This window comes from Panthera leo, chromosome A2 (assembly GCF_018350215.1).
Source record: "Panthera leo isolate Ple1 chromosome A2, P.leo_Ple1_pat1.1, whole genome shotgun sequence".
Lineage (NCBI taxonomy): Eukaryota > Metazoa > Chordata > Mammalia > Carnivora > Felidae > Panthera > Panthera leo.
In genome coordinates this window covers 115,886,196-116,030,374 of record NC_056680.1, presented here as the reverse complement: position 1 = coordinate 116,030,374, position 144,179 = coordinate 115,886,196, and the positions used below count along the sequence as shown (strand labels likewise).

Sequence of the window (144,179 nt, the reverse complement as noted above, 5' to 3'; positions counted from 1 at the left end):
GGAAGAAAGCGGGGGTGGGGGGGGGCAAGGCAGAGACAGAGAATCCCAAGCAAGCTCTGCACTGTCAGCACAGAGCCTGTCATGGGGCTGGATACCCCACAGAGCATGAGATCATGACCTGAGTCAGGCACTCAACCGACTGAGCCACCCAGGTGCCCCTTATTTCAGTATTTTAATTCAGGTAAGGATCTTCCAATCCCCTTCATCTTCCCCCATCTTCGAAGCTTCTCTTTTCCAGGTTAAAAATATCTCAATCTCTCTATCCTCCCACATGAAATTTAATTTTGAGTTCCTGTACCATGGCAATGAGTTTCTTCCTATAGTATGCTTCCATTGACCTTTATCTCTTTAAGTTGCAATGCCTGGAGTTGAGATTGGAGCTATACTTTTCTCCCTATCCCAGATCCTTGTTCTAGATCATGGATGGGCAAACATTTTCTATAAAGGGCCAGATAATAAATATTTTCAGCTTCACCAGCCATATAGCCTCCATGCAATTATCCAACTCTGTCATTGTAGCACAACAGCAGCTATAGTCAGTATGTCAAAGAAAGGACATGGCTATGCACCAATAAAAACTTTTTAAAAAAAAAAAACAGATGGCAGTCTATATTTGACCAATAGGTCATAATTTGCTGACCTCTGGCTTACATGATATTCTTCTGCTAAGGAAAGACTCCCACTGGACTTTTTCAATGGCTTAACCACACTGGTGTGTCTTTTGTCATACTTGCCATTAAGCTATGTCTTAAACAATTTGAGTGCCTTTCTGAGTGCAAATAAGGATATAGATATAGGAACAGAGTTTAGCCAACCCCCATCTTGGTACATGTAGCAAGGAGGAGCATGTTGGAACAAAGCAGAATAGATCCTTGTTGCCAGTTCCTGTGCTGATACAGCAGCTATCAGCTTACCACATATCTACCCAGGTGCCACCATAACTGAGCTTAGCATGAGAAGTTAATATCCCTTATGATGGAAGAATTCTACAGACAATACAGCAGAGCTGGAGTTCCCAAGTGGTGAACTGTGCCATCACCTATGTTACATATCATTTTGATAGATTCAGCTCACCTCTCCAACTAGTTGAGTACTTTTCAGATAATCATCTTATTACCTAATGTGTGGAGTCACATCTGTTCTTTCCTTTGTTTAAAAATTATTTTCTCCTTTATTCATAAGATGTTTGCATAATTAAAGTATTTACATGGTAGCAATTAATTAGCTGCTAATGAGGCACAAAAAGCCATGTAATTCCTTTCAACAGTAGTTCATAATTCAATCCAATATTTTTTTTGTTTACTCAGACTCAAGAATGCCCTTAATTAAGATTTGCTATAATTTCTTGCCTTGACAATTCAGTGTCTATAGTGTCATCAGCCTATTATTGGCATAGAAGTGAAAAGAACACTGGGTTTTGAGTCAAAACTCAAATATTAGTCCCATTTCTGTTATTTTTTAGTTTGAGCACTTGAACAGGTTAATTAAGTTCTCTTCACCCCTATCTCTTCATGCATAAAATAGAGAAAATCATACTTTCCCTGACTAGTTCATAAGGTTAATTTAACTGGCAAACATGAACATGGATTTCAAGGTTATTTTCTCCAAATATGTAATGTGTTTATTATATACAAAGATTTTCACAACATACTGTTGCCAGAAAGACTAGATAACAGTTTTGCCTTATCATCTAAATTTTTCTGGAAGGAACCACACCAAAATGTCAATAGTGTTTATCTCCGTGGGGTAGAAATAGAAGTGGTATTTATTTTGCTCTTTTCTATTTATGATAGTTTCTACGTTTTCTACAATAAGCAAGTAATACTTGTATAATAATAAAAGATCAAATTCTGAAATACTTGCGTATTGAATTATAAAATAATACATGCTAACTTAGAACACTTGGAAAATACAGAAGAGTAGAAAAAAAGATCACATATATTGGCATGTGCTTACTATGGTGTTACTATGACCCTTAAGAGGAGTTGTAATAAACCATCTCCAAGGTTGAGTTCCCACATTCCATGGTTCTTAGTACTTAGTACTTAGAGTTACCCTAAAAAGCAGCTGAATAGCTATATGCACCAGGCAACATTTGCGTATATAAATCTCTATGGCAACTTAAATCTGGAATTAAAATTGCTATGGCCCATCCAGTCAGAGGTGAATCATAGAAAGCTATTTTGGTTGGCACTGCTAAAACTTATGTTGTGATGCTGCTAAAACAGAGCAACAAATAAAGAGGTTGTTTGGGGAACTCAGTGTTAAATAATTGGAAACAAATAAATTTTCCCTAAAAGAATATATTGAAAAACCAAAGGAAACAAGACTTTCAATTCCTTTAAAAAGGAGTAAGTTAAAGGTGAACTTTGGAAAGGTTAGCTCTTGCGAACGTAAGAATGCAATTCTTCTAAATACCTTTCAATTCTAAAGCACAAAATCTAGCTATTCCATCAGAGTGACTTCCAATCAGCTCCTACACTTGAAATATGAGGAAAACCACTAAAGCTAATGTAGAATGTTAGCAGCTTATATATGGTACAAACTTCTTCTCCCTCTTGTATTGTCACCAAGTGGGAAAGAAAAAGGAAATTTGTGACCGACTTTACACAGCAAGTGCATTTCTTCATTCTCCCTAAACCTAAAGCCACATATAAAAAGCCCCTGGTTAGGGGTGCCTGGGTGGCTCTGTGGGCTAACACCTACTTTTGATTTCAGCTCAGGTTATGATCTCATTGTTTGTGAGATCGAGCCCTGACAGGCCTGTCAGGCTCTACACTGACAGAACGGAGCCTACTTGGGATTCTTTCTCTCCCTCTCTCTTTGCCTCTCCCCTGCTCGTGCTCTCTCTCAAAATAAATAAATAAACTTAAAAAAAAAAAAGCCCCTGGTTAGAACCACATGGTGATCATAAATGTAGATGGTATCCTAGGAATTTTTTTCATTCTTTTCAGAAGGCTTTTAACAGTGGCTAAACCTGTTACCTAAATTAACCCAGAACGAAAAAAAAAATATTTACAAATTATATATCCTATTAAAAACTTGTATCTAGGATGTATAAGAACACTTATAACTCAGTAATATAAAGACAAATAATCCAATTTCAATTAGGCAAAGTATCTAAATAGACATGTCTCCAAAGAAGACATACAAATGGCCAATGGCACATGAAAAGATGCTCAGTTATCACTGGCCATCAGGGAAATGCAAATCAAAACCACAATGAGATATCACTTTACACCCACTGGAATGGTTCTAATCCAAAACAGAAAATAATGTGTTGGCAAGGATGTGGAGAAATTAGAACCTGCCTTCACTGCTGGCTGGAATGTAAAATGGTGCAGCCACTTTGGAAAATAGTCTGGCAGTTCCTCAAAAGTTTAAACATAGAGTTACCATATGACCAAGCAATTCCCCTCCTAGGTATATACCCAAGAGAAATGAAAACATATGTCGACACAAAAATCTGTACACTGTTCATAGCAACATTACTCCTAAGAGCCAGAATGTGTAAACAACTCAAATGTCCATCAAGTGATGAATGGATGAATACAATGTATAGTCCTATGATGGAATATTATTTGGCCATGATAAAGGAATGAAGTACTGACACATGTTACAACATGGATGAATCTTGGAAACATTATGCTGAGTGAAAGAAGCTAGTCACAAAAACCACGTATTTTAAGATTCCATTTATAGAAAATGTCCAGGATAAACTAATCTATAAAGACAGAAAATAGATTAGTGGTTGCCTAGGGCTGAGGGAGAAGGTAACTGGGGGAAAAGAGGGTGACTGCTTAAGGTTGAGATTTCTTTTTAGAGTGAAAATGTTCTAAAATTGATTGTAATGATGGCTGCACAACTCTGGGAAATACTAAAAACCATTGGATTGTACACTTTAGATGGGGGAATTGTATGACGTGTGGATTATATCCCAATATAGCTAGTGTAAAAATGATAGGTAGGTAGGTAGGTGGGCAGGTAGATAGATAAAGATAGACAGACAGACCCAGGTAACAGTTGCTGAAGGCCAGTTTCCAGAGCTGGTTGGGTCTCAGAATTGGATTAGTAAGAATGGCTAAGTCACTGCTAGCTAGGTACTGGTTCCTTTCTCTTCCTCTACCCCAAATCACCCAATCAATGAAAAATAAATTGTTCAAAACTTCTTCCACAACTCGACTCCTGGTGCCTTCACTAAAGTTGATTCTTTCATTAAAAATATGTATATATGTTGACTACTTATGTAAGAGAAAAACACGGCACAAAAATTGTCCAACTTCCATTACTACCTTTATTCATGTTCTCCATACCCAAAAGTTTCATCCCATGTACCAACTATGGAGTCTTTAGGACTCATTCCCCAAGAAGCTGGCATTTTCTCAATCCCATTCCAGTCTGGGAGATTTAAGATAACCCCATCCCTGTCCCCAGGGAAATACTTTTTTGAAAAATAAAAATGTTATTTGGATCTAAAATTAAGTATTTCGCTTATTCAGACGCTGTGCTATAAATCCATCAATGTTAATAAAGAAGCCACAGTTATGATTTAGGAATCTCAAACAAAGACTAAGGTTAAGGTCCCAAGTGAGATTAATGAATACTCTTTTCTATCACACATGGCAGATTTCTCTGTTACATCTCCCTGTAAAGAGATTTGGATCCCCCTTATGACAAATTATTTTACTTCAGAACTTATCTTTACTCATCTGAAATATAAACCTCTGTATTTACAAGAACATTCATATCAACATTTGTGTCCACTGCTATAAATAGTGATAGCTTAGGAATTGCTATTTAGCGCTCATTTAATGTGTTACTGTACCTAGTGATTTATTATTAAAATATTATTACTGTAGTGGCAGCAGCAATAACAGTAGTGGCAGTGGTAATTCCCCACCTAGTCCTAAACTCCTTTTCTTTTCAGCTATAAAAACCACAACATGTCTTCTGGTTTTTGAGATGGTTGTTTTAGAACTGTCAGCTCCCTGCTAAAGCATTTTACTACCAGCTTGAATCAAAAGTGCTTCTGACATTTCTAAGGCTAAGACAGACATGGAGCTTTAGCTCTCCTCCTACTTCAGTGGCCTTCAGTTCCTCTTACAGCAGATCCCCATGCCCATGAACATACCCGATACTCTTTCCTCCTGTTGCTCTAAGTTAGAGGGAATTGTCCATGCTGTAAAGGAGATATTCGCTAAGAGTCTCTGGTCTTAACCGCTCTTCCCCAAAGGACTCCCTAACCCTGGAAAGCAAACACAGTGGGTTGGCCTGGACCATAAGGAGCACCCTTTTCCCATAATCTAAAAAGGCTTATATTAAAACAGGTATGAGGCCCAAACCTGTGTCTTGGATCTCTCCACATTCCTTTCTGCAAGCAGGAAAAGGACAAAGGTGTGAGTCCATGGTGCTTAACTCTTTAAGCTGTGTGGACAAGGAAGGTAGACAAAGAAAAGACGGACACCGGTCCCTTGAATAAGCCCTCGTCAGAAAACCACTTTGGCCACTTGGGTGAAGGAAGAGAGGAAGTCACATCCATGAACTGATGTCTTTTCACACATTGACTTCACCATGAGCAAATATGGCCCAACTAATACCCTGGGAGCTGACCAAAAAGATTAGCATGTCTTCTACTTTGGCTAAAAGGAGAAACACAGGACAGAAGGGAACCTCCCCTCTCCTCGTGGCCCATGACTTGGAATACTCAACTTCTAAAATCTTAAAATCCACTAAATCATCACCCTCCTTTCACCCCTCCATTTTCACTTCAGTCATTCTTTGCCAGCATTTCTGCCTCCTTGTCTCTTCACCTGATCTACTCTGGAGCCCCCAACTGCTGGTGTCCTCACTCCCCTAACAGGCAGCTGAGCAATGCTGGAGACCATAACGTATAGACCACAACAACTCAGAGGCACTCTTCACCCAATTCTTTTACATCTTCCAAATAAACCTCCTCCACCCCACAACAGATGTTTTTCCAAATCTCCAGTACTCTTCTGATGCTTCTTCCTTCCTTTCCACCCACCGCCCCCCCCCCCCAATTCCCCCTGGCAGATGTGCTTGACTGTCTCTACACAGAGAAACTGTCGTGAAGGCAGGAAGTTGAAGTTCTGGTATCTGAATCAATTCTATTTCCTTCCCTCTAGTCTCATAGAAAAAGATGTTCTTTCTCTTCAAACCATGAAGCAACATCCATGTTGTCCCTGAGTAGAATCTACTTGTGTCTTTGCGATATTGCTAGAAATCGAAGTCTTAATCTCAGTGTATATTCAATTTGCCTTTCTCTTAATATAAGGGAAGTTGAGTGTTGTTTAAATGTTTTTTGTATACATTGAATGTTCTTTGCCTGTTTTTTCCATATATCATTTTATTTCATTCTTTTTTAACATTTTCTTTACTTTTTATTTTTCTTCTTAATTCTCTATATCGTTTACTGTGTTTTAGAGTATCTGTTCTCACCATTTCCCTTCCAATTTTGCTATCATCCCTATGATTATTTTACTACTTTCTTCCTTACATTGCTTTTGTGAGGTTTTCCAGTTTACATTTTATCTTCTCCTACACTGTACCACCTCTTCCCTGGGCTCTCACATCTCTGTTTGAAGCTCTTGTTTCATAAGAACTACTGTTTCATTGATTATTTTTAAAATTCATGCAGTGGGGGTGCCTCGGTGGCTCAGTCGGTTGAATGTCCGACTTTGCCTCAGGTCATGATCTCACAGTTCATGAGTTCGAGCCCCACGTTGGGCTCTGTGCTGACTGCTCAGAGCCTGGAGCCTGCTTGGGATTCTGTGTCTCCCTCTCTCTCTGCCCCTCCCCCACTTAAATTTAAAAAAAATTCATGCAATGTATTTCGTTGCAATATTCATCTGCTCTAAGGCAACTGTGTTTTTTCACGGGTGTCCTTTGTTTAACATTTTTTCCTGTTCTTTCTTTCTTTTCTCTACAGCCTATATATATATATATATATATATATATATATATATATATATATGGATATATATGGATTCTCACTTCTTGATTCCTCATTACTGAAAGACACAAATTTTTCTGGACCAACTATTTGCAGGTATATGTTGGGAAAAGGCCAGGGGCACTGAAATTTTCCCATTACAGAGTTTTGTGAGTGGTGATGACTGGCAGCAGTGGTTCTTTCCCACAATAGCAACTTTATCTTCTTCCCTGACACTGTGGAGATGGTCTATTTCCTCTGTACAGACTTCCTGCACGACTTATTTGGTTCTGCTTCCTCTGATTCTTAAGAGCAGAGTCCAGGAGCACCCCTGGCCCCTATATAAGCATCCTGTTGCAATGAGCATTTGGGGTTTTGAGCCTCAGGGGGTACTCATTTCACTTTGCTGGCTCCTTGAGATCTGTAATCTCCACATCCTCTCCCCCCACTCTTATAAACTATCCCCCCCTTCTCCATTACCATTGATTTGGGAATTTACAGTTCCTTAATTTCACTAAAATTGGAGTTTGAGGGTTTGTATTTTTGCTTCTTATGTTCATTTTTGTTTAGGGATGATTTCTAAAAAAAGCTAGAAGCACTCTCAACAATAGCCAAATTATGGAAAGAGCCTAAATGTCCATCAACTGATGAATGGATAAAGAAATTGTGGTTTATATACACAATGGAATACTACGTGGCAATGAGAAAGAATGAAATATGGCCCTTTGTAGCAACGTGGATGGAACTGGAGAGTGTAATGCTAAGTGAAATAAGCCATACAGAGAAAGACAGATACCATATGGTTTCACTCTTATGTGGATCCTGAGAAACTTAACAGAAACCCATGGGGGAGGGGAAGGAAAAAAAAAAAAAAAAAGAGGTTAGAGTGGGAGAGAACCAAAGCATAAGAGACTGTTAAAAACTGAGAACAAACTGAGGGTTGATGGGGGGGTGGGAGGGAGAGGAGGGTGGGTGATGGGTATTGAGGAGGGCACCTTTTGGGATGAGCACTGGGTGTTGTATGGAAACCAATCTGACAATAAATTTCATATATTGGAAAAATAAATAAATAAATAAATAAAAATAAAAAAAGCTAGAGAAAATGCCAAATTTATGTTGTAATACATCAGAAATCTGTCTCTTTCTTTGAAACCTTGCTTTGAAACCTTTGAAACTTTCTCTGAAACCTTGCTTCACATGTATTTTCAAGCTCATCTATTTTTTCCTCAAATTTGGGGGAAGAAAATAAAAAGCCTCTCTGGTACTTTATGCCCCTTACCTACCACTGTATCTGTTTTGTCATTCACCAAATATTTATTAAATGCCTACTCTGGATGTGGCCCTGACCTCAGTACCAGGGTTATAATGTTGACCAAGATCAGCATTGCCCCTCCTCCCTTGGAGGTTACAGTCAAAGAGAGAGAACTGAGAATTAAATCAGCAATACAAATACTCTGTGTCACCATCCTACTTGCCCATCTTCCACTGGCTTTTCAATTCTCTGCAATTAATCTCCCGCCTCTCAAATCTGCTGATCTTGTATTCAAAGTCATCAGGGAAATTTTCATTGACAAATCCAGTGACGATCTATCAGTCATCATCTTGCCTTACTTTCTCATGGCACAGTTTACTATTCCTTTCTCATTAAAATATACTGTACCCCAAATTTCTCATTTGAACTCCCCAACCTCCTCATTTGCCCTGGACCTCTCTGTCCACTGACAGACAGTTCCCCCTGCTTCTCACTGAAGGTTAGTGTTCTCTGGGGCTTTGTCCTTGGCCCTCTTCCCTTTGCATTGTATGTCCTCCCTAAATGACTTCACAGTCTCAATAGTTTAGCCACTCCTTCTATTACAAACAATTCTCAACTTAATATTTTTAACTCAGACTTCTCTCCTGAGCTCTAGATTCATATATCAGCCACCTATGGGGGACTCTGTATCTGGATGTCCCTCTTTCAATTCTAATCAGTTAGATCCAAAACTGAATTGAGACTTTAGATTTTAAAAGTAAGTCTGCATTCCACAGGCCTGTTTAGTGGCTTTACCACATACTTTATTACCCAACACTAAAGCCAGGCATTTACCCTGAATCTTTGCCCCTTTCTGATACCATTTAATGTATTTTAAGTCTGCTCCCTTGCCTCAGTAGGCAAGCCCATCTTTACTGCCCTAATTCAAGCCCTCACCATTCCAGGCCTGTGCTAGAGTCATAGCCTCTTACCTGGTCTTCCCGCCTCATTCCCCCCTCTCTAGGCAACACTGTCCCTAACGCCACAGTGTTACATACTTCTAAAATGTAAATTTAATCATGATGGCCTCTACTGAAAATCCTTTAATTTTCCCCCCTACTCTTGGATAAAATATAAACTCCTTACTATAATTTGAAAAACCTTTCATGATCTGCCTGTGCCTATAACCCCAAGCTTATATCTTGCCGCTTCCCTTCCTTCCCTGTCCTATACCCTATGCTCTGCTGTACCTGTTACTCCTTCTCAAACCCTCCATGCTGGTTCAAGTCCTATAGCATCCAATATGATCCTTCTTGGAATACACTTCCTGGAACCTTCCTTTTCCATGTTTCACCTAGTGAATTCTTGCTCATTCTACAGTGCGTCTTGCCTTGCCCCACCTCCAGCTCACTCCACAACTTTATCTCCTCTGAATCCATGTCTGATGCCCTACATGCATCTAAGAGCATCTGTCCCATCATGTTTGAATTCTGTGTTTATTCATTGGGACTTTGACTACTGAGAGCAAAGCCCCTTGAGGGCAAGGACATGGTCTTATTCATTTTTGCATCCTTAGGTACCTTTCCAAGAGCCTGGTGTTCAAATACTTGTGAATGAATGAGGGAATGAATGAATGAAGTGTGTTGAGATCATAAAGTATGGAACACTATACACTAGTCAGTGGAGAAAGGCATTTTACAGCCATGGTGGTGTTGAAAGACGGGAAATACAGTCCTTCTCTCTGGCTATTAAGTGTTTTACATCAGATCCTTTCTGAAGTGTTAAAAGTTAAATCAATTTCCAGGAAAACATGACTGCCAATGTAAAATATGTCCTGAGGGGAATATTTCCCCTCCTAATACTTTCCATGTGCATGAAAGGGAAAAGTGCACCCACCGCACATGTTCGATGTTGTCATCTAGAAGCTCATGCCCTTACATTTCTCCAGGAACTTATTTGCAAGCTAGTAAATCAGTATGTTGGCCAAGGATCCATCCATGAACAAAGTTGGCAGGTTCTCTGCAGTATAACGAGCCATCTCCCTGTCGGTACCTGGTCAGGTCTGGCTGTGAGACAGAGCAGGCCAGAAGGGGCCTAAAGGGACCAGACCAATCTGGACAGACATGAGGAACAATGCTCCATCCAGGCAAGGGTCACCAGTGGAGCAAGGACGGAGAGCCATGTCCACTCTAGAAGACAGATATTGGATTCATCAGAGTATCCATGATGAAGCCAAAGGCAGTATCAGCCACAATTTCAGGAATCTACAGGTGTTAAGAAATATTGATAAGATGAGCAAGCATAATGTCCTGTGATAGAAGTCCCATGTGAGCGTAGGGGCAGAGACCAAAGGCCATGGTACAAGTCAAGGTACCCATTGAAACTGGACCCAAGGGAGCACAAAAATAAGAGAAAGCAGTGACACGGTTTCCCTAAGGGAAAAAACCCACTCTATAACACAATGGCAATATAGTATTGATCCTGGATCAGTGGCATTCTTAGTGTATAGATAAGGACTGTGTACAGAACATTTTGGGGGTTTGTGTGCCCAGAACGACTTCCTCATATGCTTCTGGTAATAGAACCTATCTTTCCTGCAGAAAGCCCATTCCTTGTGGTTTGAGTAGACCTAACCTAATCCCCATAGCTCCAGACCCGATTTCGTGTTCCTTCCCCAGGCTGCTGGGGTCCCTAAGGTAGCGTACTGTAAGTCTCAGGCATCTGACAGCCATATTGCTTACCTGCCTAAAAAATGAACAGGCAGAAACAAGTACAAGTGAGAGATGCAGAAAGGTAAGAGATTCAGAAACATCATTTGATCCCTGAAGCAAGAGGCTACCCCTGAAATTCCTTTCAAAAGAGGTCAGAATTGGGTGTCTGCAGCTGAAAGAGTCCTTTCTCTTAGAGGCCAATGTGCATAGCTCCTAGGAGCCTGCAAGGCGTGGCAGGTGCTTGAGGCTAGGTTTACAGTGTGGGCAGAACACTGGATCTTCTGAGACATTCTCACAATTCTTAATGAGACTACTAGATTTTACACTGAGATTTGTTTTTCAAAAGAGAAGGGAAGTCTATATATCCAGGCACTGCTGTTACCTTTTCTGCTCCTTTTTGTTTCTCAAGCTTTTCACACCCACACTCAATTTTCTGGATGAGGGGAGGGAAGGGGCTGGTTATACGACAACACATGACCACTTGAAGCCACCATAGGATGGCTTAGCAGTCATCTTCTGGATACTCAGGGTCCTTCTGCTTAGTGGAGGGAAAGGCTGCCTATACCACAATTACCTGTCATCTGAGAAGTCAGCATAGGCCTGACTTCCCTTGGGGTTTAGTTTCCCCATGAAACTAAAGTGGAGATAGAGCTCTACTTCATCCTACTCCCTGTGGGATCCCAAAATGGTCCTGTATAATTAGCCTGAAGACATTCCCTGCTGTTTGTTTGTCACGAAAACAAGTAGAAAGCACTAGAAAAAAAGAGTAGTTATTTAGAGGTAAATAGCAAGGGAAGGTTGGAAATGTTTGATCTCATATATAGATATGGCCTTTGTGTTCCCCAAGTAATTACTTTTGGTTTACTTTCTTCTAAAAGTGCGCTGAGATTTGAAGGTTAGTAAGAATGAACAATAAAATTAGGTACTAAAAACAAACAAGGCTCTCAGGGGATGGATTCAAATAAGAGAAAGCTAAAATCTTGGCACTACACTTAGGTGCAAAAAAAAAAAAAAAACAGACCTCACAAGTTTTGTCAGCCCTTCTGTATCCATCAGACTTTCTTTACCTACAATAATTAACCTGGAGAGGGAATCTGAAAGTTTGAGTCAAAGCCTTGGGTTTTCAGATAAGAGAGCACATCAGCTTTCAGAGAAAATTCCAAATGTCCCTACATTTCTTCATTATAAAACCCTATCCGTGATCTGTCTTCTAGAAAATTTTGAATCATGTTTCCGCAAGGTGCAAATAGCCCTGATGACGATGTGTCAGGGGTTTCATTTTAAAACACTATTAAACCAAGCAGGTGGTGGCCAAATTGGAGAGGATGTTTGATCCCGTCCCAATTTTCCACTGCTGTAAAGACAGACACCAAAATAGCAAATCATTCTTTATAGTCAGTTCTCCTGTTTTTCAAGAACCAGAAATAATTTTAGAAGACCTTTTTTTTTCCTTGCAAGGGCTCCATAACTTTGACACGCAGCTTGCAAAATAGAAGGAGAGAACGGAAACCACATCCAGAAATAACCATTTCCCAGTCCCTTGTAATGGATTATAAGTTAAAGGGACCATTGACAAAATTAGCACGATGGTGTTTCATAAAAAGTTAAGTAAATCTTAAAGGGAGGTAATGCTCTTCTCATTATACTTAGGGATGAGGAGATGGTGGGACACAAGATTTGTCAACAAGCAGCAGCTTTGCTTCATTTCTTCTTATGCCACCAAATTTAACAGACAATTTGAATAGAACATTCGCCTCACATACTCACATAAACCGAATCTTATTGCTAGCTGGGGCATACTGAAAAGCACGAGACTAATGGAGCCAAACTTTCCACAATTGTTTGATCAATTTGCTATCCCTTTATTTTCTAATTTTTTTCAGAAGAGCAAAGTTGCATTTTCCTCAGGCCTTACTCAACTAGTAGATAGGAGAAAGTCCTTATTATTCTTTTTAGAATTGCAAATGGGATTCTTTATCTCAGAGGCCCAATCACCATTTCAAAAGAGAAGATTTTTATTTTTAAGAGATTCTTTTTTTTTTTTTTTTTTTAACTTGGTTACTTAGGTCTATTTTAGAAAACGTACAAACTCACTGGAGTTAACTTGATCTATATGGTTCAAAAAGGGGCAAATTCTACCAGAAGGAAAACAGCATGGACATTGGAATGCAGTTATCTGGGATAATAATACTTAACAACTAAGTAGAGGAAGTAGTTCCCCTTTAATATCTCAGCTCAGACTTCCCTCTGCTATCACTATGCTAGTAACATTATGTTCAGAAGCAATCAGATGCATGCGACAATTGCTTTTTAAGCACCACAGAACTGGCTGCAGTAATTTGGTTGTTTTCAACCATTCTCCAAATAAAAATATTTGAGCTAAATACGGTTTAACACAAAGGCTCAGAGTTTGTAAATTGTTATTTATTATTATTATTATTGGAAACTGACCTACACATTCCCCTGCACTCTATCACCCTGCATTGAAAATATAACAGAAGCGAAGATTGAGAAGGAGCTAGAAGAACTTAAGAGCACTTTCCAACCTTTTGAAATGCCTAGAATGATAATGCAAATATAACGTATATGCAATAACCCTGCAGTAAAGAGGAAGACGTACAGAAAAGAGAATGTTGCATAAAAGCATGGGTAATTATACATTTTATTTTTCTTTTCATGTTTTTATTTTCTTTTGAGAGAAAGAGAGACAGAGTGCAAGTGGGTAAGGGGCAGAGAGAGATTGGAAGACAGAATCTGAAGCAGGCTCCAGTTCTGAGCTGCCAGCACAGAGTCCAACACGGGGCTCAAACTCACAGACTGTGAGATCGTGACTTGAGCTGAAGTCAGACGCTTAACCGACTGAGCCACCCAGGCACCCTATATGTTTTAAGTGTAAGGGGAGATGTCAAAGCATTTAGTTATTTGTAGCACCTATTTAACTGTAATTCCATATTCCACATTAGGTGAAAATCTGAGTTTCAGCAAAGTTGCCTTTTTTGTCTCTTTAATTACCCAGGCATTGTGCCCAGAGATAGGGCTGTAATTACCCAGGAAACCAAGGGTCATAGGGAACGACTGATCAGGTCAATACTGAATCCTCTCTGAACCAGGAGGAAGGCTTTCACCAGGCTGACTTGGAAAGTTGTTCTTCTCTTGGAGTCTCTTTCCTGTAAGCAGAGTCTGCCCCCACGTGGTAAAAGTGAGGGGCTGCTCTTACTTCCCCAGATGCCTCCTTCTTGCTCTAGGTCAGCAGGAGGGTATTTGTAGCAACCCATGCCCTTGACCACCCTCCTACCTTTGAGCTGCTTTTTACTGCTTCTCTCCCCTCTGTCCTCCTTCCCCCTTTTATTGTTGTTCTCCTTCCTTCTATCTTTCTTTTTATTCGCATCTACTTCTTCCCTCCTCCTTGCCTTCCAGAACCTTGCACAGTATTATTATTTAGCAGCCCAGCCATGAGGGCTAAAACTGATGCAGACCTTCCGCGGAGAAAATTTGGATTCTTATTTAAGGAATTTAGACAATGTTGTTTCGATAAATAAATAATAATCACCTTAAGGGGTAATACCATGACATCTAGAGAGCTTAGAAGATACTGAATGAGAAATCAGGAAACACAGGTTTCACTGGCCTTGACCCTGTCCCTGAATTATGATGATTATAATATGTTTGTATGAAAACTAAGAAATCTGGACACAGGTACACCTTCATATAGAATCAGGGGGCAGGAAGGCAATGTGGGTTTCTCTGCCCACTTCAAAGAAAAGCAGAAGGGCACCTTACCCATCATGTCCACCAGCAAATCAGCAAGCCACCCAAACACACACAACATAGGTAATTAAAAACAATGCCATTATGCAGATGTGGCTGCAAACTAAAGCTGCTCATTCTCATGATGGCCCTATTCCAACCAGCTTGTCATCCCAAGGACCTGAGCAACCAATCCATCCTGGATATCATTTTCATCAGTCCACCTCCCTACACAGAAATCTTCAAAGGTATATTTCTTCAAATATACCTTCTAAGGTATGACTTCAAAGGTATATTGCCTTCAAAGTCTAAATACCTTGTACATTCAGGATCTCTCTCTCTCTCTCTCTCTCTCTCTCTCTCACACACACACACACACATACACACACACACACACACACACACACACACACACACAAATAATCTCAACCTACTCAAGGTCTCCACTTCCAGCCACTTTTCTCTTCCTGCGTGTCCTCAAATGTCCCTGTGTTTCTTGCCTTCATGCTTTTGCATTTTGCTGTTTCCCAGCCCAGAATGGCCTGACACGAGGCCCACAGCCTTTGTGGAGTTAATGTCAGTCTGGAAGTCCCTTTTTTATTTAACAAAACTGAAACTGCATTAGTGCACAGAGTGAGACATGTTACCCAAGGCCATATAAGCTGAGGGCACTTTCAGACCCATATGAAAGCCTCATGTTGAGATATAATACATATATTTTAATACAGTGTAATTTACAAAGCTATTAATCTTCCAAGGCAGGAGGGGGGATGGGAGTGGGGAGGGTGAAGTGTTCATAAACTAACAATGAAGAATTCAAATAGCTTATGCCATTACCAGAATCCTAAGATGGAATTATGGCCCCATAACTCAACGTTGGCCAGCTCTTTCCATTCTCTAATGGATGTATTTGAGGCTTGGGTTCCTGCTAACTTTCCCTATTTATTCTCTAGCTTCCACTCCCTTCCAGTTACACCAAGAAGCCCCCTAACTACTTCATAATCTGCCTCAGAGGCAGAAAGCATGACAAGTAGTTAAGCTGTATCTTTGTTGAAATGCAGAAGAAGCTCTCCACAACCCTCTCAATCCAAGGACTGGGCACAGGATTGTGGTGGGGAAGTGCCTCTTTCATAGCAGCTGTATAAGTGCCATAGAGCATCTGCCCATTGCCTCTAGATTTGGCTGGCACTGCTCCCTCCCAGGAGCAATAACACACAGTACACAAAATACCTATAGATAAGGGAAGACCTAAATACTACCCAAATATTATAACACATGTCCATTTGCATGAAAATCCTGAAGAGTACTTATCTAAGTGTAATAATCAATCCACTGAATCAGAATCGTCTAGCATAATCATTTGAAAATGCAGGTTCCTAGGCAGCAACCCAGACCTATACACTCAGAATCCCGGAGGTAGAGCCTTGGAATATAAATGTATAAGCAGCAATTGAGGCCATTCTTATCCATACTAACATTTAAGAATCTCCCTTCCAAGTATTTACTCTGTTTTCCTTCCTTGTGCTAAATGCAGTATTCCACGCAGGGCCTACCTTACACAAAACCATGGAATAACTAAAAGTATCAAAATCCATGTGTCGTAAACCTACTTCTGCCCCTGTACCTACCTTCCCAAAGCAGCCCTCTCCCAGCCTCAGCACTGAAGCTTCATCAGTGCACTCACACTGCCCCTAGGTCTCCCTTGAATCTCCCACCTCGACTTATCTTACTCACATCTGCACTATACCAGCATCTAGATCTTTCCCTCCACCTTCCCGTCCAACAAAATGTTATCTCATTTCTGCTTGACTTTTCGAGGATTTTGCCATTCATTAGATGAAAGCTAACCAATTTGGTCTGATCACTAGCCCGTGCTAAAGGTTTAATTAATAGGCACTTCTTGTACTTTGGCAACGCTAACGGACATTTTCTGGGACAGATGAGGAGAGCTTTGGCCTTCTAAATTACATCATTAGTCCTAACCTGTCTACCCTTTGCTGGTAGGTTTCAGAACCTACACAACTTTATCTCTAGAATGAATTAATAATTTCCATTTGCCGCCAAAGAGTAAGGCTTAAAAGCACTTTATAAACTGAAAAGTGGTATATAAACAAAATAATGTATTATGATTCATCTCAAGACCAGCCCTGATTCAGAAATATGTGGCAACTGCTTTCCTGGTTTTCACTCTCCTGGTAGCAAACAAAACGTTCTGATTAATGTTTTGCCAGCCAAGTCTCTGTCAAATACATCCTTTGATGAGCAAAAATGGGGTTCCCAGTGTTGACCCTGTCTGCAGTTCATCTTCTTTGTCCTTCTCCATCCTCATGAATTTTGGCTTAGGCCTTCCACACCAGGCAGATGTGGCCCAGTAAGGATCGATTAGGTAGTCCTACCCTCTCATTTTACAAAAAGGAAACTGCTCCAGACAGGTGACAGGAGGTAGTAGCGGAGGTGAAGCCCGAACCCAGATCTTCTCTCAGCCCACTGTGCCACACTGCCTTGAGGTCGCTTTGTCTGAATGTACCATAAAATGTCTCTAGGATATTTTTTATAGTCCTTAGAGATGAGCCCATCATGGCCAGTCCCATACCCTGATTTTACCCATCTCCTTATCTCCCTGCCTATAACCAGATTGCCCTCTAGACAGTTCGTCCCAGAAGGCTATGTTGTTGTTGTTTTTTTATCTTAAAAATATCCTATAGGAGTGACACAACACATCCAAATGCTGTACGAGCAGAACAAATACCCTACACTTATCTGTGTAGACAAGCGCTGCCTGTGGAATTCGGTAGCATATTGACATGCGGCTGACTACTTACTGCCAAAAGCAGTAGGTACCACAGGAGATGGATGGATGGTTAGACTGTTACATAGTCCGCTCTGTAATAAGCCAGGTTCTCACATGGACTGTGGGAAGAGACGGGAAGGATAGGAAGAGATCTTAAAAGTCATGACTGACCCCTCCAGACAGACGGACAAGAATCCTAACAGGATATCTTGTTACATGGAACTTTTTCAAAACCTGTGTTTCAAAAACACTGAGTTCAATTCTTTGCCCTTTTAGGCTAGAATAGAAACAACTCCCATGGAAGGCTTTGCACGTGAATTGCTGCATATTGGGTTTTTTAGCCCCAGAATTCCCTTGAACTGGGGGGAGTACCAATTGGAACACAACACACATGTTCTTTAGTTTGAGCCAGTGACAGAAATCTAGGGGCTGGACAATGCTGTCAAGTAGATATGATGCACAATAACAGCAGTGGCCGTGTATAACTAGCCTAGTGAATTTGAAAACCAAATCAGAGAGCATTTGGTGGCTTGATTAATTTGCTTTGCCTATCTGCCATCTGTTCTTGTATCCAGGAGCCCAAGATGGGTAGCCCTGCTTGGTTCTGCCGACTTAGTCCAGCTGGAAACCCTCCTTCTACAAGGAATGCAGGGTGAGGTCTACAAAGAATGTACATCCCTGGCCCCTGCTCTGATCTCACCCTGTGGCTGCAAAGCCAGGTTTTGTATACGCAGCTCCTCCCATACGTTTCAAAACTCCTTTTACATCCTCTGCCTCTGTTTAAAAGTTGTGTAAACTCACAGGTTCACCTGTTTTATATCTTCCCATGCTGACGACTATAAAGAAAAGTGAGGTCACCTGGTGACAATTGGGCAATTGTTTCTTCTGAGCTGAGCTGCAGAGTGTCACATTTGAATTTTGCCTTTGTTTTTCTTTTAGCTGAATTACTTCATTCTTTTCATGGCAAAGCTTTTCATCAAATGCCTCATGCACACTTGGCATACAGTGCCCTAGGTAGGCTCAGTTTTGCTTTCTGAACTGGGCAATAAAAGTAGCGCTCATCTTTGCCCTTCTCTTACCGCACCCCCCCCCCCCAGACCTACACTCAATTTGCCTCATTCATTCTTCAACACAAATATAATGAGTGCTTCATACGTGAGGGGCAGTGAGCTAGGTCCTGAGGGCTCAGAAGTGAAAGCACAGTCCTTGGTCCTCACTGAGCTCACAGGCTAGTGGGGGAAGATAAATAAATAAAACTATGCTACAAATATTATGATAGAGATTTACACAGCGTACTCATGGCAAAGATTTATGGCTGGTCACCAAAATCGTTTCCTTTCTTCTTCCATATAATAGAGTTTTAGCTAAGCATATAGCCAGCCACCCTGCCCTGAACTCCCTCCCGGGCAACTGAGCATGGTCCTATCTGTGACTCAGTTCTCCCCATCAGGAATACGAAGTGGAAGAGATATGTGCCACTTCTACAGCTAGGTCTTAAAACATGTGCTCAGGTACTTTCTTACCCATTCTCAACAGCTGGAACACGGATGTGCCTGCAAACTAGCTTCTATGATGTAGAGGAGGACACTGCCCTAAGAGGTGGGAAGAAACAAGGCAGAAGGGACACTAAATGATTGCACAGCGCGAATGGGCCCACCTACCCGTGCTGGGCTGCTCTTGGAATGAGAATAAAGTTCTTTCTTTGTTCCTTCAGCACTGTATTGTAGGGATTCTTTGTTCCAAGCGATCTGCTTTCACTCTACCCAACACAACACAGTGCCCTACACTCACGGGACTGAAGCCCTGTGTAAAAAGGGAGTCAACGATTCCTCGATTCATTGGAGATCACATCTCACAGCAGGTCAACTCACCTCCCTAGCATCTGCCATATGCTCATATCTGCTGCTGCAGGCTGACTCCGGAGGCACTCTTCTAAGAATTTCAGGACCTTTGAGTAATGAGGGGCCAGAACCACTAGCAACATTTTTAATTGCCTAGGAAGCAATTAAAAGGTGTCATGGAAAAGGTGTGTGCAGTGGCATCAGAAAAATCTAGGTTTGAACCCTGAATCTGCTTCTTACTACCTCTGAACCTTGGGCAAGAATCTTAACATCTTTGAACATTTTCTTTTCATCTCTGCATAATAACATCTGTCTGGCAGCATGGTTGAGGGGGTTGTAATAGATATAAATGCCAGGTCCAGGGCCTGGAACACAGTAACCTTCTTTAGGTGATTATTAGTAGCAGTATTTTGCAGGCCTGGTGAGAAAAGAACTAAATGCTCTCTCACTGCAGAGACAATTCTTTCCTGTAGCCACCAAGCCCACACTGGTTCAACTAAAAAGTTTGCCTACATTGAAGAAATGTAGAATTTGATCTCCTCACCTAAAAAGCAGCTGGAAGTGTATTTTGTTCTGAATCTTCCTGTACACATCTTCAAATCTAGAATAACGCACACAAACTCACTTATACCAAGAGGACAAATACACCTATTAAAAGCAGAGAAGAGCTGACTACTGTGTAAATTTATTTTGGTGCCAAATTCTGCATCACTTTTTCTGGATGCCTGTTTCCTGGATTATAAATGTGGCAAAAGCAGGAACAGTGCATTTTTCATGCCATCTTCCTCCAACTTCAAACATTTGACCCCATGGCAGGCATTCTGCATTCCGTAAATATTACATGAATCATAAAAGTTTAGAGCTAGAGGGTCTTTAGAGATAATCCTAGCTTGCCCTTGTTTCAGATTAATTTATTCATCCACTCATTCAGTCAATATATATTTATCAGGAACTATAATGTACTGACAGATTGGGCTATACCAGAGATGAAGAAAGTAACATCACAATTGGTAAAATGACTTGGTCAAAGTTGAGCTATTACAAATTAGGAGTAGTGTGTAGGTGTTGTAGCCTCAGTGGTCTTCTTGCAGAGTCTTGCACACACACCAAGATCTTACCCAAAAAGCCCCTTGGCTCTTTTAGTTTGTCACTGCCCCCACATCTGTGCAAAGCTGTCTGCTCATCCTTTGGGACTCAGATCAAGGAGGCTTTGCTCAATCATCCTAGTTAAAGCCTCTAAAACCTCCTTCTCACAGCTGATAAATCAGCCCCTCCAGGGCACCTGGATGGCTCAGTTGGTTAAGTGTCTGACTCTTGATTTCAGCTCAGGTAACGATCTCATGGTTCATGGGTTCAAGCCCCATGTCGTGATCTGAGCTGACAGTGCAGAGCCTGCTTAGGATTCTCTCCCTCTCCCTCTCTCTCTGCCCCTCCCTCAGTCGCTCCTTCTCACACACACACACAAAGTAAATAAATAAAACATTTTTTAAAAATGAGCCCCTCCATAATCAAACTCTTTGTTAAATATTCTAAAAGTTAAAAACTCAACAAATAAAAATATTTGTTATTTTAAATTGTTTTAATGTTTGTTCATTTTTGAGAGAGAGAGAGGGAAGGAGGGAGAGTGGGAGGGTGGCAGAGAGAGAGTGAGACACAGAATCCAAAGCAGGCTCCAGGCTCTGAGCTGTCAGCACAGAGCCCGATGCAGGGCTTGGAATCACCAACCTGAGTTGAAGTCGGATGCTTAACCACCTGAATCACCCAGGAGCCCCTGAATACAAATATCATTAATGTTTTATTCCCTTAAAATCTTCCCACTCCCCAGAAGAAGACCAAGGATACTGTGGTCCCCTTTCTTCTTAAACTATGCCTAAATCTTCCATCAGTATGAGTATCACCTTGTCAGTTATGAGTCCTCATTTCTTTTTAAAGTTGATTTTGAAATAGTTTCAAACTTTTAGAAGAGTTTCAATAATAGCACAAATAATCTCCATATACTCTTGATTCAGATTCACCAAATGTTAACGCTGTAACGCATTTATCATTCTATATGTGTGCATGTGTGTGTGTACACGCGCACACGCATGTGAGTGTGTGTCCCTTCAACTCGTTTGGGAGAAAGTTACAGACACAAATACTTGACTGTATTTCTATCAAAAAACAAAGACCTGTTGTTACATAACCACAGTACAGTTATTAAAATCTATAAAATTAATACTGATACCTAGCTATTATGCAATATACAGATCTTATTTAATTGCCATCAATTGTCCTAATAATGTCTTTCATAGAAAAAAAATGTACTACTCAAAAATCCAGTCTAGGATCATGAGTCTCCTTGAATCTTCTTTAACACAGAACAATTCCTCAGTATGTCTTTGTCTTTCATCACCTTGACATCTGAAAGAATATAGACTAGTTATTTTGTAGTATGTCTCTCCATATGGGTTTGTGCCATGTTTCTTCAAGACTGGATTCACGGTATATATTTTTGACTAGAATGTCACATATGTTGTGCTTCTCCCATTGCATTTTTTCAGACAGCATGCAATTTCCATTTGTCCAATTCCTGGTGATGCTAACTTCTATTATTTGGTTAAGGTGCCAGCAGTGAGATAGGGGGTAAAATTGGGATACAGTTCCTCCCAAAGAGATGACTGCCACTTCTTCATGTAAAACTCATGAAAAACTCAGACCTACTGTCTTAAATATACCATTTCCACTTGACAAGGCAGACTTATTGGACACTTCCATCTTGTTTTGTTGAGTCCATTTTGACTCATCCCCAAATGGGTACACCCACCCTAGAGTCCCTCCATCAATAAGACTTTCAGTTTCAACAAGAGCTTAGTAGCAGATTATCAGCTGCCTTAAAAAAGGTTGGGGCAGCCAGTTGGTGGCTGTCAGAAATGGTCTACTGTACTGAAAAGTACTGCCTCTCCTAGTCCTCTGGCAATCATTATACCCTTAACTAAAGCTGAGATGTCCTTTTTTCCATCTGGGTTTATATATTGTTCCTGTTGGACCAGCTAGGAGGGGCCAGTACATGTGGTAGCCCCTGAATAGGAAAATTCCCTGACTTTTATGGGCATTTACAGTACAAGCATATAAAACATCATTGCCAATTATGCATTCAATAGTGGAAACCACAATAATAGTAGACTTAAGTGGCCCAGAAGCCCCATGCAGTAGGCCACTTGAGCTTCTCTTCCCCACTTTGAACTGTGCCCAAATCCCCAAAGTTGAATTCAGGCACCAAGGAGTCTGATGCACATCAGAGTCTACACAAGATACCAGATCATGCTATTTCCCAGGTGGGCAGGTGAGAAATAAAGCATGGTAGGAGAATCTGGGCTATGGTAGGATGGCAGGGGCAGCAGAAAGAGAAGTTTATTGCTAGGCTTTTCCTCCCCTTTCAATCCTTTACCCGAGGATCAGAGCCTAAGCACAGCACTACTTCCTCCCTAAGACACTTCCTGTTGCCCAGCAAGCACCAGGACCCCGGATCCCTTTTCTTTCTGCCCCAGAACACAAACCACTATGGTTCCACCATGCTTTCTGAGGACCTTTGGGGCCTTTGGTGACCCCTGTGCCTAGCGTTCCATCTTCTTACAAACCAAGTCAAGCTGTGAAGAGGGCCATGGAGATGAACGCAGTGCCTCTGTGATATTAGGCAAGGTGTTGGGTTCGCTTTTCTTTCTGAATGGCCTCCTGCTTATGGCTTAACCAATGCTTTCAATTCATCCAAACCAATGTTTTTGGTTCACCCAAAGTTCTATTTAAATAGCAAGGTCCTCATTACTAACATCAATCACTTGGTTTGGGGGACTCCTGGCTCAATAGCCATAGACATAACTGCCTTTCAGCTGGGGCCATGGAGCCTGCTCGCTCATTGTTGTGGTAATATCCCTTCCTCTGCCCGTGAAGATGAAAGAATAAGCAATAGTCAGGCACCATTTGGGTAGTTCGTTTAGTCCTACTTTTCATTGTTCGGCCTATAAGCATTAATTCAACTTGTGTTCATTAACAGGACAGTAGGAAACCCCTCTTCCACTCACACCTTCCACACATACCCCTCCTCCCCACTACTTGGGCAAGAATACTCACTACCAGATCACAGAAAATGTTCTCATCTCTCTGAACCTGGTTCATGAAAGCTTCCTCTTCCAGAAGGTCGTGTTTCTGTGAGCATCCCAACCTGGTCTCCAGAACAGTCAAAGTTGCAATTTGACTTTACCCCACTTTTATAAGCTATGAAGTTAGCCTATTACTGTTTCATGGATGCTTGTAGAAAACCCAAGACACTTGTATCACAGACCATAGACCGGCTACTCACAGTACAATAAGCATCGTGAGCATCATGAGCTTCAGTGTGCTTACATTGGTTCCCCTTACCCCCAGGTCCCATGGGGACAACAAGGAGGACCCAGATGGAGACCTGCATATTCAGTGTGCTGCACTGTAGGAAAGAAACACTTATCTTCAAGAATCTACAAATTTTACAGCAAGCAGTAAGCAAGCCTACCTTTTGTCCCGGAGAGAGACATTACCTTAATCTTCAAAATTGCTCAGATGCAACCCTGAGAAACAGCCTGGTTAAAGAGAGATCAGGCCTTACATTCTTGGCATACAAAACAAGATATGTAGAAGCATGAGAGACTTATGGAGGGGTTTTTCCCAATAACAACAAGCCCTCTGGGAAAAAGGGAAAAAGGTAGTAATTTTCAGAGGTCTGCATTGCATCATTTGCCAATTTCCTGATTTAAATACTACCTCATGGCTGACTTCAAGCCACTACTGTGACAGCACTCACATGAAAGTTGGGAAAAGATGTGCACACACACTAGCTGGACCATCCACTGATAATTGTTGTTTGAATCAATTGTTACTATGATTGTTGCCCTTGTCTTTGAAATGCATACCTGAATCTTTTGTTAGATATGCATAGTTGCAGTTTATCTGCATGTAATACAAGAACCTCCCTCATCTGAGGATCCTAAGATAATTTCTGGTGAAGTTTGGAAGGGAAATCTTGAGTTATACTCATGGATAAAAGAGAACCCATAAAACTGAAATGTTGAGAACCGGGGTATGATAGTCCCAGCCTCTGACTGGTAGTCAATCCTCCACATTTCTTTCTGAATCTTTAGTAAACCATTAAACCCATGTTTATAAATTTCTGAGTCTGTGGTCATTTTCTCTGACATTACCTGACTTTAATTTTCTTAACAGTATTTATTACTCCTTAAATTTCCTGGATCTCTCTCTCTCTTTTTTTTTTACTTCATTAATTGTCTTACTGCCTTTAAAATGCAAAAAGAAAAATTTCATCTATCTTATTTACCCTTTTAGCCCCAGCACCTATAACACTGCCTAGCATGTGAAAGATAGTCAATAAATATAGAACATACAAATGAATTCTGGGTCCTGTTTTATTACCTATCCCATCTCATTATGTTGCCTCTGTATTCAGTCATTTTTTGGATGTGGACATAGCAGATACCAATCAAGATGGCAAACAAAAGCTGCAAATTTTTCCTCTTGTAATTAAATCTTGATTAGGTTTCAGGTCCTATGATATCCCAATGCCACCACTCATATACTCCGTATAACCCAACAAATCATTAAGCCTTTCCATGCTGCAGCTTCTCCAAGGATCTCAGGATCCTTTAAGCATCTAAGGATGCTTAAGGATCTCAGAAAGAATGGCTTCAGTTTTCATTGTCATCTGTAGACCATTCAGTACTGGGCATGTATCAATGACAGTTTTTGTCTCATTCCAATACCCTCCTTGCCTCCAGAGGGTGACAGGAGAGTAGGAATGAAAAGCTATAGTCTCACATTTCTCTCACCTACCATAGTGATTCAGAAAATCTGAAGATTCTTTGAAGGCAATTTCCCAGCTTCTCTTTAACCAGGAGATAAACCGTTACTCTGACAAGTTTCCCAAACTCACGACTCCTCTGTTTTCTCATCTGTAAGATGGGGCTAATAACACCTACATCACAGTGTGGTAACAATTAAATGAGATAACCTAAGTCAGTGGTTCCCACGTGAGGGCCTTCAACCGGCAGTGTTGGCATCACCTGCCAGCTGGTTAGAAAGACAAAATCTTGGGACCTGCCCCAGACCTACAGAAGGAGAAACTCTGAGGTTGCCCCCTTCCATCTGTGTCTTAATAAGCTTTCCAGGGGATTCAGATGTACACTAGAGTTTGCGAACCACTGACAGATGAACTCAATTGACACTTGTTTAGCCCTAATGTCTGCTTTTCACTTACTCATTCAGATTCACTAGCCACCCAAACCAATCCCAGCTAAACTGCAAAATTATTTCTCCTCACCACATTTGGCCGACGAGAACAATGGGTGGGAGACCTTGGAGCAGATCCTGCTCTAAACCCAAATGTAAATGCTTATTCTGGCTGTTGTTCCTCTTCTCCCCAGTTATCATAATTTGGCCAAATGTTATCTAGGTGTTTATATTTTTGTCTCTCCTGGATCTTTTATATTTGTTGAGGAGTTGTTTCAGTAGACCATTTTATGCATACATGAGTGGCCCAATGGTTGCCTGCACAGGCAGATGCTAAGAAGGCCATAACACTGGGGTGAAAGAGAGAAGAGCATGTGCTTCAGAATCAATCAGTGCTGGGCTCACACCATCCAGGGAGCACTGGACAAGTTAGCCATGGTGGAGCCTGAGTTACTCAAATGAAAAATGGGCTTAACAACAAGAAAAACCTCTATTTATTGAGGGTCTCCTATGTGCCAGGCACTAAGCTAGGCATCTTACATTTGTTATATTATCTCATTTAAACCAAAACCATGAGTTATCTTTTTTTCCTCTCTTTAAATGTATCTTGTTTAAATACTTCCAACATTTTCAACATGATTTTGCAACATTCAGGGCCCATCAATTTCTTTTCCAATATAATCAAAAGATAATAAAGACACTTTGGGGAAACAGGACTTAATAACTAGTTTTTGGGCAAACACTGTTAGAATTCCTCGATTCCATTAAGTGAGTGATATCAGTCGAAAAATGAGGCTAATTTTGCTGCAGGTTTAAAGAAAGTGGAAATAAACTCTAAATGGTAGTTTATCTGTGCTTTGCAGTAAAGGTTCTTAGTTCATACTTAATCGAAAAGGCAAGTTACAGTTGAATTTTGAAAATCCTGAAAGAGTTTTTAAAAGTAATTTAATGTAGCATTTTATGGTTGCTTTTGTAGTTTAGAATTTGCGATGGATATCGAGGGATGTATATGCCTTCTGATCCCTTAGATTTAATCAGACTTCTCGCTTGCTTGCATAATGGTTTATGGTACCTTTGATGATTTGCAGCCAACCTAGCTCTTTTAATAATTTACTGTAGAAGCATTTAATTTTTAATGGACAAGAATGGGTTAGAGGTAGCTTTTGCATTGGTAAGTGCTCTCCTGAAGACTGGAAAAAAGGAACAGTGTATTTAAATTCCAAACGTTATTGAAAAATACACGTCTTTTATTACCAAAATCAAATGCATAATTGAAGAACATACCAAACCCAAAATTATTGTTCATGCTTTATTTAACCAGAAGATAGCATTGCTTTCACGATGCTATCATGAGGACATTTTTTCAAATGGCCCCCACTTTTTTTTAACCTTCCTTGCTGCTCTTAATATTTTGTCCCACTAGATAAAGTGTATCTGCTACAGGGTGAGAATATACATCATTTTATTACATCTTGCTCATCAAGAAAAGCCTAACAAAAGAACGGTTTGTAATGTCTGGTACATAAAAGAAATACCATCTTATATTCATTTTCCTTAAAAGTTTTTCTAAGATCTCAATATAATGAGCATACCTAGGAATGATTTCACATCTAGTCTTAAAAATATCAGAGTTTCCATGTGGAAAGAAAAATGGGAAGATGCCAGGATAAATATTTTTTAAGACTTGATGGAGGACAAAACATATCTTGCCTTCAGAGGCACATAAAACAAAAAATGTTGCAATTGCTGAATAACCCCTTTTTCAGCTCTGCCATATGTAAAAATAAGAATGCCTTCACAGAACTACTTTCTGGGGAATCAACTAACAGCACACAGTCCTGGAAACTTATTCTCTCCTCTCCTAACATTCCACAGTTGACTGTCCCCAAGCTTACCCTGAAATGGCCTACCGGGAGAACTCTGATGGTCAAGGGTCCAAGTCTGAGCTCTGTTTCTAAAGCACCTTTGGAACTCAAACATCAGAGCAGTTATGAAAATGGGAAACCATTCTCTTTGCTTTGGCCTTCAAACAATCTTGAGATTAACACCTGCTACAGAGATTGGTTCCCAAGAACCTTTGGTTCTTAGCCAAGAAGTTTGTGCTCTGGCAAAAATTGCCCGATCTAACAATGAAAGTTTGAGGATCCAGCCACCATTTCCATGCTTGGTTTCCTGGGATAAACCTGCAGGTGCAAGACTTACCTGGTTAACAAGGACTCTATCTACTGCCCACCATCTTTTGGCTTCCTAGCAGGGGTTATATATAAAACAGCTTATATAACATGTTTCTAATATTAGCCAGATTCTCATCTTGACCCCAGCTAATGAACAGAAACTTCTAGATTTAATCAATTGTCCCCCTTATTTGAGGAAGCAGGAATTACTCCTGAGCAGACAAGTTCCGGGGCATCTGACTTGGGTGACCTTATTAATCACATACATGCATATCTTTTTCTTCTCTCCAGCTCTCTCTGTTTATCTCATATCATCAACATTGACTTTTATTTGTTTGTTTTAAATATTTATTTTTGAGAGAGAAACAGAGCATAAGTGGGGGAGGGGCATAGGGCAAGGAAGACACAGAATCTGAAGCAGGCTCCAAGCTCCTCACTGTCAGCACAGAGCCCGATGCGGGTCTCAAACTCAAGAACCAGATCATGACCTGAGTTGAACTCAGACGCTTAACCTACTGAGCCACCCAGGCACCCCTCAATGTTGACTTTTAGAGGTAAAGAGTCCCTAGTGATCATCTGGCAATCCACGAACTTTTCTGTGAAGAAACTAACTTAGGTATTTGTCCAAGAACTAACTTAGGTATTTGCCCAAGGTTACACAGAAGCCAGAAACTAGAATTTTCTAAATTGAGTGTTTTCAAACTAGAGTGCTTTTTGCTTTTTGAAATCTGCTTTCTAAATTAAGTGCTTTTCCCATTACATCATAGTCTCACTCTCCCCTTCCTCTCCTCCCTCCCTCCCATCCCCTATCCCCTAACTACTGCCATCACTTTTGATTTTGTTTTAGGTCTTTCCAGGGTGCCAGGGGTACCCATGAGTGTCACTTATCTGCTGCGATAGGCTTTATTCCAAAAAAAAAAAAAAAAAATTAAGGGAAGGGGAGGGGAGACCGATAGTGGGTGCTCCTGATCCCAGTCTAACAACCTGTTTTCCTCCTCTTCCAATCAAGTGTTCTGCCTCTTTTTTACATTCTGACAACATCATAGAATGAGCCGACTTAACCTTAGCTAATTTTCCAGGCTATTTTCCATGACAGAAACATAATTAAGTTTCTTGGGCATATTAATTCCTCTTAATGTCCTTACCAGGCTGAGGCTATGTGAACCATCTTCAAAAGAGATTAAGGAGGGGCGTCTGGGTAGTTCAGTCAGTTAAGTGTCTGACTTCAGCTTAGGTCATGATCTCACAGTTCATGAGTTCAAGCCCCATGTTGGGCTCTGTGCTGACAGCTCAGAGCCTGAGGCCTGCTTCAGATTCTGTGTCTCCCTCTCTCTGCACCTTCCCCTCTGGCACCCTATCTCTTTCTGTCTCTGGAAACTGAATAAACATTAAAAAAAAATTTTTTTTTAAAGAGATCTAGGAAATGTAGAAAAGAATGTTATAAATGTAGCCTTTTAACCTCTATCCTGCCTGGGTCCTCACCTCCCCCCCAAATTTATGCCAACCAAATACATGAAGTGATACATACACTAAAGTGTTAACATTCGTCACTCCACAGGTGTAGACCTGGAGTGGGGTAGAACCAGAGAGAGAGGTTATTATCTTCCTTCGAGTAACATCTTTTAAAATATGAGAAAAAAAAATGAAGGAAGGGAAAACGGGAGGAAAACATGCCTAAGCCACAGTAAAATTTGTAAGCCTGAAACCTAGAGTAACTCAGGAAAAAAATGTTTTAAATATATATTACAAATAAAAAGTTTATAGGCATAATATAGTCAAATCTATAATTCTTTAAATCTATAAGGCTAGGTTTTTAATGAAAGGTGAAAAGGTCTACAAATTCCATTTTTTTTTTTTAGCAGTTAAAAATAGGGAAATTCTGAGTTATGGACTGATTGTGGGTAGAGAAGAAAAATGTCTCTGTTATGGCTGGGTGCTAGAATTTTATACATATACCGCCCATGTCTATATAAGGGGGAAAACAGATGGAATAACAGTCAATCTTGTATTTTTGTCAGACTAAATGATTAACCATTTCACATCTGAGTCAGTCTCAATCCAATCAACTGTATGGAAATTAGTCACTATAATGGGAAAAGTACTTAACTCAAAAGGGTTCATTCATTAATCACATACCAACACACCAGAAAGATAATTTTTCTGCCTAAGTTCCCAGACTCTACTTGTTCATTCATTCCTTCAGCAGATATTTGTTGAATTCATACAATGAGCCAGGTACTCTATAGGGCACTGAGAATAAAAACATACTCCTTTAAATAAAGGATATTGTAGACTGGAAGAGAGAAAATAAAAAATAAATAGATTAGCTCATGATCTATAAACATTAACACAGATTTTCCACACTGCCCCCCCTCAAAAAAAATCCTGTGGGGTTAGGGGGCAAAAGGGAATGAACAATTATATACCTATTCTAGGGCAAGTGGAAAAACCTTCACAGAGGAAGAGATACCTGAGCCAGGACTTAGGGAGAAGTTGGAGTTCATTGCAAATTTTCCAATGAAAATCAAAGCCTGAAACTAGAAGAGGCCAAGTTTATGAATACCTCCATTAGGCCAGCATTTCTCAATGTGTTTATAGACCTTATTTGAGAGGGGAAAAAAAAAAAAAAAAAGGATTCCATGGTCAAAAGAAAGTTTAAGAAATTGTGGATTCTGCAACATGTAAGTTTTCTTTACCGCAGGACTTCTCAGAACCTTTACACCCTCAAAATTTATGCCAACAAGATACATGAAATGATACACCCAAGTGTGAACACTGGTTACTCTATGGGTATGGAACTGGGGTGTAGTGGAGTCAGTGAGTATTACAGTAATCCAGAAAGGAGGGACATAATGCTCAATGATTCCCAGGCTGAAGGAAAGACCCCTTTTCTTTTTTTAATTAAAAAATTTTTTTTAATGTTTATTTATTTTTTGAGAGAGAGAGAGACAGAATTTGAGTGGGGGAGGGGAAAAGAGAGAGGGAGACACAGAGTCTGAAGCAGGCTCCAGGCTCTGAGCTGTCAGCACAGAGCCTGATGCAGGGCTCGAACCCACAAACCGAGAGATCATGACCTGAGCCATAGTCGGATGCTTACCTGACTGAGCCACTCAGGCACCCAGGAAAGCCCCCTTTTCTTGATAGAATTTGAGGGTCTACTTGTCTGTGTATACACTTTATATTCACAATCTGTACTAGTGGATTTATTTTCATGTGTGTTTTAGACTAAGATAAGAAAAAGTGATTGTATGCTGCACAAGTGAATGTTCAAATCCCTATTGGGTAAAGCAGCAGACAAATCTTAACGTTTATTATGACTGTTATCAACACTACAATCATTCTCATTGCTGAAGGCTGCCATTGTCTTATAGAATTCTAGAGAGGCTATGCCACCATTTTGTTTGGTGTCAGTGTCAGAAGACCCGAAAACCCAGAGGAAAATGACTGAATAATACATATGCATATGATTGGTAATTATGTCTGAAATAACTAGACCAAATAGCAACCCGGAAATCACTTTTCTTCTTTGTATAATGATCAACAAATAGATTAATAATCAGATCTTCCCTTTATACTCACTGCAGGTATGTGTTGAATTACGCTTTTTCTATTTGTGAAAAAAAAAGTATAACTATGTATATTTTAAGAAGTAGTAAATATTAATACAAGGGAGGAGAAATGCAGATAGTCTAGACAACATAGTAAAAGATGAATGGACTCACTGGGTCACTGTTTCTGTGAACAGAACTTCAGACACTACAGATAAAGAAAGACTCCAGGCCTGTTATATGACACTAGTTAAAGCATGTACCACCTGTATAATAGGCTGGGAAAGGGCTGATCCAATTGATGAAGGGAACTTTAGATCTATGACTTACATTATCATGATGAATCCTATATTAATATTAAAGTTCTATCCATCACACTGGAAATTTCCCTAGAGAGTTTTTAACAGTTCCCTGGTGGCTGCCTTAATATGTAAATCACTGCCATCCTGGGAGACCAGTGCAGAAACTCTGCTAAAACTTCTTCTACATTACTTTTTTTTTTCATTTTATTTCTGTGCAAACTGCGTCCTTTTGGGTTTTATTAAAAAGAAAGTCCCTCTCTCTTCAGATTACCTGAATCTGTATCACTCTTGCAAGTGCTCTCATTCAACTGTTCTGTATTATTTCCTATTTCCCTTTTGTTTGCTGATAGTAAAATCAGCAGCAGCAAGGCGTCTGCTCTGTAGGCTTAGGAAACTTGGCTCGATTTGCTAGCACAAGCAATAAATGTTGGCCAGCTTAGATTTTGTAGCCTGTAAAATGTTGGATACTCTAGCTCGGATTCTTTGGTCGGTGGCCACAGTCTGCAAATGTCACTTTGCATCAAAATCACTTCAGCAACTGTTGTTCACAGGCCTGACCAAAGGGAGAGAGGGTGATGCAATCAGATCACGTGGGAGAGGAGTTAGAGTCTCGTGGTACTAATTTGCCCTGTGTTAAGAACAGTGCTGCCACAGGTTCTCAGGTGTGACAAAAATCTGGGGGTCTCCTTGACCCTAATTACAATAAGTTCCAAATTCAACTACTTTTGAGATTTGGGATGGGGAGTGAGGGGGGAAAAAAAAGATAGATGCAGAATTATTCACTTGCCCCGATTCTCTCTTCTGTGCCAGAAAAAACCTTGAATATAGAAGTTCATCTTCTACCAGCCTTCCAGTTATGCTCTCCTCTCTCCCAGACCACCTCACTCTTCCTCTTTCTTCTACCCCACAATTAACTCTAGAGGGTAGGGAGAATAAAAGCAGAGAGGTAGCTGTGATCAGTAACCAATATTTTGGAGGAATTTTTGGAGCTGATGACTCAGCCAGCCCTGCTGAGCATTTGCTCAACTTTTTTCCCAAATGAGTCATTCAGAAACTTCGGGCAACTGAACGGAGAGCACATGGACACTGACTAGCTGCCCTTCACCCCACACCTTTCATTTGTTCCAGAATGTGGCCAACCCAGACCATCCTCCCTGGCTCCAACTTTTTTCAGAATCCACCCCTCAAAAGGCTTCCAGGAGGGGGGGGGGCGACAGAGGAGGATCCTGAACTTCCTTTACTAGTGTGTAGTTAGAGGAGAGGGGTGTAGAACCAAATGGTCCAGCCTCTTAGAAGGAGAGCACCTACTGCAAGCAATAGAAAGGAGAAATTACCTGGCAGATTTTTCATTCGAAAAACTTTATAAATTTTTTAATCTTCCTCTTTCAAAATGAGCCATAAATGGGTCAAATGATACAGAATAGTGAAATGGATGTGGTATGAATTCTTTATAATTATGGAAATGGCAGCTTCCTTATTGGTTACATGAGTCACGTAACATGTAATTCCCTGTCTTGAGTTATTAATAATGGATACACGGTTATCAAATTGTTCTAATGAACACTTCTAAAATACTTTCTGCCACTGAAAGAAAATATTTTATTGTAGACAGATATACTTGGAGGACTGAACTAGGATGTCCCATTATTACTACTTCCAATTTAATGTAAATATTGTCAAAAAATTGACATAGAACAATGAAGCTTATTATCAAAAGAATATATGCTTCTAGTTGGAATAAGAGTCTTATTTTTACTATCTCCAAAATAACCCTTACCAATCTATTATTTAAGGAAAGTTCATTATTTAAGGAAAGGGAATTTTAGAGGGTTTCCAAAGATTACCCAAGTGTCAGACAGAGAATGGCAAATCTGCCAACCTAATAGAAAAATAAACTTCTTTGCTCAAAAAGCAATGAACCACTCTACTCTGGGTCATAGAATTCACTCAACCTTAGTAAACTCAGTGGGAAGAAATGAAGCAAGCCAGTATCACCACAGAAAAATAAAGGGTGTGAAACATTTAGCAAAGAGGCCCAAGTTAAAAAGAATTTAGGACCATTTAGGGACCAAACCACCTGGTCTTGAAATTCTCAGGACAGTGCTTCATATCTTGTGCTGAGCATAATGGTGGAAACAGGAGCGCCTCCAAATGCCAAAGAGAAACACCTGAGCCAGGGCTCTCACCTGCCAGGGGAGAAAGGGAGTCTTACAGGCTCTCGAAGTTGGCACTGCTTTTGATGGATATATGGAGAAATAGCTGGGAATTGTGCCCTCAGCTGCCCCTGGGGAAGAAGATCTAGAATTTGTTTTGTTTTGTTTTGTTTTTACCATCAAAGCCCCACATGAGCCACAAAAATATCTCACAAGAACACCTGCTGGCGAAAACAAAGGCCCAGATGGCACAGATGAAGGCACTGTCTACTGGTATCACTGAGCCAGGATAGAGACCTCATCAACATCTTTAAAGAAAAACAGAGAAATGCCCACCAATAGAATGGTCAAGTTGTCCTCCGACTGTAACTCAGCACCTAAGTTTTTCACCAGCTTGGGAAGCAGTTTTCCCCTGCATGGGGAACTGGTTTCAGGAAGAGAAGAGTCCAAATTCCCCCTCACACTGTATCTACCCAGCCACATTAGACACTTTTGTATTGCCTTCCCAGTAGCAACACCCACCCCCAACTCTTACACAGGTGTGCAATAGGATCTTCAATACTGGTGCAACGTGACCCATCCCTGGCCATAAATGATTGGTTCGGGATGGGGCACCTTACCTAGACTGGGCCAATCAGAATCCTTCCCTGGTAATTTTGAATCTGGAACTGAGATAAAGCAGCTTCTCATGAGGAGGCTGAAATTGAGGATGTGTAAACTCAGAAGGCATTAACAAATGGGCGGAGAGGTGGAAAAATCAAGACAGCAGTAGGAGGGAATAATGAAACTGATGCACTGAGAGAAGAAATGAAAATCCAGGAGGAAGCCCCAAAGGTGATTTGAGTCCTAGGCTCCAGATGTTCTATAGGCCCCAATCCCATTCATAAGACATCCCCATATCCTCATAATAAATTCTCCACTTTGCTTAAACACATTAGAAATTTCAGTTATGTGCAACCAAGGAGCTCTGAGTAATATATCAGGTAAAGGAGAGCCTAGTTTTGCAGCTGTACCTATATGAAAAGCTTCAACTACAAAACATTTACAAGAATAGGAAACTGCTCAATAGGCAGGGAAATCCAAAGCAAGTCAACAGTGATTTCTCTCCGTTTGCATCCCTCACCATGCCCAGGATTCAAGGATTCCTTCTTCCTAGTTATTTTTATCCAAGTTGGATCAGGTTAAGATATTCATTAAGGGAAGTTTTGAAGTGGTAAATTTAAAGTAACAAATCAACCCAAAGAATATAGAAGCATAGGAAGGACAGATCTAGAGATTAGGGAATGGGGTAAGGACAGAGATGGTATTCACTGAAAGATCCACATCAGTCTCCTAGCTGGATGCTTCTAGAGTATGGATCATCGATTACCCCTTACCAATGAATCAGACAGGGCTCCAACAGGGCCCATCAGCCAAATCCCACCATCATGAAACTGCTCTGGTCATTCAAGCCTGTGTCTATGATAAACCATTGTCCCTAGATATGATATGCCTGCTTGCACATCTAAATATGTTCTAAAACCTTTACCAGCTTTGTCTATTTTCTTTATTATTGTTTCTCAAGGGGAAAATACCTGATTTCTTCAACTCATCTGGTATAAAACCCAGTATAAAATTAAATCCATTAGGTATTTAATAGGATTACATTAACATTTATTTAGCTCATTGAATCTCAGTAAGTACAGAATTTTCTGTCTAGATCTCACCTTTTAGAATCAGGAGGTTGTCAGAAAAATCTTCTCTTAATTAAATTGATACCCCAAGTCACTACAGGTTTAAAAGTATGCTTTTAAGTGCTTCCCCCAAAGACAACTATTTGACTGAGGGTTTTTTCTGTTTGCTTGCTTGGAATTGGTTGAGTTTTATTTATCATGGAATCAGCTGAGTTTAACCAGCAGAACGCCACCCTGTAATTCCTGGCTATGTTGTGGACACATCCTTTTGAGGGTCCAATAAAACCAGTGTCGAAGGAAAGTGCAAACCACTCCTCAGTAATGAAATCCAGCCCCTGTGATCTAAGGGATACAGGTGCCCATTAGTATGAGGTACCCACATGAGCTCAGATCTAGAACAGAAAGGCAGGCAGAATGGCCAAAGCCAAACAACTGGTAACAGAAAAGAATAAAGTCAAAGTGCCAGTGTGTTAATGCAAGGGTGGTCAGAGCCAGGCCAGCTTCTGCTCACAATGGCAACTACATGGCTTCGGTGGGCCTTTGAGAAACTCCTAGCAATAGTACTCAGGAGCACAGAAAACACATGATCCCTAATCAAAGAGAAACAGGCAACAACCCATTCACATGTACATTTCAAGTAGCCCCCTTATCATCTCTTAATCAGAGATGAAAGAGCATCTAGAAAGACCCACATTTAGCGATGACACTCATTTTTTATTAGTTACTCATCTGTCCTTATTCCTGTTTTGAGATGAGAAAACAGTTGTGCTTATAAACATCCTCCAAAACTCCTATCAATGTAGGTTTAAGTAACAAAATTTCCTCCCCAGTGAAGGTGTGTTCAGGCTAATGGAAAAATCAGGCTGGTGGATTAGGCTAGGTCCTTCTGAAACTATTAAAAGTCGTGACTTTTCTCTTCATTAAAGCAAATTATTATTAGAAGAACACATTCCACATTTTAGAGCAGAATCCTTCATAGATAAAACAAAAACAAGATACTGAAAAGGCACACACTTTGTGAAAAACTAAATTATTTTGCTCAGTTTGGAATAACAAGATGGTTGCTTGCTTATTTTAAAAATATCAAAGGCAAAACTGGCCCAAAAAAGAGAAAAAAAAAATCCCAGGAAAGGTCTTGGTTTCCATTACCTATATTTGTATAAAAGCTATGTGTTGTTTTAACTAAACATCTGGTCTTTGTCCCTCATGTAGAGCATTCTGAGTTTTCTTGACACTTTGGCAAGAGGTACCATAACCCCCTGCCAGGCCAGTAAAAATCACACATTTTTCCTGCAAGGAAAAAAATGTCAATAAAAATGAAACATTAAAAAGCGTAAAAGCTTGAATTGAAAAGCTGTGTTGTAGACAGGCCGCTTCCTAATCAGCCTTGCACAACTGCTTTAAAAATTCTTTAAAACATTACCACTCCATATCACTTGAAAGATTTAATACTGAAAAGTTTGTTCAGTACATTGTTCTAAAATATATCCTTTAGACATAGGGAACTTGCCATTTAATCAACCTTCTAGAATAAATCATTTGAATTAATTTTTATAATTACTTAATGTGTATTCTTGTACAAACTGATTCTTTAAGTTACTCCAACTAGAATTGAATTTCAACTGCTTTTACTACATGGAGGGATAATCTTTGTCTCATGTTCACATCAGCACCTTGCAAGGCCCTGGCATTGTAATCTGTCATAATAAAAAGCATAGAAGTAAATACAATCCTGCCATCAAAATATGACATGCTCATTATAATAAGCCACTCATAAATCTTGAAACAAAGGCACCACCACACATTTTTAAAACAGTAATTTTATACAATTTGCATAGGACAATTTTATTTGGAACCAAGGCAGACATTTCTTTCTCTTTGTACACAATAGACTGAGATGTATTATACAGTAATACCATCACCCACCTCTAAAGGGGGCCTGAAATTCGTTAACAAATGGCTACAAAATACTTTGCAAACATGCAATGAAAATAATACGATAATGCCATAAATTCTTGTGCATAGCACAACAATTGGACTCTGCTTATATGGAAAGAAAGAAAGAAACTGTAAGAAGGTAAATAAATGCCCTGAAAATAAACTGCTTGGGTGAGGATGAGGAACAGGGTTGTATAAGAAAATTCTTCCGTATATTAATATTCAATACCTCTTTGGCAGACATCACCATGGCCTTAGGGGGCATGGATCAATGTGTGGAGGAAGGTAGCTCTTCTGTATAAAAATTGCAATAAAAACTTGCAGCCCATGGCACAAAAACAACCACGTATTTTAAATATTTTCCTAGAGGGGCAGATAAACCGGGACATTACAAAGTCCTAAACCCAACTCACATCACCTCAGTTCCTGACTGGCAGAAATGATTTGTCCCCTACTCTAACTGCCTGGCAAAGGTCAGGGACATCTATTGGGCATGGAAAAGTAGAGCCCTTTTCTGCCCTCAGTCAGTGGAGCCTATGAAGTCCGCCTAATGCAAGACCCTGAAGCATGGTCAGGAAGCCCCTCTTAGGGCTGAGTAGTCCCTTTTCACACCCTTCCTGCTGTTTGGACACAGTAACACAGCAAGACCCATCAGAATATATTGAACTTATCAAACTGCATATTGCACTGTAACAGGATAAAACATACTTGCATTCAACCTACCTATACTTGACTGTCCATGTATGGGTCTCAGTCTGGGAAAGCTTTAGATGTGAACCCTCACCGGGAGAATGTTAAGATGGTAAGATTTCAGTATAAGCCAACAAACTTAAGCTCTAAAAATGTATAAGTCACAGTAAAGAGGAAACTCTGGTCAACAGCCAAAACTGGGAAAAACAATTAACAAGCACCTTCAGTTTTAACTCCTATTCCTAACACCAACGAAAAATACATTCATTCATTTAGAAATAAAATGTTCTGAGCATCTGTGATATAGACAATGGAAATAGCACCGTGATGTGCAAAAACAAGGCTCTGCCCTCATGTACGTTTCCAGAACAATATAGGAGGAGGGAGGCCAAGGTACAGTACAGGACAAGTCAGAATGAAAAGGCCACAACTGGCGAAGAACAAAGAGCCATTTATTGGAGCTGGAAGTCAGGAGAGGCTTCTCACAACATGTAATGTCTCAGCTGAGACCCAAACAACGAGGAGGTGTAAGAAGGAGACAGGGGAATAGACGAATATTTCATGCACAGGAAAATCATAAGCAAGAGGCCTGGAGGCAAGAAAAATCGCATCCATTTGGAAAACAGAAGTTTATCATAGAGGCTCCTGGGTGGCTGAGTAGGTTAAGCATCCGACTCTTGATCTGGGCTCAAGTCATGATCTCACAGTTTGTGAGTTCAAGCCCCACATTGGGCTCTGCACTGACAGCATGGAGCCTGCTTGGAATTCTCTCTCCGTCTCTCTCTCTCTTTGCCCCTATCCCACTTGTGCTTTCTCTCTCAAAAAAAAAAAAAAAAAAAAAAAAAGAAAGAAAAAAGAAAAAGAATAAACTTAAAAAAAAGGAAAGAAGTTTATCATAAAGCACAGAGGTGGTGAGAGAGATGATGTAGGAGAGGTAAGAGGGCTACTAGCAATGAAAAGTGGGCTATCTAAGTGATTCCAAGAAAAATGGCAAACCACTGAAAGGTTTTAAAAAAGAAATCATAAATATGTTCTATTTTGTAAAAATATGTCTGATTACTCTGTGGAGGAAGAACTGGACAGGACCAAGAAAAAGGTTAGTTTCAGATAGTGGGGTATAGTTATTTGTGGGACAGTTGTTGGGGAGATATTATAGGAAATTAGGTATCCTGAAAAAATGCTTCCAATTAAGAGATGTTTGATGGAATTGATAAGGTGGGGATTATTTTCATTGATTAGGTTCAAGGAATCGAATCGGGATAAGAGAAAATGGTGAACTGAGTAATGGCAATGGGGATGGAGAGAGGTGAACAGATTAATTAGAAGCTAGAAAAGACCAGGCTTGACTGGGTGGAGTGGCAGAGTGAGAACGTGTTCGGAATGCTTGGGTTCAAATCCCAGCCCTGCCATGTACAGAGAAAATTATTTCACCCTTCTGCACCTTAGTCCTCCTTTCTGAAAAGTACAAATAATGATAATAGTAAATACTTATGAGATTATTGTGGAAGACAAAGAAGTTAATTCACAAAGTACTTAGGACAGTTCTTGGCATGTGGTAAGTGCTCAAGAAAATACTATCTATTATTACTGAGTATAAAGCTCAAAACTAGAAACAGTTGTTCATTAACTATAGAATGGGATGAGGGAGGAACGGGGAGGAAATAGTCATGGTTCTCACAAAGGATTTAGGAGTGGTCCTATGGGTGGATGACTGAGCCAGTTATCTATTTATTGCCTTTCAGCTCCAAATCCACTCCACATTTCACGCTCTGAGATAATAGAGATGGACCCAGTAAGCATTTATCTTTTGGGGCTATAATAATTTTAGGCTTTGTTAGTAAAAGGCATTAGAAGGGTACTATGGGAGGAAGGGATTTCCCTTTCTGGCTCAAATGGGTTTCCATTTGCTTCTTTTTGTTCCTACACATGGCTGCCCGTGGTGCATGTTCAGGACATCTGGTAACACTCATCCCCGTGGAGTTGATTCCTAGTGAGTCTCAGAGATATCCCAGAAGTTGCCTTCCCAGCCTTGGCCCATCTGCACCCTGGAAGAGTATCTCCCACTTGTGAGTGTAGACAGGCTCTGGCCTGGGGTGACCCAGCAAACTTCTCTGCCATCCTTACTTTCTCCAATATGGTCTGAATCCCAATCAGCTTGCCCTTTCCTTGGATACTCTCCCTTGGCTCTAGTGTATTCTTTACCCCTTTATAGTTAATCCCCTTTATAATTAATAATGCTTTATATTAATCAAACTATTGTTCAAATTACTATGTATTTTCTATCTCCTGATTGGACCCTGACAGAAAGAATACTGTTCATTGAAATGGGAAACATAGGAGGAGAGACCGGTATGAAAAAGATAAATTCCACTTTGGACATACAGCACTTAAGATGCCTGTGGGGCATCCCAACAGCACTGTGTGGTCGGAAGCCAAGGATGTGGGGGGTCTAAAGCTCAGAAGTGTTCAAGCTGGAGACAGAGGCTTAGAAGTGAGTTGATTTCAGGTTCCTAAAATCTTAGTGAAGCATGTATGTAAATGCCACGTGTCCGGGAGATAGATTTTTTTCATTTTTTTATGCTCATGTCTCAGCAAGAATCCCTAAATATACTATGTATGTGGCAGCACATTTCATCAAAAGATTTATGATGATTTCATACTGTGTATGTTAGGTCATGTTGTTTTATAGCAACATTTTCGAAGCTAACTGAAAATACGGCTGAAAAAGTGCCAAGCCCTATATTAATAAGATAATTCTCATTATACTCCAAACTTGGAAGTTTGAACCTGGTGGAGACAGGGGAGTAATTAGTCATATCGGCTACTCTAGATGCTGACTGCAATCAGAAAAACTCTAATAGATGTGTCAAAACCTCAAGTAGCAGTACTGAAAATGGATGCACTGCTAACATTTCAAACAACCAGATAACAGAACCTACTTTGAAAGAGACCCAGGTGGACCGTTTCCACTTTTTCCAGGGTGTGAACTCGGCCAACATAACTTGCTCCTTGCGTCACCCATTTCTCAAAAGTTTGGATCTACTGACCACAAAAAAAGGAAGTTCCATCAGCAGTTTGCAAAGGAACAATTTGAAAGAGAAATGCATTAAATCCTCAGGGAAATTAAACCCAAATAATCCAATAACAGTGTTACAAAATTAACCCTAGACTATGAATTGAATTAATTGCCTCCTACTGTGGGGCTTCTTGGCTAGCACAGACTAAAACAAATGAGGCCAATGATGTCAACTGCCTTTAAGAGAAGCTGCAGGCAAGTGTGACCTTGGGGTACTCAAGAGTTTAACCATTGTCTTCCTAATTTATTCTGGAGATCTATAATATAGAGAAAGGTCTTCACTTCTGCCCATCGCAAACCTCAAATCATGTAGGTTGTGGAAGAGGCTCAAGATGGTACAATCCATGACACAAAAAGATGTGATTTTATAATTTGCTCTTTTGTGAATTCACCTCTAAGTGTCTGTATCTAGAAGTAGCTAAAAATCAATCACTATAAGGTCTTTTTTTCCCTGAGAGGGCTGAATGGGCAGATGGGAATAAATAATGATTTCTCTAGAACCTAGGTAGTCTCATGATAAGACAGCTGTTTAAGAATACCAGTCATCTGCTCCAAAAGAGACTCGCTTTGGCATTTCAGTAAATAGCCATTTATTTCTATAAATTCTTTTCTTATGCCATGATGTCAGTATGCCTGTGGCAATGCGAGATTACCTAAATAATATGGGCCAGGGGACCAACAAAATTAGCATGTGTGTGACTTACCAAACCTCTGCTAGGGTTCTTAAGGGCTCTGAGGAGGAAGGTAGGGTGCAGCAGCACCACAGAAATAAAATCCCAGTGATTTATACGGTTTTGCCAAATAAGGCCCACAGGGCAAATACAAAAGGCCTGGAACTGCCTCCAGCTTCTCCTGAGACAGCCAGTTTGTCAAAACGCCTAGCACATGGTCTGATGCCCACCTTTCACGTCGCAGCTGACATTTACTCCTGAAGCTTTTTCATAACCAAACAGCATTTTACAAAAAGTTAATTAATGGCATTTATTTGGGTATTATGTGACTTAGAATTCTTTTTACATTCTTAATTTTCTTTGACATTTTGAAATTACTATGCCTAACTCTTTTGTGTGAGTAAAAAAAAAAATGGTTTTTTTTTTGTTTAAGATAGCTCGCATGTATTGAATACTATTTTTTTTCCTTCTGAAGAATTGACGCAAACACCAAAATATTTTTTATTTGAGCTCAGAGAAATGAAGCATTCTGTTTGTTCGGACTCTTAATTACCATGGCCCCAAACTTATCTAATTAGAAACTCCTTCATAATGAGGAAAATTATTTTCAAAGTTAATGAATTTGCAAACAGGAACATAGCTGTCTTTTCCAGAATGAATTACCCACATTCCTTAAATACATAGTTTAGTTAAACACTCTAATTAATATTAGTACTTAAAACATGTGGGATTGGTTTCACTGTTAAATCAATCTTTCCTTTGTTTTTAGACAGTATAAAAAGACCACGATTCCCCATCTTGCAGACATCAGGCTGCACATAGAAACTTAATTCTAGATTCTGAACAAAATGAAAGTTATTTCATCAAAATGCTTTATTTTATTGACTTTAGCCACTTCAAGCTTGTTAACATCAAGCATCTTTTGTACAGATGAATTAATGATGTCCAGTTTTCACAGCAAAGAAAATAATGACAAATATTCTGAGGTAAGTTTTTTAACTCCATCTAACATGACTAGCATTAACTATATATATGTCCTAAATCTGATGCCTTTTTGTATTTTGTAAAGAGTAAGGAATAAGTTAGTTTGTGCTTTGTTGTTTGTCAAACTGCAGGCTTCCCATGACAGTGCATTGATATAGTTTGTATTTTTTAACACAACAGCAAACAGCCTGGCCTCTCTAATGACAATTTATGTACAGGGTATGATATGTAACAAGTATAAAGGTGCATTAGGAATTTTCAACGGACTCAGAAGTACACAGTTGTAATAAATAATTGCTGATATAAGATCTGGATATGCTTCAGCTGAACATTTGAATGGTCTTCAACTATAAACTAAAAAAATACAAGGGTTGTATTTTCTACCTAGCAATTATGAGCTGATAAGTTTATGGTAAATCTACATCTAAGTAAAATATCTATCCCTAGATGGTGGAATTGCAAGTTATTTTTATTTTCTTCTTTATGCTTTTATACATTTTCCAAACTTGCTGAAATGAGTACATATTACTTTTTACAATCAGAAAAACAATCATTTAAAAATCTTAAGGGGGCACGTGGGTGGCTCAGTCGGTCAAGTGTCTGACTTCGGCTCAGGTCATGAGCCCCTTGTCAGCCTCTGTGCTGACAGCCAGTGCCTGGAGCCTGCTTCAGATTCTGTCTCCCTCCCTCTCTGCCCCTTTCCCACCTTTTCTGAACTAAATAAACATTAAAAAGCAATTTTTAATCTTCTTAGGGACAAATTTTCATGGGAAAGCTAAATTTAATTAAATATTTGTTGTATTTTAAGTGGTTCTTTTAATTTTTTTTTAATATTTATTTAGTTTTGAGAGAGACAGAGAGAGACAGGGTGTAAGTGGGGGAGGAGCAGAGAGAGAAGGAGACACAGAATCTGAAGCAGGCTCCAGGCTCTGAGCTTCAGCCCAGAGCCTGCCACAGGGCTCGAACTCACAAATGGTGAGACTGTGACTGTGCCACCCAGGCACCCCTTAAGTGGTTCCTTTAAAGTTGGTAGAGTAGTGGTGCAGTGACCCACAAACCAATCACTGCTTTAATAAAAATGTAACTTATATACTAATAAAAATGCAATCGGTTTCTTGAGCAATGCTTTTAGAGTGGAGCTCTGAATGTGAGCAGGTAAGAAAGAAATTCAGTGGAGCCTCCTCTAGCTATACCCCAAAACCTAGCTAGCATCTCTCATTGCATTTATCCACCACTTTGTCATTTAAAAAGAGGAGAAGCAAGAGACATGAAGAGGCCATGTAAGGTTTCTCTAAAATCAAAATATAAAAATATATGAACTATTTCATAAATGGCATGAATCAAAAGCTGAAAGAGAATAACTTCAGCAAAATAAACTTTTGCCTCATTTCAATACTTTATTATGTTCCTGCTGCTCAAACACATTGCTGTATTCACTATATGTTTTTTATTAATATTTTATGGGTGCCTTACAATAGTCCAGGGACAGAGAAACTAGATTGCTTTAAGAAGCCTAATGCGAACGCTTTATTTAAAAATTCTGCACATTAACACAAACTTTGTTTATAGCTTTAACAATTCTGCAAACCAAAGTCTGGACTTAAGTTAATTTGGGGTTTATACCTACTACCTGAAACAATAACTTATTTTAATATTCTTTTCTAATCATAGCCTAAAGGAGACCCTGAGGGAGAAAAGGAAAGAAGTCTCAGTTTTGAAGAGCTCCAAGACTGGGGTCCAAAAACTGTCATTAAGATGAGTGCACCCACAGTCAACAAAATGCCACACTCAGCTGCCAATTTGCCATTGAGATTTGGGAGGACCATGGAAGACGAAAGAAGCACTGGGGCAATGGCCAGCCTGCCCCTGAGATTTGGAAGAAATATAAAGGAAAGTATCTCAAGACATGTTCCTAATCTGCCCCAAAGGTTTGGGAGAACAACGGCCAAAAGCGTCGCCAAGACACAGAGTGATTTGCTCCAACAATCCATGCTTTCACCATCTGCCAGTGAGTTACTCTACTCCATGAACTGCCAGCCCCGAGAAATCCAGAATCCTGATCAAAAACACCCATGGTAAATACCTGAAAACCAGTTAAAATGAATGGGCAGTTATATATAGCTGGTCCGGAAACATTAAAAAGGATTACCTCTTTTCAAAAGTTTCTAAGAAAGTTAAGTTTCTTAGAAGGGAAAAGGTAAAGAGACAGGGAAATGAATACCTGAACTGAGAACATGACCACAGGTATAAAGTAATGAGGTGGTTTCCCCTAAGCCACACGTGGGCATCAGTCTCATCATTCTATAGCCACATACTGAGTAGGAAAATCCTGATGACGGGATTGGGAATTTAAGCCTATGACATACTGTCCAACATTTAATCTCTCTAATGTAAAAGATCCCATATGAGGGAACTGTCTGCAAGTACACAGGATGCCATTTCAATACACCAGGTCTCAAATTCAGAAGATTTTCTTCATCAACTTTAAATCAATTTTTTTTTCTTTTTCTTGATCTCATTTTATAAATGAGTGCTATTACTATCATTGTATTAATAAGTATTTATGAAGTATCTACTATGCACAAATCAAAAAGCAAGAGTTTCATAAAATTAATAGACAAGCTACCTCTTATTCCTTTTTTATTTTTTTTATTGTTTATTTATTTTTGAGAGAGACAGAGCAGGAGTTGGGGAGGGGCAGAGAGAGAGGGAGACGCAGAATCTGAAGCAGGCTCCAGGCTCTGAGCTGTCAGCATAGAGCCCTGCTTGAACCCACAAACCGGGAGATTGTGACCTGAGCCGAAGTCACACACTTAACCAACTGAGCTACCCAGGTGTCCCTCTTATTTTCTAAGTAGAGAGTATATATATAAAAAAAAAAAAAAATTTATATAGAGTAGAACATGAAACTTTAAGGCCTGTAGAAAGTCAGGTAGCAAGCTCTGACACCTTATAAGTGAGACCTTTTCAGAACATTCCTAGTTTATTTTTTATGTGGCTCTTATTGCCATCTGACATATTTTCTCCTTTACTAGAATTTGGGGTCCATAAATTCCATGCTTTTTGTCCACAGCATGGCACAACAGACTGTGCCCGGCGGGGGTGGGGGTGGGGGTGGGGGTGCGGTGCTGGGAGTATTCCTACACATAGCACTCTGGGAAAGTTTCACCAGTTAGACTTTGAAAGGTGGCTCTGTTTTGAACCTTCAGAGACAGGTGGGAAAAGAGAAGATACTTTCAGGCAAAAAGAGAAGTGTGAACAATGGTACTAAAGCAAGGGTGAGCCCCGCACAGCTAAGGTTCAGTTTGGTGAGAGAAGCAAGGGTGCAAAGAAAAGAGGAAAGAAGGAGACAAGGTTGGGCTAAGAGCTGACAGCGCAAACTCAGGGCCAAGTAAAGGACTTTGGATGTTATTCATTAAGAAAGGGATGGGGCACCTGGGTGGCTCAGTGGGTTAAGTGTCCAACTTTGGCTCAGGTCATGATCTCGCTGTTCCTGAGTTCCAGCCCCGCGTCGGGCTCTCTGCTGACAGCTCGGAGCCTGGAGTCTGCTTTGGATTCTGTGCCTCCCTCTCTGTCCCTCTCCTGTTTATGCTCTCTCTCTCTCTCTGTCTCTTTCAAAAATAAGTAAACATTAAAAAAGAAAAGGAGAACTACTGACATTTCTGCTGAGGTCCTGAGATATACAGGGGTAGAATTTGGCAACTAACCAGATGTTGCGAGTGGGGCAGTGTGGAGGGAAAGAAGTGATTCCAGGGTAAGCTGGTAAATCCGAGTACCCACTACAAATTCAGGATCTCATCAACATGTCACTCATTTGAAGTGCAACACAATTCAACTCAAGTATAATTAAGCAGTTAGGACCATGGCTTGTATTTTTATATGCACTTATGCTATTGCTATGATGGATGAGAACATGTTGTACTGCTTACATTTTAGGAGACTGGGATTCAAGAAAATAGACGATACAGAACTGAAACAAGAAAAATAAGAGATTCGGAGCTTGTCCCTAAAGATGATATAAAGCTGTGGCCTGTAATCTGTAAACAACTCTACAGTGACGACAACAATGAAGGAAGAGTCACGGTACTCTTTTGATGGGTTATCACTGACAACAATTTTTCCTTGTCACTAGAGCTGGTATCTTAAAAGTTATTTTAAAAAATTTAAATAATATTGTAATGTAAAAATGAAATAATTTTTGTCTAAATAAAAAGAACATTGCAAATACTTAAGAAGCCTCTGGTAATGGGGAGAAAGGGGGTGGGTGGGCAGGGGGAGGCTGAAGCTATACCACTATCTTATGTAAATATCATGGACACAGCCACAATGAAGTAAAAAATTAAATAGAAGAGTAACCTGACAAATATTATTATGAAATTTAAATAATTTAAGAGAGTAATATGGTTGACATATGAACCAGAATAACAAATCACTTACAAATTATGTTTTTATACACCCATTTTTTTCCATTGCATCAATTGTTAGTGACTCTATGCTAGGTTAAAATTTTTCAAAAAAGAGAGAGAAAAAGGCAATTATTAAATACCTCTTTAAGCGCCTCTCTATCTGTATCTGGAAATTTGCCTTCTGGTATGTCTCTTTTCTCATTTAATATTTCAAGTTTATTTATTTGCAGAAAAAATCTGGTCACTCCTAAACTAACAGTTTATAAACACAGTACACCACAATATAAATGCATGGTTACTCGACTTTAGTCATAATAACATGAAGTCCTTAATCAGATATAGCTAGTTTATTGAACAGTCTCAAATCCATAGGGTGCAAATAAGAAATAGTGTTATTTTTCTCCTATGCTGCCCCCAGCTGGGCTGTTTTGAATCTCCTTTCCCTGCTGGGTAGTGATCCTTTAATGATACCCTGGACAGATTCTATAACTTCCTTGGTCACTTCCTGAGATTAAAAAACTCAGTCAACTCCACAAGAAACAGACTCTTAACTATAGAGAACAAACCGATAGTTACAAGAAGGGAGGTGGATGAGAGGATGAGTGAAATAGGTGACTGGGATTAAAGACGGCACTTGTGATGAGCACCGAGAATTTCACGGAAGTGCTGAATCACTTAACTGTATACCTGAAACTAATATTATACTGTATGTTAAGTAACTGGAACAAAAAAAAAAAAAATAACCTCAGTCAAGTCCAGTGGAAGATGCCAACCTCATACCCAAAGCAAAGTTTCCCCTCCCCCACTGCTGGCTGGTCTGATGGCTGGAAGGACCTGAAATGGGAAATGGGCATCTTTCTGCTCTTCCTCTCTTCCTCCCCTTCCTCATCTCAGAGGTAAGGTGGTAAGAGGCAAAATGATAGCCCTCTGGAAAACAATCTCCCCTCCCATCTTCTGTCTAGGGTGTCTGAATGGGCAAAGGAGGGATGGGGGCAGGGCATCAAGGGTAGTCATTTTGTCCTCTCTATATGTTACTGCTTCCACAAGTGAGTTCTTCAGGAAACCCTATAGGGACCTTCACTTGCCCAGGTCACTGACTTTAGAGTCCTGGATGCTACTCGATCTCCTCCAACTACTGTTATCTCACCTGTACTCCCCACAGCTTCTGATTGCCAGAAAGAAAGGCTAGAGCCAGCTACCTTCTCAGTGTCCACTTGATCCACAGAAAACGCAGCCATCCTCGTATGCCAAGGGCTAGGCTGCATGCTAGCCCTCGACTGCTCCACTGCTGCCCCTGTTTGTCTCCAACCCTCTCTGCCCTGCTTAGGAGGGGCAGGGGCCCATCAGTAAGTCTACTGCCTAGGCAAACAGCCAGTCAGAAGCGAACCGCCAGTATCCGCTTCATGACCTTGCTCTCTATGAGGGATTTTCCAGGAGCCTCTCTTGCTTGGCTTCAGGGTGAGAAGCAGCTACAGCAGGCCTCCTTCAGGCCAGCCTCTCACACACAGCTGGGTGGGGCAGGGGCCAACGCAGGGGTCAACGCAGGGGCTGATATGGCTCCACCACCTCTTCGCAAGCCCTTAAGGGGTGTCTGCCCCCCCATCCACATTTTTCATTATAATGTTAGGTATTTTGGCACACCTTTGTACATCCAAGTGTGGCCCCTAGTTACCAATTCTGAGCAACAGAGAAAATATCATGCAACATCCTGATACACTACTAAGGAAATAACAAAAGGCCATTTGATCCTTGATACTATATGACATAGGGAAATTTCTTATTGTATAACATGGGTTCTTTACCTAAACCCTTGAAATATATGGAAAGTGTTAGGTAAATAACCAGCCATCAGCTGTGCCCTTACCTACTTGGCTTACTCTGTCTTAGCCCCTCACCACTCACCAGCCCCTTTGCCAGCTTCCACAAGAAACCATTCATGTAAGAGAGTGTGTGATTTTGCTAAAGATTTGTGGGGTCTTGAGGTCGGGATCACATTGCAGAGCATTTCACTAAAACAGTCTCAATTAGACAAGTCTCTTCTCCCAAGTGTCTCTTTAACGGGACCACTAGTAAGTTCCTTTTCTCTTCTGATCTCTGTTTCTCACCCCAGGGTAGCCTCATGGGTGGGTAACACGCAGACACACAGGGCCCTCACTTGGTTAAATGCTCTGTTGGTGCTTATTTGAAATTCATAATAATTTTCAACAAGGAGCCTATATTTTTATTTTGCACTGGGCCCCTCAAATTATGTAGCATGCCCTGCTCCCCCAGACTTGGCCCTTCTGTCTCTTCTTCCCACACTCCAAGTATTCAATCCCTCCCCATGTTATTAATCAGAGGAGTTCCCACTTCCCTCTTAAGACCCAAGGGCCAGTCTGCCACGTGGGCTGGGGGGGGGGGGGGGGGTGGGGGGGAGTAGGGTCTGCTTACATCCTACAGTGGGTATCAATATAATGGCACAACTTGTGAGATGTGGTCAAAATGCAAATTTATTTTTGCATCCCATACCTGTGCTAAAAACGTAAGGGACAGGGAAGAGGACATACAGCAATTTCCCCCTGGCCCTGGAGGGAACTTAGACAGATGCCATGAACTTCACAGCTCTTGAGTGATATCAGACCCCTGGCCTCTCTAAGTCAAAAAGGCAGTCAATTCCACTGTAATCAGCATTTCAGTCTGTGTTTGGCCATCCATCCATTCATTCTCCACTGTTCCCGTGTGAGGCCCGAGGTCAGAATTATACTCAACTTCTGCTTTTCTTCCAGCCTCACCTGCTTCCCTACTCCCTGGCTGCTTTGTTGGATTGGACTGGGGTGGAAGACCAGATGAGAAGCAAAAGGATGAGACAGTTCTTACTGGGATGGATGGATTCACGTCTGGGACCCATTGCTGGCCCTCTCCCTCCAACTTCTGTTCCCGCGATGTATTTCAATCCCCAAGCTGGCCTCAGCTCTTGTCCTAGGACACAGGCACCCACTCTAACACATGCCCATTTCTCCTCTGATGATCCTTTTCAGTAGAGCTCGAAATGGCTCTCTCAAACTCTCTTTACCAAAGTCTGGTCACACACAGCTCACCCTCCATGCTGGAAGCCCTCCAACATGCCTCTCTCCAGAAGCTTTAGCTTTTTGGCCTAGAGTTGAGGACAAGTCCTTTGTTTCTCTCAACCACATGGAACACATTTCTCCATCATATGGAAGCCACCCCTCACCCCCACCATTGAAGAGTAAGAAACAGTAATCTCTGACACCTGGGCATGGGTAGGGGGCATTAACAATGAGGTAACAAAGCTCTCTAAAGAAATCTCTTCATAAACCCAAATCTTATCCCTTTATAGTCTCTAAGTAGGTAAGGGGATTGAAAACTAGTAGAACCTCTTTCCAGACACTTCCTTCAGAGTCTGCAAACGGTGCTCTTGCTTTGGAATTTTATGTCTGCTAGATTTTGGTGTTTGGTTAAAACTTCATTTTTGACACCCTTTGCAAAAATGATGAATCAATCTCTCCTTATGAAGAATGCTTACAGCTCCTAAAAATGATACTTTCTCTGAATCATTACACATACATGTACATTTTTCTGAAGAAGAGTTCAGAGCTCTTGGATAAACTCTCAGTGGTTTTTGTGATTCCCCATAAAGTTTAAGAATCACTTCAATGGAAGATTCTTATTTCTAGAATTACTTGAAATTAATATCTAATTCGGTTTATAAGTGAATGTTGTTATCTGGTCATTTAAGTGCCGAGAACATAATGCCAAACCAATCAGAATCACCCTGGAGGGAAGTATTGATCTTCCTCCAAATTCTGACTTTTTACAGTAGCATAAAGTGGAAGTGACATGGTAATTATGCTCTCCTCCTCAATGTGTTTTCCTAGGCACAACCCCAAAACATCCCCCATTCTATACCCCTCCTCCTCTCTTCCAACACTTCCCTTCTTTCCCAAGGATATACTATTTGGATTGGTCCTAACCTAAACCTCAGCCAGCCTGTAACAGAAAGTAAAGTATAAGAGCTTCAGATGAAAGTTGGGGTTGACAAAGTCAACGATTTTCATGGAAGGCAACTTCCATGCGATCTGAGGTCCACATTTCATACATCATACCATGACAATGACCTTGAGAAATACAAAAAGGAAAAAAAAAAAGTACTGACTCTGGGGCCAATTTCTCAGGGAGAAAAATGAAAGGTCAGTGTTCACCTAAGTGTGACCGACAAAATGAAATAGGCAAGAAAGGTGAGAGCACTGGCCTCCACTTACTTCATGTGTGTTTTTTTCTTTTTTTATCCTAAAGCTCCTCCTGCAGACATTATGTGACACTCTTCCTTTGAAACTTACCCTATTATTTAATGAACATACCAAACTACATGTTATTCCTAGAAACACTTTCACCTTTTCTGTACCTCTTCCCAGCATAATAATAATGACAATGTATTGTTATGGTAACTATGTCTGTTTTAACATTTAATGCTGTTTTAACTATTTCTGTGATGCTCATTTAAAAAAAATTTTTTTAACGTTTATTTTTAAGAGAGAGAGACAGAGAGACAGAGCATGAGTAGGAGAGGGGCAGAGATAGAGGGAGACACAGGATCCAAAGCAGGCTCCAGGCTCCAAGAGGTCAGCACAGAGCCCAACGCGGAGCTCGAACCCACAAACCACGAGATCATGACCTGAGTCAAAGTCGGATGCTTAACAGACTGAGCCACCCAGAAGCCCTGATGCTCATTTTTATACATGAGAAGTAAGCTTAGAAAGAACTTTCTGAAGAAACGTGAGCTAACAAGTGGCCAAACCGAGATCTGTCTGACTTCAAAGTTTGTGCTCTTCCTTCTCTATCCACCATCCCGTCCACCACCACAAGCACCTTCAATCCAGACCCCAAACATTGTAAGCATTCAGGAAACATTTGTAGAATTAAGCTTTAAAAAAGAAAACATGAGTGCACTGGATCCCAGGAATAAATCCAGAGTGTTTTATGTACAGATTTTATAAAGACGGAGGGAGGTAGGAAGGGAAAGAAGGAAGGAAAAAAGACCAGAGATTCCGGGACAGCTTTCACTTACTTGTTCCTTAAAGTATCTACCTTAAGAATAGGTAAGGAGGTGCCTACCTCATCACTAATGAATGACTATAATGGGTAAAAAGATCACAGAATAAGTTCTAAAGAAACATTAATTATTATTTTTTTTTCCCCATAGCAGACCAAGTGCTATTGTTGATGACGAAACTCAACTACCAGTTTCTGCTTCAGTGGGAGAACCGAACTGGTCAAGAGAGCTGCTAAAGTATGTACTCATTGGCAAGTGGACTGGGGGAAAAAAGTATTGGTAGGTAAACTCATCCTGATAGATCTTTCACTCCCTAGGCTATTTGCAGCCTCTTACAGATCTCATTCATGAACTGGGACAAAGCAGTAAAGGCATTAAAATTAATCAGAAGGAAGTATGCCCTACCCTACCAACATGAATCATAGGTATGTCCGGGTGTTACAAGCCTCCCCCTTCCTCTCACCTAGACTGATGTGTGTCACTAATCACTTTGCTTTTTGGAGTTCGGCTGGAACTAGGAAAATATTATGTAGTGAATGTCTGTCCCTCTTTATTATATCCAATGTTTATTTGAACTTACTATGTATTAATCTGGCCCTGAGTTCCTAAAATGCTTATTAGATATTACACATTTTATTCATTGTTATGAGAAGTATTAAAAAAATCAGGGAGGTTTTCTTTTTATTGTGGTAAAATGTACACAACATAAAATTTACTACTTTAAGCATCTTTAAGTGTACAATTCAGTGACATTAAGTACATCTCAAAGGTGTCTTTTTAAATAGTCTAGCACTATTCTCTAATTATTTTCACACTATTAATACCTAAATAACCACATCCAAAGCTTTAGCATGGCTTTGCCTACCCACAAAATCTCCCATCAACAATAAGGTTGATGTTTTTAGAGATGCTGACTCTGACAAACCCTTATATTATTTAGTAATGTCGCATTTTTCACCAGAACATTGAGTTTTTTCTACATTCCCATTATGTTTGTCTTGAAAGGAGGTAATTGTTGCTAATCTTTTTTTTCCTCCTGATCTACTTTATCATCTCACCAACTCATAACATGTATGTGTTCCGTCTGGGGCCAGAGCTAATGCTTCTCTGCAAATACCTGAAACAGTAAAGGTCTCTTTTAGCAGTCAGGTATGAGGAAACATTTATTTCAGAACAATAATGAAAATGAAGAGTTTGGTTAGTTTAATTATCTTAAGAAATAAAGAATGGTCAACAATCATTCATATGCTTGCTATTTTATAGCCTTTTTCTTTGAACCTCAGGGCTCTAGCACATTCTTCCTAATAGTCTATTTTTCTCTTTCGTATATCATGAAGTTTTCCTCTGATAATATAACACTAAGATAATATGTATAATTCTATGCTTAGGAAGTGGGAAGTATTATCACCCATTATTTTCTTCCTTAATATAGGAACTATGAAAGAAGTAAAACAGGAAAATAGCTGTTAGAATCAGGAGTGGAATTAAATTATAATGGGATCAATGCGAAATTAATACTCTCTTCACAGAGGTAGAGAAATATTACTTTAATCCAGAAAAAAAAAAAATTATCTCAAAATTTATTTCTTACCAGATTTCCAGGAATTGGTATATTGTGGTCAATAAAACATAAAATTATTATTTCTCCTTCTTAAAATATGCAACTATAGTAACTGGCTACAGAAATACACCCACATAATTTTCAAACCGCTTTTTAAAAAATTTTTTTTAATGTTTTTATTTTTGAGACAGAGAGAGACAGAGCATGAGCAGGGGAGGGGCAGAGAGAGAGGGAGACACAGAATCTGAAGCAGGCCCCAGGCTCTGGGCTGTCAGCACAGAGCCCGACGCGGAGCTCGAACTCACAGACTGTGAGATCATGACCTGAGCTGAAGTCAGACACTTAACTGACTGAGGCACCCAGGAACCCCTCAAACTGCTTTTAAAGTACCATGAAATATCATGTAGCTTTTCTCATGTAATTTAAAGCTCTGAAATATAACTGATATTGCAAAATTACTTTTAACCACTAGAGGGCAGAAAATGCTCCACATTGTACATAACTATTTTCGTCTCATTTTATTTTATAAAGTTTATTTATTTTTGAGAGAGAGAGAGAGAGAGAGTGAGGGAGAGGGGCAGAAGGAGGAAGAGAGGGAAAGAGACAGAGACAGAGAATCCCAATCAGGCTCCACGCTGTCAGCACAGAGACCGACACAGGGCTCTATCTCAGGAACCATGAAATCATGTCCTGAGCCAAAATCAAGAGTCAGACGCTTAACCAACTGAGCTACCCAGGTGCCCCTTAACTAATTTTAAATTCTTACACCAAAACAATAACCACCACCACCACCACCACAAAAAGTCCTTAAGAGCCTCTTGTTTTATACTGTATAGTATACTGTAACTTAAGACTCAGTTAACTTAAACCTAACATACAACTTTAACCTAATGTAAGACCACCTCAATTCAACAGTTTTTAGGAGGCCAAAGTAAACAGATTTCCAGCCTTAGTCTAGCTATGAGTTAAGGATTAGTAGCAACAGAGAATCCATACATCCTTAAGGAAAAGGAAAGTCCTAAAAAACAACAGAGCCAAGAATCAGCAAGATTCTATGTTAAAATACCTGCAATGAGGGGCGCCTGGGTGGCGCAGTCGGTTAAGTGTCCGACTTCAGCCAGGTCACGATCTCGCGGTCCGTGAGTTCGAGCCCCGCGTCAGGCTCTGGGCTGATGGCTCGGAGCCTGGAGCCTGCTTCCGATTCTGTGTCTCCCTCTCTCTCTGCCCCTCCCCCGTTCATGCTCTGTCTCTCTCTGTCCCAAAAATAAATAAAAAACATTGAAAAAAAAATTAAAAAAAAAATAAATAAATAAAAAATAAAATACCTGCAATGAAATGCAAAGGTTGTATTTATTATAAAATTGAAATAGTCACTGAAGTCCCAAAGTGATCAAATATTAAAATATTTACATTAGGCAATTTAATATCTATATGTACTTTCTTTAGCCACAAACCGACTGTAGATCTACTTGAGGCAAAAATGTTTTTAGTCTCTTCTTAATATATCTTTTTGATCTAATTAACTTTTGCTTCCCTCCCAATTAAGCCATTTGCATTTCAGTAACTAAAGTGTTACTTTGTTTGATTAGAAACCATAACCTCTTCACTTTTTCACTCTCATTAATTAAAATGCATCATGCTGAATAAGTCATTTGGATTTCAGTCTGAGTGGGTGACATTTTAACAACTGCCCCTTCAACCTTCTCTCTCTGTCAATCTTGGCCATGTCCTACATCATAGGACAGCAGGAGGGCAATGGTGGCAGCCTGATAGAGGATTGGGTCAGGCACGGAGCCAGGGATTATACATCACTCAAGTCAGTGATTTCTCTGATGCATGAGCCTTTCACTTGCCAATCAAACCGGATAAGGCTTTTACCTTGTAGGATTATGCATGACCTTACTCAAGACACTAAATCATTTCTCAAGTCTTGTTTCTTACCCTAAGCAAACCTGCTCTCCCCACCTTTCAGGTCTATGGGCACTGATCACTCTAACACTAATAAGCAGAGCACAGTGGTACAGAAAAGCTGAGGGGTAAGTCAGGGTATAGGTGTTACTTCTTTTAAACTAATGAAAGCAACGCACTTCTAAAATTGAGGCTAGTCAGAGAAGAGAAAAGCGCTTCTGTATTATTGCCTATTAGTGGAAGTTACAAACTGGTAAGTATGAAAGAAGCTTCTAACAAGTATAGCTGCCCAGTAATTGATCTGACTGATATGGGCCATGGAAAAGTGTGTAAGCAAAGACTGGATGGTTAAACACCAGGAATATCACAGGCATCATTTCTGCATGGACTGTCAAGTTATACTAATTGGCTTCCAAATTTTGAGTCTTCTTTTAAGATTAATTATATGTTTAGAAAGAAATAGGTGTACAAAGTTTAAGAAGTCAAAAGAATTCTACCGGATTTGTAATTAGGGTGACTGCATCCCCGTTTTCCAGGGATAGTTCTAATTTAGGTTTATTATCCTAGTGTAATTTTAATAGTGCCCCCCCTTTCACTCATAAAAGGGCTCCAGCTGGATGAAGAATAACTGTCCCAAGCCCAACCTCATCCACTTCCAATTTCTATTCCTCAAAAGCAACTACTTTCAATTTCTTTAGGATTTTTTCTATATGTTGTCAAATTTCCAAACAAACAAGCATGATTATAGTATTTGCATCAATTAAGAAGTACCTGTGGGGGCACCTGGGTGGCTCAGTCAGTTAAGCATCTGACTTCGACTCAGGTCATGATCTCCTGGTTCATGGGTTCGAGCCCCACATTGGGCTCTGTGCTGATAGCTCAGAGCCTGAAGCCTGCTTCGGATCCTGTGTCTCCCTCTCTCTCTGCCCCTCGCCTGCTCATGCTCTGTCTCTGTCTCCTAAAAATGAATAAGAATGAATGAATGAATGAATGAATGAATAATTTTTTTTAAAAGTGCCTTTGAATTCAAAGATGGGTGAGGTGGGAGGTATCACTGACTTAAACAAATTGAAAGAGATTCTGGGAAGGTTTGAAGACTTATTAATCAAAGAATAACTTCTCTTCCTTCACACCGTTGGGATTTTATATCCATCCAAACCCTCAACGAAGTGCAGGGATAAGAAAAGTAATGACAGGCCATGTGCTCCATAGCTCCCCAGAGGGTTAGCCAAGGTTTTGTCAGGCTTGAGACATAGGCAGACTTCTCCCTCTGCCCAGTCCTGCTTGCTTTCCTCCCTTCCACAGGTGTTTATTTTTAACAGACACCTTGTACCCCAAACTCCCTCTCAGCATCTGCTTCCAGAAAACCTAACCTACAGCAAATAGGAATATGGTAAAATACCTCCCTCCCTCCCTCCCTCCACTGAGTTTCAGTTACTAGTTCTCCTTCCCAAAGTCAACCAATGTAATGTGGCTGGGTTCTTGTGCACATTTCTAGAAATACTTTGCATATGTAAGAAATGTTATGTGTATTTGCAACTACGTGGATGGAACTGGAGGGTATTATACTAAATGAAATTAGTCAGAGATAAACAAAAATCATATGACTTCACTCATATGAGGACTTTAAGAGACAAAACAGATGAACATAAGGGAAGGGAAACAAAAATAATATAAAAACAGGGAGGGGGACTAAACAGAAGAGACTCATAAATATGGAGAACAAACTGAGGGTTGCTGGAGGGGTTGTGGGAGGGGGGATGGGCTAAATGCGTAAGGGGCATTAAGGAATATACTCCTGAAATCATTGTTTCATTATATGCTAACTAATTTAGATGTAAATTATAAAAAATAAAAAATAAAATTAAAAATAAATAAATAAATAAATGTTAAAAAATGTTATGTGTATACGTATATGTATATATACATGATTTATAAGAAAATACATAATTTTCTTTCATTTACTAACAAATAGCATACCCTACAACTGTTCTACACTTAGATTTTTCCTCCCTTCAGATAGATCTCAGAGATTGCTTCAAGACAATAAATAAAAAGTATCATCACTCTAAGGGCACCTGGGTGGCTTAGTCAGTTAAGTGTCTGACTTCAGCTCAGGTCATGATCTCACAGTTTGTGAGTTTGAACCCCGTGTTGGGATCTGTGCTGACAGCTCAGAACCTGGAGCCTGTTTTGGATTCTGTGTCTCCTTCTATCTCTGCCCTTCCCCCACTTGTGCTCTGTCTCTCTCCTCTCTCTCTCTCTCAAAAATAAATAAATGTAAAAACATTTTTTAAAAAGTATCATCACTCTTTTTAATGGCTGCATGGGATTGCATTGTATGGATGTAATATAACTTGGTTGATGGACATTTAGGTCATAGCAAATCTTTTCCTGTTACATACAAGGCTGCACTGAATGCTCTGTGTGTGTGCTTGAGCCCTGTGTGTGTGTGCATGTATGCAGGAAAAATTCCTAGAAGAGGAATTCCTAGTCAAAATGCTATCAAATCACAATTTTGATAGATGTTGGTAAACTGCTTTCCATTTATGTTGTACCAATTTAAAATCCTGCTAAAATAAATGAGAGGCTATTTCCCCCATACACTTCCTTTATGCACACCAATGAATTAATAAAGTCCAGTATAAAATATAAGCAAAAGTAGAAATTTTAAATGTTAGGATAAAAAATATAGAGGTTCTAATATTTTTTCCATGCCCTATTGGATCATCTGGTTCCATCCTGAAGATGCTTCACCCTTCTTTGGAATCTAAGTTACTAAACTGCAGATTTTCCGAGATCAAGGATCAGACATTTTCAGCTTTGCATCCCCTACTGTAAAAACACAGTAGTTGTTCAATTGACATTTACAGAATAACAGAAATAATGGAAAAAAGAGAAGTCTGGTAAGCAATAATCATATAAAACCTCTCATTTTAATGTGTATATTTTACCACCAATATGTGTTAAGAGTTGTGTACATACATATACAGTTCATTCTTGAACAACACAGGGGTTGGGGTACCAACCCCCGCGTGGTTAAAAATCCAAGTATAACTTTTGACTCCCCCAAAACTTAACTACTATTAGCCTACTGTTGACCAGAGCCTTACAAGTAATATCATCAATTAACAGGTACTTTGTTTGTCATATGTGTTATATACTGTATTCTTAAATAAAGTAAGCTGGAAAGAAGAAAATGTTATTAAGAAAGTTGTAAGAAAGTACTGTGCTGTGAAACATTCTCATGTAAGTGAACCAAAGTTCAAATCTGTGTTGTTCAAGGGTCAACAGATAGTAGATTGATATTGGTAGGCGTAGTAGATATTGGGAAAGTGTATGTGTATGTGTGTGACATATGTGTATGACTAAAACACACGAGTTAATTCTCAAATTCTTTTCACTAATTCCATTTTACACACACCATATTTTCTTTATCTATTCATTAGTCAATGAGCACTTACGTTGTTTTCATGTCTTGGCTATTGTAAATACTACTGCATGATCATGGGGGTCTAGTATCTTTTTGAAATCATCATTTCATTTCCTTTGTATATATACTCAAAAGTGGAAATGCTGAGCCATACGGTGGTTCTATTTTTAGTTTTTTGAGGAACCTCCATACCATTTTTCAGTGGCTGCACCAGTTTGCATTCCCACCAAAGTGCGCAAGTTTTCCCTTTTCTCCACATTCTCACCAGCATGTGTTATATCTCATCTCTTTGAAAATAGCCATTCAGGGGCGCCTGGGTGGCTCAGTCGGTTGAGCGGCCGACTTCGGCTCAGGTCATGATCTCGCGGTCCGTGAGTTCGAGCCCCACGTCGGGCTCTGTGCTGACAGCTCAGAGCCTGGAGCCTGTTTCGGATTCTGTGTCTCCCTCTCTCTGACCCTCCCCCGTTCATGCTCTGTCTCTCTCTGTCTCAAAAATAAATAAATGTTAAAAATTAAAAAAAAAAAAAAAGAAAGAAAATAGCCATTCTAACAGGTGTGAGGCCATTTCTCACTGTGGCTTTGATTTGCATTTCTCTGATGATTAGTGATTTTAACCATTTTTTCATGTACCTGTTGTCCATTTGAAGGTCTCCCTTGGACATAATGTCTATTCAGGCTCCTTGCCTATTTAATAAGACTATTTAGGGGGTTTGCTTTATTGTTGTTGGTTTTTGTTTTTGTTTTTGCTATTGAGTTTTATGAGTTCCTTATATATAGGATATTAACCCCTTATCAGATATGAGGTTTGCAAATATTCTCTACCATTACGTAGGCTGCCATTTTGTTTTCTTTATCATTCCTTTTGCTGTACAGAGGTTTTTAGTTTAATATGGTGCCCTTATTTATTTTTACTTTTGTTGCTTGTGCTTTTGTGTCATATCCACAAAATTGTTGCCAAGACCAATGTCAGGGAGCTCTTTCCAGGTTTTCTTTTAGGAGTTTTATGGTTTCAGGTCTTAAGTCATTAATCCATTTCAAGTTAATTTTTGTGAATAGTATATAAGGGTTCAGTTTCATTCTTTGTGAATATCCAGTTTTCCCAGCACCTTTTATTGAAGAGACTATCTTTTCCCAATTGATTATTCTTGGCTCCTTTGTCAAATAGTAACTGATGTTATACGCATGGGTTTAATTCTGAGCTTTCAATTCGGTTCTGTTGGTCAATGTGTCTGTTTTTAGGCCTATACCACACTGTTTTGATTATATAGCTTTATAATATAGTTAGAAATCAAGACTTGTGATGCCTCTGGCTTTCTTCTTCTCAGACTTGCTATGGCTACTCAGGTTCTTTGGTGCTTCCATACAAATTTTAGCATTGTTTTTGCTATTTTTGTAAAAAATGCCATTGGAATATTGATAGAGATTGCATTGAATCTAGAGAATCTAGATCTACTTTGGGTAGTATGAATATTTTAACAATATTAGTTCTTCCAATCCATAAATATAGTATATCTTTCCATTTACTTGTGTCTTCTTCAATTTTTCATCATTGCCTCATAGTTTTCAGTATACAGATCTTTCCACCTGCTTGGTTAAATTTATTCCTATGTATTTTATTTCTGATGCTATTGTAAATTGGATTGCTTTCTTTATTTCTTTTTAGATAATTTATTTCTAGTGCATAGAAATACAAACAATTGGGTATGTTGATTTTGCTTCCTGTAACTTTACTAAAGTCATTTATTAGTTCTAACAACTCTTTAGTGGAGTCTTTAACATCTTCCACACATAACATCATGTCATCTACAAACAGACAATTTTATTTCTTCCTTTCTGATCTGGATTCCTTTTATTTCTTTTCTGTGCCTAATTGCTCTGGCTACGACTTCCATTACTACATTAAATGGAAGTGGTGAGAGTGGGAATCTTGTCTTTTTCCAGATTTCAGAGGAAAAGTTTTCAGTCTTCCACCATTGACTATAATGTTAGCATTGGGCTTGTCTTCTATGGCCTTTATTATGTTGAGGTAAATTTCTTCTACATCTAATTTGTTGCATTTTTAATCACGGATAAAAGTTGAATTTTATCAAATGCTTTTTCTGCATGTACTAAAATTATGATATGATTTTAATCTTTTATTCTATTAATGCAATATACCACATTTATTGATTGGTATCTGTTGAACCATTCTTGCATCCCAAAGATGAATCTCACTTGATCATGGTATATGATATTTTACTAAGTTCCACAACTTAGCTTTGTAGTATTTTGTTGAGAATTTTTGCAATTATACCTATGAGGGATATTGGCCTATAGTTTTCTTGTCGTGTCCTTATCAAGATTTGGTACTGAGGTAATGCTGGCCTGGTAAAATAAGTTTGAGAGTGTTACCTGTCTTCTATTTTTTGGAAGTTCAAAAAGGATTCGTGTTAGTTCTTATGTAAATGTTTGGTAGAATTCACCAGTGAAATCATCTGGTCCTGGGTTTTTCTGTGTTACAAGGTTTTTGATTACTGATTCAATCTTCTTACTTATTATTGATCTTTTCAGATATTCTACTTATTTCTGATTCAGTCTTGGTAGTTTGCATGTTTCTAGGAATTTATCCATTTCTTCTAGGTTTTCCAATTTGTGGTTGTACAATTATTCATTCTTCATTGTAGTTTCTTATGACCCTTTGTATTTCCGTTGCATCAGTTATAATACCTCCTTTTTCATGTATAATTTTATTAACTTGGATGTTCTTTTTTCTTGGTTAGTCTAGCTGAAGGTTTGTCAATTTGGTTTATATTTTCAATGAACCAACTCTTAGTTTTGTTCATGTTTTCTACTGTTTTTCTATTCTCAATTTAGCCCATTTCTGCTCTAATGTTTATTATTTCCCACCTTCTGATTACTTTGGGCTTAGTTTGTTCTTCTATTAATAGTTCCTTGAGGAACTAGTTAGGTTGTTTACTGAGGTGTTTCTTTTTTCTTGATGTACTCATTTATTGCCATAAACTCTTATAACTGTTTTTGCTGCATATCATACATTTTGCTAATGTTGTGTTTACATTTTCCTTTGTCTCAAGATATTTTTTATTTCTTTTTTATTTCTTCTTTGACCCATTCATTGCTCAGAAATGTACTTTTAATTTCCACACTTAGGAATTTTCAAATTTTCCTTCTACTATTGATTTCTAATTTCATACTATTGTCATCAGAAAAGATACTCTTCTTAAAGACTTCTTTTGTGGCCTAACATATGATCCATTCTAGAGAATGTTCCATGTGCACTTGAGAAGAATGTATATTCTGCTGCTGTTGGATGCAATGTTCTTTATATGTCTGTTAGATCCATTTGATCTACAGTATTGTTCAAATTGCTATTTCCTTATTGATTCTCTATCCATTGTTGAGAGAGGGATATTAAAATTCCCAGCTGTTATTGCATTGTTGTTTATTTCTCCTTTTAATTCTGTTTGTATTTGCTATATGTATTTAGGGGCTCTGATGTTAGTTGCAAAAATATTTACACTTGTCTTATCTTCTTTTTTTTCCAGTCTTTTTTTTTTAAAATCTATACCAATCTACCAAAGCTCCCTCTTCCCAGATTATTTTGAAGCAAATCCCAGATGTTATATATTTCATCCAGAGATCTTTTAACATCTTTTCTCTGAAAAATAAAAACTCTTTTTAAAAATTAAACATAACCACCATACCATCATATTCAAAATTTAGAAATAATCCCTTAATATCAACTATTTACTAAATGTTCAATACTCTGCATGTTATATAAAAATTTTTATATACTTTCTTTATTCACCTGAGCATCCAAAAGGAGCTATATATTGCAATGGGTTGCTATTTCTACTAAGTCACTTTTAATGTATGTTTCTCTCTCCTCTGTGCCTTCTTTTTTTAATTTTTTTCCTTATAATTTTCTGTAAAGAAAGTGGGTCTTTGCCCTATAGCATTTCCTAAGGCCTGGTTATTGCTGATTGTATCCCCATGGTGTTACATAACATTTTCTTCTGTGTCATGCATTTTCTGTAAATTGGAAGTTGGATCTAGAGCAGTCGTTCTCAAAAGTAGCCCATGGGAATCATCTGGAGGAGATCTTAAAAATCCTGAAGCCCAAGCAAGTTCCAGACCAACTACATCAAAGACTCTGGAAGTGAAACTGGGACTCTGGGATTCTTTAAAACTTCTCAGATGATCCCAATATGCATATACTTGTTATATATTCTTGATGAATTGACACCTTTCTCATTTTTATAATGACCTTGTTTCTTTTGACCATTTTTGGCTTAAAGTCCATTTTGTCTAAGTAAAGCTATGCCTACTGTCTTTTGATTATCACTTGGTTAAAATATCTCCTTCTAGCCCTTCCCTCTCAGTCTATGTGTGTCCTTAAAACTAAGTGAGTCTCTTGTGAGCAGCATATCACTGTATCTTTTTTTTTTTTATCCTTTCAGTCATTCTATATCTTAGATTGAAGAATTTAACCCATTTATTTAAAAAAATTTTTAATGTTTATTTTTGAGGAGGGGGCACAGAGAGGGAGACACAGAATCCAAAGCAGGCTCCAGGCAGGCTCTGAGCTGTCAGCACAGAGCTTGACGTGGGGCTCAAACCCATGGAACCACGAGACCATAACCTGAGCCGAAGTCACATGCTTAACCCACTGAGCCACGTAGGTGCCCCTAATCCATTTATCTTAAAAGTAATTATTGGTAGGTAAGGACTTACTATTGAAATTTTGTTAGTTTTTTTCTCTGCTTTGTAGATTCTTTGTTCCTGCTTCCCCTCTTACTGTCTTCCTTTGTGACTTGATGATTTTTTGTGATAGTATGCTTTGACTCTTTTACCATAATCTTTTATGTATCTATTATAGTTTTCTCTCTGTGGTTACCATAATGCTTGCACAAAATATCTTTAAAGCATCCTATTTTAAGCTAATAACAACTTAACTTTGATAGCATACAGAAACTACATTTTTACTTTCCCCACCAGCCTCACATTTTAGGTTACTGATGTTATAATGTACATCTTTTTATGTTGTGTATCCAGTAATATATTATTATAGTTATGGTTATTTTTAATATATTTGTTTTTTTAACTTTTAAAGTAGACTTATAAGTAAATTATGCACCACCATTACAATATTAGAAAATCTGACTTTGACTATGTATTTACCATTACCAGTGACTTTTACACATTCACTTGTTTTTATGATGTTAATTAGCAACCTTTTAGTTCAGCCTGAAGAACACCCTTTGGCATTTCTTGTAAGTCAGTCTAATGTGATGAACTCCTTCAGTTTTCATTTCTTAGGGGAAGTCTTTCTCTTCCCTTTATAAAGTATAGCTTTGCCAGGTATTGTATTCCTGGCTGACAGTTTTTTCTTTGAATATTTTAAATGTATCATACCACTCTCTCCTAGACTGCAAAGTTTCTGTTCAGAAATCTGCTTATAGTTGTATGGGGCTTCCCAGGTACATGACGAGTCATTTTTCTCTTGTTGCTGTCAACATACTCCATCTTAAATTTTGACAATTTAATTATAAGGTCTTAGTGTAGCCCTTTTTGGGTTCAACCTATTTGGGGTTGTTTGGACCTCACGAATCTGTATGTCCATTTCTCTCCTCAAGTTTGGTAAGTTTTCAGCCATTATTGCTTTAGAGAGACTTTCTGTCCCTATCGCTTTCCTTTCTCCTTCTGAGATTTCCATTTTACTGTTTGCTTTGATGTCATCCTGTAAGTCAGATAGGCTTTCTTCACTTTTTTTCATTTTCTTTTTCTCCTCTGACTGGATAATTTCAAATGCCCTACCTTTAGTTCACCAACTCTTTCTTCTGCTTAGTCAATTCTGTATTGAAGCTGTCTATTGAATTCTTCAGTTCAGTCATTATATTCTGGTTCTAGGATTTCTGTTTGGATTTCTTATGGTTTCTATTTCTTTGTTAAACTTTTCATTTTGTTCATGCATTGTTTTCCTAATTTTGTTTAACTGTTCGTTCTTATATTTCACTGAATTTCTTTAGAGGGTTATTCTGAATTCCTTGTCAGATAGTTCATTGATACCCATTCCTTTAGGGTCAGTTATTGTTTCCTTTAGTTATGTTTCCCTGATTCTTTGTGATCCTTGATTTCTTGCATTAGTATCTATACATTTGAATAAGTAGCCTCTTCTCTATACTTTACAGGTTCACTTCAGCAGAGAAAGACCTTCAACAGTCAGCTCAGCTTGGACTGAATGGGTCAGCTGGTACAGTCTGTGAGCAGATGGGCTTGCTATCAGGGTCTCTAGTTAAGCGAGGCCACTTCTCATGCTCTGAGGTTGGCTGGCAGGAGGGTGCCACTGGTTGAGCTCTAGGCTTGGGTAGGCTTCCTTGCTGGGCTACATATTAAGCAAGGTAGTTGGGTGGGCTCTCTTATTGGGTGGGGCTGTTGGCTGTGCTTCAGTCAGATGTGGTCACTAGCTGGGCTCTACAATCATCTCTGGTAAGGTGAGGTCACAGGCTATGTTCCATGGCAGGGTGATGCCACTGGTTGAACTCCACAGTCGGGCAGGGCTATGGGCTCAGCTCTACAATTGCTTGTAGATTGTAGATTAGATCTCAGACTGTTCTCTCCAACTGGATGATGCTACTGACTAGGCTCTGTGCTCAGGTGGGAATGCAGGCAGAGCTAAATGGTTGGTCAGGTCTCAGGCTGGTTCCTGTGATCAGGCAAGGCCATAGGCTGTACCCTGAAGTTGGGCAGGACAACAGGTTATGCTTCATGATTAGGTAGACTGCTGGCTATGCTCTCTGATCAGGAGAGGCCTCGGCTGTATCCTGCAGTAGGGTGGGTCCAGATAGTGTACTCTGAGGTCTGGCAGGTTCACTGGCTCAGTTCCCTGCTGGCAAGGCCATGGACTTGGTTCAGCAATTGGGTTGGGTTGTAGGCTAGGCTCTGCAGCTGGATAGTAATGTAGGGTTGGCTCCAAGCCTTCCCAGGGTCACTGTTCATGCTCCCTGGTTATGGGAGCAGATCTATACTTACTTACTCCCTGCCTGGGAGCCTCCATCTCTGCATGGCTGTAGGATAGACTCTGTGGCTGCCTGGATTTCCTGATCAGGCAGGAGGCTATACTCAGCAATCGGGACTGCAATGTTGCTTCTCTTCCTGGGGATTAAGGGGCATAGAACAGGCTCAACAGCCAGTAAAGCCTGTTAGCTCGGGACCCAAATCAAGTAGAACTGCCAACAAAGTTCCCTGTCTAGACTGGTTTTGCTCTGCAGATGGACAGAGCCACTGACTGGGATCTTTGCAAGCAGGAATAGGGTTTGCCAAGTTCTGAGCTTTGGCTGCTGTAAGCCCCACCGTCTTCTCCATCTCTATCTTATCCTCAGTGGTTAAGCCCCACAGATTCCCCCAGTGATCTCTGTGAGGTAAGACCCAAGTGGGCTTTCTGGGAAGCATCCCACAATGCTCAGAAGCTGGATGTCCACCTTGGGTTCTATATTTTTCCCCACTGGAGAAACTATAGGCCCTGGGGGGACATCAGTGCAGCACTATGCCAGTGAGAGAAAGACAATACAAAGTGCAGTCACTCCTACTCTCCTAATGTGGTTTTTCTCAATCTTTATGGACATGGGAGGTGCTTCAGCCTTACCCCTGGGTTCTGCAATTTTTACAATGGTGTCTTGTCTATGGATAGTTGCTAGTTGGGTCTTCTTATATGGGGGACTGAGGTTTAAAATGGCCTATTGATTATGTCACTCTGTCTGTATTTAAATAAATGGTATGGTGCTTTAGATCTCACTGTGTTTCTTACTTTTTTATTCAACAGGTTTTTCTTTTCTATGTGTGACACAATATGAATAGTTAGGAAAACAGAAACCAAACTAGGCATTTCAGCAGAGGGAATTTAATATAGAAAAGTGATTACACAGATGTTAGAGGCCTGAAGGAGCAAAAAAGAATAGAAAAATAAAAAGAAATAATAATGACAATAAGCTAGGGAAGCAGAGGAAAAATCAGGGGTTATCAAATCCTGGAAGCTCATGAATCTTAGACTCAGATCTATGAGGGATCTCAAACACACAGCAAAACTCCAGGAGCACTAGCAGAGAACAGCTACTGAGGACACAAGAACTGAACAAGGATTCTGGATACTGAACAGTGCCAGGGATACACCGGAATTCAGGCTAAGCAAGAGTGAAGACTTTGGTGAACACTCTGGCCATTCAGCTAAGGCCATTTCATAAAGGGCCGGGGGGGGGGGGGGGGGGTGGGGGGGGGATTGAAATAGACCCACCCTAAAAAAGCACTCTAAAAAAGCATAAAACCAAGCCTCATATATGCTGGTAATTTAACTCCTGCTAGAACAAAACTCAAAACTCTTTAAATACCAATAACATAATCCACAGGATGATTCCAAAGTTTCTTACTTGAAAGACTAACAGAAGTAGGAGCACCTAAGTGGCTGAATCGGTTAAGCATCCAACTCTTGGTTCCAGCTCAGGTCACAATCTCACAGTTTTGTGGGTTCAAGCCCTGCATCAGGTTCTGCACTGGCAGCACAGAGCATGCTTGAGATTCTCTCTCACCCTCTCTCTCTGCTCCTCCCCCACTCAACATTGTCTCTGTTTATCTCAAAATAAATAAGTAAACTTAAAAAAAAGAAAGAAAGAAAAACTGACAGAGGTAGAATTTGAACCTAAAGGAGATTTAATGGAATGGCCAACAGCAGAACCTATCCATGACTGTGACCTAAAATTGTACCATTTTATGATGGGCTAAATGTTTTTTAGGAATCAAACCTTTCCTATGCACAAACATATAAAAGAGATTTTAAATTGACAGTTTCCTATCACATTATGGTGTTAATAAACCAAATTATAAAATAAAATAAAAACAAATAAGGCTTTCCCTATTCCCAATATTCAACAAGACCTTACTAGCTTATCCAATAGTAAATACTCAACCCAACTCAAGAGATTTACTTAGCACCTACCTATATGTTTCCAGAGTTATCTAGCTCACTGACATTGGTTTCAAGGAGGGGACATCCAAATAATTATTCTTTTCATGAGTATTTAAGTGCCTCTTAGGTACTAAGTACTAAAGGTAGGCACTGGGAACCCAAAATGAAACAAAAAATACGATTCCTGCTTTTCAAGGTCTCCTACATTACCGAGAGAGGTAGACACACAAACCAAAAGGTACTGCAACATAAGTGCTGTAATACAGAGGCAAGTACTAAGGGGGAAGATAAGAGGGCACATTTAACTTTCCACAGAGAAGAAAAGAATATCAGGATGGCAGAGAAGAGCATAGCTTTAATGTCCAGACAAGAGTGGATCATTTTTTGTATATGTCAAATGAGGATATCTACTTCACAGAGATGCTGTGGGTTTTAAAATTATGTACACCTACAAACACACACATACACACACACACACACACACACACACACACACACACTCTTCTATCACAGCATCTGGTACACAGTGTATGTTAAATAAATTACCATTACTAGGGTGTGCAAGTTATCAATTTATTGGCTCTCCATTCCAAATCCACTCTTCTTTGCCCTGCACTTTGTGATACTGGACTTGGATCCTGCAAAAAGTTCTCCGTCATCAGGTGGCAGAATTTTAAGTTTCATCAATAGAAAGCACTGGAATGACCCCCTGCAAGGCAATGATAACAGTAAGACACTTCTGTTTCAGTTACTGATCCCTTATTATTACTATTCATCACTAGAGCCTGGCATCCACCTAGAAGCGTTCCAACTGGCCATTAGACCACTCTCTCTCTCTACCAGCAGCCATATCCAGCACATAGCCTCCAGCAATGGCAGGCCACTTCCAGAGGCCAGTCCTGGCCAACTCACATCCTCTAAGATGAGACCACTTCTAGAGAACAGTGCTAACCTACACCTCTAACAGGTTTCTTCTCCATCCGAAGGCTGTGTGTACCTATGACAGACACTCTGTCTTCTAAGAAGTTTAAATCTTCCTCTTTTCGTAGTTAACCAGCCTCTACTAGTTAATAATCCTTTATATTAAGTTTACCCTGCTCAAATAATAAGCATGGTTTCTGCTCCTTACTGCAAGTAAGGTCAATATAATTGAAGGGTGGGCTGCTGTGGGACAGGATTGAGAAAGATTAGATTAGGAAAATTTTTTTCAAAATCAGAAGTCAGCCTTCATGCTGTGAATAACAGGGGTCCATGGTGAATTTCAAGCAAGACACATGTCAGATTTGCATCTTACAAAAATCTCCCAGGTGGTAGTATAGAGAATGATAGGGTGAAGGTAAAACTTGGAGGGAGGCAAAGTACTAGAAGAACACTGTGACTGACGTTACTAGAATTCATTAACATTTCCCATTCCCTAGACACACAGGAACATGACATATCGCAGGCCATGCCCTGCAATTTCCTTGGCCATAGGAATGTTTATAAACTGCTGTGAATCACTTGTGAGTAGAAACAGCTAAGAGCTGGTGCTTAATTACCTACACTCCCTTCTGCTGCTGCAAACCCTGAGGCCCCACATTGAAATGGCAGAGTTAGGAGACAGCAGCCCTTGAATGACAAGGTACAGGGTCCCCTGCAGTACTGGTTTATGGAACATAAGGAGAAACAAGCCACTGAGATTTTAGGCCACTTAGATTTGGTGGTTATGTGTTACTGTGGCATCAACCAGCCTACGCTCTACTCCTTTGACCCTAAGGTATCCACAGACACATTTCTACCCATATTTAAATGTCAATGCAACAATTATATGGCATGCTTCCACCTAAATGATGAAATTATTCTTCATACAAATGAATATCCCATCACTCACTCCCCCACTCCCCAGATGACCCTAACAGTCACTATTTCTATTTTTGGATGATGTTATTTCGTCTCCTAGTTTAGTTACAATGCCATAAAAATATTCTGCATCCTAAATACTACATTGTAAAGTCAACCACCAACATTCTAACTAACATTAAAATATTAAAACATTCTAATATTTAGAAAGGTAAGAAAGAAAACAAATTATGTAGTATGTACAAACATTATACAATAAGTGGTTATCTATCACTGCACAGGAAACCATACCAGGACTTGGTGGTTTTAAAGAACAACTATTTTATTACCTTTTGTGATTCTGTAGGTTGTCTGAGATCATGTAGGCAGTTCTTCCACTGGTCTCACCTGGGGCTTCTCATCTGGTTGCAGTCGGGTGACAGGTGAGACTGGAGTCATCTCTTCAGATAATAGGGACATTATGACAACAGGGTCCCTCTCCCTCTTCACGTAATCTTCCCACAGGGTCCCTCTGGTAAGGTAATCAGACTTATTTCATGGTGGTTCAGGTCTCTCAAAAGTAAGTGTCCCAAGAGTGAGAAAGTGGAAGCGACCAGTCCTCTTAAAGACTAGGTCTAGGATTGGCAGAGCATACTTCTGCATTCCAGTGGTTAACACGAGTCACAGAGCAGTTCATACAGATGTAGGTGGGAACTACACATAAGCATTAATAGCAGGAGCTGTGGTTCATTAAGGGCCATCTTTAGAGCCTAGTCAACCAGAGGCCAGGAAGAAAATATCCAATATTACTATAGTCCTTATTTCCATAATTCTTGAGGCTAGAAGTGCAATGGGTGCCATCTTTAGAGGAGTCTACCAGAGGCCAGGAATAAAATATCCAGCATTACTAATTTCCATAATTCTTTAGGCTAGAAGTACAAGGGTGTTTGCTTCCCAAGGTAGCACCTACCTCATTGGATCGTAACTGTTTCCTGTTCCATATCCCCAGAGATGCAGGCACTGGGGCAATCCCTGACACACTCTGTTCCATATCCCCATTGCAGGCACTGGGGCAATCCCTGACACACTCTGGGAAATTAGGGATTATTTACCAAATAAGGACATTTTATAAATATCTGCACCCATGTCATTGCAATGAGTACACAGTTCCTTAGCTACTCAAGGCAAAAAAAACCTCAATTTAATATTAAAGTGTCATTAAACTCATTTGTAATCAGTTTAATTTTAAAGCCAGAAGAATATGTAGTTTTAATTATCATCCTAGTAAGTAGGATACATACATTGGAATCAACGAGGTTTTAAGTTTTACAGTTGTTTTTTAATGTATGTTTTAAAGTCACTGAAAAAGACTTCCCAACCCATCTTCTTGGCAAGGAATAATACTCAAACTTTTTCCATTTAAAAAATACTCATGAAGTATGCCTGGGTGGCTCGGTCAGTTAAGCGTCTGACTCTTAGTTTCAGCTCAGGTCATGATCTTGTGGCTTCATGGGTTTGAGCCCCACCTAGGGCTCTGTGCTGACAGCGTGGCAACAGCTTGTGATTCTCTCTCTCTCTCTCTCTCTCTCTCCCTCTCTCTCTGCCCCTCCCCTACTCGTGCTGTCGCTGTCTCTTTCAAAATAAATAAACTTTAAAAAAATATATTAAAAAAAACTTAAATATTCATAAAATCACTATGTCAAAGAGAGATCTACACCCCATGTTCACTGCAGCATTATTTATAATAGCCAGACATGGAAACAACCTAAGTGTCCATCTACAGATGAGTGGATAAAGAAAATGTGGTACACGTGTGCTCACGGAAAAACTATTCAGCCATAAAAAAGAAAGAAATCTTGCATTCCTGACATGTATGGATCTTGAGGGCATTATGCTAAGTAAGACAGAGAAAGATAAATACAGTATGATCTCACTTATATGTGGAATCTAAAAAAAACAAACTCATAGAAAAAGAGATCAGATTTGTGGTTGCCAGAGGCAGGGGGTGAGAGGTAAGGGAATCAAGCGAAGGCGGTCAAAAAGTACAAACTTCCAGTTTATGAAATAAGTAAGTACTGGGATATAATGCACAACAGGATGACTATAGTGAACAATGCTGTTTGGTATATTTGAAGTTGCTAAGAGAGCAAATCCCAAAAGATTTCATCGCAAGGGGAAAAATTCTTTTTTGAAACAATATGAGGTGATAGATGCCAATAAATAAAATTTCTGTCACAGCCATTTCATAATATATATATATGAAGTCATTGTGTTGTACCCCTTAAACTTATACAATCTTATATGTCAATTATATCAGTGAAACTGCGGGGGGTGGATTAAATACCCATATCTGCCAAGAAGTACGAGATCCCTCAAAACTTTATTTGGTTCATTATCAAATATCACTTTAATTAAAAGTCTTTATAACAGATTTAAAATAAAGGTTATAGAGTATAGCTTACATTATTATATACTTCCTGTATATTATCTCCTTGAAGGCGAAAGGTCTAACTTTAACGGTTTGGAATTTCTGTCAACCCAGACACAGTATTCTATGCATACATTTTTTTCATTCCCAAATTTCATCTTCTCTGCTGGTGGGATTACTAGTGACTCAAAGAATACATTAAGGTAAATGAAGTGGTGACGGAGAGAACAGTATGTCAGGAGAGATAGAAAGGTGATCTGACTCCACAGGAAGTGGTGACACACCTAAGAAATCAGTTATTTTGAGCATCCCAAGGCAGGTGCTTACTTTTGGTTGGGGTCACATATACATGATCTGATGGCTGAGGAGCGCGGTCAAGTAGACCCAGTTCTGACATCCTCAAGAACCTTTCAGATGGGGAAGCATTTCCAAAGAGAACACTTGTTTTACAAAGATCTGACAATGAATTTTTTTTTCTTGCCTATAAATTTTATTTGGAGATAACAAAGTTAAAAATAAGTAATGCTATTTTCCTACTCTTTACACCGTTTGACAGAAAATAAAATTTCAAACTCACTAGAACCTGGAGACTCTCACCACATATCCTGGGTCCCATTGTGGCCCTAACTTCCCTGGTCTCACAACCATCCGCATACATACGAGCCCATGGCTTGTGATGCAGCTTCAGCAGATATCCCTGATTAAATCTATTGTGTTCAATTATTACCACCCAGGAAGAATCAAGCCATGAGGAAATGGAACAAAGGTCAAGCACAAGAGAAAGGTGGGATACAGAAATTACTGGAAGGCTGGGCACATGAAATAGGCTAAGTTGACAGGGAATTCAATGGGAAGGAATTTAAAAGGAAATCCTGAAAACCCTAGAGCAGCAAAAAGGCAAAAAAAGATTAGGATGGACTTCCATTGAGAAGTTACTTGGAGGGGGGAGGGGGGATAAAATGTATAAAGGGGAAAGATGAGGGCAAACTTCACCTAATTCACAATTCTGTCTCCAGCAGTATTTACTCTTGCAAGCTTAGTGGAATTGGGGGAGAGGTGCAGAGACTATCAAGTTGACCAAGAATATAAAATCCCGACCTTGCCGACTCCAATGCACCTTTCTTTCTCGCATGTCACCTAACACTCACCTAGAAAGCACAGCACAAAATGAATATCCACTGGCCAGCTGATTAAAAAGCTGTTTTAAGAATCAGAGAACAACTCCCTTCTCAGAGGTAATCTCTCTACCTCCGCATCCTTCTGTGTTCCTACAGGCTCAGTTCTAGCCTCTCTCAAAATGTAAGCTTCCCACATCCCGGTCCTTCGGGGGTAGGGGGGTGTCTCAGTCATCACAGAAACTCAGGGCTCTGTAGGTGCGGAACCGTGTTCACATTAGCTTCTGGGGGAAAGGGGATGGAGGTGGGAGGGCAGGGGTTGCGCGTAACTGAGGTCATCAAGGTGGGGCTAGGTCCTTGGGAACTGGATAGTAAGCCGCAGCCAGACCTGCCCGTTTGCCATGTCCGCACCCACCCGAGGAAGAAAGAGCCAAGTGTCCCACAGGGCACAACTCCGGAGCACGCGTGCAGAGTCCAGCGAAGCCACCTTCAAAGCGGCTGCAGCCCCCCATTCCAGCAATAGGAGGCGGAGGGGGAAGATGGGCAGGATGCTCTCGCCTCACCAGGGTGTCCTGCCCTCCATCCCGGCGCTGAGCCCGTCCTCAGCCCAGTCCACACTGGGAATGCTAGGGCCGGAGAAAAACCCTAGGACAAGCAGACCAAGTAGAACTCGATCTTCCACCAGAGGACGCCTGGGGGCGGGGCGAGATGTGGGGGCGGGGCCGAGGGACTGGAGCCCCGGAAGAGCCCCTTTCGCCTCTAGACTGGGCCTCTTGTCCTCTCTCTACACTTCCAGTCCCGTTTCGGATTACTACCAGTCGCAAGGCTCCTAGGCTGGCTTCCTGCGAAAACTCTAATAGCCTCCTGCCCCTCCGCAAGAATGCATTACCTAGTGCCACGGTCACGGTTGCCGTCATAGGCACCCTCAACCCCACCCCTGGCCTGCCCGCGGTCCCTCTCTCTCCCCACCCGCACCTGCCCGTAACCAGCAAACTCCCTGGGCCCGCAGGTGTGGACAACGGCGGGATTCCACGCCCCGCAGAGGCCCACCAGCTCTGGGGAGGACAAGGGGAGACGTGATCCGGGGCCGCCCCCCAGGCTGATGTCCCAGGTGCGTCCGAACCCCTGAGTCACCGCTAGGCAGGACGCTAATGGCCTGGGAGGCCCGCGGTGCTAGCCGGGGCGCCTCCTTGGCTTCCCCGTCCAAGTCCGAGGGAAGGAGCGGGATTCTAACCCTTTGGGGTCCTGCTGCACCACTGCTTCTCCACCTCTCTGCAAAGCTCTTCCCTCATTCCGGATCCCTGAAACCTTTAGAAGCACAGCTGCTGATTCTGCTGTGTGATTCTGCCTGCTTTTAAGAAATATTATGGGGATGGGGTGGGGGGTCAGCTGAGTTTTCTTGAATAGTTATGGTAAACTTTGAGGCAAAAATTTAATCTCAGTCGATGTCCATGGAGGAGTGGCCTTGTATGGTTATGGACCTGTCGTTCAGTAGTGTTTAGATTGTCCTTAAGAACCTCTTCCACTTCCACTTTCAATTTCCCTTGAAATTCACTTCCATAGAATTTAAGTTACTATTTATTACTGATGTGATATATGAGGGTCCACAGATGGTTTCTTGGTGAGGAGGGTAACCCCTGATTTCTATGCAATGTTGAGTTGAATAACTTAGCAGTATAAAGTATGTTTCCTGCCTGCCCTGAGGGAGGGTCAGTGTGATAGTGACCAAGTCAGTTGGCTATTGGAACCAACTGTGCCCTTCTTTTCTTTCCAGTCTGTGCCTTTCAAGAAACATGGAGGTAATTCATGGCAGGCCCTACTGTTGCAGAGAGCTTGAAGGAGCTGACCTATTGTCAAACACCTTTTACTCTAATGAATTGCACACTCCATTACAAACAGCTACTCGCCCAACTGCCTCCGAGGACAGGTAAAACAAAAACTAGAGTACGTAAATAATTACAAAGGGCTTTAATATATTAGTTTATTTTTATATGTGAGAAAAAAAAAACACTCAGATAGAGGGCTCTTCTGTTTATCACACCTTAGGGATGGCATAACATGACAATTAACTAAACTGTAGTGTCCACATCTGTTAGGAACTTGATCAAAAGTTGGTGTGCATCTTTACAAGGCAGACATCAATTTCATTCACAACATTCTAAAATTCCAGAATGATCACTTCCTTCATTTGAAAATTAATCTGTTTTGGGGCGCCTGGGTGGCGCAGTCGGTTAAGCGTCCGACTTCAGCCAGGTCACGATCTCGCGGTCCGTGAGTTCGAGCCCCGCATCAGGCTCTGGGCTGATGGCTCTGGGCTGATGGCTCGGAGCCTGGAGCCTGTTTCCGATTCTGTGTCTCCCTCTCTCTCTGCCCCTCCCCCGTTCATGCTCTGTCTCTCTCTGTCCCAAAAATAAAAAAAAAAAAAAAAAAAAAACGTTGAAAATTAATCTGTTTTGATCAAACTTTTTATTTTATCAGGAGTAGTATAAGAGGTTCCCTATCATCCCCTGACACCATCTGTTCAAAAACACTCCCAGAATCCGTTGTTCAAGGTTGCCATTTAAATGTTTGCTTCACCAAATTTCCTGTAACACACTAATTACAAATTATTATTTAAATTGCATCTAACGTATGTTGATTGATTGCTGTTTATGGACACTGTACCAAATGCTTTGTATACAGTGATTCTTTTAATCCTCACAACACCCCTATGAGATAAGTACTATTATTTTCACCATTTTACATATGAAGCAACAGGTGCAAACAAGTAATTTTCTAAGATCTCAGTGCCAGCTCTCTGTATTGTATTTATTTGAATCATTTTGAGGAAAAAGAAAAAATCTCAAAACACTTCGATGGTTAAAAAAAAAAAGCGCCTGTATGGTTATTTTGTTCAGTTTGGTTTGGTTTTATTTATAATTTCACTTGATCAAATCTCTCGTTTAAGAATTCCTTCTTTAAGAAATCATACAGAAAGCCACCCAGCCTCAGTTTACACTTCCAAAATGGGACATCACTACCACACAGGCAGTCCATCCCAATTTTGAATGCTATTGGTTATCAGATAATTTCTTTCTACTGAGGACATTTTTCCTCCTCAGTTTCTACCTGCTGACCCTGGTTCTTCTCTCCATGAAAAATAAGAATAATCTACCTATCATCTCCATGACAGCAGCCCTTCAAGAGTTCGAAGATCTTTTTGGCTCTGTGAGAGTTCTCTTTGCCAGGCTAAATACTGCTGCTCTGCAAACTTAACTCTTCCTTCTTGAATCTGGGCTTTCACCATCTTGATCAGACTTCCATGGATCTAGTCCAGTTTGTAAACATGCTCTTTATATGAAAAAAGAAGCTTTTCTTTTCCTAATTATAAAACTAACACATTCCTCATAAATAATTTAGAAATCCTGGAAATCCACAAAGAAAACAAGTTTTCCATTTTTCTAACAAAAGGAAAAGCTATGAAATTAAAACAAAAGGAAGAAAACCTCTGTACTTCCTTTATCCAGAATAACCACCGTTAACACCATGATATGTGTCTTCTCCATTTTTTTAACTTAAAGATCATATTTAACATATTTTGTAAACTGACATTTTCATTAAATGAAAAGGAATATTTTCGTATTTGTGGGAAAGAGGACTCAGCTCACTTCTACTAAGTCAGTCCTTGCTACACATGCTCTTCTGTTCCCTGATTCCCCAAAATGGCTGTCGGTCCTAAATTCCTACTCAGCTCCAAGAGTCATCAGAATCGGACGGGCTTCCCTTGAGTCAGAGGAAACTCTTAGCAGATTGTTCATGATCTGGGGATAGACAACTGTCCCTGGCTCAAAAACAGCAACATAAAATTTTATATTTGGTCAAAAGGAATCTGAGTAGGAATTTAAGGCTGTCATATCTGACTGAATTCACTAACAGCATGTATATAAGGCTTTTCACTGAAATTTTTATCTCTTCTACCTAAATGGTCCTATGGTTGGTTAGTAATTGGCCCCAAAACCTTTTAAATAGCATGAAATTTAAGAGAAGCATCTTTGAGGGGTGCCTGGATGGCTCAGCTAGTTAAGTATCCGACTCTTAGTTTTTGCTCAGGTCCTAATGTCAGTGAGTCTGAGTTCTGAATTGCGATGACAGTGAAGAGTCTGCTTGGGATTCTCTTTCTCTCTTTCTCTGCCCCTCCCCTGCTCTCTCTCTCTTTCTCTCTCTCAAAATAAATAAACTTAAAAAAAAAAAAAAAGGAGAGAAGCATCTCTGAGAAACTATTGCTTTTTATTAACTGCCTATAAAATTAAATACAATATATGTTCAGTTACCTGCAAACTACAATAAGGTACTCCTTGAAGCAGTAGGTAGGTACAACCATGTTCCTGACTCCTAATAACTAAAATTTGCTTTCCCTTTTATTCCATATGAATTCTTTCCTATCATAGTCCCCAAATGGGAAAGCCAGGATGATCATGCATTCTCAGAACCCCCTTTTTTAACCCCCTCTTAAAAAGCAGCTGGACAGCATACAGAAGTTCCCTTTTTCTTCTGAACTGCTCTGAAAAGTGTCATCATGGTAACATTGGAACCTCTACTCTGTCAATGCTGAGGCTTACTTCTTCAGAGGAAGTTCAGGGTCTATGGCTCCCAGCTCAAACCTCAAGGTATCTCAAAGCAAAACACAACAAAAAGCTCCTGGCCTTTAGGGTTTACCCTTCATAATGATAAGGATGAACATGAGTCCTAGCATATGTTACCTCTCAGCAGTTTAGTTTTCTAAACTTGGATGTACTTAAAGGGATGCCTTTTTAAAATATCATAGTGTATTCTGAACTCCGCAATTTTAACAGCAACACAAAATGACTTCCTCACATCAGTGTACTTTTTCTTTTCAGAATAGGCAGCCTAGCTCCAGTGTTATCCAGCACTGGTATGCAGACAGAACACATCAGAACTACCTGAGCAGCTTTGTAAAAATAGAGAGTCCTGGGCTCTGATGTGAGTCTAGGAAATCTGCATTTTTAGAAGTTTTTCAGCTTACTTGGAGAACCAGTGGGCTAGCAGAAAGCACTGAAAACAGTAAGAAAACCAGGACTATGGCTGTAACTTCCCCACTGACCAAAAGCGAGTTACTCTTCATACTTCGGTTACTTTCTTCACTGGTGTATTTCATAACAAGCATAGTAGTCACTATTATATATACTCTGACTTGATCTCCTTTAAAAATATTAATAAACAGATGGTATTCTTTTATATTTCTTCCACTGAAAATTTAAGAATGGCTGATACTGCTATTTAGAATCATGACAGAGATCTGTCTCCTTTTTCCATTCAGTTGGCATCTCCTTATCTCTAGCAAGTTCTCTAGCTCATTAAGCAAACAAACATCAATTAGAGAAGTGCCTTGAGAATTGCTTAAGATTTCATCATTGGTTCTCATTTTGTTTCTGAATTCATTCCACTGCTTTTAGATTCTTTAACTTTTTTGTTATTGTTCCTACTAGTTCTCTGCCAACTAAAAATGAGAAAATGTTTGTTCTGAGCTTCCTTTAATCATTCCTTCCAATAATTACTGGCTAAATTCAGCTCCCCCAAGTAGAATGTAATACTCAAAACTCCACAGTGACTCCAAAGCAAGATGCTGGTTCATCCTTAGGAAACACATCTTTCTCAAAAACAAGTAAACATTTAATTTTATGTGGTCACAGATTGCAGTACTAATCATTTATTATTATTTTCTTTGTTATGGAGACATGTATTATTTAAGCTTTCACATTACTTAATCCTAAAACTTCAATATTTATGTTCCTAGTTCCTTCTATACAATGCTGTCAATATTAAAGCTGAGGGGGGAAATGTGAGACCCTAAAATAAAGGAGAAACAGGACTTATTTTTGCATTTGCCTTCTATTTTAAATGGATTCCTACAACTTACTGGCTTTAGATGGATACCAACCCAAATGATTGATTAACATTTTCTACTGGCTCATCTTCCTAGGACAATGTAATATATGGAGGTCAGATATTGAGAAATTGACTCATCTAATTTAAATATAACTTTTAAAACTTAGATATTAAAGCTTAGGTTGTCATTAATCAAATGTATTTAAATATTTTTCACTTGTCATGTCCTCCAAACCGTGTCTACTGATCATAGCCATAAAGCTGGTGAAAGCCTCAGAGGTCTGAGAGCTGAATACCGCCATCCCTTCGACAGCACCCTAAATCAATGGTCACCTAGATTCTCCTTGACTAGCAAGTGCAGAGATGGGCAAACTTACTCTGTAAAGGGCCAGACAGGAAATACAGGTGGCCATCGAACAGCACAGATTTGAACTGCATGGATTCACTTATTTGCAGATGTTTTTCCAACAAATACAGTATGGTAATATAAATGTATTTTCTTTTCCTTATGATTTTCTTAACACTTTCTCTAGTTCACTTTATTGTAAGAATACAATACATAATACATATAACATACAAAATATATGTGTCCACATGTGTGTACACTATTACAAAATAGTGTAATCAACTGTTTATGTTATCTGTAAGGTTTTTTGGTCAACAGTAGACTTAATAGTTAGGTTTGGGGGAGTCAAAAGTCATACGCTGATTTTCAACTGCATGAGGGGTCAGCACCCCTAATTCCCATGTTATTCAAGGGTCAACTGTACTTTAGGCTTTAAAGTCTCTGTCGAACTACTCAACTCTGCTATGGCCAAAAAAACAGCCATAGACAATAGACAATATATAATGAATGGTTGTGGCTGCATTCCAACAGAATTCTACTGACAAAAACAGGCAGCAGGTTGGATTTGGCCTAAAAGCCATGGTTTGCCAACACCTATCTAGTGACTTTATGAGATAAAGCATTCCATTTATAAAAGACAGTGTTAGTTCTTCATTCCATTCAGCAGATATTTACAGGGGATTACATTAAGCCAAGTGCTATACAGGTACAAAGAAGTTCCACAGTCCATACCCCTCTCTCTGAGCTCCTCTCCCGTGTTTCTAATTGGATCCCGCTGCTCAGACAATACAGTCCAAAGGGCTTACAAGGCCCAGAGGCTCTGGTTCTTGTTTTCCTCTCTTGCTTTATCTCTTACGATAGCTCTTCTCTACTGTGCTTCAAATTCCTGGATTCTGTATTATCTCTACTGATTTGGCCCAAAATTCCACTCCCATTTGCTCAGCCCTTAAGATCTGGATAAGTTCCACTCAAATCTTTATACCTTCTGAAAGTCCAAAGCCTTCCTCAAAACGTTACAAATTCCCAGGGTGGGGTGGAGGTGATCATTACTGACTTTCTGACTTTGGTTTTTCCTTTGGTTCCACTTAATACTGCTTCTGTTCAACAACACTTTGACCCAGACGTGAAACATATTCTTCAGTTTCCTCCAAAGACCTCATCCACACAGAGCATTTGTGAGCCTGGTAAACTTCCCTGATCAGTTATAGGTCAAGAGGAAGAATCACATCACACCATACAACACATAACTTAAAGTCCCTTATTAGCTGTAACCTCTGTATTCTTAAAAGTCCCTGAACTCAGTTGTCACTAGGGTTCCTCACTGACTTTTCACCCAAGTGCAGTGTCCAGTCTCCTAATATCTTGATGGCTTCTCCCTTCATCTCCCTGTACTCCACTTACCTCTCATCTTCCTCTCACAAGAGCAAAACATCAAATCCCTCCCACAGCAGAGCAGCTTAGTCAGTCTTAGGTGGCTTGGTATCATACTGACACCCATACTCATAGAGTCTCTGCCTCTGTATCAAGTGGCCTAACAAAATATTTTATCAAACAAAACAGATCCTTTCCTAAGAAGGGTTCTAGAGCCAAGGCTGTCAGAAATTTTCAATTCCATAATCTTTTTAAACTCTTAGCCTTTTGACATGTTATTCCCCCACCTAAATGTCTGACTCATTCTTTAGAACTCATTCCCCCAACAGTCTTTCCTCCAAAAAGGAATCTTGTTGGTCCTGCAAGGTACCTGGGGGTATGCTACCTATCCTGGACCACTCCAAGGTCAGGTGGTGGGCAGATGAAAATTTGGACAGAAGATAATAAGAGAGGTGGTTTACTTCTAATTTAGCTCTAATATGAGATAGTAATCTTTTGGAGCTTATTGTAGAGATGCTCTCCTTTAGATTTCTCACCTGACTGATTTCTGTACTGCTCACCCCACAGCATCCTTAAAACAAAAATGAAATTGGAAACAATTGGCACTGCCTTAAGGGCAAAAGTGGCTCCTGTGCTTTTTTTACCTCTCTGTCGCCCTATTTTCCCTTTTTTTTCTTTTTAATTTTTTATTTAAATTCCAGATAGTTAACATATAGTGAGTATCGGTTTCAGGAGTAGAATTCAGTGATTCACCACTTACACACAACATCCAGTGCTCATCACAAGTGCCCTCCTCAGTACCCATCACCTCACCTGTCTAGCCCATCCCTCACCCACCTCCCTCCATCAACCCTCAGTTTGTTCGCTATCTTTAAGAGTCTCTCATGGTTTGTTTCCCTCTCTCTTTTCCCCCCTCCCATATGTTCATGTTTCTTAAATTCTACATGAGTGAAATCATATAGTATTTGTCTCTGACTGACTTATTTCACTTAGCATAATATACTCTAGCTCCATCCATATCATTGCAAATGGTAAGATTTCATTCTTTTTGATGGCTGGGTAATATTCCATCATGTGTATATGTATGTATATGTATATATGTATGTATATTTATATATGTATATATATATATATATGTGTGTGTGTCTATATATGTGTACACACACACACACACACACACACACACACACACATACTACATGTTCTTTATCCATTCATCAGTCAATGGACATTTGGGCTCTCTCCATAGTTTAGCTATTGTTGATAGTGCTACTATAAACATCAGGGTACATGTACCCCTTCAAATCTGTATTTTGTGTCCTCTGGGTAAATACATAGTGGTACAATTGCTGGATCATAGGGTAGTTCTATTTTTGAGGGGCAGGGGCCTCCATACTGTTCTCCAGAATGGCTGCACCAGTTTGTATTCCCACCAACAGTGCAAAAGGGTTCCCCTTTTTCCACATCCTTGCCAACATTTGTTGTTTCCTGAGTTGTTAATTTTAGCTATTCTGACAGGTGTGAGGTGGTATCTCACTGTGGTTTTGATTTGTATTTCCTTGATGATGAGTAATGTTGAGCATCTTTTCATGTGTCTGTTAGCCATCTGGATGTCTTCTTTGGAAAAGTGTCTACTCATGTCTTCTGCCCATTTCTTAACTGAATTATATGTTTTTGGTGTTGCATTTCATAAATTCTTTATAGATTTTGTATACTAACCCTTTATTAGCTATGTCATTTGCAAATATCTTCTCTTGCTCTGCAGGCTGCCTTTTAGTTTTGTTGATTTCCTATTTTCCCTCTTATGGATCTCTGGTATTTCCTATCTTGTTAACAACTAGTCACTTTCAAAAAAGTATTTTTCTTCTTTTCTTTTCAGCATTTTGTTTTGTTTTAGTCTGTCTCCTCCAGGTAAATCAATAAGGTCAGACAGAAATAGATTTTAACTTCTCTAAGAAAATTTAACCCAAAAGTGTAATTGATTCCCTTTTTAAGATCTTCATGTCATTGTCTGCTCTCCAGGAAAACCACCTAGACAATAAATATCTGTAGCCCATCATATATTTGCATTATATATTTGCAAGACACTATGCTTTATCTTGGGGATTTTGTGGTGAGTATGGCAGAGTCCTTGTCTACAGTGACTTGTCCTTTTTGCTGTGCTATGGAAACTGTGATGAATCAGTGTTCTTTGTTCTCTACAACATTATACTGTTCATCTCTTGGCAACAGATTACCAGGTTATTATAAAAGGATAAAGCTTTGAAACAGCTAGGTGAAATACATGCATAGGACAAGCTATGTGGAAAGGTACCCAGAACTTCCACGCTCTGTGAGTGCACTACTCTCCCCACATTGCCATGTATTCATCAACCCAGAAGCTCCCTTCTCAGTACTTTTGGTTGTTTTCAGTGGGAATATATTCCAAATAATCTAGACAGCCATAACTGGAGACTTAAGTCATTAAATCCTTACTAATTAGGAAGCAGATTTTTTGTCACGTATTCTTAAGTGTTTTGTGAGGCCTTCTTCTAGGCAGAAGCTTCCATTCTTGTGTCAATGGCTACAGTCCAGGAAACAAATCCATCTCTCTGGCTTCACTCATGCATGCACTCATTCAAAAGACATCCACTGGATATGTTCTATAAAGCATGGTTACAAGAGTGAACTGGTTAGAGTCCTTGCCCTCCACTTCCTTGTTAAGAACGAGCAGGAAGAGCCATGTGAATTACCAGTTTTTAAGGTCAGAAAACCCTACCAGCCAACTTATGAAATTTCCACATCTCCAGCCCACTGAATGGCACAGTTATAAGGGACGAGAAAACTTTAGCATGCATAACAATCATCTAGAGGGCTTATTAAAACAGATTACAGGGGCCCACCTCCAGAAATTGTGATTCCTAGGTCTGAAGCAGAGCCTGAGAATTTGGATTTCTAGCAAGCTTTTAGAGAGATGCTGATGCTTGGTCCATGGTCCACACTTTGAGAACCACTATGAAAGGAGCTCTAGATAAAGCTTAGGAGCAAATGCTTCTGCTCCTTTGCAGGACTCTCCATTTTTAAAAATCAAAAAATAATCCATAGCCAAAACCATTCAATGGGGAAACAATATTCTTTTCAACAAATGGTGCTGGGACAACTGGATAGCCACATGCAAAAAAAAAAAAAACAAAACATGAAGCTGTATCCTTATCTCACACCATGTATAAAAATTAACAACAAATCAACATGGATCAAAGACCTAAAGATAAGAGTTAAAACATAAAAACTATTAAAAGAAAATAGGGGTAAATCTTCATGATCTTGGATTTGGCAGCATATTCTTAGATATGACACAAAAGCACAAGAAATAAAAGAAAAATTGATAAGCTGGACTTTATGAATATTAAAAACTTTCGTGCCCCAAAGAACACTATCAAGAAAATAAAAAGACAACATATAGAATAGGAGAAAATACTTGTAAGTCATATATCTGAGAAGGGACTTTATCTACAAGTTTTATACCTCAGTAATAAAAAGAAAGCTCAGGGCCCCTGGGTGGCTCAGTCGGTTAAGCATCCGACTTCGGCTCAGGTCATGATCTTGAGGTTTGTGAGTTCGAGCCCCCATTGGGCTCTGTGCTGACCGCTCGGAGCCTGGAGCTGCTTCAGATTCTGTGTCCCCCTCTCTCTCTGCCCCTCCCCTGCTTGTGCTCTGTGTGTGTCTCTCTCAAAAATAAATAAACGTTAAAAAAAAATTAAAAAAAAGAAAAAGAAAGCCCAATTTGAAAATGGCAAAGGACCTGAATAATACACATTTCTCCAAAGAACATACATGAAATGGCCAATAAGCACATGAAAAGATGCTCAACATCATTAGTCATTAGGAAAATGCAAATCCAAACCATAAAGAGATACTACTTCACATGCCCTAGGAGGGCTATACAAGAACTAGAGATGGACAGAAAGTAGATTAGTAGTTGCTTGGGGCTAGGGTGGGGATGGGCAAGTGTGGAAATAAACAATGGCTAAAGGGCACAAGGTTTCTTTTTGAGGTGATGAAAATGCTCTAAAATTATTGTATGATGGTTGTACATATTTGTGAATATACTAAAAACCATTTACTTGTATACTTTAAATGGATGAATTGTATGGTATGTATATTATATCTCAATAAAGATATTTAAAAGAAAGAAGTACATGGAGTACAACTACAAATCACCATCATCATCATCATCATCATCATCATCTGTAGGCCCTCAAAAATTTAACCTCATTCCTTCAGCAATTCGAGGATGCCCAAGTAACCAGTATCTATCATAACGTACCCAACACTGAGAATTCTGTGTTTTAAAAATGTAATCTAAAAATAATTTTAAAGCTTTAGGAATTTTAGTTGTTTGTCTTAGTGTGTTCGGGCTGCTATAACAAAGTCCTCCCGACTGGGTGGCTTCTTAGAAGCAACATTGATTTCTCACAGTTCTGGTGGCTTGAAGTCCAGGATCACTGCGCCAGCATGGTTGCATTCTGGTAAAAGCCTTCTTCCTGGTTTGTAGCTGGCACCTTTTTGCTGTATCTTCACATGGAGGAAGGGGCTGGCAAGCTCTCTGAGGTCTCTCAAGAGCATGAGTCCCATTCATGAGGGCTCCGCTCTTGACCTAGTCACTGAGTAAAGGGCCCACCTTATACCGTCACACTGGGCATTGGGATTTCAACACATGAATTTGGGGGACACAAAGATTCCGACCATAGCATTCCATAGTATTCCATGCTGAAGTGATTTCAAAAGTATCTCTTTTTTCACAGATATCAGGAATTAAGGGAGTCATTCCAACAATGTAGACTTCCATGGGGTGCTGACAGAGAATATGGTGGGGTAATACCCATTTCACTCCCTGAGGAGCACAGGCCAAAATGTGAACCTCCTCATGTCATGGGCAAAGGACATCAGCATTATGGATTTGGTGGAGAAACCTGGCCAAGGTAAATAAACTTCCTGCTCTTTACATAGAGATCCTTATTTTGCATTTTTCTTTGCTCTTTGTTTCCATTGTGAGTCTTGTTAACTTAAATCTACCTCCAAATTTATTTCTTTTACTATTTATGAAAAGACACAGATGGAAAAACTAATTATATAATTTCTAATTGTGAAATCTGTAAAAAAAAAAAAAATCTGTTTATGGATGTCTTTGCTATCCTGAGAGATGTTCAATTATTGTGATCAGAAATTTTGATTAATTCCCTTGCTGATCACATTTTATCTAAACTATATGAGAATATTCCAGAGAGATATTAAATTTAAAATGTTTTTGCTTGAGCAAATAGCTGGCCTCATTTGTATACATGTTGTTGATTTTTGGAACTTTTGATTTCTAATTTGTTCATCAATCTGTAGTCATTAGAATCTACTGGGCATTGTTTTCAAGTAATAAAATATTTCAATAATCACTTGTAACTCTTAAAGTCACTCTTTCAGCGACTTTATTCAAAACATATTAAAACTGAAGAGAAAGCAAAAAAAAAAATCTGAGCAGGAAATTAAATGTCACATTAACTATTTACTAAAAATATGAAATTTTAAAAAACTATGAAATTTACTCAAAGCACAATCTATCAAACCTTCCCACAGAGCCTACCTACTCCTGCTTTATCCAACAATCCTGCTTACCTGGCTTACTAACAATCTAGCTAACTAGTTTTTTGTTCTAAAGCAGTTTCAAAAAATACATTAGGAAAGACAAGCTGCAGGCAGAAGGAGAAACAATGACATGTGGCAGCTAACGACCTTACTGAATAAAAAGCAGACAAATGAAAAGGCCTGTCAGTCCAATGGGAAAGCTGCAAATACTGACATATTACAGATAGCAAGGACCTCAAGATCATGAATTCATCCAACAGATTTCTTCAAGTCCCCACTCTCATGGAACTTACGTTCTAATATAATATAGAGAGATTTATAATATCGTTGTACAGTAGCCACATTGTTATCCTGGTTTTACAATACATGGAGACCCAGAAGATTCAGTACCTTTCCCTGGATCACACAACTGTGAAGTTGTGGGACAGGGACCGGAGTCCAGATTTACTTGACCCCAAAGACCAAGTTCTTTTCATCTGTCCATTCTGTTCATCATTCACTCCAGCTATTCATTTATTCAGCAGTTTTGAGTATGGCAAGCATTGTTCCAGACTAGGGTTGTATGTATCTCTTTATGGACTCTACGTCTATTGTCCTCAAAATTTACAGATTAAAAAAACACACAACAGTCTAAAAGGATCAGAACTGTACTCACAGAATTCAAGAGTGTAAAAGAAGAGCCAAAGACAGGTTTCTTAAGGGAAATCCAGTTTGAAATGAGAGGTTTGTGTCTGGTGCCTCACTGAATGCAGCCCTAGGCCACTGGGAGATAAAGTACTTGTTCCAATTAGAATGCCCATCATCCCTGGCTCAGAAATGCAGGTTGCTGTACTATATTCTCTTCACAACTATGTTATATGTTATCACTTTGGCATATTTATCTCTTAAAAATATATTTAGGACAAAGTCCTATTTTCTGATACAATGCACATTACTTGGCAAACAACTACAGAATAGGTTTTACTTGTTTCCTAATAGGTAATAACTTCTGTCACAATATTTTCCTTTCTCCCCCAAAAGGGCCTTTTGTTTAATAACAGAATATTTTCCAGCTCTCTGAGGGGTCAAGCCTCATCCCGGTCCATATAAAATCTTGCTCTAACAATCACACCCTACCACCTTCCCTAATGGGGATTTTCAGTGGGGTGCTGTGGTGCCACACATTCACCCCATCCTCATGGGGAACAGGATCACCCCTTTGCCTCACCAACCCTCCACTCATATGACTTTATAAATTGAAAGTACCTGCTTCTTTTTTTTTTTTAAGTTTATTTATTTATTTTGAGAGAGAGAAAGAGAAAGGGAGGGAAAGGGAAGGGGCAGACAAAGAGGGAGACAGAGCACCAAGCAGGCTCTGCACTGTCAGCACAGAGTCTGACATGGGGCTCAGTCTCACTTTGTGAAATCATGACCTGAGCCAAAATCCAGAGTTGGACATACAACCCACTGAGCCACCCAGGCGCCAAGTACATACTGCTTAGGAAAATGTCCAGTGAGAGGTCCTATGGTATGTCGTCTGAGGTTAAGAAGTTAAAAGAACATGGCTTACTAATGGAAATATAATCATATGCATTTATATATGCATGTTCCAATGCAATGTCCCTGTCAACATCAGTATTCCTTCCGGCATTTCATGACATAACCTATATCTAATTAAAACACTTTTAAAGGAACTTAAACAGTATCTACTTAACCAAGCGTCGGAAATTCAAAGTGAAATTGTCATCACCTAACTCAGCATCCATTTGCTTAGAAGAATGAAGTTACAAAGTAATAACAATTTATAGCTTTGTTTTCACTTCCATAAACACTTCTTCTTATAAGTTTGATAAAGTAGCAAAGTTTTTACTTTGTTTAAGAAAAAGGAAATGAATTTTCCTCTAACAACCTGGCAAATGTTAAAAAGCTGTTCGATAGATATACAGTGCTCTGTGAACTAACGAATACTTTGAAACTCTTGCTAACCAGCACCCTTTAATGATGACACAAGTAGTAGTGGTGGTGATAATGCCTGGAGGTTAATGCTTATGAAACAAAATCACAGAATATCCCTCTCCTGTTACCTAACAGAGAAATAAACAGGAAATTCACCAGCAGCCCCCAAATAAGAAAAGAAGAATGACTTTATGCCATTAATTTTAATATTATGTCAAGAAAAGAAAATTCCATGTCATTTATTCCAGTCCATAACTAAATGTTTCTCAAGAGGGCATCTGGAGCAGGACAGTTCTTTGTCCGGTATACTGCAAGATATATATCATCTCTGGCCCTCAACCTGTAAATACCAGTCTCATTCATTGTGACAACCAAAATAAAACCAGCACACATATTTCCAGACCCCTGGAAGTGCTGCAGGCCCAGAGAGAAGACACACTATTGGTTGAGAGGCATTATACCTAACTCCATCCCTATATTCCAAATGCATACTGAGACGAGTCAACAAAATCCTGATAATTCTCCAATTTGAAGAGAAGATTAAAAGACTGAGCAATCCTAATAGGTAATCCTATTAGAACTGAAGAAAAGCCTCAAGAGTAGAAGCCTCTATTTTAAAAACAACAAGATCTCAGGGCGCCTGGGTGGCTCAGTTGGTTGAGTGTCCGACTTCGGCTCAGGTCATGATCTCACAGTTCATGAGTTTGAGCCCCCCGTGATGGGCTCTGTGCTGACAGCTCAGAGCCTGGAGCCTGCTTCAGATTCTGTGTCTCCTTCTCTCTCTGCCCCTTCCCCGCTCATACTCTGTCTCTGTCTCTCAAAAATAAATCAACGTTAAAAAAAATTTTTTTTTTTAAATAAAAACAACAAGATCTCAAGAGAGATGAAGTTGTGCAGAATATGTGGTCTTCCAGAACACTGTGTTGACCTGAGGGAATGAGTAGAAGCCATGGGTATGGCTCCTTCCCTAAATGAAAGGAATGAGCCTTACAGAGGACATTTAATAGGACCTTAGACAGCAGTACCAAGAGACTCGGATTCCATCTGACACAATCTCAGCACTTAACTCTCTGTCCCCTCCATCCCATCAGGCTAAAGAAATATGGAGAGAATAATATTCAGTCATCAAGCTTGTAGCACAGACAGAAAGGCAAACTTATTTCAGATGACAGGATCAAGAATTCACCCACACTAGATCAGAGCAAATAGCTGCATTTAAACAGAGCTGCTCAATTAAATACATGTAATATGAGAAGAAATGATGAGGCACCAGGAATATAAAATTATATCTATATCTATATCTATATCTATATCTATATCTATATCTATATAGCACATTAAAAAACTAGTCTGAGAAAAAACATAGCCCAGGAAACAAAAGTAGATTCTCTCTTTTTTTTTTAAACTACATTCTTTATAAAGGGACTAAATAAGTATGTGAATCTCATAAAAGACAGGATGATTAGAAAATAGAATATTATAAAAGGGAAGACCACAAGGCTTAGGGAAAAAATAAGAAAAACACACAAAAGCACTCACAAATCTAGTAAAAAAAAAAGAAGCAGCAAGAAACAGAATGGATGTGACTGAAAATTGATATAATGGCATAAAGACAATAAATCACAGAGAAAGCAGAGAGAAAAGATAAGGATATTAAAGCAATAAAGGAAAAAGTTATGGCTATTAAGAACAAGCATAATTATCGTAAGGAAAACTGATGTCCCAAATGCAGAGGATCTAACAAGTAAAACAAATAATAAGTAAATCTAACAGAAAAAGGTATTCAGAGATACACAAGAAAATTCCCTTGAAATTAAGAACTGAATCTGAAAATCAAAAGCATATACCATATAATGGCAAAAATAGAGTGGAAGTACTGACATTGAGATACAACCTGGTTATTTTAGCGAGAGAGAGAGGAAGAAAGAAAGGGAGAGAGAGAAAATGTGAGTGGGGGAAAAGAGCACAGAGAGAGAGAGAGAGAGAGAGAGAGAGAGAGAGAGAATCCTAAGCAGGCTCCACGCTCAGCATGGAACCCAATGTGGAGCTCTATCCACAACCCTGGGATCATGAGTTGGGCCAAAATCAAGAGTCGGATGCTCAACCACCTGAGTCACCAGGCGCCCCAATATTATTTTATTCATAAAGAAAGAGTTCTCTCAACATTCAAGCAGGAAAAGCAAGGCACCTACAAGAAGGAGAGGAGGCTGGCCTCAAGCATCTACAGCAGCATTCAACTCCAGAAGACCTATCTTCAAAGGTTTGAGTAAAAGTAAACATAACCCAAAGATATTGCATAACAATTGTCAATCAAGCATAAAGACTGCGATACAGGCAGAGTTTAGAGTAATAGCACCCAATGAGCCCTTCTTAAAAAAAAAAAAAATCTGAAAATGAAATTTAACAAACCAAAAAATAAGTCAAAATAAAGAACTCAAGAACAGAGATACTGTGATAAAAGGGTTGATGATGAACATTGAATCCATTCAAGCATGAGATGTCTGGACACTAAATGGTGAGCCCTGAATCCATTCACATGGTTGGGAAAATTATCATCATACAATTAGGTAAATGTTATAAACCTTGGCAAACTACAGATTAACTAAACAACCAAAATGGAGAGATCAGAGAGAGAAAGCAGAAGCGAGTGAAATGGTCTCACGCCTGAGAGTCAAAATTACCTAAGAAATAATAATGACTCCCAACATCCTAAATGTTTCAAAAACGTTTTCTTACTTTTACATGAATCTTTTAGAAATTTATGTCTATGTAGTGAAGAAATATACTTATGGTTCAGGAATTCCTACGGTTTTACACTGCCATCTATTAAGTGCTAATTAATTTTTTTAATTTTAATTTTCTTTTAGAAATTGAATGAACATTCATCCTATTCTTGAAACTTTGATTCTGACTACAGCTGTCCATTCCCCCATTCTTATTGCCTTACATCTACTTTTTAAAGAGAGACAGATATCTAGAATCATGTTTTACATGGTAGTATTTATATGTACTTTTTTGTAATTACTTAAACCTTTAAAATGAGAATGATGCCATTTCCATAAAAACAGAAAACAATCTCTTTTTTAAACAACAGCATTAATCAAGTACTTGTACTTGATTAGCCACACATTGTGCTAACTGCTTTATAGACATTATCTCATTTAAATTAAATTACATTTGACTTTTTCACAGTAAAACCACTTTTGTTCTTTTTTAAATTAAATGTTAGTTTCACAAGTTATCCATTTGTGTCAGGAGTTTTAGTTGCAAAAACAGAATCGGTTCTGACTAGTTTAAGAAGAGGATCTACCAGAGGATATTAGGTTAACTCACAAAACTGTGGGAGGGCTAGAGAAATAGGCTAATTGCTAAGCTTCCGGGAATAATATCCAGACTCATTCTGGAGACTCGCCTCCTCAGGAAAGAGCTTATGCTAAAACTGGGCGGCTCTGCTGCTACCTTATTAGCAATATGGATGCCCCTCTTGAAGCCTGTGTTTTTAGGCTACTCACATTCAAATCAAAGTCTGGTTGCAGATATGGATGACTGGCTCGCTGGTTGCTCAAGGGGCTGGAAAGTGGATTCTTCCTGGGCAAGTGGGATATTCAAAATGTGAAAAACTAACAGAATACCGAGAGGGTACTGTAAAGATGTCAGCCACCTGTGCCAGTTGACTGTCACACTAAATAACAGCAGCAAAAACAGTATCATGCTTTCCTACTCAACATGTGGTCCATGCACCAGCAGCATTGAGTACCATCTAGAAAATGATAATGCAAAATCTTGGACCCCACCCCAGATTGACTGAGACAGAATCTGCATTTTAATAAAATCCCTCAGGTAATTCTAACATGCAGTGAAGTTTGAGAACGGCTGCCAATGCAAGACGTTTTCATGAAAATGCACTCACCTCCCCCAACGGGGAAACCCAGAGTCTCATCAGTGCCTGCATCCAGCTCCAAGTCCAAGATCTCTGGGTGACGTTCTCCTCTAGTTCAGTCATAATCTTGCCCTGACAGTTCACAGCTACACACTTAATGAAGTAAACCGTCACCAACACCCTATATAGAATAATAAGGAAATAAGGGAAAAGGGTGAATGAAAAAATAAAATTAGTTAATATATAAATATATTATATATAAATATATTATAAACTTTGTAGTAATTATATATTATGATATATAAAACATATAGAAAAATATATTAAGTGTGTGTGTATATATATATAGAGAATATATATACTATATATATACAATATATATAGAATATATATAGAATATATTCTATAGAATATATATAGAATATATAGAATATATATAGAGAGAGAATATAGAGAGAGAGAATAACATAATTATATACATAGCCAAGTTCACTTGCCCTCAGCAAGCACCTGGGCTGGTACAAGTTCATTACAAGTGGGGTACCCCCCAATGTTGTTCCTGAGAAATCTAAGCAATTAGTGGTTTTACCTGTGTGAGGCTGCTCCAGTATTCCATTAAATTTATGCCACTAGAGGCAATACTAAGAGGTGTCCAAAAGATTCTTTAGGTTCTAAAAATACTTTTGCCCATGACTGCACAGCAACAGTCCTCTTGCCCTTGACATTCAGAATCAATCATCCCAATCTACTTCTTGCCTGTTTTCTCCAATCATAAGGAGCCTCCAATTACCACATCATCAATTCAACTTCCAATTCAGTGGGACCATTGTGTCTTCTCATGGTAGCATTTCTCCCTTGACCTCAAACCCAGCAAAACTCAAAGGGGTTGGGAAGGAAGTAACATTTTTCTCAAGTGTAACAGTAAGTATAATAGTGAGAGGTTCCACTCTGACCCTTTGCTTTTTAGACCATCCGCTCTGGCTATGAGAGACACCACTTCTTGGCCACTGGTTCAGAGCATGTGCCACACTCTTTAGGACAAGCTGCAGCCACAAATGAATCGTCAATAAGCTATTCTACATTCTGTAAATAGGAGACCAGTAAATCCTTTAAATGCAATCATTGCCTTATTTCTTTTGTGATAAATTGAATTCCTTAATCGAAAGTAGTATTTTTTAAGATAGCGTGCAGTGAATAAGGCATTCAGGAAGTCCACTGGTGATGTAACTGGCAGAAGTATATAGAGAAAGAAAGGGAAATCTGTCTTTAGAAGTGTCTACTCCTGTGGGGATAAATCATCTCTTTCACGATGTAATCAACCTCCCATCAGGTGGCTGACTAGTACACCCAGGGAGAGTTTTCTCTATGAAATACTTAGGGTTAGGGGCACCTGGGTAGATCAGTCAATTAAGTGTCTGACTCTTGATTTTGGCTCAGATCATGACCTCACCGTTCATGAGTTCAAGCCCTGCACTGGGCTCTGTGCTGGTAGCACAGAGCCTGCTTGGGATTTTCTCTCTCCCTCTCTCTCTGCCCCACCCCTACTTGTACTCTCTCACTTGCTCTCTCTCAAAACAAATATATAAACATTTGAAATACTTGGGATTAGTAACTTCCACTGGCAAACTCAAATGTTGCCAGGTCAGTTTGATGAGAAGTTCACGTTGTTGAATCTACCTAGAACTTCTGTCCTGCCTCCATGGTAATTTAATTTATGAAGCCACCGAGCAAGCACTGTGATGACTGGAGAAAGCCTGACACTCACAGAGTTGGTCACTTTGTTTGCCTAATTACGAAGCACATCCTCAACTGTAGGACTCTCTTGGTTAGGACTCTCGTGGGGTACAAATAACCCTCACTACTCTAGGGCCATTCTCAAAGACTGAGAAAGCAAGCTTTTTAGAACTTTGGGTAGATGAGATAAAAGACGGGTGTTTAAAAGATACCTGGAGCCACAAGCAACAGTTGAGCACTACAATGCATATTAAAACGCTATAAGCACAAAGAGCAAAGGCTAATGTAAACCATGAACTTTAGGTGATAATGATGTGTTGATGCAGGTTATCAATGGTAACAAATGTACCACTCTGGTGAGAAATAGTAAAATGGGGAGGCTAAGTAAGCCATGTGTGGGGATAAAGGGTATGTGGGAAATCTCTCTACCTTCTCTCAATCTTGCTGTGAACCTAAAACTACTCTCAAAATACAAGTCTTTCTTAAAAAAAAAATTAAAAAAAAAAGTCAAAGACAAGGTCCAGTCTCCCTTGACCACTGTCCCACCAATTCCAGTTTCCTTCCTAGAAGGAACCATTGCTGTCACTTTGGTGTACCTTCTTTCACACCTTCTGCACATTTATATAATTATACATGTACCCCTTGAAAATATATGTATTATACAGTTTAAGTGTGGAATCGCTGGATGTATAGTATTAGGCAACTCGGTTCTTTTTTCGCTCTCTGCAATCTAAAGACTGTAAACACAGATCGATCTAATTCATTTTAATTTCTCATTGTGTCTACAATACAGATGCATGAGAGATTATTTAGCCATTTTCATATTGTTTCCCTTTTTTTGACATTAACTATATGTAACGAATATCCTTCTTGTACAGTTGTACAGGCCTCCTTGAGCTCATGCACAAATGTTTCTCTAGGGAAAATCCTAAGTGAAAGTTATGAGTCACAATGTATGAATATTTTTAATTTTATTTTTTTTAACTTTTTTTTTTTTTTTTTTTTTTTGAGACAGAGAGAGACAGAGCATGAACGGGGGAGGGGCAGAGAGAGAGGGAGACACAGAATCTGAAGCAGGCTCCAGGCTCTGAGCCATCAGCCCAGAACCCGACACGGGGCTCGAACTCACGGACCGCGAGATCCTGACCTGAGCTGAAGTCAGACGCTTAACCGACTGAGCCATCCAGGCGCCCTGAATATTTTTAATTTTAGAGATATGGCCAAATGCTTTATATTTTCATGGTAGTGTGTAAAAGTATCTATTTACCCACACTCCTGGCCAACTGTGTTATATTATCAAACTACATAATTTTTGCCCATCTAGTAAGTATAAAGATTATCTGGTTATCAAAATTCATTTCTCTGGTTGAGTACTTATGTTCATGTTTTCTTATGTATGGTCATTTCATTCCCTTTTCTGTTCTTACTCTTTGCCCATTTGTACTGTCTTTTAGCTATAGGTTCTTACTAATTATATTCTAGATAGTAATCCTTTCTATATCCTTATTGCAAAAATTTCTTCCAACCTTTGTTTTATTTGAGGGTTTTTTTTGTTGTTTTTTTTTTTTAAAGTAAGCTTCATGCCCAGCATAGAGCCCAATGTCGGGCTTGAACTCACAACCCTGAGAGCAAGACCTGAGCTGAAATCAAGAGTCGGACCCTTAACCAACTGAGCCACCCAGGCACCCCTATTTCAGTTTTATTCCATCCCACATTCAAAGGTTTTCTTCTGATGTCATAAAATTTCCTTTTGGATTTTGAATTTAAAAGAAAAATCTCATTTAAAATGTTTTCCCTACCACAAAGAAAAAAATACATTCTTACATATTTTATTTTAATATTTGTATGTTTTCCCCCAAATATTTAGATTTTTAATCCATCTGAAATTATCTTTATGCATAATATGAAATGGAAATTTACTTTTTTCCAAATGGCTAGTGATTTTTCCTGCATTGTTTACTGAAAAGTAAATCCTTTGCCACTGACTTACAATGTCACCTTTTCATATACTGAATTTCGATAAATACATGGTTGTTAGTCTGTTCATCTTTATACTATCTGATAATCACTGTATTAATTTAAAAAGATGTTCTATTTAATCTTTCTTTTCAGAAAACTTCCTATTGAACAATTCTATTATTTGACACAGAACAAAAAAAGTGACATCTATGGAAATGATTCTTTGTAAGTTTGGGGTTTCTTTTCCTCATAATGGACCAAATAGCTTTTTTAAGTGAAAATGTGTTATATGAGAAATAAAAAAGCTCCCAAATGGGAACTTTTAGAAAAACAAAAGTGTTCTTTTATTTTTCCAACAGAGATCATTAATAATAGAAACAAAGACCAAAGAAATAAAAATTTAAAAAATAAACCAAAACCCACTTATAGTTTGTAGCAATTAAACAAAGAAAAAAATACGAAATATGGAATAGTAATTTTCGAAAGAATTCAAACAAGTCATCTGGGTCCATTTCTCTGCCTTTGACCTAGTTAATCTAATAAGAATCTGTTAAATTTCTTAAAAGTTTCATAGGAAATGCCCCAGCGCCCTCAGCAAAATTTTTCGTCAGGATATTATGAGGGGAGAGGATTATCATGACAATTTACAAATAATTTGTAATAAAGTTACTCCCTAAGTCTCCTTTTTGGATAAGGAATATTTTTTAATTTATCCTTTGCTTAGAGGAATTACTTTCCAGCATATTAAGTTATCTTTCCGCTCTGCAATAGTCTGTTATATATATTTAAAAAGCATACTTCTTAATTTTCAGATAAAAATAAAATACTGACAACACTGAAGCAACAAGGAAAATATCACTTCTTTACCTTTATTAGAATTGTGAGGAATTTGTGTAGATAAGAAGTTAATATAGAGTTCAGCCACAAGAGGGAGCCAAAAAGACGTGAAATTTGTGGTGGCTACTAGGTCCTATTCATTTATCCCTTTGAGATCAGTACACTTTGAAAAGTAAATGTAGAGTGCAGCAGTAAAATAATGGACTGGTTTAGGTCAAGGGCCTGGGTCTCTGAGCATTTTTAATTTTCATTTTATCCTTTCAAACTTGAACTTTTTAAAAAGTTTTCTTTTTTAAAAATTTTTTCAATTTTGAATCCAACTGATTTTAGATATACATTTGTCAATATCATAGCTAAATTTGTCACATGAGAAAAATTTTAGCTGCTGATTTAACATTTCATATATTATAGCCAATCTAGGAACTCGGAATTCCTTGGATTATTAATATTCATTGCCCCCGCCTTCCCCAAATCAACCATAAATATAACTGGAAGACATGTTTTTTGGTTTTGTTTTTTAGTCCCAAGCCTGCAAACTTGGAGTCCAAATAAAGAAAGACATAAACCTGTTAAGATTCATCTGAATTATGTGTTGATAATACACTGTGGAATCAAAACATAATATAGCTTACGTACTACTTTCTAAAGAAACATACAAAACTTAACCGGCACACTCCATTTTGTTGACCTCTGCTATCAACAGATAACATTCTATTCACTTTTTTATGCCTGAAATATTTCAGAAATATCTGCATAGGCTAAAAGTAACTGTTGAATCCAATAGAAGTAGGTGACAGGCCTGTAGTGTGGACTTTGTTCCTGGGCTTCAGTATTATTTCTTGGCAGGCAGGGCTCAGGGTAAATAGTAAAGACGTAACTTTCAAATGAACTGATTCAGAAAAGACATGCCTCCAGAAACGTGTTCAGGTTTGTTCCAGCCTTTCTGTCAACGGGGCAACATTTATGATCGTGATAGATCAGCAATCCTGGGCAAAGGGACAAAGCACACACAGTATTTCTATATCTTGTCCCACCAGGCCACACTGAGGTCACTTTAGGTCATGTAATTGCACCACATGCATGGTGGCAGGCTGCCTGCAGCACTTTGGCTGCTGCCTGATTATGAGGGTGAATGTCAAAATCAGAGCCGCATTATCATTGGAAGCAGTCAGTCCTGCACCTGCACTGCAAATAGGAAATGCAAAATGGGTGGTGAGTGGGACTGAAGTTAGACTGATCAACAGAACTGAGATATGAGGATATCATCCCTCTGACTGGTCAATATTCAGTGTTCCAGAAATTCAATCGAGAATGTTATCTTAAAGACACTGTAGTTTGAAATTGGGACACATCTTTATTTTTAAGCAAATTTCTAATAGGAATGTAAGCTTTGAAAAGTCCTTAATATAAATTAGGATTTGTTTCCTGTTTTTACTCTAGGATGCCCAAACCACCTAATGCAACAGTACAGTAAGTATATACTTAACATTTTCCTTCCATGTTATAGTCAAGTAAAAAATATTGGCAATCCATGTCTCAGTGTGAGTACAAATGTGACTTTTCATGAAAGACTTTAACAAGTGGGAGAAGAGGATGGTATTATATACTCTGCTAATCCTTTCTTAATAAACTTTTTAATTTAGTACAGTTTAAATTTGCAGAATTATTTGAAAAACAGTACAGAGTTCCTATATACCTCATACCCAGTTTCCCTTATTAGCAATATCTTACATTAGTAGGGTGTATTTGTTACAAATTCATGAGCCAAAATTGATGTATTGTTATTAACGAAACTCCATACTTTATTCAGATTTTTAACAAAAATAGCCTTTGTACTATATACATAAAATATTGAATGAAATCTCATACATAGATTCAAGACAGAGTCCATAGCTTTTGAGTTTTAGAGTAAAATGTGTTTTGCTAAATCATTACCAGATATAACTTAATATTATTAACTAGGAAATCGTTTCTAGAATCTGAGGGGGAAGAAAATTCTGCCTCAATCCCAAATGATCAGAATTAAGTGGGCCTCTCCCTGCCTTTGTAACTTCCACCTTTGTAACTTCCACCTTTTATCCCTTCTTCACAACGCAAAACCCTGGCCACAGACAAAACCAGAAAGACCCAATAACTATGTATACACGTTTTGCAAATTTACTTCCTATTAGGGGGACCAATCCCCAGGAAAAAAAAATGTCTTATGAAATTCTTTTGGTTCTGTTTTTGTAATTTAACGTGATCTTGGCCTTTGGAATTTGTATTCTAAATTAAGAAGTCAATCTCTACTTTCTGGTCATGTCTTTGTGATGAACAAGATACAAGATACAATGAAAACCAAATGCCTTTGTCGGGCAGTCCTAGCCAACATCAGATTAGTACTAAATGGGGCCACCCTGCCCTGGCCTCTGGGTGCATGCTAGCATTTAGCCTGTTGAATGATTCTCTGATAAAGAGGAGAGATAAAGCAGTTAGCATAAAGCCAGGAACATAACTGCTTTATTGTTGTAGTTATTGTTGTGGTTAACAACATCTCAAGGCAATGTCCTCTGAGTATAATTCCTGCTCCTGTAGTAGTTACAATGTCTCAGGACCTCCCACATTAACCACTGAGATATTTTCTAGGGACAGTGGACAGACATGACCATTTTATGAAATATTCATACCACATTTCCTTAAACTACATCATCAAGTCTAGGGGAAATGGCATTGAAAGTTCAAAAATTAATCCCACTGATTCGCCATTCCCACCAATTCTTACATCTTATCTCAATCTGACACATACTGGGAAAAATCCAAGAAAATCAAAATTAATCTTATTCCCAGGTAGGTTAATTAGCATAGACTGAGACAATCATTATACTGTATTTACTCAGCCATTCTTTCTAGTATGATTTGTGACTAAATGTCTCTGTTGGACAATATTTGAACCCTGGACTTTCTCATTTCATTCTTTACTGTCCCCAGGGTCTCTATCTTTCTTACCTAGGTCCCCTGCTTTCTGACTACTACACCTGAAAGTGAACGAAGCAAACCCTCGAGGCTCTGAATGTACAAGAACTTCTCTTATAACATGGGCTTTTTACTAGACCTCAGTAAACTCCGTCCTTTCCTGACTTAAGTAGACTGGACATTCTCCCCATGAGGAAAAATGTGTTCATTCCTATTTTATTCACAGTTTGCTCAAACTATAAATGATCGTTTATTTTCAAGCAAATTTATAAGGGGAAGTTAATTTGAGGGAGATGGTTAACTATAATATCCACTGAATTAGACAATGGAAATGTTTATTCAGAATAAGTGGAAATCACTGTGTTGTATATAAAAGGAAGTATACCCAATATTGCTTCACTGAAAGCAGTTACTAGGCTAGTGTTTTTATGACTCTGAGGTACATCAGTGAGTTGGAATTCAGGAATGAATGTCTTGATTCTGTGTTCTAATATCATCACGGAGTTGATGACCTCGTGCCTTGTACCAAGCCATGTAGCCATTGATGTGGTGCTTTTTAAGCAAAATAAATACATCAGAAAAGTTTAGTGATTCACAATAAAATGATGCCATACCCAATGCAAAAATGTGTTCAACTGAGGGAGTTTGTGACAAGGGCAAGAAAACCAAATCTTTCCACAAAAACAGAACGAGCTGGCCTTCATAAATGACTTTTGCTTGAAGTCTAGACTTTTTCTCTTACAAATCAGCCTTAACTTCTTGCGGTATCTATGAGAGATCAGGAACTTGTTAAGAATCTTGGACTGCTAGGTATTTCAGAGAGCCCGTCATGATGCCAAGGCTGCTGAATTCAGTACGGATTTGCATTAGCGGGCCGAGTAAGCAGTAAGGGGCCGGGATCTGGGCCTGGGCCACCGCTGATTGCCAGCTATCAGCTCTCACAAATCTCTGCTAGTTCTTTTAAGAACTCTGCTAGTTCTTCAAATCATAGTAAAATTGTATCCCTGTGGTCTTTTTAACTTGTTGGTTTTTCTTTTTCCCATCAGTTTATCAGCTATTTTTGGCTTTTTGATTTCTAAACAGTACTGTGTACATAAACAGGCAGTATATTTTGTTGATTGACTGCTTAAAAGAAACAGATGGCCTAGGTTGAAAGTTCAAGGCAAGATGGTTGGATATCACTTTGCATACTGAAGCTGAATGCCCAGAAATGATTCCATAAAATAAAGCACTGGGATCCTGTTAAAACAAGAGGCAGGAATTGAAAACAACTAGAAAAACTACAGATTTCATGTATCTTCTGCATTAGTTGTGAAAATTATTCACAGATAAAGAATTCAGTTATGATTTATTTTAAAAAGTAATTTTTATTTCTCTAGCAAAATTAGGAAAATATGTTTCGTGGCACATATTCCACCAGAAAGCTAACTCCAGGAGTATAGGGGCCTTGGCTCACTGTCGTATCCTCAGAAATAGAATAGTACCAGTCACAAAGAAGGATCCCAATAAATATTTGATGATTAATTTTTTTCAATTGCATTTCTTTCTATTCTGTTTTGTTTGCTCAACTAAATTTCAGAGAAACCTGCTCCCCATATCCGATTGAACACCCCTACCACACACACATCTCAGGTGGTGCCATGTTCCCGACCTTTATATCACCTAAGGATCCTTACACTGGCATTAAAGCCCGAAGCCAACGGCCGTTTCCTCCCACGGTGCCAACGAAGGCTTACGATACGACGATTTTGAAAACGAGAGGTAAAATGTGGTTTGGTATCAGAACAGTATTAATTCTTCTCATATTTGAATTTTATTCAATTAATAAAATCAAAGAAAGGAGGGCAAAGGACTCAAGACACAAAAGTGTGACCCATCAGATTAGGAAAGTTGTTCCTAACTGGCTGTGCTTTAGAATCACCGGGAACCCTACCACAAACCAAGTAAATCAGATTTTCCGCAGGTGCTCTTAACTTTTCTTCTTTATACAGCCTTCCATGCTAGAAGCAGAAACCAAACATTGTAGAATTAGTTGTTTTTATTCTACCTGTTTTTTCTATTTTTATTTCCTTCCTGCTTTCTCTTATGGCTTAGCTTTTAAAAATTTTATCCTAGCTCAGGTAATTAGCACAAGGGACAATATTTGGTTCAGAGCATCAGGGTCTAGACATAGGTATAGCAGTTGTGATGAAAGTGAGACAATGTCATTAAAACAAGACTCAGAAAGTAATAGGAACAATTTGTTTAGGTCCTCTTAACACCTTGGGGCATCTTCTTGCAGAAGCAAACCTTGGGGTCTTTCCAGATGTGTTGTATTAGGATGGTAAGCCCATTCACTAGTCATCAAGTCTCTCCCACACTAGATATCTTAAAACAGAGAAGAAGCCTATGGAGAAAGACTGAAAATACTACAGAAGAGGTAACCGAAGGTGACAGAAAAGGTGCATGTTAGGCAGAGAGAAACATTTGTTGAATGAATTTAGGCTGTGATGTAGGTAAGACCCAAGAAATGTCCTATAATGCAGTGCCACTGTACATAAATATTTGGACCCAAATGTTTGCCATCATTAGTATCAACCTCCGTACCTTACTAGGAGACAGCAGTAATATTTTGAAAGACAGTATAGTGGAGTGTTTAAACATGGACTATGCAGTCAGATGGCATGGGTAGAATTCTAGCTCTGCCACTCTGCCACTTACTCCCCATGGACCATAGAAAAGTTTCTTAACTTCTTTGCCTCCACTTCTCAATCTATAAAATGGGACTATGAGCACCTACTTCATAGATACCAGAGATAAGTGTTAGCAGTTACTACTTTATTACTCTCTACCCATATAATGATTCCAGTATGTGTGCCACATACTGAATTTCTTCATTACCTCTTAGTCCAATCATGGATAAAAGGTAGTGAAATCTGTATCAAATATATAGATATATAGACATCTACATACATATAAATACACTCAACTCTAAATGATACACATACATACATATATACATGTAAATACATGGGAGGCTGGGGTGGGAAGAGCTGTGCAAAAGAACTACAAGATAGGATGCCAAGCAACTGAAATTTGTATGATCTTATTAGGCAAAGTGTTAAAGTTAATTTATTTTTTTCAATCCCTGAATTAGATAATTTCTAAAATTACATGAAGTGCATAGAGTTAACAAGAAATCAGAGAAATGTGTGCAGAATTTATAAAAACACTTTTCAGTGCAGTTGTAGGTCACAGACTAAAGTAAGTTACCACCATCATTACCCACTCTTCCAAGCATCCACCTGTTCTGACCAGTTAGTCACTCTTAGAGGACCTTAAAAAGATGAGTATATTGGGGCGCCTGGGTGGCTCAGTCGGTTAAGCCTCCAACGTCAACTCAGGTCATGATCTTGCAGTTGGTGAGTTCAAGTCCTGTGTTGGGCTCTGTGCTGACAGCTCAGAGCCTGGAAGCCTGTTTCAGATTCTGTGTCTCCCTCTCTCTCTGCCCCTCCCCGCCTCATGCTCTGTCTCTCTCACTCTCAAAAATGAATAAATGTTACAAAAAAATTTTATCTAGGACCAAAAATGCAAAATTTGTTCTGATATGTAAATATTTTATAGAAATCCACAAGAAAACACTAACATGTTTATCAAACAATAAGCAAAAGACAAGGGATGACAATTTAATTACAAAAGACCGAAAGAAATGTTTTTAAAAAAGAAGCAAGTTCAGGGGTGCCTGGGTGGCTCAGCTGGTTAAGCGTCCGACTTCGGTTCAGATCATGACCTCATAGTTTGTGACTTTGAACCCCGTGTCGGGCTCTGTGCTGACAGCTCAGAGCCTGGAGCCTGTTTCAGATTCTGTGTCTCCCTCTCTGCCCTTCTCCCACTCGCACTGTCCCTCCCTCTCTCCCAAAACTAAACATTTTTTTTTTTTTTAAAGATGAGTATATTGTAATAACCCTTCTAAAAGACCTTTCCAGGGGTGACTGGGTGGCTCAGTTGGTTAAGCATCTGATGTCGGCTCAGGTCATAATCTCACGGCTTGTGGGTTCAAGCCCCGCATCGGACTCTATGCTGACAGCTCAGAGCCTGGAGCCTGCTTCTTATTCTGTATCTCCTTCTCTCTCTGTGCACCCCGCCCCCCATGCTCGCGCACGTGCTCTCTCTCTCTCAAAAATAAATAAACATTAAAAAAAATTTTTTAAAAGACCTTTCCAAAAACTACTATACTACCACATTAGGTTTTCTACACTTATTTGAATTCTTCTTTAATAGAAAGACATAGAAGAGTGCCTTAGTACCAGATTGCCTGAGTTTGAATTATTCCGCTTACTAGCTGTGTGATCTTAGGCAAATTGCTTATTTTTGTTGTGCCTCAGTTTCCTCATCTGTTAAAGTGGAAGTAATTGTACCTTACAAATAGCAATGTGAGTGTATACATAAAACAGTACACAGTTTTATGTACACAGTAAATGTTCAATATATGCCAGCCTTTGTTCTTATTACATATGAGGACAGATGTTCAGAGCATTCTTTTTTTTTTTTTTTTTTTTTTAAGTTTATTTACTTTGAGACAGAGAGAGAAAGAAAGAGACAGAGACAGAGACAGAAACAGAGAGTGAGCTGGGGAGGGGCACAGCAAGAGAGACAGAATCCCAAGCAGGCTCCACACTGCCAGAGTGGAACTCACAAACCTGACCCAAAATCTATAGTCAGACACTTAACCGACTGAGCCACCCAGGCGCCCCAGAGCATTCTTTAATGTGGAACTTCTTAGAGGACCAGAGGAGACCATGCTATATCTGATAAAGCTTATCAGACTACCACTAATACCTAAGAAGCTACGTTCTTTAAAATGTTCTCTTTCAGTACCTTTTTGGTAAGCAAATACTAATTCTATTTCTTGATATTTAGGCAGGGAAAGCCCAAAACAAGTAGTACAGAAATGTATTTACTAAGCCTTCAGAGACCAAAAGAGGACCCAGGAAAATTTAAACTTAAAAGTTATAACTTACCTAAGAATCCCCTTCGTTAACAAGAAAGGTACATTTCTACTGCCCCCTCATATTGCTGGCAACACTTGGGTTAGAGACTCATTCTTGCTCTGTGTGGCCCACATGCTGCTCATCAAGGGGAGCAAGAATTAAGCAATGCTCTAATACACTAGCTAAAATATGCACCCTCATTCCTCTCTATCTCCTATCATCTTGTTTCTGTTTATTGCACCCCAAAATCCCATTCATAGAAAACTGTTATTGCATATTCAGAATAACAGCACTCTTCCTGAAAATTTCAGGTAACCCTTACAGATATGAACTGCTTGATTTTCCAATGGATTCAAAGAAGAAAGCCTTGAATTGGCCAGGTCAGGGTGTATATTATGATGTAAGTATCTTTTAAATATGTGTTTAAAACAAAGTAAAAATGTTTTTACTCTATACATTTATGAAAACCCAAAAGATGGGCTGTTTTATTTTCTATCTGCTTAAAAAACTTGAGATTTTGACCATGATTCACATTTTTTTGTGTGCGTTTCCTTAGCTGATTTCACATACTTTGGGCAGTAAAGTAACATTTCCACAATTACTAAAAAAAAAAAAAAAAAAAAAAAAAATGCTCCCCACTGAAAGAAGGTGGAAGGCTGCATTTCACTCACTGTGTATCCCCCAACCCTATTCTTATAATTCACAGCGTATTAAGTAACTCCAAATATACATAGGACAAATGAAAAATTCTCAGAAAGGTTTACAATTATTATCCCAACCATTATATTTGTGTAGAATCAAAGATAAAAACAGCAGCCACTGTGTATTGAGAAACTGCTACACAATGACCATTCTGGATACAGTATATCACTTAGCCTTTATAATAACTTAAAACGGTTAGTATCATCATCCCCATTTTATAGATGAGGAAACTGGGTCTCAGAGAGTTTGTGGCTATCTCATAATCATTGAACTCAAGCTTGTCGGACTCCACTCTCTGCTCTTAAGCTCTGTACCACGACTCCACGTAGGCAGGGAGAGAAAATTTTTAATCATGAAGGAAAAGATCCGGACATTTGAAAACTATAATAGCCAACATTCATTGACCAATTAGTTTGTGAGAGGCAGTACCAAGTGTTTTCCATATATTATCTTCTTGCATTTAACAATCTATGAGGTAGGCAAGAAATAACTATGCAAGGCTAGAAACATTTGAATTTTAGTTGGGATAACCATTGTGGCAGGCCAGAGTGTGGTCACTGCGGTGTCACACAGTCATCTACGAAATACACAATTTCCTATTTGTTTTTTGTAAAGTTATACATCAGGAAAGATCCTTACAGAATCATCTATCATACTGGACCTCTTTAATTCTTTCAAGCAAAATCTATATCAGAGTATATGAAGAAATATGAGAAGTCATTCGAGAGACCATTCCATCAATACACGTTCTTATGGCCAAAGTCTCCAGTTCAGTGGTTTAGTTTCTTCTTTTAATCTCCCTCACTTCCTCCTGCTCATGAAAATGCCGCTGTCCTCATATCTCAGCCCTCTGCAACAATCTTGACTAGCTCTCCTTTACCTAAGGGTAAATTCCAAGGGTTAACTGAGCTCTGAAGACCCTTCAGAGTCTGGCCTTCCTTCCTTCCTGCAGCCTGGCTCAGCTCGCTGGTCCTTGAACAGGTGGATGGCCATCTCCCACTCTTGGAATGCTCTCCTTTCATGGCCTCTCTGCCTATGCAAAACTTGTTCATTCTTCAAGGCTCAGCTCAACTCTGGTTGTTTCTGCTGCAGAGCAGAAAGTGAACCAAATAAGGAGACCTGCATTCTAGTTATTCCTATACCTGCCATTTGTTCTCTTGGTAATATTAGCAATATTATTTCTGTTCTTTGAGTTTACATTAATAAAATATACCTGTATAATTTCACTAAAATCTGTCCAGCAGACTTCACAGGATATGAGGATTATATGAAGGCTATAAAAAGCACTTTGAAAAATGGAAAGTGCTATAATTTATAAGCATTATTACTCCAACAGAAGTGATTTCCCCTCTTCTGAGTTTCTACAATTATTATAACCAATAACTTTTTACATGTATTTTATATCTTATCAACTCAATTACAAGCTCTCTGAAAGTGGAATATTTTATAATATCTATATTCCCCACAGCACTTTGTACGTAAATATTTTTGACTGATTTATCTGACTCTTCATCCAATGATTAATCCAACTTTCTTAATCTCTTCTAATCTTAATTTTCAATCTTTCAGTTATTCTTCTGGTTTATCCCTAATCCTAATCAAGTTTTGTACTTCGCTGGACAGAAAAATAAAATAAAAATAAATTTGATACTGGGCTTGAAGGCAGTTATCTCATGACTCATCCATTTTTCCCCCTTTAGGATAATACCTATTCTTGTCCTCCTTGCGTTTCACCACTTCACTGGGGAGAGTGGCCAAGGGGTCTTCAACTTTATCTGCAATGTCCTATCTCTGTTAAAGGAGAATATTTTGTATAGTATTTACCTTTCCTGTTGTTAGAGCAGTGGTTCTCAACCTTGGCTGCACATTAGAATCACCTGGGGTGTTTTCAGAAATCCCAGTTCCCAGGCTGTACCCCACCCACATTATAATTGATTACATAATTATAATCAGTATTCTCTGAGGGGGGGAGGAGGCAGAGGGACACTAAGAACTTAAGTAATTCCAGGGGTGCCTTGGTGGCTCTGTCGGTTAAGCATCTGACTCTTGGTTTCAGCTCAGGCCATGATCTCCTGGCTTTGTGGGTTCGAGTCCCGCATCGGGCTCTGTGCCGCCAGCACAGAGCCTGCTTAGGATTCTCTGTCTCCCTCTCTCTACCCCTTCCTCACTTGTGTTGTCTCTGTCTCTCTCAAAATAAATAAATAAACTTAAAAAAAATAACTTAACTAATTCCAGAAATGTATCTCCTGGTTATAAAAAAGAAAACTTCCAGAAACCATATTTTAGTACTTTCTATCTAAGCTGATAAGACAACATGTATAACATTTCGTAAAGAGTACAAATTTTGGGGTGCCTGGCTGGCTCAACTGGTTGGGTGTCAGCTCAGGCTTGACTTGGTTTCAGCTCAGGCCATGATCTCATGGTTTGTAAGTTCAAGCCCCAATTCATTCCATGCTGTTAGCATGGAGCCTGCTTGGGATTCTCTCTTTCCCTTTCTCTCTCTGCCCCTCCTCTGCTCTGTCTGTCTCTCTCTCAAAAATAAATAAACTTGGGGCGCCTGGGTGGCTCAGTCAGTTGAGCGTCCGACTTCGGCTCAGGTCATGATCTCACGGTCTGTGAGTTCGAGCCCCATATCGAGCTCTGGGCTGATGGCTCAGAGCCTGGAGCCTGCTTCCGATTCTGTGTCTCCCTCTCTCTCTGCCCCTTCCCTGCTCATGCTCTGTCTCTCTCTGTCTCAAAAATAAATAAAAACATTTAAAAAAATTAAAAATAAATAAATAAACTTAAAACAAAAATTTTTTTTAAAAGTATAAATTTTAAAGTGGCTCAGCTCCTGGTTCTAAAAATGTGTCAACTGTAGGGGTGCCTGGGTGGCTCAGTCAGTTAAGCACCCGACTTTGGCTCAGATCATGATCTCACGGTTTCTGAGCTCGAGCCTTGCTTCCGGCTCTGTGCTGACAGCTCAGAGCCTGGAGCCTACTTCAGATCCTGTGTCTCCCTCTCTCTCTGCCCCTCCCCTGTTCACGTTCTGTCTCTCTCTCCCTCTCAAAAATAAATAAATAAATAAATAAATAATAAACATTTAAAAATAAAATAAAATTTTTAAAAAAGAAAAAGAAAAAATGAAATAATTTATCAATTGTATAACCCTTGATAATATATTTAATTCTTCAATACCCCAGTCACCTCATAGATAGAACAGGAATAATCATAAACTCTACCTCATAGGGTTGTCTTGAGAATGAAATGCATGTAAAAACACTCAGCACCATATTAGCAGAGAGTAAGCTTATAATAAGTGTAACCTTCTGTCAATGTCATTATTCCAATGATTACAAAACTTTGTTGACCTAGAACATTAAGAAATGGGTGGTCTTGGAAAGGGGAATATTCTAAATAAGAGTTTAACCTTTTAAAAATTAAGTTCTGGGCCTTAATTTTAACACTATTTTAAATGTCATTTTGCTTTCATCCTTTTACATTCCATATATATGAAGCCTGTGCCCTCAAGAGTCACAGAAATCTAGGTACCTCTTTCCCACCCACTCCCCAGAGACACCCTACCTTTTTATCTCTTTGGCCTGACCCAGTTTTCCTTTCCTCAAGAGATTTTGTCTCTTCCTCAAATGGCCAAAGATTTTTTGTTCTATTTCTCAAGAGCCAAAGCATCTGGTCTTAGCTTTTGCAATATGAAAATATTCTTTGGGATAATATCTACCTTGTAATCATCTTTTGAGTAAGATAAAATATAATAACCACAGAGGTCAAGTGACATAAACTTCCCTAACTTTGGACTATCTGAAATATTTTAAGGAACAATTTTAAAAGCCTAACCGAGCCTACTATCCATTATTCCTTATCTGTAAATATTTGGAAAGACCTTTGGCTTCTCTTGCAAAGAGGATCCACTTATACCATCCTTACAGAGGAATGTGGTTTCCTTCTTGAACCACCAGCCCTCTTTCTAATCTAAAGTGCCCATCCCCCTCCTAGAGATATATTTCTCATTCCTAGGACAGTTCCATCTCTATATTGAAAACTGGCCAACTCTTCACTTCAAATATCCCTGACTCTTTACACTCTTCCAAAACACCACAGGTTACAATACAATTTCCCATTCCCTATTTTCTTCCTCTGTGCCCTTGCCTGCATTTTAGTAGATCACTGCTGTTACTTAAACTAGATTAAGACACAAGATTAATCCAGCCCCTCAGAACAATATTTGAAAAAAGTCCTTATTTCTAAGCTCGCTTTGCAAATCATTGTAAAGATAAAGAGAACAGAAAGGGTTTTCTTTAGCCCTGAATAAGCAAACCACATATTAGTTAAAGGTTTATAGAGGTGGTTATTGAATACTTGAGACAGTTTTCTAACAAGTGCCTTTTATCATGACTATTCTATATGTGGAAAATGGGGAGCACTCCAACCTCACAGAGTTGCTATAATCAGCATCACCCTTAGGTCCAGGAATTTTAGAAGGCCCCGTGCCTTTAGGGCCCAGCTCTGGCCTTCCTCTGGCTACACCCCTCCCTATGGGACAGGATGTTTATGGGAACAAGACAATCTGTCCATCTAGAGCCCATGCTCCCCAGGCTCCCACCCCAGACTGATGTTACACTGCAGAATTCCCTAAAAAAATGGCTTTGAATGCAGTACTAGGGCCTTCACGAGGTCTCTTCCCCAGGTCCATCCTCCCAGGGATTGACAGTGCTCCAAGCCAGTATCTACCACAGGGCCAAAGCAGTTGCCAAGTGATGGCTGTTTGCTGGAAGTAGAGGTAATAGGTATAATGGAGCTTGAACTTGAGGGCCAGGGTACCCTTATATATAAGGCACTTCACCATTTGGGATGGAATTGGGGGTAGGAAGAAAGCAGCAAGTGATGTTGAGGCCAGGGGCCAGCAGCTAGCTCTTTTTGAACCAGTGTCCCCACTGCAGTCTAGTAAGTCTAAATTTGAACTTGGTCTTCCAAGTTGTCATGAAGGTATTTTGTCAAGGTAGGAAAATGGAACATATTTATTTAACAGCTTATTTGCTTGATTTATAAATTAAACTATTTAGGAGCACCTGGGTGGCTCAGTCAGTTAAGTGGCCAACCCTTGATCTTTGCTCAGGTTATGATCTTGAGGTTCATGGGACTGAGCCTTGCATTGGGCTCCATGCTGGCAGCATGGAGCCTGCTTGGGATTCTCTCTCTCCATCTCTCTCTACCCTCCCTCCTACATGCACACATGTACATGCTCACTCTCTCTCTCTCTCTCTCAAAATAAATAAACTTAAAAATAAAATAAAGTAAAATGAAATAAAGTAAAATAAAATAAAATAAAATAAAGTAAAATGAAATAAAGTAAAATGAAATAAAGTAAAATAAAATAAAATGAAATAAAATAAAAAAGTAAAGTAAAATGAAATAAAGTAAAATTAAATAAAGTAAAATAAAATAAAATGAAATAAAGTAAAATGAAATAAAGTAAAATGAAATAAAGTAAAATAAAATAAAATGAAATAAAATAAAAAAGTAAAGTAAAATGAAATAAAGTAAAATTAAATAAAGTAAAATAAAATAAAAGAAAATGAAATAAAATAAAATAAAATAATTTACACTAATAGAATGTAGGGTCTCAATATAGCCCCAGGACCTGCAAACGTTAAGGATAGGCTTTGTTCAGGACAAGTGCATAGTGTTCATGAAAGTTAATTCCATACTTTCCACCACCATCCATACCTCTGCTCTTGCTGTTCCTTTGGCCTCCCTATCTCTGCATGTCCTTCAAGGCCTATTTTCTGTGGTATGACATAACATGGGCTCTTGTCTCCTCCATTCTTCTCTGCTCCCCACTTTACTTTCCTGTTCAGTTAGAATCAATCTCTCCCTCCTCAGAACTTACCAATAATTCTTTCTTGACCTCTTTTATAACAGTTACTTTTCATCTTAGAGTCATTTATGTTCATTCCTTCTCTCCTCTTCTAGCCAATACATCCCTGGATGACTTGTTTCTGGTCCATCCTTGTTCCCTGCCACTACCTTGCATATATAGGTGCTCAGTAAATATTTACTGAGTACGCTCAATCTGAGAAAAAGGTGAATTTCTAAATACCCAAAGAGACTTCAATGAACCTCATTCATTCATTCACTTTTACATACACCTCCTTTTGAAAATACAAAATAAACTCCATTGTAAAGTTATACTGATAGAAGGAAAAATTTTATTTGAATTTAAATGACTTAAACTTCATCAGAAATCCATAAAATATATCAAGTGGTGCCATTTCTGACAAGGAAAGAGAAGTGGGAAACACAATTTTGGCTGAATTTAGCCAAAGGAGTACCTCAGAACACTTATCTCTAATAAAATTTTACTGGAGGTAGAGTATTCTCAGGGACATTTCTCCAAGGTATGTTATCAGATAGAGTCCGTGCTAAAGCAAAAAACTCATCATTCATGTGATAAAATACTGTGTTTAACTCTAAATATGGTTAAGTTGCAGAATATTAGTGATTAATGAAGAAAAAAATCATATCTGACTTCAGCCTAGAATTTCCTTTATGCTCCTTCTTGCTAAGATAGTGAATCAGCCCTATTCTACTAGATGGCATTAATAAAAATAAACTTTGATGTTCATATTCTAGTTTCCTAAATGTGTTGGAAAGAACAAGCCAGTGTTCTACCCAAAACCTCCTAAAACCTTCGCTCCTAACACTTCTTTAAATTCGTGGGACCCGATTAACTCTCTAAAAGAAGCCAATATACAAAGAAATCTTGAGAGGTCCCACTGGATCACTTCATATGCTCATGATTTTACAGGTATGGGTTTACTTTAATACAAGTAAAAAGAAGAAAATTAGAATATTTGACAAATGCTGTTACCAGCTTGCATCTTCTAATATTTTCCCCTGTTTCTTAACCTGAATACTAATAGAAATTAGGGTGGGTAGTAAGCTTCTCTTAGCGGGGAACTGGGAGGTAAAACTGTTTTCAATTTATTCATTCTAATTATATTACAAAGGGAAATGGGTAAGTTTTTCTATAAAATGTCATTTAAGAGCCATCCTTCATTTACTCTAACAAAGTAATAAGATGTGATGTTTCCATTAAGGTCTGGGGCCCATGAACCCCCTTGAACTGGATGATTACCATGAAAAGGAGAGAGCAGAGTTAACTGGACAGATAAGATTTGACCCAGAGCCTGTAAGTAATTGCAGTCAACTCGCAGTTACATAGGGGGAAAGTATCCAAGTGTTAGGCCCCTTCTTGCTTTACCCAGTTTTTATTTGCTTCATGAGTACTGGTGACCAAGCTAACAAAAGGAAAATTTAACTCATTATAGAAGTTAGTTTTGAATTGATCTGAACTGCTTTAAATACCTTTGCCCACTATTACAAAGAACAAGCGAGGTTTCTTTTCCTATTCCCAGTGCTGGTGTTTTGAGGGTTTGGTTTTGTTGTTTTTTTTTTTAAGTTTATTTATTTTGAGAGAGCGAAAGAGCATGAGAGCGCATGAACAGGGAAGGGACAGAGAGAGAGAAGGAGAGAGAGAGAATCCCAAGCAAGCCTGCAGTGTCAGTGCAACCAATGCAGGCCTCAAACTCATGAACTGTAAGATCATAACCTGAGCCGAAATCAAGAGTTGAGAGGCTTAACCAACTGAGCCATCCAGGCGCCCACTGAAATTCTGTTTAAAAAACAGATTTTCTACTATGCTACTGTTGCTAGAATTTACAAAGGAATAGGTTTACAAATGCTTACCCTTTAATGAGATTCTTAATAATTCTATGAACGTTTATATACTTGTATATCTTGTACATTACCACTGCTTTTGAAGAGATAAAGCCTGATATTCACAATTGAGAGTTGGCTAAATTGCAATTGAAAGCCAATAAATTCTCTGCAAATATCAATACAAATTTCTTAATTGATTATGTGAAATGGCCTGAAAGAAATGATCAAGCCCGTTACTGACAGAAATTATAGTCTGTTGGATTACTTATATATACATGAAATAAAATAATTTAACAATAGACATATATGCTATTTTATCTGGGGCCTAGATTTTATCCTCTAAAGCTACACGGTTTTTAAAACAAAATTAGTATTTCCAAAGATATAAACCGTAGAATTTAGACTGAACTGAACACATTTATTTTACATTAGCTTTGGTATTTCCCAAGGTGATAAAAAAATCATAACACCTGAAATAGTTATACAGACTGTGATTTATCATTCACTGAAGGGTTTTTTTTACTTTTCACTTGCAACAAATATTCTCTAAGGCTAGAAAGCACTATACATGTACTCCAACGTTGTCAAGTGTGTTCATCAACTATCCAGATTTCCACAGATTTGACCCTGTAGAGTCCAGCCCTTCAGGAAGCAGCTTTATCATTTTTACAAAGAAATACATGTACAGTTATATAAAGAATGTTTGCCAAGTATATTATATGCAAAATTATTGTGCAAGTAAACCATCAACTAAATTTTTATTAATAATAAGATAAAATACGCCTAAAATAAAGTTTAAAAGTTTTAGGGGTGCCTGGGTGGCTCACTCAGTCGGTTGTTTCCAGCTTGGTTTCAGCTCGGGTCACGATCTCACAGTTCATGGGTTCGATCTTCGCATCAGGTTCCAAACTAACAGCACAGAGCCTGTTTGAGATTCCCTCTCCCTGTCTCACTCTCTGTCTCTCTCTCCCCCCATCCACTCTCTGCCCCTCCCCCACTTGTGCATGCATGCATGTTCTCTCTCTCTCAAAATAAATAACTTTAAAAAAATAAGTGAAAGTAAGTTTTAGTGCCTCTTTCTGGTTTCTGACTAAGACATGAATAACAGACTCTGGGAAGGCATGTTTTAGTGGTAATAAGTGTATGAAGTATTTTGTTACAGTAGAATGAAATAAAGATACTAAAAACTGCTTCTTGCATAAAGGGGTCCTGTCCAAGGAGGATATGATATACCCCACACTTTTTTGTTTATGACAAATTTAACAAAGTATTTTAAAGAGCTGGGGTTTCTTCTAGTATCTACTGAAACCTAACTAGCTAAAGGTTATAACAGATTTGTTAATAATAGATGGAAATTCCTCCAACTCTGATAAATTAGGATCCAAGAAGACACTCCTAACTCAGTTTTGTTTTCTACATCCAAACTCCAGTTACTGTTTTCTCACCATTCTCATTTTTATTGCCTCTGCTATCGATTCCATTATCACCATCCATCCATTCTGTTAGTTTTTCTTCAACATACTATCTTAAAAATCTTGACAGTTATGGAACATTGAAATAATTTTACAACTAACATCCATGCACCCGCCACCTAGATTCTACCATCGGCATTTTGCTATACTTACTTTATCACATAATCTATCCATCTTTCCATCTCTTCAGCCACCCATCAATACACTTTATTATGTTTTATGCATTTGAGAGAAATTGCAGACACTAGGATACTTCATCCTTAAACAATCAGCATGCATATCATTAAACAGAGTTCAATCTGTTGCAGCTTTTCTTTTAAGGCAAAATACACATTCAATGAAATTGCACATATTTTAAGTGCATGTTCACTGAGTTCTGACAAACGCGTACACCTTTGTAACCCAAACACCTATCAATACATTAAATATTACCATCATTCCAGAAAGTTTCCCCATGCCCCTTTCTAATCAACTCCTCCCTCTTATTCCTATACCCCCACTGACATATATCTATTAGTAAACTTGTAAATACACTACTTTTGCAGTTACCAGACATGATTCATAATATCTGTAAAATATCTCAAAAAGCACAGATAGAACAAGCCCCCCGCAGACTGCTGTTTAAGACAGCACATCACTGGTCTCAGCATCACTCAAGATGTTTGTTACAAAAGCAGATTCCCGGAGCACCTGGGTGGCTCAGTCAGTGAAGCATCCGACTCTTGGTTTCGGCTCAGGTCATGATCTCACGGTTCATGAGTTCAAGCCCCACATCCTGCAGTGTGAAGCCTGCTTAGGATACTCTCTCTCTCCTTTTCTCTCTGCCCCTCACTCTGCTTGTGCTCTCTTGTTCTCTCTCTCTCAATAAATAAATAAACTTAAAAAAAAAAAAAAAAGCAGATTCCTGAGCTCCACTGCAGAATCACAGTCTCTGAATCACAGTCTCAAGTGGATCAAGCTTAGGAATCTCATTTTCCCCAGCTCCAAAGCTGATTCTGATTCAACCGAGGTTTAAGAACCCTTGCATTGGAAAGCTTTCACTGAGATTTAAATAACCACACATAACCTTCAACATCATCTGTTGGAGATGGCAGAAATTCTGCTCAAGTGATTCTCTTATATCTTTGAACATTTGAAAGCAAAGAGTTCCTACACAGAGGAATTTTTCCATAGCCAAGTGAAAACATCCCCTTTCCCTATCAGCAAAAACCAGCAGAAGAGAAAAACATGTGTTTATTAGGACCCAAATGTCAATGTCTGTAAATAAATAAATAAATAAGCAAACATTGCAATGTGCACTCCTACACCCATTCTACATTTACTCAGTGAAAACAGGTACAAATTTGACCTGCCGTTTGTGGTGATACCCTTACAATGCCAGATTTATTAACTGATTTTCTCCTTTTTATCCCACCACTACAGCAAGAAAAATTCCATCCTGTCTTAAAACCTCCAAGACCCCTAGCAGGACGAATTGCTCGACTGATGCAGAACCGACGGCCTCTGGAGGCTGTTGTCCAGCAGAGACCACATTCCTGTCCAGATTGTACCCCTAGAGTTTTGTGTAATTTTCATACCTTTGTACCCAGTTCTACAGAAATGATGGCACTTAGTGATAACACACTGGCAGGTGTCACCCATAAAAAACAGGAAATTGAAGACAAGATTAAGGAAGAACAAAGTTTGCTATCTACCTATGCATCCCCACCTTGTTACCCAACAAGAGATCTGACTAACGTTTGCGACATAAAAATATCTCCAAAAATCACGGATACTAAGAAGATAAAAGATTTGTACTGGAGACAGCTGGCATTAAAACCCCAACCTATACCTTGCTATAGCCCAAACCATTACATTCAGTATGAGCATCTAAAACCTGCCATACGTGACCCGTGTACTATGTGTCAAAACTCTGTTAGCTTTAGTAAGCCTACTATTTTAGAAAGTAAATCAGACTTGGAAGCTTTTGATTTCGAACATTTTTTAAGTAAGCCAGAAGAAAGGCTGACCTTGAACACAGAAAACAATGAGGAGACAAGACCCATTCTGGGTTGGATTCCTAGAGCTGGAGTGGCCAAGCCTCAGACTGACCTGCTAGGGCTTAAGAACTCTTTTTCAAAAACTGGTGCACAAAAACGTTTCCATAAATCAATTCTAGAAGACCATAAAGACCTCAGGGATAAGGAGCATTCAGGGATGAAACACCAATTCTATGGCTATAATTCCTATTATTTCTATAATTGAGATTTTCATCCTTTCCTTCAAAACCCAGCCTCTTGCAAGAAAAGTAAAAATTTAACAGAATTTCTTCCATGTTGTTGGATTCTGTTTTCTAGAAAAGCCATAATGACCTTGTTATGAAGTTTATGTTTTCAGGAATTTTAAGTTAGGATCTAGTCAGAGGAACCCATAAAAAGGGGATGTTCTTACTTCCTGAAAAGTTTAACAATTCGGCAATAAAATATTAGAACCAGAAAATTTTATAGTCTTTAATCTCATTTTCAAATTATACTCCAAGGTAATTTTCCAAAATCATGAAAAACAATGTGTATGACAAAGTTTACATCATTGTTTTCCAGAAATGAGTATTTCAAATTCATATGCCCAGTAATTGACAGATGTCTATACAAACTATAGTACCTTAATAAAATAAATATGTGAACATTGTCCCCTTTTGTAAATGTTTGTACAAACTAACATCAAATACAAAAGACAAAATTCAAATGCCCAGTGAATTGAGAGATGGGCAGCTCTATAAACTACATTACCTTAATAAATTAAATATATGGGCCCTTTTTTTTACGTAAACGTGGACAAATTAAGTCAGTAGAAAAAACAAAACCCAAAATGCCTTGCATGCACACATTCAAAGTTGGATGTTTCTTTTCCATTAACCTTCTGATAGAGAAACATAACCAATTTTTTCACGCAGGAAAAAAATGATTTTATTGTGAAGGTCTAGCAGTGGCTTTAATTAGTAACTGGTGAGTTAATTGTGGCACGAAAGGAAGGCATCTTAGTCTACTTGGGCTGCTAAAACAAAACACCATAAACTAGGTGGCTTACAAACAACACTTATTACTCACAGTGCTAGAGGCTAGAAGTCTGAGGTTATATAGCACTGGTAGATTTGGTGAATGGGAAGGGTCTGTTTCTTCCCTGCAGCCATCTTCTCACTATAACCTCACATGGTGTAAGGGGCAGGGGATCTCTCCGGGGCCTCCTTTATGAGGGCACTAATCCCATTCATGAGGGCTGTCTTCATGAACTAATCACCTCCTAAAGGTCCCATCTTCTAATAAACCTTAGGCTTTCAACACATGAAATTTGGGGGGACATAAACATGGACACCATAGCAGATGGCTTGATATCAATTATTCTAAAGCCAAATATCATTTTTGGAAGGTGTCTACCAAGAGGCTAGCTAACCGTCAAATGCAAGCCAACTCATTTAATGTGCCAACAGGCACATTTTAGACATTGTTTATCATGAAAGTTCATAAGGAATTTCTATGAGTGTTTCGTTGAGATGTCTTTTAATTTTTATATTTCATGATCATGTCATTTAATTACACCTCCTTTCAAACTATTCTGGACTAGGGGTGCCTGGGTGGGTCATTTGGTTAAATGTCTGACTCTTTTTTTTTTTTTTTTTACTGTTTATTTGAGAGAAAGAGAGAGCGCGCATGCATGCAAGTGTGCACAAGCAGGGGAGGGAAAGAGGGAGAGGGAGAGAAAGAATCCCAAGCAGGCTCCACACTCAGCACTGAGCATGGAGCCCAACTCTGGGCTCAATCCCAAGACTGTGAGATCATGACCTGAGCTGAAATCAAGAGTCAGACGCCCAACTGACTGAGCCACCCAGGTACCCCTGAACAATGTTCCTTTATATTCAACCACATATTTATCTATTTTGTTGCTCTTTATTTTTTCTCTTCATCTTTGATCTCTTAATCTGTAATCATTCTCCTTTTGTATAAAGAACACCGTTTAGAATTTCCTTCATTGTGGATATGCTGGTGACAAACTCAGTTTTTGTTTGAAATGTCTTTCTTTCCTAAGAGATATTTTTATTTTGCCAGATGAAGAATTTGATTTGACAGCTACTTTCTTCCAGTATATTGAAGATATCCGTATACAGTTCCCTGACTTCCACTGTAGCTGTAGAGAACTCAGTGGTCAGTCTAAGAGTTCTTAGAATGTCAGTGTTTTTCTCACTTTGCTTTTACACTGTTATTGTATTTTTTTTCTTTTTACTGTATTAGGAATCACTGGAATTCTTGAACTATGGATTGATATCTTTCACTCAAATATAGTTTCTACCCCATTTTCTCTTCTCTCCTTCTGGGACTCCACTTAAAAGTACATTATCCAGGGGCACCTGGGTGGCTCAGTCAATTAAGCGTCTGACTTCAGCTCAGGTCATGGTTCATGGGTTCAAGCCCCGTGTTTGGCTCTGTGCTGACAGCTCAAAGCCTGGAGCCTGCTTCAGATTCTGTGTCTCCCTCTCTGTCTGCCACTTCCCTGCTCCTGTTCTATCTCACTATCAAAATAAATAAATATTAAAATTCTTTTTAAACAGTACATTATACGTTATCTTGGTATCTTCTTCATTTTGATTATTTTTCAGTTCTAAAGTTTCTATTTGACAGTTTGTTCAAATCTGCCATTTTATTTTATATATATACTTTCCAGTTCCCTTCTAAAATATTCAAGCCTGGCTTTTATGTTTAGAACACAAATATTTTACAGTCTGATAATTTTAAAATCTGGAATCCCTACGACCTTGTTCTTGCTTCTGCTAGTTCTCACTCATATCATGGAGTTAAAAATTATCTTTCTTTCTTTGCTGAACACTTTAAAAACTTTATTTGTAAGGGTGCCTGGGTGGCTCAGCCAGTTAAGCTTCTGACTCTTGGTTTCAGCTCAGGTCATGATCTCACAGTTCGTACATTCAAGCCCCACATCAGCCTCTGGAGAGCCTGCTTGGGATTCTCTCTCTGCCCTCTCCTCTCTCTCTCCCTCCCCTCCCTCTCTCTCAAAAATAAACATACATTAAAAATAAATAATTTGAGATTTAGGGTGACATTATAATCTTCCTGAATTTTCATTTGGTTCTGCCAGGTGCCTGAAGGCAACAGAATTCCTTATTCCAAGTTCAAAATTTGAAGTATCCTGGGCCAACCACTAAAGTCGGGCTGCAGACCTTGTAAGATCAGTGTTTCTTCCAGTTCACCTTCATTTCCAGGCTGCAGGCCTTTCAAATGCTGACCTACAGCTAGGGTTGTTTACAAGGGACCAGGCTCGACAACTCTGCAAGCCCTGAATTGATACTGTAGATATCAATTTTTTTTTTTTTTTTTTTTTTTGAGAGAGAGAGAGAGAGAGAGAGAGTGCATGCAGGAGCAGGGGAGGGGCAGAGGGAAAGGGAAATAGAGAACCTTAAGCAGGCTCTATGCCCAGTACATAGCCCTACACAGGGCTCCATCTCACAACTGTGAGATCATGACCTAAGCCAAAACCAAGAGTTGGACACTTAACCAACGGAGCCACCCAGATGCCCCAAGACACATACATTTTCTATATACAGATACAGATAGCGATATATCTAACGACTAATAGTATGTCCAATGATCCCTGCAGCCTAGTATTTACACCCTTTTGAAGGCTCCTTTTACATTGTACCACAATCAATGACCAATAAAACAAGTATGTCACTTCTAAGATTTACAAAAGGTTATAAAGGACTGGCATCTACCTTAGCTTCTCTATCTCAGTTTCTGGGAAGCAAGCTTCCATGGGGTAAGCGGTCCCATCCATAGGCCTCTAACCAAGAGCCAACAAGGATCTGAGGTCTGACAACCATATGAAATGAATTGGAATTGAATTCTCCAGCCCTATTTGAGCCCTCAGATAACTGTATCTCTGTTCAACAGTGTGACTACAAATTCAAATTCTGAACCATAGCCAAAACCCAAATAAGCTGCTTCCAGAGAAGCTGTAAGATAATAAATGTTTTGCTTATCATATTGTATGTAGTTTATTTCAATGACTATTATTTTTACTTATACAAATCAGCTTTGGCTCTTTTTAAAATCGGCCTGGTTGTTTTGGATAGTCTCTTATTCATTGCAAATGCTTTTGTTCCCTGCTTTTGTCTAAATATTTTAAATGTCATTTCATATTACACATTGTAAAGGTAAATAAAAATTATTTTCTGTTTTTAAAAGAAAATAAGACCATTTCTCTTCTTTCCCCCTTCTAGGAGTGTTTCCTATGAAAATCTAAAGGGCCAGAGTCCTCATTCTAGCCTTTAAGAGTATAAAAGAGTCTCTCAGAGGTCTGGGTTTTATGCTTTTTGGTAGGTAAACAGGAAGGGAGGTAGAGTGTCACCTTAAAGCTTAATGTAAGTGTAACTTTGTTTCTCAGGAAAATAAGTTTTATTATTCTTTTGGATGAGGACAACTAATTAAACAAACGGCTACCCCAATTCCTGAGTGAACTTAAGGTAAAAGAATGTGAAAAAAAACCCTCAACCAAGAAGGATCTAATCATAAACTGTGATAAGTTCTCCTATGGAAAAAGGGTCACCATTAATACAAATAATAAGCAATAATTGTGCGCCCAAAGGGAAATAGGCTACTATTGATCCTAAAGCCTCATGTTCTATGCTAGCTAAAAACAGCATGGTATAAAAGGATTATAATTAATTTAGCTTAATTGTGTGAGATTTTATTCTGATTTGGTAGTTTCTTGTGGACTACATACGTACAACCACTTTATTGTGCTTACTCAACAGTGAACAAGTTTTCTTTCCTCATACGGTGATATGAGGAGATATCTTTCTCAGTAAGATTTTTACTTCCCCAGTGACATCTAATAGTTCCAACACCTATGGTCATCTGTGGTGTAACTTTGCTCTTTGTTGTTTTTTCATAATGATCTCATGCTTGGCACTTCTTAAGAGTACGGAATCCTGAGGGCCTGGGTTAAAATATTCCTCTGCAGATTTATGTTTTCTTCTGTGAGACACCAGAACATACTGCTCATCCACGACTACTGTATTAATTTTTCAGTGAGAGTTTCTCAGACCATGCAGGTAGGGTAAAATCAAACCTGCATGAGGGCTGACCCATGGTTATGAATGCACAGAGGATACCTCTTCTTCTCACTCAGTACTTAAGGCCAAGCCGGACAAGACTAACCTGGTTCTTCCCTTTTCCAGGGAGATTGTATTTTATCCTTTAGGTTCAAGTGTTTCAGCATTATGCAGGGGTCTCAGCCAACCTTACCTCTCCATCCCCCCTACTGTCACCTTTTATGAGCTTTACTCTCATTCTGCTGAGCTGCTCCTAAAGCCTAAAGCTCTTTTACTTCAGCAAAAGTCCCTCAGGTGGTCCTAAAGTGAGCTTAAGCTTATCACATTCCTTTTCAGTGCTTGTTCCCCACCTCAGCCCTGCCTCCAACCAGGAGATTTCCCTTTCTTTCTTGCGACCTCGTATATGTTTTGATTTGGAGGAGGGTGGTATCTTATTAGATCTTTTTCATCAGGAGGGATTTTAAAAGTATGCCATCCATTCTATTGCTGGAAGGAAAAAGCTACGGCATTTGCTTTGTAATAGTTATGCTCCTTACCAGCCACTATCCTACGGGATAAGAGGAAGATAGACTGAACAGATATAACATATGAATATAACAGAGAACAAGTGCAAAATATTGTCGTTCCCAACTAATTCTCTCAGGTATCCTGAGTTAACTGTAAATACTATGAGTCTCTTCCAAACCTAAATACATAAATATTATAACACATAATTTACGGTATCTGCTTTACTACAGCAATGTGCCAAGTGTTTACTTTAGTTCTTTCTTTTTCATCTTCCCATTACATTCAAAAACAAGGCTCTTTATCTACAATGTCCTTAATTAAAAGTACTAAGAACTTTGCTTTCCATTCTCCCCTTCATAGGAATAAATTTTAAATGACATCAATTCATTTAGCCAACTGATTTAATGCTACATCTATATGATCTGCGGTAATAGCACAATATTCTCCATGAGTCAACTCTTCTACAAACAAAGACTAATAACTTCTGATGCCATGAACAAAACAGATTTTGATAGGACTATACCTATTTAAGGACCACACATTCCTTGGAGGAATATGGGTGACGCTATCAGTACTTGGCTTCAAAAGAACAGGTGTTCGAAATTTGCAAGGTGTTGTTAAGTTTGGTCTTTTAAAAACTTGGTTAGCCATGGGGTGCCTGGCTGGCTCAACTGGTAGAGCATGCAGCTCTTGATTTCAAGGTTGTGAGTTCAATTGGGTGTAGACATTACTTAATAATAAAATCTTAAAAAAAAAAAAGATTATTTAAAATAAGTAAATAAATACTTGGTTAGCCAAATGACCCTACTTCAGGAGTAAACCTAAATAATCACTATCTTGGTCCCATCCAAAAGCCACAAATGATCTTGAGTAAGTGTGATTTCTGCTGGTTCACAGCACACTTCTGGAGCAGTAGTGTGTGCAATTAGAGAGAGGGGGAACTGGCAGTCAGGACACAGAAAATAAAAAAAAATCCAGTTCTACAGGGAGATGCGTGCTCTGGAGCAGAAATCACAGTATCAGTGGTTTGGAAGGAGTGTAAGGTAAATCTAGTATCTATTGCTTAAATTGGGAGCAGGAAGAAGATTGCTGGAATGTAAGCTCCACCAGAGAGTCCTCAACGATTTACTCCAGGTACAGAATATGCACTCAACAAACACATGACTGAATGAATATGGCAGTGCTAGAATATGAAAGTTGGAAAAAATCATTCAGAACTCGGGGGCTAAATTAGAGGGCCACGGGAGTCCAGAAGAAATTTCCCAGTGATATAATTGAGCATGACAGGAAGGGGAGCTAGTTCGAAAGGAAAAGTATGATAACTGGAAACTGGGTTATCAAACCTGCATTTCTAATGTGATTCCAGCCCCGTATCTTATTTGAACATGACATTCAACCCTAGGTTAAATGAGATGCAAATCCGCCGTAGATTTCCAAGAATTCTCTAACCATGTAAAAATTGTTACTTCCTAACGTTGCCTGAACATCCTCCTTATTCTGCACATGGACGCGAGGGAGAGACGGGTGTTGGCAGAGAGCAAACAGGCAGGTGAGGGGCCAGAGCTACAATCTAGTTTTTGCCGCAGCTGCTGCTGCACCTGCCCCATTCCTCAGTCTTGGGGCATCCATCAAGGGGATATCTGAAAGATGACTCAAAGTATCGGAATGGAGGCGAAACAAGAACACGTCAGGAGCTCGGGTCCAACTCTCATAACTCCGGTTCCAGGGTATTCTTTGTGGGTGCGGCTGGCGCCAGCCGTGGAACCACGACAGACGCTGGGTAAAGGTCGCCAGCTGAAAAGATGGTAGCCAGGAGACCTCTACGTACAACAGATTTGGGGCGTTCCCCTCTGGGCAGGCAAAACGCCCCCTCAAGGCGCATTACGTCAACGAGCACAAGAGCAGTTACCTTAGCAGGATAACGCCCTCAGTCCAACACGCGACTCCGCTCCACCCTCCCCGGGGCACCCGCAGGCACACACAGGCCGAACGGTGACGTCAGCCCTTCCTGGCACCGCCTCGATGTCGTACTTCCAGTGGCCTGTCGTAATTGCCGGCAAGAGAGGCCTCGAGCAGAAGGGCACGCTCGCGGTACACCTTACCCTGCTAGCCGGCATACGCGCAGGTCGTTGGCGCAGGCCCCGGAGACCGAAGCCAATGAGGCGCGGTGACATCACTGCGTATCAGGCGGCGCAGCCGCACTCGGGCCGTGAGGGGGCAGAGCGAGTTCGGTTGCACCAACACCGGTACTTAGGCGCGGACCGGCGTGTCCTTGGACTGAGAGAGCTGGACGTCCGGCTTGAGAGCGGGTACCTTCTTTTCGCGCGCAACCAAAGAGCGGTGAGCGCAAAGCCAGGAGGCCGAAGCGGGCGGGAAGCGCAGCCGTAGGAGCACGCAATTGCGTTGGTAGGTATGCGGGCGGGGCCGAGGTCAGTGCCCGGGTTCTGCGAGTGGGGCCCACGCGGGGTCAGTAGGCCCAGAAGTGAAGACCCCGGACTTTGGCCAGCCAGACCCCGGTGGGCTACGGCTTGAAACGGGGTGGAATCCCAACTAAGTGAGGGAATGGGTCAGTCAGGACTCTGAAAGCCCAAGGCGACTTGGTTGCGGATCCGACGGAGACCCCAGCTTTCGTAGTCGAGGCTGAGGGTTGTAGACGCGACCGACGGGACTTCCCGGGATGAGGGCGGGACGGTGCGCAGCGCCTCACGTTCTTCATGGAGAGGAAAAAACTGCTCCTCCAAAAAGGGGTCATTTTTCTTCTTGGTTACCTGTCGCTTCTCCCCTTAACCTGCCTAAGCATCTCGGGAAGTTAAGTTTCATCAGTCTCCTTGAAACCAGCCTGATTGGATGACCTCGTGGTCGCTTCCAGAGATCCCAGAGCGGGGTTCCTTGCGAGACCTCAGCCCCCTGCTGCCCTCCCACTCACAACAGCAAGACAGTTTGTAGTGACCTGAGCAGGCCGAATCAACCATGATTTCTATTTTTTTTTTAATATATTTTGATCTCTCCTGAGACGTGGCTTCAAACTGTAGTATGAATAAATAACTAGGCTTTCTTAAAAGTTGAAATTGCGGTAGTTTGGGTTTAATGTAATCATGGTTTTCAACGTATTCAGATTTGTGACTTTTTGTGACCTTGACCTCAACTTTTGAAATGGTTTTGAACTAGGTTCCCTCTTTGCTTACTTGGGTTTTAATTCTGTCACTTAGACACACATAGATGTGTTTTTAAGGAAGTTCTCCTTCCCTGTTTTTGGTACTAAAGAGTCTGTTGCAAGTGTACCAATAAGTAAAATGGGATTTATCCTGGTGCTCAATATCATATCATAGGTTCAGATTCGCAGTGGATGAGTAAGTGTCCAGAGTGATCACTGATTTCCATGGGACTTTTACTTGAAGGAAGTAAGTAATTGAGTGTTTCGTTTTTAGATTTAAAAATGGGTGATGTTGAGAAGGGCAAGAAGATTTTTGTTCAGAAGTGTGCCCAGTGCCATACTGTGGAAAAGGGAGGCAAGCACAAGACTGGGCCAAATCTCCACGGTTTATTTGGGCGAAAGACAGGCCAAGCCCCTGGGTTTTCTTACACGGATGCCAACAAGAACAAAGGTAAGGCGGGACAGTTGTAAAATTACAGAAGCACAAATTGCATGAATATAACCAACGGTAAGACCTTCATCAGGAGTGTAAAATACTTAACATACATTCCTCCTTGTTTAGGCATCACCTGGGGAGAGGAGACACTGATGGAGTATTTGGAGAATCCCAAGAAGTACATCCCTGGAACAAAAATGATCTTCGCTGGCATTAAGAAGGCAGGGGAAAGAGCAGACTTGATAGCTTATCTCAAAAAAGCTACTAAGGAGTAATAGTTGGCTGTTGCCTTATTTATTACAAAACAAAAATGTCTCATGACTTTTTTTATGTGTACCATATTTAAATTGATCACATACACCAGAATTCAGATCATGAATGGCTGATAGAATATTTCTTTTGGACAGTCCTGATTTAAATAAGATTGGCTTGTGGTTAAATGAATATGATTCACTTTTTGACCTTTGATAGTAATTCTGGTTCAGCAAGTGCTGTCACTGTTTTCCCCTTTGAATATGATTGGAATTGATTAGATTGTTGAGCTTTTCACAGAGATGGTAAATGCCATCTCTAAACTTACAGGAGATTGGTTTTATATTTAGATTTATATAACTGGTTATATTAATATATTTAAATACTGAGGAAATCCCTTCACTGTATCAGAACAGCAAGACTCAGCTGTGTTTCAAAAGTTGTGTTAGCCTGTTAAAGGCAAGGGCTGAAGATAAGCTGGCAATGTCCACTTTATCTTTTTAGTCTTAACTATGCCAATTTAATTAAAATTCCCTGCATTTAAAATGTTGCCTTTTACTTAATGAAAGGCATTTTAGTGTGGTTTATGTATAATAAATAAACAATAGTAACACTTCTCACATTTTATAGATGATCTGTAAGGTCAGATGCTTTTAAAAGTCAGTGTGATAAGTTATAGCAGCAGATTTGGCCTGTGAATTCTTTACTAAGTTATAATTCAGGATTGTCTTCTAAATAGCTATTCAAAAATACAACTGTGGAATTACCATATATGTATGATTGGTAATGGTGCTTTTGCTAACTCGTTAGAAGGGTTAAAGTAGAGGAGATATATCATCAGCACAAATTTGTAAATTATGTGATAAGGCTTAAGATAATTAAAAACAAATTCACAGATCATGATTTTTCTAATATGCTTGATTTAATGACTGATGCCAGAATTTAAGTACAACAGCCCTAGGTGCTGATGGAGCAGTGTTACTAATAGTGTTAGATTGTGTGCTTATTCCTCTAGGACAGTCTGAACTAGAACAACACTTCAGTGATTCATCCTTAGAGTTTCTTTGGCCAGAATGAGCCCTCAGACTTTCATATGTGGATAAAACAACATGCTTCTGGTCACAGTTTTGTGGTGTGTGACTATAATTTTTGTACAAGTTATTTCATACATGGTCCATGCCCTAACAATTAGAGAGACCCTGGCCATTTTATGGAGGTGGTGAAATTCTCAGTGAAAGAAACTGACAAGCTATCTCTGAGACAAAAAGGAAACTGGGAAGAGGCCTTGTCTGTCAATGGTTTCAAAGACGATGGGGATGATTAGATAGCTTGTTGAGGCCTGGCAAAGCAGTTTGTCATTTAACCTTGTTTTCAATCATTGGAAAAATGTAAGTAAGCAAAGAAGTCAAACAATTTGGGAAAGCAAAAGAAGGCCTACTGTAATCAGAGGTAACACCTTTGTAACAACTTGATAACTGCAGAAGTTAGTGGTATTCAGAAACAGTCTAGCCATTTAGCTTATAAGAATTCTAGATCAATATGGGAAGACATGGAGTCCAGGGGGCTGATTTACTCCTGTGCCTCCTACATCAACAGAAGCCTATGTTGACAGAGATACTTGAGTACCTGCTGTCTTCTAGGACAGTTATACTCAGTAAGTGCATCTGGTGATTCATACATAATGTAAATGATCCTAAAACTAATTCAAAAGAAATTCCCAGTTATGAGGTATACATGCTCTTTTAGAAATCAATAGGATAAAAACTTTATTTTGAGAGACAGAGGGAGAGAGAATCTCAAGTAGGCTCCATGCTATCAGCACAGAACCCAACACAAGGCTCCATCCCAGGAACCATGAAATCCTGATAAAGCCAATATCAAGTCATGCTCAACCAACTGAGCCACCAGGTACCCGGAGAGCCAGATGCTTTTAAGTTTTTCTTCCCAGTTCCATCTACACCATGGATTTCGTCTAGAACAGCACTGTCCTATAGAATTTTCCGTGATGATGGATTGTACTTGTGCTATCCAATATAGTGCCAGTAATAAGCCCTTGAAAAATGGCTAGGTGTATATAGCTATAAATGGCTACCTTATATGACTGTTGTTGAGCATTGACACCTGTGAAAGCTCTGGACTGGTGAGCACCAGAATACTTTACATTCACGTCAAATTCCTTGAAAGTCACAGTGAAAAGTTGACCTCTTCCAAGGTTAGCAGTGACCTAATTGTCATGTCTAGTTCTTTTCTGTTCTCAATAGTTATGATGATCTCTAGGACTTTTGACACACTTGACTTCTCTTTTACTCTCCCTTGGTTTAGGTTTCACACTCAACATGGAATAAAATACAGGCATCATAGAATCTTTATGTACATGTAGCTTTAATAGGTTGGTAACTCATATACATTGTTTTGCATGACATTTTACCCAAATCCTAGCCCTATGATTCAGATTGCTTTATAAAGTCCATTCACTTTTCAGTTTAGCTTCAGTACCTCGTAAGGTGTATCATCTAGTAGCCTCTTTACAGCACTCACACTTCCTTTTCTTACTAAAGACCACATTCTCCAGGCCTCTAAACCTCTGCAGCCCTCACAGGTGGAGCCTGCTTGTTCTTTCACACTGTCCACAGCAGAGATCATCGTGGTCTTGGCACCTTCCAGACTCCTCTTACTCTCACAGAACTACCTGTGTGAGATTGAGGACATCTTTGTGGACCCTTTCCTGTTTTCTGTACTTCAGGACCTTCACTACATTTGCTAAGAATTTACATGCTCCATTCTCACTCTTGAAGAAATAAAATTATACTGGTAAGAGCTACATAAACGTGAATGAATGAAAAAAAAGTGAATGAATGATCTGTCTTTAATGCCACTATAACCTCAAAACTTTTTACTTGATTTTAACTCTTCTCTGCTGCTCTCCCATAGCTGCAACTTAGACTTGTCGTTGCTCCAGAACTTCTCCACTTCTCAATTTTGAAATCCCATTATACAACCTCATACTACATGTCTCTCTTCTTCGTGTCTCTCTATTGTTTCCTTTTACTCCTCAAAATCCCAGTCCCTACTCGTTCCCTTGTGGTTTCCTTCCATAGCCAACTTTTCAGCATATCTTTTCAGTCGGTGCATTGCCTACATCCAATACCATTGTCACCGGTTGCTTTCTGTAGCATCTCCTCTGCACACACCCAGCCTGGAAGCAGCCCAGCCATCTGCTTTCTCCACTTCCACATCTGATCTGAGCATTATTGAAGAAAATCACATACATCTGCCAACTGGCACCACTGTAAACATACCTCTGATTCAACGGAACTAGCAGAAACTCTGTGCAACTGTTTTTTTATGTAACCATTCTTTCCCAGTCTTCCTCATGGTTAATTTACAAAATCATGCTCCTCAAGCTTCTCTCACCTCTCTTCTCCTGTTCTCACAGTAGATGGCCTTGCCTCCCATTTCAGATATGAATTCTTTACCCCTGGCTACAAGGAAGGGTTTTGTTCCCCACCCCCCACCTTCAGCCATGTTCTTAATTCAGATATGTTTCAGAATGTTCAGTTACATCAAGAGGAGCTCCAGATGTTACACTTCCTCCAGCATGGTCCGTTTAACACCCATTCCCAACCCTCTTGTCTTCTGCTTCTCTCTCCCATAGAAGTTTGAAGAGCTAACTGCTTGCTTTCAGTTCAGTGCAGGAACTTCACAGTGCAGCGAGCCACAATTCAACATAACAAATATCACTAAGTTCTGGAAATTACAGCTTTCCTTACTCAGTTTAATGAAAGTGTAACTGGGCATGGGCAATACATCTGGACCGAGAAATTAAAAAAAAAAATCTTTACAATTTGGAAATATGCAGGTTTTCTAAGTCACCAGCCCGAGTTAAGACATATGGTATTGTCAGATGAAATTTTTTATACTTTTTACTGGTGAGAGTTGGAAGAAGACAGCCCAGGGATCTGAGCCCTCTGCAGACCCTGCTTGGAATTCTGTACAGTAACATTTGTGCCTTAAGTTAACTCATCTGTAAACTGTCATTAATTACATTAGCCCTGAGGGTTATAAGGATTAAACAAGAGAATGTGCTTGGTATATTGCCTAGCACTCAAATGTTAGCTAATTTTGAACTGGGTGGGCAGTATAGTTTGTCAAATTAACAGCTGGGCAGATTGCATGGAAGGGAGGCCAAGATGAGGCTTCTAAAGAAGTGATATAATGGAAGAGAAGTGCCTGGAATTAGAGATTTGTATCCGTGACTCCGGCCCATACTAATAACTGACCAGGTGATACCTCATTCCCTTTTAGCGACCAGGACCAAGAATGCATGAAGTGCAATATCCAACTCCATTTAGCTTTTCCAGAGAGGTCAGAGACATGTGGTCAAAAGGTTAAGTGGGCACCTAATTTTCATACACTCATCTTGTGTGTCTAGTTTTTCTAGTAACCTAACAAAGACATAGTTGTTAATACTCTATTTACTGGGATTATGCTGGCTCTAGTCAACTTCCGAAGCTTTAAAAGTAATCTCAACAAGGAAGGAGACATTAAGATGGGACCGTGTGCATTAAAGGCAGTTTAGAGGGTAATGTTTAGTAGACTGACTCCAGCCCTCCATGGTTGCACCTCCCAGGATTTGTCTGGAGGCCTAATCCAGGTCATAGTAGGGTACCACCTGCAAGGCCCCTGTCCAAAGAACTAGTGCTTCTGTTTCCTGTCTTGGCACAGTGGTTGCTAACTTGTCTTGAGCGATATTCCATAGTTGTATTTTTAAAGAATGTTGATAATGGAAACCAGCGCCTTGTATAATTCTTGGATGGGGCATGTGTGATGTAACAACACTATTCTAACAAACAAACACTTATGTGCCCAGAGATAGTATGGGAAAAGATCTGTGGGGACAGTTTCTAATTTGTGAGTCTCCTGAATCAGAGTAGGTTAAGATATTTAGTTTCTTGGTATGTACATAAGGGGGAAAGGGATTTTAAAGAATGAATGCTTGGTGGAAAAAACAGGAAGGGCTTGCCTGTTTTGCCCCTTCCCAACGTGGTATCTCTCAAGATAAAGTAAGGAAGGAGGAAGGAGGGCCTTTTTTATTGTAAATCAAGGTCAGGTAAAGACTCCAGTACTCTTTTATAGCATAATAAAACAAAATGAAGCTTGCATATGCCAGATAATGTAGATAACCTGTCTGAAAATTCTGGTAGCTCTCTTTCTATTCTCCACCCTGAAGTTGATCAAGCTGTTCACAACCAAGGCCTCTATTAGAAGATCCGACAGAATTCAGGCAAGGTGTAAGATTTTCTAATAGACCTCAGCTGGAGAAGTCCCCTTTACCCATGCTGGTTTTCCAGCAGAATCTATTTTGAAAGTGGACAGCCAACCTATACCCTTGGCCTTCATGCAGGTACAATTTCTGAATCCAACAATTTTTTGACAGGGAACTGTCCTTCAAGACACAGCTCCAAACTCCCCACCCTTGGTTCCTGTGGTCTTCTACTGATCATTCCTTCTCAGTTTCATTTATAGAGTCTTTTGGGGTTTTTGCTTTTTGTTTTTGTTTTTGTTCATTCTCAGACTACTCTTTATGTATTTGATACCCATTCTCTCCTACATTTTTAGGACCAGAACCTTGATTTTTTTTGTTTTTAGGGTGGTAATGTACTTCTAAAAGATTACACTCCAACTTCCCTAGGTGCGGTCAGTGGGTCAAATGGAAGTCAGTTGGGTGGGTCTTAACAGGAAATCTTTTTTTAGAAAGATCTGACTCAGCTAGGAGGACTGCCCTTTTACCCCTTCTCTTCCTGCGTAGAAACTAGATGGGATGGTAAAACTCCCGGCGGCCATTTTGGACTACATTGCACCATCGAAGATGGAAGCCATACACCTTAGGAAGGTGGAGCGGAAAGATAGAAGGAACTAGCACAGTGATGATGTGGTCAAGCTGCCATACCAGCCCAGACTTCTTTAATAGTTTGATAAACTTCCTTATTTAAGCCATTGTTATTTTCAGTTTCTGTTATATGCAGCTGATTCTCATCCTAACTGATGCCCACCCCTTATGTGATATTGGTGTTCCCACAGTTATTCCTTTCATAATATCTTTCTTTACATTCCCCTTCTACCCCTACCCCCCCCCCCCCATATCCACACACATCCCAGTGACTTCTTATCTTTATCTACAGTCCAAATCCCTCTTGAGCTCAAAAGCCATACACTCAACTGCCTTTAAGACATCTTTATTTGCCTTACCCCCTGGGCACAGTGGTAGTATGAATAAAGGCCACCTAAATATGTCCATGCCCTAATCCGTGGAACCTATGAATGCTACTTTATATGGCAAAGGGGACTTTACAAATGTAACCAAGTTAAGAATCTTGAGATGAAGAATTTATCCTGAATTATTTGGGTAGGCTTGATGAGTTAGAGAAGAAGGCAATATGACAATGGAAACAGAGATTGGAGTGATGTGGCCACAAACCAGGGAATGCTGGCAGCCTCTAGAAGCTGGAAGAAACAGAATAGATTCCCTTTTGGAATCTCCAGAAGGAAACAGCCCTTTCAACACTTTGGTTTTAGCCTGCTGAGACTCATTTTGGAATTTTGACCTCCAGGACTGTAAGATAATAAAGTTTGAGATAATTTATTACAATGGCAATAGGAAACGGATACAGGCACCTCAAACCTGACATATCCCAAAATAAATTCATTAACTTTCCCCCCAAACCTGATCCTTTTCTATTTCCTATCATGATTGTTATACAATCCAAAATATGAAATATATGAAATCAGTCATATATTCTCGATTTGTCACACTCTACCATCCTTCACTTATCACTTTGTACTTTTGTTTCTATACATTAATTGTCACTCAAATCAATTCCTAATTTGTCTGCATTATCTTCCATCTGTACTGTTAGAGTAGTACAATGGTTCTCAGCTGGGGGTGAATTTGCCACCTTGGGCAGGGGAGGAAGACATTTTTGTCTCCAAAAATGGAGACATCTTTGGTTGTTACCACTGTGTAGGGGTGCTGTTGGCTGGCATCTAGTGGGTGCAGGCCAACGATGCTACTGAACACCTACAATACACAGAACAGCCCCACAACAAAATTTCCTGGTCTAAAACGTAAAGCCAAGATTGAAAAAGCCTGCTGTAGTCTTAAAACTAGTCTCCCTGCTTCACATATTAAACCACTCCAGTCATGGTCATTATAATTTCCAATTCCCTAGGGAAATGTACAGGTGTATCTTATTGCACTTTGGAAATACTACATTTTTTTTTTTACAAATTGAAGGTTTGTGGGGCGCCTGGGTGGCTCAGTCAGTTGAGCCATAGACTTCAGCTCAGGTCATCATCTCAGAGTCCATGAGTTTGAGCCCCATGTCGAGCTCTGTGCTGACAGCTCAGAGCCTGGAGCCTGCTTGGGATTCTGTGTCTCCCTCTCTCTCTGCCCCTCCCCCACTTGTGCTCTCTCTCCCTCCCTCCCGCCCTCTCTCTCTCTCTCAAAAATAAACATTAAAAAGGGGCGCCTGGGTGGCGCAGTCGGTTGAGCGTCCGACTTCAGCCAGGTCACGATCTCGCGGTCCGTGAGTTCGAGCCCCGCGTCAGGCTCTGGGCTGATGGCTCGGAGCCTGGAGCCTGTTTCCGATTCTGTGTCTCCCTCTCTCTCTGCCCCTCCCCCGTTCATGCTCTGTCTCTCTCTGTCCCAAAAATAAAATAAAAAAAAAAAAAAAGTTGAAAAAAAAAATTAATTAAAAAATAAACATTAAAAAAAAGAATTGAAGGTTTGTGGCAACCCTGCATCAAGTGAGCCTATTGGCACAATCTTTGCAACAGCATTTGCTCACTTTGTGTCTCTGTATCACATTTTGGTATATCACGCAATATTGCAAATTCTTACTATATTATTACATTTGTTACAGTGATCTGTGATCAGTGATCTTTGATGTGTAATTGTTTTGGGGTCCCAGAAACCACACCCATATAAGAGAGAACTTAACTGATCCATGTGTGTATTCTGACTGCTCCACACGTTGTTCCCCTGCCTCTCTCCCTCTTCGGCCCCTTATTCCTTGATACAACAATATTGAAATTAGGCCAATTAATAACCCTACAATGAACTCTTAAGTTTTCAAGTGAAAGGAAGCAGCTTATGTCTCTCACTTTAAATCAGAAGCTAGAGATGACTGAGCTTAGTGAGGAAGACAAGTCTCAAGAACTGAGCTAGGCCGGAAGCTAGGTCTCTTACACCAAATAGCCAAGTTGTGAATGCAAAGGAAAAGACAAGGAGTTGCTTCTTAAGGATTAGCAAAGAAAGTAGTTACTTGAGATGGAATCTACTCCTGGTGAAGATGCTGTGAAGATTGTTGAAATGACAACAAAGGGTTTAGAATGTTACATGAACTTAAGTTGATAAGCAGTGGGAGGTTTTGAGAGGATTGACTCCAATTTTGAAAGTTCTACAATTTTACAGTGGGTAAAATGCCATCAAGCAGCATCGAATGCTACAGAGAAATCATTCCTGAAAGGAAGAGTCTGTGCAGCAAACCTCACTGTTGTCTTATTTTAAGAAATTGACATAGTGGGGCACCTGGGTCGCTCAGTTGGTTAAGCATCCGACTTTTGATTTTGGCTCAGGTCATGGTCTCACTGTTCCCGGATTCAAGCCCCACATCAGGCCCTGTGCTGACAGCGCAGCACCTGCTTTGGATTCTCTCCCTCTCTCTCTGCCCCTCCCCTGCTCATGCTCGCTCGCTCTCTCTTTCTCTCTCTCTCTCTCAAAATAAATAAATTTTTTTTAAAAAAGAAAAAGAAATTGCCACAGCCATCTGACCTTCAGCAACCACTACCCCATCAGACAGCAGCCATCAGCAGCAAAAGGATTATGACTCACTGAGAGCTCAGATGATGGTTAAGCGTTTTTTAGCAATAAAGTATTTTTTAAGATTTTTTTAAATTTTGTAATGTTTATTTTTGAGAGAGAGAGACAGTGCAAGCAGGGAAGGGGCATAGAGAAAGGGAGACAGAATCCAAAGCAGGCTCCAGGCTCTGAGCTGTCAGCACAGTGCACAATGCAGGGCTCGAACACATGGACTGCGAGATCATGACCTGAGCTGAAGTCAGACACTTAACCAACTGAGCCATCCAGGCACCCCAGCAATAAAGTATTTTTAATTAAAGAGTGCACATATTTTTTAGACCTACTGCTATTTCACACTTGATAGACTACAGTATAATGTAAACATAACTTTATATGTACTGGGAAACCAAAACACTCATTTGACTTGCTTTATTGTAAATTGCACTTTATTGGGATGTTCACTTTATATTTTCAAGTTATGCCTTTTTGTTGTTGTTAATTGTGAGACTTACAGAGTCCTTGACCAATAGTGTCAATATCTGGGTCACTTATAGATCTATTATTCTTTTTCTCCTCTCAGTTTTCAATCCTTTTGACCTTTCTCTTGGCATGCCAAGTAATTTTTAATTGAATACTAACATGGAGTATTAAAAATTATAGTGGCTCTGGATAATATCTTCCCCCAGAAGAAGTTCACCTTTTCTTTGCAAGGAGGCTGATTATCTCAAGCCATTTAGAAACTGAGCTGATTCGAGGCTAGGTTGAAACTCTGGAAAGGCTTTATCTACATCTGGTTCAACCCTGCTGTTAAAGTGTAGCCTTTTAGGGTTCCAGGAGATCACATCTCAGCCTTTTGGCTAAGACTGAGAGTAGAGTTGGTTCCAGCAGAGCCTGGGGAGTTGACTGGGCTCATCCCAAGGTGAGTCTTGAACTGACACAAACTCCATCATGCTCTTTGTTGTCTGCTTGGCTTCTTAGCTTTGGTCAGCTTGAAAACTTGGAAGATGTCTTAAGGGCAGGATGTTGGGTACACATTTTGCCCCTTCTTGCTGAGATATTCACCCTTCTGTTCTCTACTTTTTATTTCTTCATCCCTGCAGAGTTTCTTTTCCTTTTAGTAGAGACCCTCTGCCCAAGCCCTTCCCCTGGATTCTTTGGCTTTTGACCCAAAATGAGTAAGTGCCCAGAAGGAAAATACAGCTACACCCTGTGGTTTTACCTCTGTCTCAAATTTTCCTTTCTCCCAGATTTTATCTTTCCAACACCTGATTGCTTCTGCATTATCTTTAAACAGTAACTGCAATCTACTTAATTGCAGCTCTACCTGTGAGAGAGAGGTGACTCCCAGGCTCCCTCAGCTGCTTCCCCAGGCTCTATTCTGTGACCTGCCCCTGTAAAGAACTTGCCTGGCATCCAAGCCCTGCTTTAATGACAGAGGCTGACATTCTTTTTCTTTCCCAACAATCTAACGGTATCTCTCCCTGGTTTAGTTCCCTACCCCAAGCCCCAGGTGCTTCAAGCTGCATCCCAGGCCAGAGTGAATAACACTAGGGCTTTCGTTGTTTTTTCTGAAAAGCAGGATTACCTGCTTTCTAAATCCTCCTCTCTCCTTGTTGATAATTCTGGAGTAAGTGCATTGCCAGCTCCAAATCAGGCATGAAAGAAGGCTCACTTTGACATTCATAGATATGTTGCCTTCTGTTCTTCAAATTATTCCTGAAATATAATAATAGCCCTCTTGTAGGTTGTATTCTCTTCTATTAAGTTATAAATGAGTCAATATGTGACTATTTTGGTAAGCAAGGTCAGAGATATTTATTAAAAATAATAACTAGCTATTTTATAGTTCTGATATTTTGTTCTCAGGTTGCGTGGGTGTGGGTGTTTTCTATGCCTGGTCTCATTTAGCACAACAATCCTATGCAGGGTGGGGGATTAGTGAGTACTCTTTATCAGGAAATGAAGCTGAGAGATGTTACATTGCTCATCAGTAAATGGTAGAACTAAGATTCAAAGTCAAGTCTCTCTGAGTCCAAAGCCCTTACTCTTTCCAATACATTCTGCTCCTGCCCCCTAATTCTCACTGTCTGATGCCACATGCAATTTGTAACCTCAACCCAGTCTAGTAATCATGATCACCCCCCCAGTGAGACTGTGGGTGACTCAGAACAGTCCATCACCTTGACTGAACAGTTAAAATGCAATGACACACAGAACACTTTTAGATACTGATAACAAAATTGAAGAATATTACGCCTAAGTACTAGTCAGTGGCTGAGAACACACAAAGAAGATAGAAAGCTTTTAAATACCTTGTTATATCTGAAAATAAAAAAAATCCAGATTCTTGGCACAACCATTGGTGACTTGCCCCTCCCCATGCCGTTTGTGTGCTGGGTATCCCCTGCACACCGTCCCTTTCCTGCCAGAGTCTCAGCCTCTGGAGCAGAGGGTCTCTGTTCTACTTATCTTTTTTTCCCTAGCACTTAATATACTACTCGACAGGGGCACCTTAGTGGCTCAGTCAGTTAAGCGTCTGACTTCGGCTCAGGTCATGATCTCACTGTTTGTGGGTTGGCGCCCCAGGTCCGGCTCTATCTGGCTCTGTGCTGACAGTTCAGAGCCCAGACCCCGCTTCGTATTCTGTGTCTCCCTCTCCTCTGCCCCTCCCTCACTCTCTCACTCTCTCTCTCTCACATTGAATAAACAACAACAAAAAATATATGTATACACACCACTTGACAGTAGGAAACGAATGTTCCATGAATTAATATGCATGATCTTCCCAACTACAATTTAAGTTCTGTGACGGCAGAAACCGTCTCCTCTAATTTTCATCCCCATGCTGCTGTTAATTACTCTTATTTGATTGCATGAACCAGAGGTCTCACGCTATTTCAGGTAATGGGGGGTTATTGGAAACAAACTCACTGTGACAAGGGAGGCCGCGATCATACAGGCTTCTAAGAACAGCACCGTTCACAGTCTAAGGCAGCTCTGGGGGCCAGATTAACATGTTTGCTCCTCCAGCAGAAGTTGTTGTATTTTTAACCCAGCATGCTGCCGTTAATATGACTCCTGTTTCGACTGCTTCTCTTTTATGTCTTGTCTACACCTGTTATCAACTAGCTGACTCCCATTCAACTACCTGAGGGAGAAAATCCAATTACTTTATTAATTATCCCTGATAAGAAGAGCTTTTTAAACCAAGCCACTTAATAGGTTTCCGGTGCCCACTTCTATCCTAATTGGTGGTCTTTTCTTAATCCAAAAACAGCCTAGCAAGGACCCCCTTTAGTTAGCTTGAGATTCTCGAGGTGGACGGGGCTAATGGGCCTGTCAGGCCCTGTGACTGGCTTGTCCGTTAAGGGCCTTACACAGGGTTCAAAATAAATGCTTTTTTAAGTTATCTGAAGGGAGAACCAGAAGAATTCCATGACTGTGTATAATTTAATCCTGTTTAGTGTATCCTGGATATTTTGGGGGGCCTTAACATTGAGCTACGGTATGAATGTCCATTGATTTGTAGCTGTCATTGCCATTTTGAGATTCTGGAAGAGTTGTGAATCTTTCCCATTCTTCACAGTTAGTTCCATGCCTTTGACTAAAAAGCCAGCTCATTTCTGAGGTTAAGTGCTTTTCCCATTGGAGCCTAGAGCTATGGCACTTAATTTTTAAATAATCACTTATCTCTTTGGTTCCATCTATCCATCTATACAACATAGTTTGATGCCCAATATAAGAAAATATTTCTTGGAAGCATGAAAAAAATATATAAATTTAGATGACTTAATAAGTTACAGGATCAGATATGATCTGGGAGCTCTGGAGGCTATAAAATGGGCGAAAGGAAAGTGTTGGAGAGAGAATAGGATGAACGAGAAAATAAAGGAGCTAAAGAATTTTACGTCCTCAGTTTTTCCTACAGCTGGCTCTGTGCACATATGCTTCTCAGGGCGACAGATCCTTTTCACAACCGATAGGGATGTCTGGGTGACTATCCAGCGTCCGTTCAGCGTCTGACTCTTGATCTCAGTCAAGTAGTGATTTCAGGGTTGTGAGTTCAAGCCCCGCATTAAAAAAAAAAAAAATTTAAAAACCAACAAACAAAAAAACTGATAGCCAAATTCACACATTCCCCATGAACTTAAGAGATGCGGTTCAAAATGATTGGCAAATCCTGGAGAGCCGCTGTGCTTGGCTTCGTAGTGAACACAAGAGGGCGCTGAACTCCACAATGATGCACAGGCCACTAAGGTCCATATCATGGCATACGTACAACTAGTAATTTTCAAGTGATATTTCTTAGAGGTTATACCAAATGTTAAACAGAGACTTACAGCTATGGCGACTTCTAGTTTAGTAGGTACCCATCTCAGTTAATTTTGTGATTTTTATATGCCTGAAAGATTTGTCTGCCACCAAACTGAAGACACCAGTATTTCTAAGGAAATCAAAAGAAGGTTGGTCAGGCATGGGGTATAGAAAGGATGCAGAAGCATCGGCAGAGATCCCCTAAGCTTTTTCAGTGAAGAGGGATGCTTAGCAAAGACTTCAAATGTTGTGATTCCGTGATAAGACCCACATTACTCACACCACTGTAGCTGGACACCATTAACTCTTCAAACCATCCAATCCCTGTGCTCTAGTTCCCTGCTCACAAAGCAATCTCTGATGGTTATTTGGATTCTCATGGGGGGAGGGAGGAGGGTCTTTGTCCATAAACAGACACTCAAGGACAAAATAAACTTTAAAAATTCTTATTTCTTATGGCATAACAAAACAAAAGTGAAAATATTATAATTAGTTGGCGGTAGTTCTATTTCTAATTTTAGGAGGGTCGTAGGACAAGGAAGATTTTAAAATAGCACCCTGAGGTTGAATCTGAGTGCCAGAGAGAACCATTAGCAGAAATAGAAAAGAGATGGCAGGCAATGATAGTAAAGGTTTTGCCATGAATTTGAGGTGCCAGCCGTTTGTATAGGTGACTGCTATCAACAACAAGCAGTTGGAAATGAGGTCCTGTATTGGTACCAGGAGAGATGAGGTAGAGAAATACAGTTTTAGGACCCACTGGCTTGGAGGGGGGCGGGGAGTGTAGGCAGAGATTACTGTATGGATGAGATTACTAAGCACCAGTGTGGAGAAAGAAGAAATGAGGCCTGAGGACAGCCTTAGGGAGTTAGGAAGTAAGACCCAAAAAGAGCTTAGAACAAGATTCTGTGGTGATATCATAGGGGAGGATAGATGTCTTTTGGAAAGAAATGAATAGTGTCAAGTTCTGCAGAGAAGACACGAATGGTAAGGACTGGATTTTCCTATTGAAAACCCCTGATTACAGTCAAGGGAACACGATAAATTTAAATAGAAGTCAAATTCCAAGAGCTTACCAGTAGGTGGGCCAATGACATCTTGTCATACCAGAAAGCAAGAAAACTCAAGGATTTAGAAGCCAGTTTGAAAAGGATCACACTGGCCAAAGATGAATCAATATGAACATCAGTAAGGATGGTAACTGTACTAGTTCTCTATTGTCCCTGTAACAATTTACCACAACTTAGTGGCTTAAAACAACATAAAGTTGCGGTTCTGTAGGTTAGAAGGCCAACATGGTCTCACTGAGCTAAAATCAAGGTGTCAGCAGGTCTGCACTCCTCTCTGGAAGCTTTGGGGGAAAATCTATTTCTTGCCTTTTCCAGCATGACTTCCCAAGGAATGCAAGGGGACTGACTGCAGGCAGTCCTTGACTCATGACCACCTTCCTCCATCTGCAAAACTAGCAACAGTCCTCACATCCCATGACCCTTAACCTCCTCTTTCTGCCTCCCTCTTCTGCTTTTAAGTACCCTTGTGAGTACATTGGGCCCACCCAAGTCATCCAGGATATCTCCCTATTTTGAGGTCAACTGGTTAGCGTCCTTGATTCTATTTGCTACTTCAACTTATCTTTGCCATGTAATGGAACATGTTCACAGGTTCCTGGCATAGGGACGTGGACATGGGACATGGCCTACCACGGTAACTACAACAGATTGAAAAACATCAAATATGTTTAAGTACATAAGCTCAAAGTAATATGCAGACAAAGCTCACTGTCAGGAAACTGACACTGGAAAGCTGGAGCCAGCTTCAGATCCTGTGTCCCCTTCCCTCTCTGCCCCTCCCCTGCTCTCTCTCAAAAATAAATAAACATTTAAAAAAAGAATTCAAATTAAATAAAATTTGAAATTAAAAAATAAATAAATAACATCAAAATAACATCAAATAAAATTAGGACTGGGAGTGGGAGGGGGAACAGAGCAAACAAGATTGGCCATAAGCCAATAACAGGAAAGAGAGAGAGAGCAAGCACATGAGCAGGGAGGGGCAGAGAGAGAGAATTTCAGGTACGGTCCACACAACCCCATGGCTCGAACCCATGAACTGTGAGATCATGACCTGCCTGAGCCAAAATCAAGAGTCAGACACTTAACCGACTGAGCCACCCAGGCTCTCTAGTAATTGTTTTTAAGATTTTATTTTTAAGTAACCTCCACACTCAACGTGGGGCTTGAACTCTCAAACCCTGAGATCAAGAATCATATGTTCTACAGACTGAGCCAGCCAGGCTCCCCTACCTAGTAATTATTGTTACAGGAAAAATATTAAAAGAAAATACACCAACATTTTAACCATATTTGTTTTAGCATGGAGGGATTCTGTTTTCTTCTCTTTTTTCTATATATTTTGCATTTCTTGGTAATGTGGTTTGATCATTGAAGATTGTGGTAAATATACATATGTACACTTCAGCTACTTTTTATTCTCTCTCCATCTTTTTACTAAACTATTTTTAAAACGTGTATACATGTTGCCTCAACCTCTTTCTTGAATGGTCTTTCTTAAAAGCATAGACTATTGTCCAGTTTGGTCTGAGAAAGTGCTGCATTACATTCTTTGCCCAGCTGGTGGCAGTATCAACACTTGATCCTTCCTGCCACCTGTATCCTCATAACCATAGCCCGGATTAACATACGCTCCGATTTGTTACAATCTTAGAAATGTAGGCGGTAGTTATCTACTTTTTACAGACAGCATTCTATACTGCCAACATCAAAGACTCCAGCGCCAGATTACATCTGTGCCTGTGAATTTGCACCTTTCCTGGCTCTCTCCTCAGTTGTCTCCCCGGCCTCCCAGCCCTGTCACCCATGGAGTTGCCAGAGTCATCCTGGCGCCTGGAAAAGAGGGAAGCAGAAAGTATGGGCAAGGAAAGAGAGAAGCTGATTTTTCCTTTCTTTCTTCACCTAGGGTGGAGGAAAGTCTTTAATATTAAAATGAAATTTAGCATTATGGCTAATATATGAGATAAAATTTTTGGTTGTTTGTTTGGTCTTTGTTTTAATTAAGCAGGCCCCATGCCCAACGTGGGGCTTGGGCTTATGACCCGTAGATCAAGAGTCACATGCTCTACCAACTGAGCCAGCCAGGGACCCCTAATAAAATTTTAATCAGGGACTTGGCATTGGACATGACTAGTTGATTTTTTATTACTTAAGAATAAGGCTGAGTCCGAGCCAATCTACACCAGTAGGGCTGAACCAATCATCAAAATACGTAAGTAGTCCTATACCAGAAGGTAAATGTTCCAGCCTATTCTCCCTGATGTGTGTGTGCGCGCACACACACACACACACACACACACAGAAAACATGACCCTTCTGGGACTTTCCATCAGCTGCAAGATGCAGAAATTAAAGAAGTCTCACCTGGCCCAACAGAGGGGCCTCCAGAAGCCTGCTCTGGCACTTGGACCAGCCTGAGTTGTGATAGATTTGGAGCCAAACCCAAACAACTGTTAAGGACTTTTCGTATTGAAGGGTTTTTAAAAACTGAAGACTGAGCTGAGAAATCATGAGACCTACCACAGATTTTGTCCAGAGGCAGAAAGAAAGAGTGATTTAACAGGTAGTGGGAGAAAGAATAAAGTCGTTTTCTGATTGTGCTTGTTTTCAGCTAATGTACCTGTTACACAACTATTTGTATACTTAAGCAAGTCAACAAACACAATGACAAAATGAAGGAAATGAAAATTAGTGAGAGTTGCAGAATATAAGAGAAAACCACGCAAGTCAATTGCATTGCTACATGAAGAAATGCAAATTATAAAATTTTTAAAAATTCCACTCATAACAGAGGGGAAAAAACCTTAATAACTGAAGACAGGAGATTTTGTCAAGGAAGTACTTTTAAAATTTTGGTAGTGATAGAAAAATAAAAGCAAGAGCCATCATTGTGAATAAGTTTATGTCCTGTTTAAGGAAACACAATACAGTAAGATAATAGTACGCACTAGGCTCTGGTTCTCAAAGTGTGTTCCGCGGACCAGCCACTCCACCAAGAACTTGAATATGGTATCACTTTCACTCCTCCGTAGCTGGGTAGCATCTCCCATATTTTCTAATGAGGAACAGAGGTTAGAGGGGTAAAGTGTTCCCCTCTGGAGGTCCCAGAGTTGCTGAGTAGGAGCCCCAGAGTTAAAATACAGCTGTGCTTTACTCAAAAACATGTCTTCCCCACCAAGCTGCCTGCAAATTAATAGGATGCTGGTAAAAATTATTTAACATATGTACGGCCAAAGCAAGCACACACACAAAGAACAACAACGTTGTAAATAGTGCAGAGCTACATAATAACAACCTGATGATGAAGTACGGTATGACTTGCTCCTCTGCTTCTGAATGCCAGGAAGTCCTAGAGACTCACATGTTCTATTAGCATAACCTTACATCACAGTATTTTTGGAGCAGGTAAATGGGCTGATTTGCCTGCATTTGAGCAGTAATGCAGAATGAATAGCTACCCCGTGGCCAGTTGGATGGCTCTCACTGGAAAAAGGGAGAAAACCAAGATGCATCCCTGGATGTCCGGGAGCTGAGGAGGAAGACAAGCCTAATAAGTAACTCAGAGGAGGCTTCTGTGTGAGTTCACATGCTGGCTCCATGCAGACAAGCCCTTTCACGCATAGCTCCTGCCACGGCCCTAACACAGGTATCTCCCGCTGTGTTAGGTACAGAAGTACAGGTTTTCGCTAACCGAAAGTA

General features: G+C 39.6%; 3 protein-coding genes and 1 long non-coding RNA gene across 8 annotated transcripts; 3 read left to right on the top strand and 1 right to left on the bottom strand.

Annotated features, from left to right (window-relative positions):
- Nucleotides 1-42,598: 42,598 nt before the first annotated feature.
- On the top strand, nt 42,599-46,722 carry NPVF (neuropeptide VF precursor). The gene is made up of 3 exons (XM_042927606.1): nt 42,599-42,736; nt 44,406-44,809; nt 46,671-46,722. Exons 1-3 carry the CDS (start codon nt 42,599-42,601, stop codon nt 46,720-46,722), a joined length of 594 nt encoding a protein of 197 aa, XP_042783540.1.
- Nucleotides 46,723-68,602: 21,880 nt separating this feature from the next.
- Nucleotides 68,603-74,146, bottom strand: LOC122208983. Of its 4 annotated transcripts, none has more exons than XR_006197389.1 (3): nt 73,825-74,146; nt 70,217-70,398; nt 68,603-68,757 (listed from the first exon to the last, which is right to left on the bottom strand). It is a non-coding gene; the product is annotated as an uncharacterized LOC122208983 (long non-coding RNA). The 4 variants fall into 4 exon arrangements; XR_006197392.1 differs by lacking the exon at nt 73,825-74,146 and adding an exon at nt 72,872-73,436; XR_006197391.1 differs by lacking the exon at nt 73,825-74,146 and adding an exon at nt 72,329-72,608.
- Nucleotides 74,147-74,278: 132 nt separating this feature from the next.
- CA2H7orf31 (chromosome A2 C7orf31 homolog) lies at nt 74,279-117,092 on the top strand. The gene is made up of 10 exons (XM_042920457.1): nt 74,279-74,520; nt 75,184-75,336; nt 85,797-85,973; nt 96,290-96,361; nt 98,414-98,443; nt 101,505-101,686; nt 105,207-105,295; nt 112,228-112,402; nt 112,695-112,786; nt 116,211-117,092. Exons 2-10 carry the CDS (start codon nt 75,203-75,205, stop codon nt 117,030-117,032), a joined length of 1,773 nt encoding a protein of 590 aa, XP_042776391.1. The 5' UTR covers nt 74,279-74,520; nt 75,184-75,202; the 3' UTR covers nt 117,033-117,092.
- A 7,551-nt stretch (nt 117,093-124,643) lies between these two features.
- On the top strand, nt 124,644-127,136 carry LOC122208975 (cytochrome c). 2 transcript variants are annotated; one of them, XM_042920472.1, is made up of 3 exons: nt 124,644-124,800; nt 125,823-125,999; nt 126,111-127,136. In XM_042920472.1, exons 2-3 carry the CDS (start codon nt 125,831-125,833, stop codon nt 126,257-126,259), a joined length of 318 nt encoding a protein of 105 aa, XP_042776406.1. In that variant the 5' UTR covers nt 124,644-124,800; nt 125,823-125,830; the 3' UTR covers nt 126,260-127,136. The 2 variants fall into 2 exon arrangements, with proteins under 2 accessions (XP_042776406.1, XP_042776415.1); XM_042920481.1 differs by having other exon boundaries at nt 124,647-124,734.
- The last annotated feature ends 17,043 nt before the right edge of the window (nt 127,137-144,179 follow it).

Excerpts from the sequence above, each read along its gene's own strand:
- NPVF (XM_042927606.1), top strand. The coding sequence starts at position 42,599 with ATGAAAGTTATTTCATCAAAATGCTTTATTTTATTGACTTTAGCCACT. Across the intron at positions 42,737-44,405 it reads ATAATGACAAATATTCTGAG|CCTAAAGGAGACCCTGAGGG; the intron begins GTAAGTTTTTTA and ends TTCTAATCATAG. Across the intron at positions 44,810-46,670 it reads CCTGATCAAAAACACCCATG|GAGACTGGGATTCAAGAAAA; the intron begins GTAAATACCTGA and ends CTTACATTTTAG.
- CA2H7orf31 (XM_042920457.1), top strand. The coding sequence starts at position 75,203 with ATGGAGGTAATTCATGGCAGGCCCTACTGTTGCAGAGAGCTTGAAGGA. Across the intron at positions 101,687-105,206 it reads GACGATTTTGAAAACGAGAG|GTAACCCTTACAGATATGAA; the intron begins GTAAAATGTGGT and ends TGAAAATTTCAG. Across the intron at positions 105,296-112,227 it reads GTCAGGGTGTATATTATGAT|TTTCCTAAATGTGTTGGAAA; the intron begins GTAAGTATCTTT and ends TTCATATTCTAG.
- LOC122208975 (XM_042920472.1), top strand. The coding sequence starts at position 125,831 with ATGGGTGATGTTGAGAAGGGCAAGAAGATTTTTGTTCAGAAGTGTGCC. Across the intron at positions 126,000-126,110 it reads GGATGCCAACAAGAACAAAG|GCATCACCTGGGGAGAGGAG; the intron begins GTAAGGCGGGAC and ends CTCCTTGTTTAG.